The sequence below is a fragment of the Oryctolagus cuniculus genome, chromosome 6 (genome assembly GCF_051225735.1).
Source record: "Oryctolagus cuniculus isolate XC-2025 breed Fujian yellow rabbit chromosome 6, ASM5122573v1, whole genome shotgun sequence".
NCBI classification, from domain to species: domain Eukaryota; kingdom Metazoa; phylum Chordata; class Mammalia; order Lagomorpha; family Leporidae; genus Oryctolagus; species Oryctolagus cuniculus.
Genome location: NC_142872.1, coordinates 89,693,097 through 89,837,275, shown reverse-complemented (window position 1 = coordinate 89,837,275; position 144,179 = coordinate 89,693,097). Strand labels below are relative to the sequence as shown.

Sequence of the window (144,179 nt, the reverse complement as noted above, 5' to 3'; positions counted from 1 at the left end):
AAATTCAACATCACCAAAAATATTGAATCAAGTGTCTCTTCATGACCTAAATTTGAATGATCTCAGTGCTTTCTCCCTTTCCCCAAATTCCCCCTACTTTTGTCAACAGCAAAAGTGTTTTTAGACACTAAGAGCTCAGATGACCTAAAATGCAAATGTTTGGATGAGGTAATGGTTAACCAGTGAAATAAAAAATAGAACCAATCCATCAAGTGGAAGAGATTGCAGTGTAATCTTTCCTGTGTTGACTGAAAAGAAAGACTGAAAACAGAAAGACGGTACCTTATCTAGAGGCACAGAAAACATGAGTTTTAAAAGGAGGGAGCGGAAAAACCAGAAAGAGGCATTTCACAACATCACAACTCAGTGGTGCCACAGGAAGTGCATTAAAATCTGCAGTTAGGAGAATGGAGTTTTATCCTTACATGATTTACAAAGAGTTTTGTGGGGGTATTTTGTAGATGTTCTTGGGAGTTTTATGGTTTGCTTGCTTCTATTACTTTTAACATCACTGGCTTCCTATAAAGAAATTCATCCCCCAGGGGATTCTATCCCTGTAACTATATTGACTTAATTCTGAAGCACCAGTGCAATTAAAAGATGGTTCTAATTAATAGGCAATAGAATGGTTGTATGTAAAGGATTTAAGCAGTTTATGCTTGGTGCACTGAATGAATTCAAACAAAGTGACAAAAGGCATCCGAGCTCCATGAGAATTTATCAGCTGAGATGCATGGAATATCTTTCACACTGAGTAGTCACATTGCTCCCTACATTTGTGATTGGACTGAGAGAAAAAAAGGTTGGTGTATTTCTCTGATGTCAGTAAAATGGTTTCTCATTTCAGCTGAAAAGTGCCAACGATCAGAGCACAGGCAACTTCCCTTCTTTTAGAAATTCTATTTCTGATCTTCCTTCTAGAAACATGACAAAAACAGTCTTCAATTTTCTCTCTCTTTTCAAAAAGATTTATTTATTTATTTGAAAGGCAAAGGTGCAGCGGAGGGTAGGCAGAGAGAGAGAGAAGCCTTCCATCTCCTGGTTTACTCCCCAAATGGCTGCACTGGTCAGCGCTGAGCCAGGACAATGCCAGAAACCAGGAACCTCATCTAGTGGATACAGGGGCCCAAGCACTTAGGCCACCTTCCACTGATTTCCCAGATGCATTAGTAGGGAGCTGGTTCAGAAGCAGAGCAACTGGGACTGGAACTAGCACCCAAATGTGATGTCAGTGTTGTAGGTTGTGGCTTAACTTACCACCCCACAGGGCCAGTCCCTGTCTTCAAGTTTCTAGCACACAGATTGGTTGAGTGGATCCAATAGCCTGGGTTCCAATACTTACTCTGAGCATAAATGAATGGGAAACTCAGTTGCTCTGCCTCAGGTCCTCATACGTAAAATGGCATAATAACAACATCTTCATTCTGGGACTGTGAGAAAAACTGCATGAGTTAGTTCATGTAAATAACTTTGAATTCTGTCAGGCAGTATGATGAGCACTCAATGGACATTTTATTATGATTATTATCTTAGTCCATCACTATTATAAAGAAGCTGCATGCATTACCACATCCCATATTTTATAAGATGGTATTTTTCCCAGTGGATGGATTAATGTTTGGTAGGATGTGTAGACGAATGGGTTTTGAACTCGCAATTCCCAAATAAATGAAGTTCTATGATATAATTCTATACAAACCATGGCAACCCGTGTTCTCCTGTATTAATACCAATGAATTCCAAGCTGTTGAAAAAAATCTCACATCTACAGAAGCAAAAACATAGTAAATCTTTTAACTGTGTCATTATTCACTTTTTCAAAAACACTTTTAAGGTATAATTGACATACAAAAAGTTGTTCATAATTAATCTTTGCAATTTGATGAGCTTGGCAATATGTATACATTTGTGAGATCATCACCACAAATACACCATAAGCCTGCCCTTCACCTCTAAAAGTGTCCTTCCTCCACTTTAATTAGTATTTTATGATAAGAATACTAAATGTAAGATCTATTCTCATAGCAAAAGTTTCAATATGGAATACAGGGTTATTATTTATACTCACGGTACTAGTCAGTAGATTTTTTAGATGTATGCATTTGGTATAACTTATTTACTTTTAAAAATTACTAGCTTAACATTTTTACTCCTGTATGAAATCTGTGTATAAACCAGCAAACAAATAAAGGATATTATTTAGAAACTAAGCCATTTAATTGCTTGCCTATCCCAGGATACATTTATAGATAGTTTTTGGTCATTATATGAGTCTTAGTGTGAGAAGATATAACATAAGGCAGTAAAGATACACTGAGTCACTTTGCTCATTTGCTCCCTAGATTCTGAGCTCCCTTACTTGTTTGGAGAATCTTCACAGTATTTGGCCAATGAGACTTTCCTGGCCATACTCAAACCTGGAGTGGGAAGGGTTGAACAATTGCTCTGCAATGTTTAGGCTGTGGGATCTGTGACTCTGGGTGAGACCTCGGGTTCCAAGCTTTATAGTATAGAAAGTAAAGCTCTGGGATCCAGGGCCAAGTGGCATTGGTGTCTCCACATAGATTCAACATGTAATGTCGTTTTAGGCTTCATGCCTAACTACATGAATTGTGAACCTAGATCTCTGGCCCTAACAGAGCTATTCTGTAAGCTATTCGATAACCTTTTAATACATTTATTTTTTCCATGTATCAACCACACTGAGTTTCTATTACTTACAGCTGAGAAACTTGACTGATAGGATGACCAAATTGGATTTCTTTAGAACCAGACATTGCTTCTAGGTTGGAATAACAAAGTCCCCTTTCTTTTGATAATCCAATATGATCCTTAAAAATATTTTTCCTAGAGCAAATGTCCTCAGAGATTTCAGGATGAGGTAGCAGGTTAGGTTAGATTATATCCAAGATCCTTTCTTACTGTAAAATATTATGCCTGCTTTCCAAGGTTTAGGGTCAAAGCACTGTCTAACGTCTATTAGAAATTACATTTAATCATCAGTACCACTTTCTACTATAAAGGAGAAATAATTTTAACATATTAAAATATTATAATATATGACAGGTAAAATTTCTTATGCATTTACCGATTTTTCTTTGTTAATTTTTCAGTTATAGGTGGACAATATTGAACATCTGGGAGGAACTCAATCAATACTGCACTGAATTCAACTGAATTATGGCCACAGCACCATTCGTCCAAGGCCAGCTTTTCCAATTTCTCAGCTTATAACCCTCGCTGGTTCCCTGACTCTGTGTTCACCTTTATCCTGACCCCAAGTTCATTGATACTGCTTTAATCATTCACTCTTCCTTGTCTATCCTCTGCAGACAAGCTCATTTCAGCTTCATCCTGACCCTGAATCACCAGCTTTCTGTTGCAACTTTGTTTTCTTTCCCTTCAATCCATCCAGGATAATGACCCAGCAGTTTCCTGTGGCTGCACATGTACCTGTCTTGGGGTAGAAGCTCAGGAGATAGTTGTTAAATAAATTAGCAAGTTACTCACACATGATGATTGGGGGAAGAGTTCATTTCTTTGCTATTTATTATTTATTAATGAAATCATATTTTAAAATCTTCTTGGCAAGAAAAAAATTAGTAGATTAAAGAACTTTGAAACATCATTCACATTTATACTTATTTTGATACTGGATTAAAGAACATGCTTGGAAATCAAGCTTAAGCAACCAATTGTGATAAATATTTCATAAATGTTAAAATTATATCTCATTTAAGGCTGTTGCTCATAAACTCATCATATTACTAAAATTATTTGATAGAATAGTGGTAATTAGAATTACTATAAGTAAAGTCCATAAATAGATGTCACTTTCCATAATACAAAATAAATATAGGAAATTGTATACTTTATTTAATGAATCAGGACCACTTCGAACTCTTAAAGATTCAAACTGAGCAAGTGTGGGACTTTCCCCACTTGTGATATCAAAATCTCTCATTTAATACATTCCATGGAGACATTTGGGGGGAAAATGCTGCGCTCCTCACTACTGCCCAGTTGTTTGATAAGATACAAAGAGCTGGATTCATCAAAGCAATGGCAGCAGGTGGCCTTTCAAATTTTAGCCACTATAAAAGCATTTCTATTAATTCTTATCTTCCTTCAAATATTAATGAATAGTTCCAGTGATAATTAGCAATTTTGCCTAATTACAGAAAATTGGCACTTCACAAATAACAAACTCTGATATTATCCAGTATTGTGCCAGTTTTCCCATTAATTTGGAAATTCAGCAATTATCACCAGAACTGTGTAGGTTAAAGTGTGTCAGATTCTGGATAAACAACTTAAAATACCCAGTAATACAGGGTTCAATGTCAGGGAAAGTTCAATGTTGGCATTTGAAGAAAAAAATGTCAGTGACCAACCCTTGCTATTGCAGTATTGTGGAAAGGCTTTCTAAGTATGTTTTATTGCAGCCTAGCCCCTGTACATGACATTAGCTACAAAAGCTAGAAAATATGTTTCATTGTTGATTCAAAGAAAACAACAACACACATGTAAGTTCTCATGTTGGAAGTTTTAATTTTCCTCTAAAATCAAAAAAAAAAAAACTTAGGAAGGCAAAAAATCCTCCAGTATTTTTGTCAGGTGAGAAATAATGGGTGAATCTATGTACTTAAAGATTCCTGGCATCGGAATGTTTTTACTGAATGTAAAATCTACATATGAACTCTGTGTTCTAAGGTGCACCTTGATGTTAACTAAGGAGTTGGAGAAATGTATTACCTCTGTTTGATTTGGAATAGCTTGTTTAATGCTGACAAGGCCATAATTTATTCCAGACAATAGTAGAAACCTTAACATCAATTATTATTTTCCATCTTAACATATATGCCAGTATTACTTTCAGTCCAATGTCACTTAATTTTATTTGGGATGGATTCTCACAATTCCAACAATTGAAAGCAAATTTGCGACTATGCCTCTCAGCTTTTAGAAGTCTTCGCTGAACTCATCAGTTCCAAGACCAATATTCAGGCTTCATTTGCTTTCCCCCAAATAACCAGCATTCTGGGATGAATAAAAATCAGCCAACGAAATCAATCCACCAGAGGTCAAATCAACTGTACAGGTGTTTTCTTTTTTTTTTTTTAAGATTTGTTTTATTTATTTAAAAGACAGAGTAACAGAGAGAGGTAGAGAAAGAGAGAGGTCTTCCATCTGCTGGTTCACTTCCCAGTTGGCCACAAAGGCTGGAGCTATGCCGATCCGAAGCCAGGATACAGGAACTTCTGGGTCTCCCACACAGGTGCAGGGGCCCAAGGACTTGGGCCATCTTCTACTGCTTTCCTAGGCCATAGCAAAGAGCTGGATGGGAAGTGGAGCAGCCGGGTCTCGAACTGGTGCCCAGATGGGATGCTGGCACTGCAGGCCAAGGCTTTAACCTGCTGGGCCACAACACCGGCCCCTGGACAGGTATTTTCCTCATTAAATCGGTATGTGGTATAAGTGTCACCTTCACCTCAAGAGGAAAGATGATGTCAGGTAATAAGGGTTCTCAGTTTCCTACTACAAAGATAAAGAAAACTACAGTTTCTAATAATGTTGTTTAGAAATTAGTAACAGATAAAAAAAATCAAACTACAACTACATTGGAATATACCAGCTTGATTTCCCACCTTCGTGGAGGAAAGACAAGGGAAAAATATCCTTAAATTGCAATAAAAGATATTTATGTCACCCTGAAACAAGATCTTCCTTTTTTGGGGGAGGCTAGGACATAATGAAATGGATGAAGATGAAGATGAGGATGAGACTTTCAAAAATTTACTTTCTGTGATACTGGCTCCCATATGCCAGAATTTAAAGTTGAGGCAGACTTCTATATCTTTCTCCTTTGAAGAGTAGAAAATTACAAAGAACAGAAATGTTCTTCATTTTTTCCTGAGACCAGGTCCAATCCAGTGGCACTGATATCACTTAAACCATTCAAACATCTCTTTATGGCTCTCAATCCATCATCACAGAAGTATCTACGCCCATTCATTGAGACATTAGCTTAGACGGCCTCTTTTCTCTACGGAGACAGATCATGCCATGACTTAGAGAGTCTATCTGCTGAAGTCATATGGAATACATAAACTGTCACAGCTGCTCCACTTCCATTGCAGCTCCCTGCTATAAAGCCCTTGGGAAAACAATGGGAAGATGATTCAAGAATTTTGGACTCTGCCCATGGGAGACCCTGATGGAGTTTCAGATTCCTAGCTTCATCATGGTCCAGCCCTGGTCATAACAGCCACTGGGGGAGTGGACAAGCAGATGGAAGATCTCTGTCTCTATCTCTCCCACTCTTTCTGTCACTCTGCCTTTCAAATAACTAACATAAATCTCAACAAAAAAAATGTAAGTATATAAACAATTCCCCTTCCAATTGGGCAGTCCACATGTTTCCTCTATCTGAACCTATTAGAATTTATAGTTCCATTTCAAATCCACGTCTTTCATAATTTTCTTTTTCTTTTTTTTAAAGATTTAGTTATTTATTTGAAAGTCAGAGTTACACAGAGAGAGAGGAGAGGCAGAGAGAGAGAGAGAGAGGTCTTCCATCCAATGGTTCACTCCCCAGTTGGCCGCATCTGGTGCCGATCTGAAGCCAGGAGCTTCTTTCCAGTCTCCCACGTGGGTGCAGGAGCCCAAGGACCTGAGCCGTCTTCTACTACTTTCCCAGGCCATAGCAGAGAGTTGGATTGGAAGTAGAGCAGCTGGGGCTCGAACCAGTGCCCATATGGGATGCCGGCGTTTCAGGCCAGGGCGTTAACCCACTGTTCTGCAGCGCCGGCCCCCATAATTTTATTTTTGTAAAAACTCAAACAATAATTGCCTCTCCTCCCTGACAGTCCCATACCATATATATTGTACCATATATTTTAGTACATGAATTTAAATATGTCGCTAACCAATATCATCTTCTAGCTATTGTAGTACATGACACTCATGTCTGTACTAAAAATACAATGTCACTGAGAGCAAGACAAATCATGTTTCTTTTGTGTCACCCGAAGAGCTGATCAAGTACAGTCATCATCTCAGTACACACTGGGGATTAGTTCTAAGACACTCCTAAGATATCAAAATTCATGGGATATTCAAGTCCTTTATATACAAAGTTGTCATTTTTGCCTATAATCTACCATCCTCCCATGTACTTTAAATCATCTCCATTACTTATAGTATCTAATATAATAGAACTGCTAAGTAAATAAATATTATACTATATTGCTGGGAATAATAAAGAAAAGGTTGTGCATGTTCAGTATAGAAACAACGTTTTAGAAATATTTTTTATCTGTGCTTGATTGGATCCTTGGATGTGGAATCCATGCACAAGAAGGCCTGAATGTAGTTGGCAGAAAACACAAGGCGGCTCAGGGATTATATCAAAAATCATCTTTGATCTTATTATTACCTTTACCAGCTAGGTTATGTGGCACAAGTAATTAAATTTCATCTGTAAAAAAGGACATAATACTCTCTAACCTCATTGATTTCTTGATTAGGTTGAATTAAAAAAATCACTAGAAATTCCTGAGTTTAGTGTAGTAAATTATGGTATATAGTAGAAAACTATTTACATATATTTGAATAAAAAGTACTTGTAATCTTATCGGAAAATTGTTTTAGTTTTTGAAATAAAATATTATAACCTCTCTTTCATTTCATTTTAAAAAAAATAAGCACTTGACACTTGTTTTTCCCTATGAGCCACATTATTCTCCTATTCAAACTTTGCTTTTCCTTTTACCTAGGGTGTCTAATCACCCTAGTTTGTCTGGAGGACTGAAATATCTCAATATAATAACAAGCTTGGTGTATCTATACACAAAAAGTATATTTTTTTTTCTCAACAAGACCTGAAACAGTCAAAAATTGATTATTGTTGCTGACACTGTGGCTCACTAGGCTAATCCTCCGCCTTGCGACGCCGGCACACCGGGTTCTAGTCCCAGTCGGGGTGCCGGATTCTGTCCCGGTTGCCCCTCTTCCAGGCCAGCTCTCTGCTGTGGCCCGGGAGTGCAGTGGAGGATGGCCCAAGTGCTTGGGCCCTGCACCCCATGGGAGACCAAGAGAAGCACCTGGCTCCTGGCTTCAGATCAGCGCAGTGTGCCGGCCACAGCGCACCGGCCGCGGCGGCCATTGGAGGGTGAACCAACTGCAAAGGAAGACCTTTCTCTCTGTCTCTCTCTCTCGCTGTTCACTCTGCCTGTCAAAAAAAAAATTGATTATTGTTAATACTGTAAAGCAATAATTTAAAAAATCACAAATTATTATCTAACTAATCATATACTATCACCACAAATTTTAAATTCATAAATTTTAAAATATAAATTTGGAAACTTAAAAAACAAATACTATAATAATTCAGGGATTAAAGTAGAAGTGATTAAAATATAAATTTAACTATAATAATTAAATCTTACTTAAACATCATAACTAGAAGAAAAATTTGGTTATAAAAGAATCTACCAGAGTCTGGCATTGTGGCATAGTGAGTAAAGCCACCACTTGCAATGCTGGCATCTCCTATGAGCACCAGTTTGTGTCCCAGCTGCTCCACTCACTTCTGATCCAACTCCCTGCTAATGGCCTGGGAGAGCTGCAGAAGATGGCCCAAGTACTAGGTCCCCTGTACCCACTTAAGAGACCTGGAAGAAGCTCCTAGCTCCTGGCTTCAGGCTGGCCCAGCCATGGGCATTGCAGCTATTTGGGGGGTGAACCAGCAAATGGAAAATACCTCTCTCTTTCTCTCTCTCTCTCTCTCTCTCTCTCTCACCCCCTTCTCTCTGTATCTCTGTCTTTCAAATAAATAAATAAATCTTTTAAAAATATTCTGACATTAGAAAGGCAAAAAGGCTGAAAAGTGTTAAGATCCAATTTTATATTTTATCACAGATTTTTCTTTTTATTCTTTTTTTCTGATTTTTAATTGGCTTTTAACAGACTCAATATAGTTTGTAGATACAGTTCTAAGAATATAATGGTATTCTCTGTCTCCCTCCACTTCTCTAAGTTATAAGATGAAGTGAACCCAAATAAACTTAAAAGAAGGAAAATCAAATTAAGGGCATTAATCAGTGAATATAAAAATGCAATAAAAAGACTTGCCCCAAATGGTAGAGTTAGAAACATACCAGGGGATTCCAATTCAATCCCATCAAGGTGGCATGTACCAATGCCATCTCACTAGTCCCAGTGATCAATTTCTGTTCACAACTGATCATAATGATGGGACTAAGAGCCACAGGGAGCACATAAACATGTCTAGTACCTGCTAACACTAACCGATGGAATAAATAAAGGGGAGAGTGATCCAACATGGGAAGTGAGATACTCAGCAGACTCATAGAATGGCAGATGTCCTAAATAGCACTCTGGCCTCAGAATCAGCCCTAAAGGTATTCGGATCTGGCTGAAAAGCCCATGAGAGTATTTCAGGCATGGAAAGCCAAGACACTCTGGCAAAAGATCTCTGTGAGTGAGATCCCAGTGGAAAGAACGGGGCATCAAAGAAGGAGGTACCTTTCTCTGAAGGGAGGAGAGAACCTCCACTTTGACTATGACCTTGTCTAAACAAGATAAGAATCGGAGAACTCAGAGGGCTTCCTTAGCCTTGGAAACTCATGACTGGGGCATAGGGAGATTACTGATGCCATAGACAGGAGTGTCAATTGGTAAAGTCAACAACAGGAGTCACTGTGCACTTACTCCTCATGTAGGATCTCTGTCCTTAATGTGCTGTGCATTAAGATTTAATGCTATAACGAGTACTCACACAATATATTTCACTTTGTGTTTCTATGGGGGTACAAACGGTTGAAATCTTTACTTAATGCATACTAAACTGATCCTCTGTAAAAAAAAAAAAAAAAAAAGAAGAAGAAATTATCAACTCCCAACTTGACTCTCACTGGGATTAAACATGACAATAGGTCTGATCTGATTTCATCATCATTTAAAAAAAACCATCTATTATTTTTCACTTTATGTTTCTGTGTGGGAGCAAACTGTTGAAATCCTTACTTAATGTATACTAAGCTGATCTTCTGTATATTAAGATAATCGAAAATGAATCTTGATGTGAATGGAAGGGGAGAGGGAGTGGGAAAGGGGAGGGTTGTGGGTGGGAGGGATGGTATGGGGGGGAAGCCATTGTAATCCATAAATCGTACTTTGGAAATTTATATTCATTAAATAAAAGTTAAAAAAAAGAAAAAAAATACTAGTAAAATATAATAGTCCTTAGCTAGATTGTTTCAGGGGAAAAGAGAAAAAATAATAAACCAAGTTAAGATTAAAATGGTGCGTATAAGGCAGGAATTACAAAGATCATAATCTTTAAGTGAACATCTTTTTTTTTTCCTACTAGCAAATTTGAAACTTTCAATGAAGTGAACAAAGTCCTAGACATGTATAATGTTCAAAGGGTTTAGGAAAGATGAGAAAGCCTGATAGAACTTTGGAACAAGTTGAAATATATGCTTAAATCCTTCACATAGAAAAGGTATATGCCATTTTATCACTTTATTCTATCAGATTTTAAAGGTAGATATATTTTAAGTATTCTGCTTGTTATCCCAGAAAATTAAAAAAAAAAAAGAATGTGCTTGGAACCATTAATTAAGTTAGTATAACCTAAATATCTTTTTTTTAGGAAACACCTTTATTTATTTATTTATTTATTTATTATTTGACAGATAGAGTTAGACAGTGAGAGAAAGAGACAGAGACAGAGAGAAAGGTCTTCCTTCCGTTGGTTCAGCCCACAAATGACTGCCACGACCAGAGCTATGCCAATCCAAAGCCAGGAGCCAGGTGCTTCTGCCTGGTCTCTGATGCAGGTGCAGACGCCCAAGCACTTGGGCCATCCTCCATTGCCTTCCTGGGCTACAGCAGAGAGTTGGAATGGAAGAGGAGCAACCAGGACTATAACACGGTGCCCATATGGGATGCCAGTGCCACAGGCAGAGGATTAATCAAGTGAGCCATGGAGCCAGCCAGTATAACCTAAATATTAATATGAGAATTACAGTTTACCTACCAATCTCATTTATCATTAGGTAGCATCTATGAGATAAATCTTTCATAGTTGGAAATGATTAGACAGCATCATACTTAAAAATCAAGAAACTGGAATGGGTATTTGAGTCAGCAGTTGCATCATCACTCGGGATGCACATGTGACGTATTGGAGTGCCTGGTTCAAATCACAACTACTCCACTTCTGATCTACATTCCTGCTAAAGCACAACCTGGGAGGCAGCACGGAAGATTTCTAGTATTTGGATCCCTGCCTGCCACTCACATGGGTGATCTAGACAGATCTTCTCACTCCTGGATTTGGGCTGGCCCAGTTCTGGTTATTGAGAGTAACTGAGAAGTAGACCAGAGAATGGAAGAGCTCTCTCTATGTCTCTTTACCTTTCAATAAAATTAAAATTTTTAAAATCATGAAATAAATCATAGGCATCATATTTAAAAGTATGGGTCTAGCCAGCAATAAAACTAATAGCAGACATAGAGATAAGTCATTTGTGGTGAGTAGGAATGGAGTCAATGGATGGAACAAACTCTTCACAAGCATTTTTGAACAGCTTGACCTATAATAATAATTTGCCAAAAACAAATGAAGGAAGATATGTGCTTGGAAGTAAAGATACCAATGGGCATTTAATAGGTCTAAGAAGAGGAACTGGTCAAAGAGTGTCTGGAAGTTTAGGTCTTATTTTCTTCATCCATTATGTGCCTACCTGATTATCACCTTAACAATTGCTTGGTACAAGGCTGACCATGGGACCAGTGCCAGTATAATCATAACCATCATGTTGGTCACTATTGAGGTCTCTTATCTCTTTTTTGAAATACCTATTGCCTTTGTCCATTTTCTGTTGCAATACCAATACCTGACAGTGTAACTCATAAAGAAAAGAAGTTTGTTTTGGCTCATGGGTCTAGAGGCTGAGAAGTTCAAGAGGAGGGTGTTGGCATCTGCTTGGCTTCCGGTGAGGGCTTCTTGCTGCTTCTGTGCATAGTGGAAAGCAGGAAGGCAAGCAAACACAAAATCCAGGACAAGGGGTAGCCTAACTTTATAGTTGCCACTCTTGATCTAACTAATCCAGTCCCCCAAGAATAATCAAACACAGCCAAAAATGCACTACTATCTTCATGAAGACTCTGCTGACATGACCCAGACGCTTAGCAGGACCTATTTCCCACTACCATGACAAGGGTAATAAAATTTTTTGGTGAGTTTTGGAGGTGACAAATCATATTCAAATCATAGCAGCTATCAACTCTTTGCAATGAATTAAGCTGCCATCTTTCTTCATTTTAATTTTGTGCTTCTTGAATCATTATAAATAAATGGAAAAATTTCCCCCATTTACTTGTATAAATATACATGGCCCAATATATGTAAAGTACCTGCAAAGTGGTAGACTTCCAATAAATGGAAAATTTTATTCTGTCTTCTGTGCTGTGCTCCCCAACACACTCACTACCTCTCAGTGGGAGCTTTAAGGAGGGAGATATGGTCATACTGAATTTCGTTAACTAGAGTTCAGAGTTGCCTTTTCCTTAAAGCTGATATCCTTTCATCACTAGAGTTTATGACTGATATTTTCATTCCAGAATTTTCATTAATAAAGTCCATTTTTATTTATAGATCATTAATATATTATTATGTTGGAATTATTTTATTGTGTAAGATTCTAGAATGCACATGCACAAGTTTAGTGGATATCAAGACTGAAGAGCATTAAATAGTTAAAAGCTACCAAAGATCAAAGTCACCACCATCATGTTATGACAAGTATAGAACACAAGGTACAGGAATTTAAATACGTTGTTTGTTTTGTTGCTTTTATTGTATGCAAAAAATATACTTTTGGTGCTGGTGCTGTGGTGCAGTGGGTTAACACCCTGGCCTGAAATGCCAGTATCCCAAATGGGTGCCAGTTCGAGACCTGGCTACTCCACTTCCTATCTAGCTCTCTTCTATGGCCTGAGAAAGAAGTAGAAGATGGCCCAAGTCCTTGGGCCCATGCACCTGTGTGATAGACCTGGAGGAAGCTCCTGGCTCCTGGCTTTGGATCGCCGCAGCTCTGGACATTGCAGCCAACTAGGGAGTGAACCACTGGATGGAAGACCTCTCTCTCTCTGCCTCTTTTCTCTCTGTGCAACTCTGACTTTCAAATAAATAAATAAATCTTTAAAAAATATACTTTTGTGATTGTAACATTCATAAAAGACTATAGACAATTCCCTGCGACTTCAATTACCAAACTATTTTAGCCATTTGCTTAGCTATAGACAGCTTTTTCTTAGCTACCACAGCTAACATGTTTTCTTTCTTGCAGGGGATGAGATAGGTTCAAATTATCTCTGGGACAGAACCCCACAAATATTTCTTAACATCAAAGAGGTATCTTGCTTGTCCATTTGTTCTTGTGGTAGCAAAGTGTTCTTAATTTCCTTTAGTTTTCTTAAAACAAACAAACAAGCAAACAAAAATAACCAAGTAAAGGCTCAACCAAGGAAGAACAGAATTTTATGTTCAAATGTAATATTACAGTTCAAAATGAAATAAATTTTGGAGCCAATATCCTTTTGAGCTGAAGATCAAGAGTCATATTACTTTCTTGCTAACATTTTGCTATTTCTAGAAGGCTGGGTGGAATTTTAATTTGCTGTATTTTGTGACTGTGGTATTGAGTTTCAGAATTTTGTGTGTGAAGAAAGATTATGAAAACAATGTATGGAGACACTGAAAAAGTCCACCTGGGAAATTGTTTAGACCAGTGGTCAGAGAAGAGACTACACAATATCTTGAGTTCATTCCAAGCTGATGATTTAGCACGTGAAGATGTAAATACAAACCAATATGCTCTCTACTACTGAGTGGTTAGCTAAGAAGTGAACGAGACATTTGAAATCTTGACTGAATATTTCTCATTTCATCAGAATTTTTGGAATCGGGCAGATGTCAAAATAATCCCTTTGAATCACTTTTATTCTACTCCTTGATAAATGATGGATGAACATCTGCCTAAGAAATTATCTTAAAAGAAATTTGATGAATGATTTGATATCTTGATCATATCCTATCTCAGCCTTTGCAAATTTGGCAATAGATAATGAATTAGGGTCTTCACATAGTGTGAATTGAAAACAGTACTATCTTTCACAACCATCTAAAATCTCAGCCTTTGAAATATAGATGTTTAGACCAACTTTGTGAGAAAAAAATGAACTCAGTACCCACATTCTATGTCATTGTGCTATAGGGAAATAATAACAGAAATGAAGGCACACTCCCCAGAGGCATTAGCACTATACTTGGTTTCTGTTACTGTCATGTGTCATAATTTATCATGTGGGATAGCTCTGCTTACACAGAGTTATTTCAATAAAGTTGTTGAAATTCAGATTGTAAACCTCACTAGTCACTAACTTATGGAATTTTTATATTTATGTGTTCTTCCACAAAGGAGAATTATCTGTGGATGGAATCATTTATGCCGATTTGTGAAGTCCCAAATGAGTACTCTTGTGACAAAGCCTATTATGCTACCAATATAATTCCATGTCTTTGAGTCCTGAAAACTTTGCGTATTCAGAAGTTCCCTATTATGCTTGTGCCTGCAACATCTCAAGTCTGTGTTTCTAAAATTGCAGTAGAGGGGCCGGTGCTGTGGCATAGTGGGTAAAGCCATTGACTTCAGTGCCAGCATCCCATATGGATGCCAGTTTGCATCCCAGCTGCTCCACTTCCAGCCCAGCTCTCTGCTTTGCCCTGGGAAAGCAGTGGAGGATGGCTTGGGCCCCTGCACCTATGTGGGAGACTCAGAAGAAGTTCGTGGCTTTAGATCAGTGCAGCTCTAGCTATTGTGGCCATTTGGGGAGTGAACCAGCGTATGAAAGACCTTTATCTCTCTCTCTACCTCTGTCTCTCTCTCTTTTTCTCTCTGTCTCCATAACTCTGCCTTTCAAATAAGTAAATAAATATTTTTAAAAATAAAAATAAAATTACAGTAGATGTACCACCTGGTACATGCAGAACTGTGTCAGGGAATGAGAAACTATGTAATAAATATGACATCCCCTCCTGGAAAGTAAATTTTATTTGAAAATTCTGAGACAGGAAGTAAAGTGATTGAAATGATAATTTTAGCATGTTTTATATTTAAAGTACATAGTTTTATTGTGGAATAGAATGTTAAATGTGTTTGAATTGTTAGACTAAAACCAAACACTTCTAAGACTTTCAAGGATGCAGGGTTTGCATTAGTGGATTGATAAGAATATTGTAATTTTTTTTTCATTTCAAAGGGAAAATGTGTCCAATGTGGCTTAAGCACCAAAATAATAATTTTTTTTATTTTGCATAAATGGAAAGTTAATGGGTGGGTCTGGCCTTAGGTTAATACACAACTTATCTAAAGACTCAAAAGGAATCTCCTAGATGTTTTCTTCATCATGTCTTACAATCTTCTCTTCCCCACATTAACTTCTTTATTTAAACCAAAGATGGGTGTCAAAACTTCAGATTGATATCATCTCTGCTTCAAATCTCAGAGAAAAAAGCATCTTTTTTCCCCTAGAACTCCCAGAAGAAAAGATACCTTGAGCCTTACTGGCTCCCATTGTGTTATTGATCCAATTACTATGACCACTTAAAGAATGTTCCATTTGGCCAGCCTCACACCTACCCTGGAGGTTTAATAGAAGTCTATAAATTTGGAGTGGAAGAATCTTCTCCCACCTCCAGGTAAACTGTGGCGCATTTTCCAGAATAAAAGTGAATAGCAGCATGTGGCATACTTCACACACACACATTTTCTCATATACACAGTAGTTTACACACACAGAGATGTCCACCAGAGTACACTTAGCTCACCTCATACACATATATCCCTTCCTAGGCTTAGTTCCATCCGTCAGGAGTACATTGGTGGATAAATCTGAAAGTAACTATTTTAGTTTATCCACTACAACTTCCATAAATTCTAGGCAAGTCTAGCTGCCAATAGGGGAAAGTAGCAAGGCAAGAGGTCCCAGAGATGGGCATTGGTAACAGGCATAGCAGAGATTCTTCCTATGAATGTTCCTGATTTCATTTGGTGCCTGCCCCATCTAATGAGTTCATGATTGGAGGTGAATCTAGCCGACTTAGAATAGACGAAGCTGGAGAAACATTTGGAGGCTGAGAGGGTTTTTTGTTTGTTTGTTTGTTTGTTTTGCTTTTTCTTTAAACCATCTTCAAGGTTGGCCAAGACAGTTGCACACTGGATAATGAACCAGAAGAAATGACACTGCAGAGACCCATAAAATGCAGTATGATCAGTGCTGCACTCAGAAAGTATCTGATCCTCTGGGCAAACCACACGACTGGGAAATTCCTTGGTGATATGGTGAACTTTTTGTCTTTTAAAACTTCAACAGTAATGGATTTTGTTCTACATGCTACAGAACTGCACTACATTTTCCCATATTTCTTTTCCCTAAATAATGGAAATACTGCTTTGCCTCAAGAGAGTATATTGAGAATATATCTATGCAATTCACTTGCCAATCCCTATTTGTTACATATAGGTCAGACAGTGTATTTGCTAGTTGCCTTTCTGTAAATCCATTATCCTCTTCTGTAAGGAGAAAATCCAGATTATGTTTATGATGGCAATGTGCCCAGAAAACTAAACCCTCGATATTTCAAACTTGATCACAGATAAAGGTGGCTTTGGAACATAGTTTTGGCTAATGAGATGCAGCATTTATTTATTTAGTTCTAAAAGCAGAAACACAGATAGACAGAGGTATATAATCAGAGCTGGTGCTGTGGTTAAGCCACCATCTGCAATGCCGGCATCTCCTATAGGCAGTAGTTTGTGTCCTGGCAGCTCCACTTCTGATACAGCTCCTTGCTAATGTGCCTGGGAAAGCAGGGGAGGATGTACCAAGTGCTTGGGTCCCTGCACCACATGGGAGACCCAGATGAAGCTTCTGGCTTCTGGAGTCTGGCTTCAGCCTAGCCTAGTCCTGGCCTTTGAGGCTATCTGGGGAGTGAACTAGCAGGAAAAGATCTTTCTCTCTCCCTCTCTCGCTGTAACTCTCACTTTCAAATAATAAATAAATAAATCATCAAAAAGAGATGCTTGCCATGCCCCAAATGCCCACTACAACCAGGGCTGGGGCAGGCCGAAGCCAAGAGTCCACAACTCAATCTCAGTCCATTATGTGGGAGTAGGGACTCAAGTACTTGAGCTATCTCTGCTATCCCGCAGGGTGTTCAGGGAGATAGAATAGGGAGCTGAGCTCGGAGTCTTACCCAGGCTATCTGATATGGGATGTGGGAATCCTAGGCAACATCTGAACTACTGAACTATTGCTCCAAATGCCTTTCCGATCAAATGTATGTTTTAAAGAGTTACTTATTTAAAAGGCAGATTATACAGGCAGGGAGAAACAAAGGAAGAAATCTTCCATCCACAGGTTTACTCCTCAAATGATTGCAATGGCCGAGGCTGTGCCAGCACAAATCCAGGAGCCAGGAGTTCCATCCAGGTCTCTCATTTTGGTGCAAAGGTTCAAGCACTTGGGCCATCTTCTGCTGCTTTTCCTAGGCCATTAGCTGGGAGCAGGATTGGGAATGGAGCACCAGGACTTGAACCAGTACCCATACAGGATGCAGTGTCCCAGGAGGCAGCTTAACCCACTATGCCACAATGCTAGCCCCATTAAATATATTCTTTTTTAAAAAAATGATTTACTTATTTACTTGAAAGGCAGAGTCACAGAGAAGCAGAGGAAGAGAGAGAGAGAAGTCTTCCATCCGTTGGTTGACTCCCCAAATGTCAGCAACATTGGGAGCTGGACTGATCCTAATCCAGAAGCCAGGAGCTTCTTCTGGGTCTCCCAAGTGGGTGCAGGGGCCCAAGGACTTGGGCCATCTTCCACTGCTTTCCCAGGCCATAGCAGAGAGCTGGATCAGATGTAGAGCAGCCGGGACTTGAATGGATACCCATATGGGATGCCAGCACTGCAGGTGGCAGCTTTACCCACTACCCCACAGTGCCAGCCCCCAAATATACACTTAACTAATAAAGATCACTTTTCAGAATTCTGCAAAGACTAGGAATTATTCATAACCTTAACACAAAAGCAGTGCAAAATAATTAAATTCATTGGAAGTTCAATCTATAAAATTTTCTTCATGTTTTCAAGGGCATTTAACTATGGCATTTTGGACAAGTTTCTTAACCTTTCTAAATTTTACTATCTCTGGGAACCCAGGCACACAGTTGCTGGGAATCTAAGTTACTAAATTATGAAAAACAATATGGAAGTTCCTAAAGAAATTAAAAATGGAATTTCCAGGAGCAGGCATTTAGACTACTGGTTGACATCCATGTATCTAACATCGATTTGGTTCCCTATTCTGGTTCCTAACTCCAGCTTCTTGCTAACATAGACCCCGTGAAGCAGTGAAGAGGACCCAAGTAATTGGCTTCCTCTGATGCATGTGAAAGATCTGGATTGCATTTCTAGTTTCTGGCTCTGGCCGCAGCCCAGTCATGGTGCTGAGGGACATTTGCCAAGTGAACAGGCAGATTGGAGCTTTCTCTTTCTGCTTTTCAAATAAAAAATAGAAATAAACATATAAACATATGACCTATTGATCCTGAAATTAGGTTATACACCCAAAGGAAATGAAATCATGATTTCAAAGAGATGTCTGCATGCCCATGTTCATTGCAGCAATATTCATAATAACCATGATTTGACATCAATCTAAGTGTCCATTGACAGATGGATGGACAAAGAAAATATGATATGTATATATATATATATATTTATATACACACATCACACACACATACATACTGCAATGCTGTCAGCCAGAGGAAAGAAGGAAATCCTGTCATTTGTGACAACATGGATGAAACTGAAAGACATCATGCTAAGCAAAATAAGCCAGGCACAAAAAGCCAAGTACCACATGATCTCACTTCTACGTGGAATTTTAAAAAGTTGAACTCAGAGAAGCAGAGAGTAGAATGGTGGTTATTAGGCTGGAGTGGGAGTGATAGTAGTAAAAGGATACAGAATTTTAGCTATATACAAGGAATAAGTTCAAGAGAACTAATGTATCACATGGTGTTTCCAGTTGATCCAACTTTGAAAAAGCATTGCTTTAAAAAGTAGATTTTAAGTGTTCTCACCACAAAAAATAAATGTGTTCTCTAATACATATGTATTCATATCAATTTAGTTATTCCTTGAGGCAGGTATGTTTTAAATAGTATGTTGCACCTGTGATAAACAGATATATTTTATCAACTAAAACTAACATAATTTTTAAAAAATTACTTTATGTATTTCTATAATGAGATTATATTATATTATATTGAGATAACTTTGAATATTTCCTGGCAAAAGATAAACATGACAAAGTTTAATCCATTATTTTAAATTATTATTTAAATTATATAATCTTGACTGGGAAGGCACAAATATCAAAAAGGCAAAAAGTAAATTTCTAACAAGATTTATGAATGAAGAATTAACAGATACAGGCTAGTTTTGGCACTAGAAAGATTATATTTGGTTTCCTTTTCTTCATTTTCTACATTTTATCAAATAATAGATTTGTTATTTTGTAATGAAAACCACTTTTGACGTGAGTGTGAGCCTTCACTCTACACAGAATATTTGAATACTCATATACAAAGGTCCTGCAATTCAGTTTACCAATTACTTCCTGAAACTTTCATATATCTCATATTTTTTCAAGTATTATATTATAAGTGCTTCACACATATGAACTTATTTAAGTCACCAAAACTCCTGTGATATGGTAATATTAGATGTCTTTTTTAATAATTATGGATACGGTGGCACTTAAGTAAATAACTCAATTCAGTTATAACTTATGTACTCTTTCAACTGCTGAACTAAGTCAACCCTGTCACCCTCCTCTTGATCAAGACTCTGAGATTGCACATGCCCCTAACATACGGGGACTCACTAAGTAGTTGGTTTTCTTTAACAAATTGTTCACAAGAAATTGATCTGCTTATCTTCCCTGAAATAACTTTACAAGAAAAGTGTCTGTGGGTACCAGAACTGTGGCATAACAGGTTAAGCCACTGCCTGCAGTGCCGGTATCCCATATGGATACTGGTTCAAGTTCCAGATGCTCTACTTCCTATCCAGCTCCCTTAATGGCCTGGGAGAGCAGCAGAAGATAGCCCAAGAGTTTGGGCCCCTGCACCCATGTGGAAGGCACAGTTAAAGCTCCTGGTTCCTGGCTGCAGCTAGATGGAAGATCTCAGTCCTGCCTTCCCCCCAGCCATCACCGCCATGTAATTCTGCCTTTATTTATCTTTCTCTTTTTAAGATTTAGTTAAAAGGCAGAGTTGGTCTTCCATCTGCTGCTTCACTCCCCAAATGGCCTAAATGGTCAGAGTTGGGCCGATCCGAAGGTAGGAACCAGGAGCTTCTTCCAGGACTCCCACGTGGGTTCAAGGGCCCAAGGACTTGGGCCATCCTCTGCTGCTTTCCCAGGCACATTATCAGGGAGCTGGATTGGAAGTGTAGCAGTCCAGACTCAAACCCTCACACATGTGGGATGCCAGCCTTGCAGGCAGCAGCTTTACCCACTTTGCCACAGCACTGACCCCATAACTCTGCCTTAAAAAAAAAAGTGTGTTGTTTTTGATTCTGCAAACAAAAAGTAAAAATATGGACTTAATTGAGCTGCTACTGAGATCTTAGCAGCTCTTTTTTCTTCTTCTTATTGAGAGAGAGAGCAAACAGCAAGAGATCAAGAATTAGAGCGAGAGAGAGAACGAGAGGGAGCAAGTGAGTGAGCGAGAGAAAGAGAGATATAGCCAGGGAACTTCCATCCGCTGGTTCACACCCCAAATGCTCACAATGAATGGCTGGGGCTGGTCTTGCTAGAAAGTAGGAGGCAGGAATTTAATCCAGGTCTCCCACATGGGTGACAGGAACAAAATTACGTGAGCCATCACCTGCTGCCTCACAGGATCTGCATTGGTGAGTAGCTGGAGTCAAGAGCTGATGACTAGTATCAAACCAGACATTCAGACTTGGGCATTTTGGCCATTTGGCTAAAGGTTCTCTCCCTAACAGTACTTTTGTACCACCATCCATCAGCATCCTTCCACCTTCTTATCTGTCCTTATCTCAGTAATACCAATGACTTGCACCAGAAAAAACTACCTAAATTCCCCAAATGATTCCGTACTTGCCAAACTAACCTCCAAAGTGTCTACATGATATACAGAGGGGATTAAACAAAAAAAATCCATCCCATCAATAACTGATTTTCAATTAGGCAGAGTGAGTGGCAGCAGCTCATATAGCATACAATTCAAAGTTATTGAATCTCTCTCTCTCTCTCTTTCTGTGTGTGTGTGTGTGTCCCCTCTCACTCTTCTCTCCCCTCTCTCTCTTCTCCAGACCCTTTAACAGTGTTGCATATTTCGAAAACATGAGTTAGAATTTATCTTCCCTAAGCACTTAGCTGTGAACCTGCTAATTTTCTTTAACTCAGTTTTGGCTTGTTTATAGGTAAGTTGTAAATAATATGTCTATCTCAGAGAGACACTGAAAGAATTAAATAAATAGAATTGCTCGCATTACCAAATCCTACTATCTTCCCTGAGATGGTACCTGAAATTCCACACCTTGTGAATTTTTTGTATTCTCTGAAGTTGATTAACAAATATTCTAGCTACAGCTGTTAGAAGCACTTGGCCAGTAGCTAATTCAGAGTCCAATAGATGTTAAATAAAAGATTTACTGTTGGGGCATCTGAAAAGAGACAGGAGCCCCACCCAACTCTGAAAAAAAAAAAAAAAAGAAAGAAAGAAAAAAGAACTCTAACCGTCAGAAATTCTTGTCACTATCCCAGCTATCTACTTTCTCCTATTCAGTTAAAAGCATTTCATTTTCAACTTAGTTTATTGAATAGACATTGAGTATCACTTTTGTTTTTATCCATCACTTGTAGACTGAGAATGGTATTTCTTTCTCTTTTTTTTACCCCAAAATCTTTTTATTAAAGGTATACAAACTTCATGCATTTCATAAATACAAATTTAGGAACATAGGGAATGGTATTTCTAGTAATATATTTATTTTATTACATACCTATTTTTCTTATTCATGTATACAAATATTAGTTTAAAGATCTATATTAAATGTAGTTGAACTTTTAACTGTGATTTTAAAACTTTGGTTAGTTTTGGTTATAGTTCTTATAGCCTGACCTTATCCAAATCATTTTTGTTTCTTTAAAAAAAAAAGTATAGTGGTTTGAATCATGATGCTATATAAGAACGTTTGTTCACCTCTCCTTCCACACCACTTAACAAAATGATACATTTTTTTTATTTGACAGGTAGAGTTATAGACAGTGAGAGAGACAAATAGAAAGGTCTTCCTTCCGTTAGTTCACTCCCCAAATGGCCCCCACATCTGGCGCTATGCCAATCTGAAGCCAGGAGCCAGGTGCTTCTTCCTGATCTCCCATGAGTGTGCAGGAGCCCAAGCACTTGGGCCATCCTTCACTGCCCTCTTGGGCCACAGCAGAGAGCTGGACTGGAAGAGGAGCAACAGGGACTAGAACTGGCACCCATATGGGATGCTGGCGCCCCAGGCGGAGGATTAACCAAGTGAGGCATGGCGCCAGCCAAAATTATACTTTTTTTGACAGGCAGAGTTAGACAGTGAGAGAGAAAGAGACAGAGATAAAGGTCTTCCTTCCATTGGTTCACACCCCAAATGGCTGCCACGGCCGGGGCGCTGCAGCTGGCGCACTGGAAGAGGAGCAACAGGGACAGAATCCAGCACCCTGACTGGGACTAGAACCCGGGGTGCCAGCGCCGCAGGTGGAGGATTAGCCTAGTGAGCCGTGGCACTGGCCCCCAAAATGATACATTTTAAAGTAAAAAAATGTTACAATAAGGTAATAAAAAAGAGTACTTATGATGCCTATATGTATACAAACACACTTGGTAAACACACACATAGGCACACACTGATTTCAATGATTAGCTATTTGAAAAAAGGCACACTTAAATCATGGCTCTAAACATTTGAAAATGAAGATGCATTATATAAATAAAGAAAGCAAGTGTAACATTAGTGAATTTCATGGCTAAAATTCAGGGTGACAAGCATTAAATAGGACAAATCTGAATATTTCATATTGTCACAGGGTCTCCTTTATGATAAAGGCCTAACAGTTTTAAACCTTTATGGAAATCACAGAAGAGCTTTGACACATTGAAAAAACAAGTATCAAGAGAAAGAGAGAGAAATCTACAATCACAGTTAAAGATTTTATTATACCTCTTCAAAAATCAGTAAATCGAATAAGAATGAAAATAACTTGAGTTATATAATTGACAATGTGATCCATTTTGAAATAAAATAGTACAAGCATGTAATTATGTTGGTATTGTTAGAAATCAAGAATTTTAGTGAATGAAAGCAAAGTATAAAATAAAATTTTAAAAATCCTATATTAAGTTAGAATCAAAAATAGTACAATTTTCTTTCAGAAATATTTTTTCCTAGATCTTCCCACTGAAAAAACTTAAAAGCAATTGTAACTCAATAGCAAGGAGAACTTCTCTGTGAGGATGTGATAATGGATGGTTACATGTCCCATGTTTTTAATTTTGTGGGTCAATTGATAAAACATTGATAGTTTTAAGTCAGTTCTGTTATAAGTGTGTAAACCATGTAAATTGGCAACTGTTATAAATCAAGCCACTTTTTTTTTCTTACAAGAACTCAGCTTACCAGTAAACCACTGCTTCTGTATTAAAAGGAAATCTTGGGCAAGCATTTAACCTAGCAGTTAAGACACTGGTCAGAACACCCGCATCCTACATCCACTAGAATACCTGGGTTTGACTCTCAGGTCCTGATTCCAGCTTTCTGCTACTATAGAGCTGGGAGGCAGTAGGGGATAACTAGAATACCTGGGCTGCTGCCACCCACATAAGAGTCCTGGGTTGAGTTCCCATCTTCTGGCTTTAGCTCAGCTTGGCCCCAGCTGTTGTAAGCATTTGAGAAAAGGGGCAGTGATGAGAATTTTTTTCTCTCTCTTTCTCTCTCTCTATCTCTGTCTCTCTCTCTCTTTCTCCCCCACATTCTCCCCCATTCAAATAAATGAATATTTTTAATATAATTGTCAATGGAATTCCCTGCATAAAAAAATAATGTTTATCATCACAATAGGTGCTAGGAATATGATAAAACTTAATACTCAAGCTAAAGATATTTAGAAACAGCCTAAGTAAACATAAATTCAAGAAATGTTCTTAATCTTTTGAAAGATTTCTTTCAGTAACCATCAGAAAAAAACAAAATAAATGAGTCCCACTGAAAGTAGAAATAAAACAATGTGTATACTGATTGCCACTTCTTTAATAGTTATTTTAAGGTCTAGACCGTGAACTAGGAAAAGTAAAGAAGGGAAAGAGACAGAGCATTTATGATCTTTAGAAAATCTAGGAAAATTAACTAATAGCCCATCAACTGACAATGCTGGTAGCAAGTAACAGAGGCCAGCAAGGTTGCAAAAATACAATTGTAATAGATGTATTTCAGTGGGAGAATACAGTTGAAAAAGTTTCCACTTATAAGATTTCAAAATTGAAATATTTAAAATAAAGTTAATAACAATTATTTCTTCACCACAAACTCCAGCTCAAAACTGATTAAACTAAGAAGTAGACAGACAAGTCCGATTACAATTTTTTAATTTGGATGTTAAATAGAATTGCAGAAATATAAAAGTCACACTCCTCATTTTTTTCAAAAAATGTTATTTATTTTTAATTAATATGTGTGTGTAAAAAGTACAGCACACTAAAAATTGCATGGAAACCAGAATTTTAAATAACATCATTTGGGTGTAAAAAATTCTAAATCCATTCAGATTTTTCACAATTCCATGAAATTTTTGAAGTATCTTTGTATGTCATTTTATTTCTTTATTCATCTATTTTAAATACTTATTTATTTATTTGAAAGTCAGAATTACATAGAGAGAGAAGGAAAGCAGAGGGAAAGAGAGAAAGAGGTCTTCCATCCACTGGTTCACTCCCCAGTTGGCGACAACAGCCGGAGCTGCACCAATCCAAAGCCAGGAACCAGGAGCTTCCTCTGGGTCTTCCCACGCAGGTACAGGGACCCAAGGACTTGGGCCATCTTCTACTGGTTTCCTAGGCCATAGCAGAGAGCTAAATTGGAAGTGGAGCAGCCGGGACTCGAACTGACACCCATATGGGATGCTGGCACTGCAGTTGGCGCTTTACCTGTGCTGGACCCCTAGAAACAGATTTTAAACCACAGAATAAAATTCAATAAATTTAAGTGAATTAAAGTTATACAAATGATGTTCTGTTAACAGAATTAACCAATAAATAATACTAAAAAAAGAATTAAAAAAAGAATACTAAATCTGGAAGTTAACCTACTCCAAATAACCCATATATTACAGAAAAATCACAAGAGAAATTAGAAAATATTTTGAACTGGCTTAAAAGGAAAGCATCGCATTTTGAAACCTATTAGATGTAGTTAAATCTTGTATCAAATACATGACTTGAGTTTCCATCTTATGATACTAGAGAGGGTCCAGCACTGTAGCACAGAAGGTTAAGCTATTTCCTGAAGCTTTGGCATCCCATATGGCAGCTGGTTTGAGTCCCAGCCGCTCCACTTCCAATCCAGCTCCCTGTTAATGCACCTGGGAAAGCAGCAGAGGGTGGCCCAAGTGCTTGGGCGCCTGCACCCATTTGGGAGATCCAGAAGAAATTCCTGGCCTTAGCCTAGCCCAGCCTCAGCCAACCATTGTGGCTGAGTGGCATCTGAGTGAGTAAATGAGTGGATAGAAGATTTCTGTCAGGGCCTGTGCTGTGGTGTAGCCGGTAAAGCTGACACCTGCAGTGCCAACATCCCATATGGCGCTGGTTCAAGTCCCTGCTGCTCCACTTCTGATCCAGCAGTCTGCTATAGCTTGGGAAAGAAGTAGAAGATGGCCTAAGTCCTTGGGCCCCGAACCTACATGGAGACCCAGAAGAAGCTCCTGGCTCCTGGGTTAGGATCAGTGCAACTCCAACCATTGCGGCCTATTGAGGAGTGAACCAGCAGGTAGAAGACCTCTCTCTCTCTCTCTCTCTTTCTCTCTCTCTCTCTCTCTCTACCTCTCTCTTTACCTCTCCTCTCTCTGTGCAACTCTTTCAAATAAATAAATTCATCTTTAAAAAAAAAGATTTTTGTCTTTTCCTCTGTCTCTGTCACTCTGCCTTCCAAATAAATTTTAAAAAGAGAGAGAAAGTAGAAAAACAAGAGAAAATTGAAATAAAGTAACCAGAGTGAAAAAAATAATCAAGGCAAGAGCAGAAAGCCCTAAAATAGAAAATAAAATAAAATTGAGAAAAAATCAAAATCTGGTTCATAGAAATGATGAACAAAATTGATAAAAGTCTAGTGAAATTAATCAAGAAAAAAGAGAAAATCAGGAAGAGGAGGTATCACTGCAGTTCAGTGACTATATAGCACAGAAAATTTGGCTCCTTGAGTGAAATGGACAAAAGTTTCATAAGACACAAATTACAGAAGTTAATTTTAGAATAACAAATCATCTGAAAGGTTTTCTATGTTTTTAAAGGAAACTGAATTTGAAACTAAAATTCTTTCCACAGTAAAAACTCCATACACAAAAGACTTCACTACTGAAGTCTATCAAATAATTGAGGGAAAAATAATAACAATTCTACATTGATAAATCAAAGATATAAAAAAATGAAGAGACACAATCCGAACTTTTAGGAGGTTTACATTTCCTTAATACAGAAAACCGAACATAGAACTGAAGGAAGGGCCGGTGCCGCGGCTCAACAGGCTAATCCTCCGCCTTGCGGCGCCAGCACCCCGGGTTCTAGTCCCGGTCAGGGCGCCGGATTCTGTCCCGGTTGCCCCTCTTCCAGTCCAGCTCGCTGCTGTGGCCAGGGAGTGCAGTGGAGGATGGCCCAAGTGCTTGGGCCCTGCACCCCGTGGGAGACCAGGAGAAGTACCTGGCTCCTGCCATCGGATCAGCGCGGTGCACCGGCTGCAGCGTGCGGTCCGCAGCGGCCATTGGAGGGTGAACCAATGGCAAAAAGGAAGACCTTTCTCTCTGTCTCTCTCTCTCACTGTCCACTCTGCCTGTTCAAAAAAAAAAAAAAAAAAAAAAAAAAGAACTGAAGGAAGGAAAAAATGCTACAGGCACATGTCCTTACTACATGTATGCAAATATCTTTAATAAAAAAATTTTAAATTGCATCAAGCAATATAGATATGTTAGAGGTGAAATAGTATTATTTGTTGTAGTTTATCCAAGTAACAGAAAGTTAATTTACATCCCCAAATGGATCAGTGTAGTTCACTATATTATTATGTTAAAACAAAACAGACCAGCCTTTCTGCTCAGTAACATAAAAACATTTGCCAGAACTCAATAGACATTAACATTAAAAATTCTTGGCAAACCAAGATTAGATATTAATTTCTTCAAACTGACTAGAGACATTTATTGAAAACCTACCTCAAACAATAAATTTAATGGTGAAAAATTGAAGTCTTTCTCTGTGAGACTGAGATCAAAATAAGAAGGTTCACTCCCACTGCCTCTAACTGTAAACCAGTTTTAAATATTTTCTAATTTATTCAACGACTCCTCCGGTAACCATAAGACTGGAGTTGCTAGACAGGAAAATCAAGTTCAGTAAAAGGAAATGACATAAAGATGAGACAAAACACAAGGGTTTTTATTTGCATATGCCATAGGCATTTATATAGAAAAATCCTAGATCTACAGTAAAAAAGACAGTAAAATGAAGAAAGAGGTTTTTTTTTAAGATTTTATTTATTTATTTGAGAGGTAGAGTTACAGATAGTGAGAGGAAGAGACAGAGAAAGGTTTCCCTTCCGTTGATTGACTCCCCAGATGGCCGCAATGGCCACAATGGCCGGAGCTGCACCGATCCAAAGACAGGAGCCAGGAGCTTCTTCCTGGTCTCCCATGCGGGAGCAGGGGCCCAAGGAGTTGGGCCATCTTCTACTGCTTTTCCCAGGCCATAGAAAAGAGCTGGATTGGAAGAGAAGCAGCCAGGACTAGAACCGGCGCCCTTATGGGATGCTGGTGCCGCAGGCGGAGGATTAACCTACTGCGTTATGGCGCCAGCCCCGTAGAAAGAGTTTTGAAGGTAGATGGATAAAGGCCAGTATACAAAAATCGTTTTGATGGAAAAGCATCAGACAACTGGAACAAAAACTCCATGTATAATAATATTCAAGACCTGGGCTGGCATTGTGGCATAGCAAGTAAATCCACTACCTACAACACCAGCATCCTATATGAGTGCAGGTTTGAATCCTGGCTGCTCTGCTTCCAGTCCAGTTCCCTAATAATGGACCTGGAAAAGCAATGGAAGATAGCCCAAGTACTTGGGCTCCTTCACCCACCTGGAAGATCCAGAAGAAGTTTCTTGCTCCTGGCTTCCATCTGGCCCAGCCTTGGGTGTTGTAGTCATTTGGGAAGTGAACCAGCGGCTAGAAGATTGTGTGTGTGTGTGTGTGTGTGTGTGAGTGTCTTCCTCTTTCTGTATCTCTGCATTTCAAATAAATAAAATTAATTTTAAAAAATTCAAGAAATGCAATATTTAGGGAGAAAATAAAGGATATGCAAGAGTGACTTAAATTACAACACTTCATCAAGCAAATCATAGGCCTAAGTAAAGAAGTAGCATAACCATTGATTGCAAGACTCAATGTTGTCAATAATCCCCAAATTTATATCAAGATTCAGTGAAGCTTCATTCAAAATCCTGGAAAACGTTTAGAATGGAGATGGATAAAGTAACTAAAATTTATGGAATCACAAAGAAAGTAGAATACTGAAAAAGTGGTTTTTTGTTTTGTTTAGCTTTTTAAGATCTATTAGTTTGTGAAGCAGAGTTAGAGAGAGGGAGAGACAGAGAGGTAGATCTTTCATCTGCTGGTTCACTCCTCACAGCCACTTCTGGGCCTAGTTGAAGCCAGGACCTCTATCTTGCTCTCCCATATGGATGGCAAGAACCCAAGAACCTTGACCACTTTCCCTTTCCTTCTTCAGTACATTGGTAGGAAGGTAGGTCAGAAGCAGAGCATCAGATTGGAAGACCTCTCTCTCTCTCTCTACCTCTGACTCTCTGTAACTCTGCCTTTCAAATAAATATATAAATCTTTAAAAATTGTTATTTATTTATTTGAGTGGCAGAGTTTTCAGACAGAGAGAAAGAGAGGTCTTCTATCTACTGGTTCACTCCCTAAATGGCCACAATGGGCAGATCTGGGCCTAACTAAAACCAAGAGCCAGGAGCTTCTTTGGGGTCTCTCACATTGGTGTCAGGAGTCCTAGTACTTGGGCCATCTTCCACTTCTTTCCTAGGCCATTAGCAGGGAGCTGGATCAGAAGTGGAGCAGCTGGGTACTTGAACCAGTGCCCATATGGATGCCAGAAATGGAGGTGGTGGCTTTACCTGCTATACAACACTGGCCTTTCTTTTCTTTGTCTGTCTTTTCTTTCTTTCTTTCTTTCTTTCTTTCTTTCTTTCTTTCTTTCTTTCTTTCTTTCTTTCTTTCTTTCTTTCTTCCTTCCTTCCTTCCTTCCTTCCTTCCTTCCTTCCTTCCTTTTTTTAAGATATGGGAATGTGTCTATTTATGTAGTCATAATTAAGAAAGCCATGCGTAATTCAAATGACTTTTATAGCTAAATAAAACATATTTTTACTTAAGTCCCTTAAGTTAGGACCCTAAAATATAGAGCTAATGAAAACACTTGAAATAGTCAAGACCAAAAAGAACAACACAGAAAAATAAGACTAAATATAAAATACAGTCATGTGTGTCTTAATAACAGAGATATGTTCTGAGAAATGCATTATTAGGCAATTTTGCCATTATACAAACATCACAGAGATCATTTATACAAACTAACATGGCTATGACATCACTAAGCAATGTGTTCCTTTAGGACTACAATCCTGTATGTGGACATTTATTGAAAGATCATTTTTGGGGCCAGCGCTCTGGTGTAGTGGGTAAGGCTGCCTCCTGCAGTGCCGACATCCCATATGGGCACCAGTTCGAGACCCGGCTGCTCCACTTCCTATCCAGCTCTCTGCTATTGCCTGGGAAGGTAGTAGAGGAAGGCCCAGGTTCCTTGGGCCCTTGCACCCAAATGGGAGACTCAGAATAAGCTCCTGGCTCCTGACTCCAGCTGTTGCGGCCAATTGGGGAGTGAAACAGCAGATGGAAGACCTCTCTCTCTCTGCCTCTCCTCTCTCTAATTCTGACTTTCAAATAAGTAAATAATTTTTTTAAAAGAAAGATCATTTTGCAGTGCATGACTGTACACAAACATACGAATTTTCATGTAATCCATTTGTAGATAGTTTTGGGTCACAGTCTCACAGGAAAAGTGGTAAGAACATTGGAGAAGAAGGTTGAATAACAATTAATTTTTGAGTTCCAAAGCAAGCAACCATCTCTTTCACTGCTCTGATCTTCCCAGGCTCATCTTCCAAATCATTTTTGTGGTCTGTCTCTGAACAATCTCCCATGACTTCTGGAACCTTCTGAGGCAATGCTTCCAGAATCTACCAACTCCAGCCTGTAATTCAACACCACCATCCCTTTGCCTGAGCTGTCCCTGCTCTCAACAAAGCAATGCTTGATATTGTTTTTGCCTACCTACTCCACCCACATAGAAAGTAACACATGAATTTTTACTTTATACTCCATAATGAGTCCATTCTACTCATTCTATACAACTCAGTTCAAATTCCTAGAACATTAGAACAACCTTAAAGGGCAGGACAGGAAGAATGGGGTGTTGCTAACAAGTAGGAAGAACCCCCTCACCTGCTTGATTCATCCAGCTTCCTCAGAGAAGAATCCTAGGAAACATCAACATTCAACACATTGGAATTCTAGATACAGGTTAAGGTTAAAACAGATGTCAAATACAAGTGATAGAGAAAAATCCAGAGGAGGGGAGACATAATGATAGAGAAGGTAACAGATATTCATGTACCTCCTGGTACATTCTGATTCTGCACCTGAACTGTGTGCGAAATAAAATATTCCTAGAGGTGAAAATGTCAAAGCAGGGCCTCCGGGATGCCTTGATCCTTGACAGATGTTAATTCCAAGGCTTTGGGAGGAACTTCAGCTTCTGAGGATTCCTGGTCACCTGAGACCATTTGTTGGAAGGGAAGAGAGGGCTTTCCTATGCAACTGAGCTCCAAGAAGTAGACTACGTTCCAGAAGAAGAGTAGCTGGGACTAACTGCTTAGAATTGACACCAGTAAAGGTATAATATATGGGTTCCTTTTCATGCTGCTCCTGCCTATCAGGAGTTAGGATTTTGAGGCAAAATTCATATCCTATCTATAAATTAAGGTTAATTTTTCAGAAGTGTTGACTGCATTACCTCTCTTGAGTCTAACCCTGACTTTGGTGGGGACAGTGGGACACTTTTAATAGTCTCCACGCAAACTTTTGTCAGGAAAGATTGAATGGGGAGATTATCTCCATAACAAATAATGAAAATGCATGGCCTTAATCATTTCAAGGCTCTGGGGAAACAGAGTCACAAACTTACAGCTCATCAAATCCCTCCAAAATGACAGTAAATGTGGATATCACTAAGTTTATATTATAAGCAAAGTCACCTGGATACAAGACAGAATTTTAATTACTTGCCATTAATCTAATACCTCTGTCAACTCCCAGGCAAACTAGTTTCCAAAATTTATATCCTTTTCTGCATAATAATATGACACCTGGAGTTAGAATTCTCATAGATAGGTATAATGTCAATGAACTGACAATGTCTTCTACATTTTAAATGACAGTATCAGTAACTGATGTGTAACAAACACTAAATTGTTAATTGTTTCCTTTTTCTACTAGCATTTGTTCCCTATCATTTTGATCTTTCCTTTTTTTTTTTTTTTTTTTGACAGAGTTAGACAGTGTGTGAGAGAGAGAGACAGAGAGAAAGGTCTTCCGTTTCCGTTGGTTCACCCCCGAAATGGCTGCTACGGCTTGCGCGCTACAGCCGGCACACTGCGACGATCCGAAGCCAGGAGCCAGGTGCTTCCTCCTGGTCTCCCATGCGGGTGCAGGGCCCAAGTACTTGGGCCATCCTCCACTGCCCTCCCGGGCCACAGCAGAGAGCTGGACTTGGAAGAGGAGCAGCCGGTACAGAATCCAGCGCCCCAACTGGGACTAGATCCCAGGGTGCCAGCAATGCAGGCGGAGGATTAGCCTAGTGAGCCGTGGTGCCAGCCTTGATCGTTCCTTTTTGCACATTCTGCCCTAAAGGACATTAAACTCAAATTCAAATATGTGAATTAAGATCCTCCAACTTCCTGGACCCACTACAAATTAATGTCAAAAGAATTCATCATTGGTTCATTCGATAGTGACATCTCTTTTTTTTTATTTTTTATTTTTTTAATATTTATTTTTTAATATTTTATTTTTTTAATATTTATTTATTTATTTGAAAGGCAGAGTTACAGAGAGGCAGAGGCAAAGGCAGAGAGAGAGAGAGATAGAAAGAGAGAGAGAATCTCCCATTTGCTGGGTCACTCCTCAAATGGCTGCTGCAGCTAGAACTGGGCCGACCTAAAGCTAGGAGCCAGGAATCTCCTCCTGGCCTCCCTCATGGGTGCAGGGACCCAAGAACCTGGGCCATCTTCCTCTGCTTTCCCAGGTGCACCAACAGGGAGCTGGTTCAGAAGTGGAACAGCCAGGACTCACACCACTACTGAGATTACAGGTAGCGGATCCGCCCACTACGCCACAGCACAGGCCCTAGAGATGGTGACTTCTACATTTCCATTAACACTATGGATCTGGGAGATGTGGATCAGCTTCACTTACATTTTAATAGAAAAGGAGATGCTGAACACACATTTAATGGAAAGCAAAAGAATGTCTACCAGAGCATTTCTTTAATTACATGTACCAAACACCATAATGACATAGCATCTATCCATCCAGGAAATGTTCCTTTACTTGCTGTTTGAAAGCAATGATTTCCACAGTTGGCTTGTATACAATTATTCCTTCAGGGACTGAATGTCTACCTCAAGTAGCTCAAGGGCTCAGAAAATTCCCTGGTGTTACTATAAGGCAGACACAACACTTAGGATATTATAGAACTGCCTTTAGCATTCTGGTTGACAGATATTTCACAAGGTCGCAATATGGCACCAGGTACTAACAGATGCTAGGAAGACACAGAAGAACAAAATAGCAGAAAGTCTGTCTTCCAGGAGCTCAAGAGACAGACACCCAAGATTATGGGTTTAATATAATGTGAAATTGAGTAGTTTATAGAGAAGGGTCACTGGACCCAATCATCCTGAGAGTAAGAAGCTGGAGAGGTGACTGCTTGTTAGAAGTGATGTGTGGGGCTGGTGCTGTGGCACAGCAGGTTAATGCCCTTTAGTGCCTTTAGTGCTGGCATCCTATATGGGCACCGGTTTGAGACCCAGTTGATCCACATGCAATCCAGCTCTCTGTTATGGTCTGGGAAAGTAGTAGAGGATGGGCCAAGTCCTTGGGCCCCTGCACCCATGCGGGAGATCTGGAAAAAGATCCTGGCTCCTGGCTTTGGATCGGCACAGATCCAGCCGTTGAGGCCAACTGGGGAGTGAACCAGTGGATGCAAGATCCCTCTCTTTATCTCTCTCTCTGCCTCTCCTCTCGCTGTGTAATTCTGACTTTCAAATAAATAAATAAATCTTAAAAAAAAAGAAGTGATATGTGATGAGAGTCTTGGTGAGTTATACAGCCAAGCAAAAGAGTTTGGAGCAGAGTGCAGCATCTAAGGCAGGAGAGGCACTGATGGGTGCAAACAGTAGGGGACAAGGAGAGCTGGTACCAGGACAGGGAGAACCTTCCTAAAATAGCCTGAGGAAGATCTGAGAACACAACTATGTTGGGTAGGGAGCTGCTGAAATGTTTATTCAAAAGAATTTCATAGTCATAGTTGCCTTTGAAATCGATGACTCCACTAATCCATTTAAACAAATCTGTTGCCTAAAGAAGGAGGATATTTCAGTGTCTAAGCAAAGGATAATAAAGGTCCAAAATCAGAATAGAAGCTGTAGGTTTGGCAGACAGAGGCCTAGCTGAAAATATATTGGAAGCAAAACTGTGTTCCTGGCATGTTTATCATATATGCAGTAAGGAAAAGAATAAACCCCAAATTCATTATTTGAATGAATTACAATACCAACAAGCATGACAAGACCACAGCAAAATTCCCTCACCCATTAGCTGTCATAGAATGTCAATTGACCATACAGCATATTGATAAAGAACATAACTTTTGAGGTAAAGAGGCTGAATTCAAGTTCTACCTCCATTATGTGGAACTTGGGTTAACTTGAGAAAGTTCTTGAATCCAGTTTCCATATGAAACACAGAAGAAAATGGTAGTACTTATTTTGTAGGAGTCTATGAAAATTACCTAAGAAAATATTAAATATGATTATAATAGTCTCTGGGAAACAGTAATCAATAAACTATATATGTACATACACACATATCTTATATATAAAATGATAAATATGAGAAACACTCATGATGAGCAGATGAGTGGTACAAAACCCAAACTCCAGTGAATAGCAACACACATACAATGGAGAGGAAATAGAGTATGAGATAGACCCAGGAGAGGAGCTAAAAAGCTTGGTTTCAGGAAGTCTAAGAGAGATGTCTCAGGAGAGGGAGTGAGCAAACACCAGGTACAGTTGCAGATCAAACAAATATAGAAAAGAAAGGATTTTAAAGGTAACAAACAGACAGATATATTTAATCAGCACAATTCCTTATATGCTTCTTCATATGACGTATCACTTCATTTTGAAAGCAAGATTTGTTTTCAGTTTTATTTCACCAAACTAGGAAAAGGCATTAGAGCAAATGTGAATTGGGACAACTATTTTAACAATTTAGGATACATAAAATGCAACTAAACTGGATTCCTGCATAATTCCTCATGTCAAAACAAATCCCAGGTGTGTCAAAGATTGATATGTAAATATGAGATCAAAATATACAAAGTAGGTGCATGAAAATTTTGCAATCTAGGAGCAAAATAGTCCTTTAAACATGACAAAATATTCAGACACTATGAAGGAAATGATTTACGATTTCTCTATCAAAAATATTCCATAAAGAAGCAAAAGATACAAAATACTATGAGCCGAAAATAAATATATCATATGGTTTATTTGGGCAACCGTATGGCCAAGGTCTCTAAGATATGGAAAAATAAAAAAATATGGGGAGCCGGCACTGTGGCTCACTTGGTTAATCCTCCACCTGTGGCGCCAGCATCCCATATGGGCGGCGGGTGCTAGTCCCCATTGCTCTTCTTCCAGTCCAGCTCTCTGCTGTGGCCCAGGAAGGCAGAGAATGGCCCAAGTGCTTGGACCCCTGCACCCGCATGGGAGACCAGGAGGAAGCACATGGCTCCTGACTTCGGATCGGTGTAGCTCCGGCCATAGCGGCCATTTGGGGGGTGAACCAATGGAAGGAAGATGTTTCTCTCTGTCTCTCTCTCACACTGTCTATAACTCTGTCAAATAAATTTTTTAAAAAATGAAAAAATATGTTAAGTTCAACATCTCAATAGAAAGATGGAAAAAGATAAGAATTTTTTTATAGGTTGATTTATTTATTTGGAAGTTAGAGTTACACAGAGAGAGAAGGAGAGGCAGAGAGACAGAGAGGTCCTCCACCTGCTGGTTCACTCCCCAATTGGCTGCAACAGCTGGAACTGTGATGATTCAAAGGAAGGAGCTTCTTCTGGGTCTCCACATGGGTGCAGGAGCCTGAGGACTTGGGCCATCTTCTATTGCTTTCCCAAGCCACAGCAGAGAGTTGGATCGGAAGTGGAGCAACCCAGACTTGAACCGGCACCCATCTGGGATGCCAGCACTGCAGGTGGTGGCATTATGCACTATGCCACAGCACCGGCCCCAGAAATTTTTAAAAAGTGAATAATAAATCTTTGAAAATATTCTCAATTTAAATTAAATTCATGAAACAATTCTTCACCATCTACGTAGGCAAAGATTAACAAGGGATAAACATGTTCTAAAGTCAAGGCTATTAGGAAAAATAGCCACTAATATACACTAATATTAGGAATATAGATTATGAAAACATTTTGAAAGTGATTTACCAATAAATATTAAGTTTTACATATAAATTTCAGTCAATCCATCCCTTAAAATACCTGGTCAGTACTTCATAGAACTGTCAACACAATGTGAAACTGGATACATACTCAAAGAAACAAAGGAATTAAAATGACTAAATGCAATTTGATATTACGGATTTGATTCTGAAACAAAAGCAACAGAACATAATAGTGGAAAAAACCTATTGAAATCCGGTAATATTAAAAGTTAATATTAAAGGAAACCGGGTGAAAGATGAACTGTCTTTGCAAATTTCCTATAAATCTAAAATAGTCCCAAATTAAGTGTTTAAAAATCAATTTGCTAGTAATTCCAGTTCTGAGAAATGTATCTTATAGAAAATACTTCAACAAATATGAAATACTGTGTATAAAGATACACATTATACATTAATTGTAATGGAAAAACTTGTAGAAAAGGTTACATAATCGATGGAGCTGTAATTATAAAATGCGATGTCACACATTAGAAAGGATGTGTGCTTGACTTATAAATAGCAACAAATACGTTATGTAGAGTATAAGTTAAGAGAAAAAAGCAAACTGATACAATAGATAGATAGATGATAGACAACTTATTTTTGGCTAAAACAGATGTGTGCTGTGTGTTTATGTTTATGATATGCAGAAATAATCTGGAAATAATATATGTAATTGTTTTTTAATAGACCAGAAAATGGAGGACTTTTACTTTCTTAATTTTTCAATATCTACTGTTTGATTTTTTACAAATGAACATTAATGTATCTTTCATTCTAAAAAATTGTATTATAACAGAAAAAATAATGGATTATTGAAAATCAGAACATTTAGAAAGTCCCAGATTGACCACTGGCTAAATACATGACCTCGTGTATGTGGCTTAACTTATCTGGCTCCAGCTTTTCCCTTGATAACAAGAGAAAGTGTGATTTAATCACTTCTTAAGATATTTCTCCCGATCTAAAATTCTATTAGTACATAGGGTCTTGAAGATTAGATAATCAGATCTAACACCTGCAGAAATTTGGTCTTACAGTATCTTTGTTGGGGGTAATAAATATTATCTATTAGTTGATAAAAGATGGAAGTGTGGGTTCAAAATACAATATTTTTAACTCATTTACTCCAGGAAGTTTATGAATAGAATGTGAGATTCTTCTATTCAATTTATAATGAACACAGCAGATTTGCTGGAAATATATTATGTTATTTGGAAAATTCATCTTTTGGAAAATGGTTTTGACAAAATTACCATATATTATCAGCCTGAGAAACCACATACACTCTCAAGTGGTTAATGGACATTTCCAAAGCACCATGATTCCAACTTCCTTCAAATTCTTTTATGTACTTTAATGAGTTGCTACTAGTCAACCCTAGACATATTCATTACTAAGGAGAATTCAAATACATTCTTTCCATTCCTAACAATTATATATTTTTCTAAAATCTATTCAGTTATTGTAGGCTATGTAGGTTTATCAATTACCTCTCCAAGCTGTCCATTATCTATTTTGAGAGTATAATTTGTTTCCCGCATAGAATATGTGTTAACAGCATGATGCGTTTTACATTTGTAATTAATTTTGAAGTGACAAAGAAGGTAGGAAAAACTCTCCCATAAATAAAAGTAATGAATGCAAGTATTGAAACAAAAGGTCCTAGTAATTTCCAGCAACATAAAAAAGAGAAAAAAAAACTCAATCTGCTCTATCTTTTAAACTAAACATACCAAGCTATCTTTTGTTCCTTCTTCATGACACTGTGGAGATTCTGCAATTCTAAAACTAAAAGGAAGAATAAATGACAGGTAGGCACAGTACATTGAATCTGTAAATGAGAAATTATTTATTTCTCAATACAATTAGTAATGCCAGTTTAACTATACATGACTAATTGGCTAGTTCCGACAAAGTTTTAACAGAAAATCATTTTTGTAGTCATAAATTCCAACCCATGATGAAACTAAATATTTTGCTACTGATAGCACTTTTAAAATGATAGAGAGCTTGAAATTAAATTACACTAAATGCCTTTATATTTATTCGGCATTAAACCTTATTTTCCTTACTGTCATTCTGCCAGCGTGATATCATCGGAGTTGAAGTGGGATGCTAATACTATTTATATTACACTGCACTGTCCTCTAATTGACCTTGTTTGTGCAATGGAATGGCTGCTTTTCTCAAGCTGCCAGCCCTTTATTGCAGCATTTTGACCATGCACTAGTGGCTCTTTGTGCTGCTGCTGAGTTCAAGAATCAATACCGGATTCCCCACAGCCAATAAAGGCAGCTGACAGCATGAATTAACTGAGTGTGGCCAGTTGCATGGAGGGCCATTGTCTTTAAGGGAAATCTGGACGTGATTACCAGCCTCCATCTCTGAGTGAAGGTTTTAATGCAAAGTGCGAGGTTGCTGTAATTTAATTTTGGCCTGCTGCTCTGACACGCTCCCCTTTGCTATTACTTCATGGAATCCAAGCTATTAATGGCTGCAAACCAAAACACATATGGAGACAAAGGCAAATACTCACTATCCTACAATAGCAGTGGTTTCACCTGACTTGATCATTCTCTTCTGATAGTATTCTTGCAGCAGATCCAGTTTCTTGAAGCCAATCTTCTTGCCATGATAAAAAGTCAAGACAAAGCTACATATTTAATTTCTTTCTTTTGAGCTCTACATATAAATGAAGCTTTCATTTGTAGCAGGGTTGAAAAATCTACACAAAGAACTCATCACCTTTGATTAGATTTTCAAAATTATGGAAAAATGCATCTATATTTCCTTCTGTCCCACTCACTGCAAGATGATTTCTACTGCCTCTATTCCACTGAACATACCTCCCCCCTGAAACAAAATCCAATCTAGTCTTTTTAGTCCTTCTCAACAGAGGCTGGCACTAAACACTTTCTCCTCCTTAAGACATTCTCATCTGTTGGACTGTGGGTCTTTTGATCCCAAATCCACAGCGTTGCTTTTCTTCTCATTTTGTCCTATGCTCTCTTCTCACATTAATTCACCCTGTTCCATGTGAGACCTCACCATTTTCCATTACTGTAATTACTTCTAATTTTACATATTCACTCCCTTACCTCCAGCTCAGGCCTCTGAATAAGTTTGGTTGTCCCTCTGGCGCTTTAAACTCCATGTGTCTCAGATTGAATACCTCATCTCCAGTTGGGATTTCCGTTCAGTAAATGACCATCTGCCAAAACCACGGGTCTTCCCTTGAATCCTCTCTTTCCTTCACCATTCATATCCAATCAGTTAATAAGTCCTGCCAATTGACTCCTTAAGCTCTCAGTCTAGACATATATCCACCCCATCATATCTGTCGCCTCTACACAACTCTGCCACACTGTGTTCTCTTGCTTTCAAGGTCCTCCTAACCAGTCTCTTAATTTTGACCTTGGCCTTGCTTGCACCATTGAAAACTTCACCTTTCTTATCTTTCTATACATCAAATCTATTTGTTTGCCTTCTCTGCTTAAAGCATTTCAATGACTTCATATTATGACTTTACATCAGCTCCAGTTTCTAAGAGTGTTTTGTCTTTTGCTCTTCCCCAGTGGCATACATGCTGGTTCTACTGCCACTAAATGATTCAAACGCAAAGATCTGAACCACATCAGGGACTTAGTTTGTATCCAGAACAAAGGGAAGTACCTGTTAGACTCTTGACTGCAATCATGATGCTCCATGGTTGCCTTTAGTGCCTAAGCTTCCACAAGTATATTAGACAAAAGGAAAATCCGCAGAATAACAAAGTGGGATTTATATAAGCCTTTAAGAGGGGAAATGACATGTCATTTCTCCCTTTATCAGAAGACCTATATTTCTGAGAGAATTTTGGTATTGAAAACATCAGTTCTGTTTATAACAGGCAATGTTCTTGGTTGAAATTAATTCAAGCAGAGTTATTCAAGGGACAGTCTATTATACACAAACCATTTAACTTGAGCTTTAAAACGATTTCTCATGTCTGAGAATGATCGAGAAGATACCAGTTTGGTTCAACACTTTCCGTAAACTGGAACAAAACCTGTGGTTTCAAAGGCTCTTATTTTAAATGCAATATTTGTGAGACTTTTAAAGGCACAATGTCTGATCCAGTCCTACTACCAAGTTTTTTTGCTATCAATAATTGGGAAGGGATGGCACTTTAATTTATCTCAATTGTCAAAATGAACATCATGTCCTTAAAAATATGAACTAAAGCATATAATTCTCATATTTTCACTTCAAGAAAGGTTTAAATGAAAATTTTAATGCTGAAAATGCCTCAGTCATCTCATTTTCATCAAGATATGTAGATAAAAGCCAAAAATAGATGTGGGGGTGGGTATTGTGGCACAGTGGGTGAAGCCACTGCTTGGAACTTCTGCATTCCATATCAAAGAACCTGGTTTGAATCCCAGCCACTCCCATTCTGATCCAGTTTCCTGCTGTTCCATTCTGGGAGGCAGCAGGTCCCTGTCACTCACACTGGAGACCCAGATGGAGTTCTGGATTTTCGACTTCAGCTTGGCCCAGCTCCTGCTATTGCAGGAGAGTGAAAGATATGGAAGATTTCTCTCTCTCTCTCTCTCTCTCTCTCTCTCTCTCTCTCTCCTATCCCCCCTGCCTTTAAAGTAGATGGAAATAAGTAAATAAATATAAAAAAAGAAAAATAGGTGTATTTGACACTGAATCAGCATGTAATAGTCCTCCCCAGGGCTCTGAAGAAAAGATGTAGTTTTCCTACCTGTCTTCTCTAGCAGCTCTTTCCTCTTTCATAAGATCCACGCCCCGGCGAGAGAATCTTCAGGGGTTTATGGTTTGGCATCTTGACACTACATGAGTGGTCTCCTAAGAGTAGAAGAGACAGGTTACAGGGAAACATACAAAATTTCCCATCCTTTTCCCTATATCTCAAATTTGTCACATGGAAAAAGACAGTAAGGTCACCTCCATAGAATCTACGTTGCTATCCTTTGAAACACATGAGGAGACGTTGGGTAGGTGTGGGACTGCATTTTGTGAAGTGTAGAAGCCCTTGCTGTGCTGTTAGAGAAACAGGAAATACGGTCCAGGGAGAAATCAGTCAGGGCATGCTCAATGAGCCTCATCCCTAACCCACCCTCCCTATCTGTCAGGAACCTCATGCTATTGAAGCATGGCTATCAGTTACCCAATAGGAATATTAAGAAATGAGGGTGGAAAGAAGGAGAAATGGCTTGCCCCCTCTATCCTTCAAAAGGGACATTTGTGTGGTTAATTCAACACTTCAAACCAACTCAATAAACTCTTTAAGTACTTTTTAAAATTATTTATTTGAAAGAGAGAGAGAGACAGTCAGGAAGATCTCCCACCCTCTGGTTCACTCTCCAAATGCCTGCAATTCTCAGGGTGGGGCCAGGACAAAGCCAGGAGTCAGGAACAGCATCCTTGTTTCCCACATGGGTTGCAGGGGCCCGAGTGCTTGGTTCATCTTCTATTGCCTTCCATGTGCATTAGCAGGAACCTGGATCAAAGAATGGGATACCAGTGTCACAAGCTGGGCTTAACCTGCTGTACCACAATGCCACCCACCCCTGCACTAAGTATTTTTACTGCTGAATATAAATCTACCTACAATGATGTTTCTGAATAGCAAGATTATTTTTACCCTTTAATTAAATGCAACACTATCTATATAAGTTCTAGAAACCACAGATTTTTAATGACAATTGTGGTTGCCTTGCCTCCTGGCCTACCAGAAGAGTGACAGCAACCCATTTCTTGAAAACATGCAGGCCTAGAATGGACGGGGTTGAGGGGCTTTGTTGTAAAGGACATGCAGATTCGCTCATCAAAGTCCTTACCATGGACATACATATAAGAACTGCTATGCAAAAAAGACTGAAATCATATGCTCTTTTTCACTCTTTTCAATGATGTGCCAAAGTCACAATAATTTTTGGTGCATTCATTCTCCACCCTCATCTTCACCTCAAAGTTGTTCCCATTAATGAGCCAATTTGGCTGCTTTGCGTCTTTCAGTCCAAGCCTTTGAGTCAATCATCTGGCCAAAGCAAAAGGCCAGGGAGCCCTCTGGATGTTCCTGATGATATACGAGACGGCTACATGGCATCAGCTGGGAAAACCGCAGCCAACATTGGAATAATCAAAAGTGACCACACACAATAATAGCCTGTGTGACAGTGAAGAGAGGACACCAGGAAGCAGGTGGTCTATATGACAGAGGATCAATACTCCCATAGAGGGGATAAAATAGATTCCAAATGGAAAATAAACTCATGGAGAATACAAACAGGAAGACAAGAGAAGGGAAAAGAAAATAAGCCAAACCTGCAGGAAATAACACAACAAAGGGAATATGAGGATGTATGCAGGGCCCACAGCTGATGTACTGATGAAATCAGCCTGCAACAGAGTGTGGGATAAACAATCAAAACAAACTGCCTTGCATGGCAATGCAAGGGGACAAGGCAAGCATTCAGAAGCATGAGCTATCCATGTCAGTGAAGATCTTACACATTCTCACTGAACACGCTACCAAAAAAAAATCATCATGGTTAAGACGTCTTGACAGCCTCCAAAACTTGATTTTGTTTAGTGAGGCCTAGTCTGCAGAAAGAAAACAGGGACAACCTATATTTCATTTCTTTTGAAAATACATTTCAATGGAAAGAGAGATGGATAGAGGTAAACCTAATTTGCATTCTTTAGTTCAAAAGAAATGTTGCTTTGATGCCACTGTGTATGTTTGCAGCGTTTCCTTGCTCTCTTGGGAGCTACTGTGTATTAACATTCCATTCCTCTTTTTCATTATTTCTATCACATATATTAACACACACACACACAGACACACAGACACACACACAGGATTAGCAGATAAAGCCATAACAGAAGCTTTCAATATGAAAGCTGGTTCCAGAAATTCGATGCTAAACAAAAATAGAACTTAAATACTCTAGTAAATGTTAATAAAATTTCATTATATTAAAAAAAAGAAAACGCTAGAATTTCTGACTGTTCCTGCCACAGGTTCTATGTCACAGGTTCTATGAATCTCTGCTATCACAATATCCCGCAGGCCAGGGGAATATTTCAAATCTCGTAAACAGTGGAACATTGCATTATCGACAGCAATGTCCTGATTCTGCCCTTTATTTGTTATAACTCCAACTCCCAATATGTTGTTGCTCCTGCACCGGGGAGAGTAGGGCAGCTCCTTTCCCAAGGGTTTGCCGACACGTGGCTAGGATGTTACTTCAACCTCTGAAAGCCTTGGTGGAAATTAGAAGCATGGGGCTGTGATCTTCCTAAAGAAATAGCTTATAAACCTCTAGCTATTCCTGCAATGCAGCAGATGCCCTGGCTGCTGCCAAGCTCCAGCTCACTCTGCAAATTGCTGACACTAGGGCTGGGACTCTGCAAGAACCTGATGTAAGGCTTCCAGGGAGTGGTTGGAGCCAATCCAAAGGCCTCCTTGGGGTGCCCTTCAAGCCCTTGTCTTCATCCCTGCACCTCCACATTGCTCAAAATTCTCCTGCTCTCTGCATCTCTCTGCTCACTCTGCTTGGAATGAGAGCTCCATGAGGGCAAGGGTGTGTGTGTGTGTGTGTGTGTGTGTGTCACGGTGAGGACAGAGCTGGGTACACAGAACTGCACAGGTACTTGCTGGGTAAATAAATGGAATGTGTAATTGAAAAAGCCTATTAAGAGCTCAATCACTTCCTGAACCTGGTTGGTATCCCAATAGGAGCACGGATAATTGAGAAAAGTCACCTTCCCTTTTGCCTAGAAGGGAGGAAAAGCCAAGCATACCCATGTCCTCCCGATGCCAGGCTCCTTCTTTCCCTTCTGGTGAACCACTTGGAGCACTTAACCTTTGCTTCTCTTCACAGCTCTCAGAGCTATGCTGCCCTGTGCTGATCCCGGCTTCCTGGCCACAACTGCTTTCTTCTGAGGATGACTCAGGAGGTGCCATGCTGCTTACCAAGTCCACGGTGAGCTTTTTCCTCTTGACCGGGTCATTTTATTTTTTGCTGAGTAACGACGTTTATTGCAAAGCTAACCTCCATGCCTGAGACAAAATGCTCAGGAAGACTGTGAACCCCTCCTACAACTGCCTTCTTCCTGCTTCCTGACTCCCGGCTGAAAACTGACAGTGCTTGATTCATGGCTGTATCTCGTTCTAGTGAGTAGGGCTTTTACTACAGTCTGCCCATCTGCTGTGTTCCACGAAGAGCCCGCGTTTTGTCAAGGCTTTCCCTTAGGACGATCACAAATCGCTTTATGCACAATCATCTCTTCGTCCAGCCCCTTCACATGGGGAGTGAGGACTACAGGGGACCTTGGATAAAGAGGCCGTGATAACTCCAGCTAAGATGTGGCTGGTACATCGAGGGTTACTCGTCCCCCGGCAGAATGTGTCATATGTTCTTCTGTAAGCACAAATGACTGAATCCTTGAATTTATTCTTTATCTGAAAGATAGTTAAAATGAGTTGTCAAACACTTTCGTTCAGTACCATATTCAAGACTCCCTCTTTAAAATGCTCTCTGAGTAATTAGGACATTCTTAAATACGTACGAAAGTTATTTAATCTACTTACCATTGAATAATTTTCTTTTTTAAGATTTATTTATTTATTTAAACATCAGAGTTACACAGAGAGAGAAGGAGAGGTAGAGAGAGAGAGAGAGAGAGAGAGAGAGAAAGAGAGGTCTTCCATCTGCTGGTTCAGTCCCCAACTGGCCACAAAGGCCGGAGCTGCGCCAATCTGAAACCAGGAGCCTGGAGCTCCTTCCAAGTCTAACATGTGGGTTCAGGGGCCCAAGGACTTGGGCCATCTTTCACTGCTTTCCCAGGCCATAGCAGAAAATTAGATTGGAAGTGGAGCAGCCAGGACTCGAACCAGCACCCATATGGGATGCCGGCACTGCAGGCGGCGGCTTTACCCAGTACACCACAGCACTGGCTCCAACCATTGAACAATTTTCAAATCTAAATGTCAGAGTGAATCAAGGAAGATATTTGATATAGAAATACCTTCAATCATTAAGCAGTGCAGTTAATGTCCAGCACATTGAGATACATATTTCCTTAATCCATCAGGCCCCAGCATGATTCCTGAAACAAAATAATCAAGGAAAATTTTTGGAAAATGTCTGCTTACCTCTCATTGAATGGAGAACAGCAAACGACTTAGCAGGAACAAAGGACTTGTGAATGAACGTGTGGCTTTACAACAGTTATTCACAATCTGAAAACCAAAGGCGAGATATGTTTTTTAGAGATCTGGATGAGTTAACTGATGCTCTGAACGCAAGTTGCACAAAGACATTCGGGCACTGTGTCTAGCCACTTGGAGAGCCTTTGGGATTCTGTGAAATTCATTTTCCTTCACTTCTAAACCTCACTAGTTTTCCTCATCTAGACATCTTAAAAGGAAAAAAGAAGTAGATAAACAAAACTAAAAATTAATGAACAGGAAATGTCACAAATCATTTCCTAAATAGTAATGGTTATATAAAGCAGACCTTCACGTGGACTAATTTTCCTGTGTGAAAAACAAAAACGAACAGTTGAAGATGTTTTCACTTGAAAGTTACAAAACGATTTGTATTCTCAGAATTATCAAAATGATTTTGTGACCTCACAAGTATCCAACAATTCACAGGAAAAATCAGTACTAACCTATTGATAATGCTGAGGAAAGAACTTTTCTTAAAAATCATCAGTGTAGAGCCGGCGCCGTGGCTCAATAGGCTAATCCTCCACCTTGCGGCGCCGGCACACCGGGTTCTAGTCCCGGTCGGGGCGCCGGATTCTGTCCCGGTTGCCCCTCTTCCAGGCCAGCTCTCTGCTATGGCCAGGGAGTGCAGTGGAGGATGGCCCAGGTGCTTGGGCCCTGCACCCTATGGGAGACCAGGAAAAGCACCTGGATCCTGGCTCCTGCCATCGGATCAGCGTGGTGCGCCGGCTGCAGCGGCGGCCATTGGAGGGTGAACCAACGGCAAAGGAAGACCTTTCTCTCTCTGTCTCTCTCTCTCACTGTCCACTCTGCCTATCAAAAAAAAAAAAAAATTATCAGTGTAGGGGGCTGGCTCTCGGCGCAGCGCTTTAAAGCCCTGGTCTGTAGCACCGGCATCCCATATGGGCGCTGGTTCCTGTCCCGGTTGCTCCATTTTGATCCTGCTCTCTGCTGTGGTCTGGGGAAGCAGTAGAGGATGGCCCAAGTACTTGGGCCCCTGCACCTGCGTGGGAGACCGGAGGAGGCTCCTGGCTCCTGGCTCCCGGCTCTTGGCTTTGGATCAGCTCATCTCTTGCTGTTGCAGTCATCTGGGGGGTGAACCAGAGAATGGAAGACCTCTCTCTCTCTCTGGTTCTACCTCTCTCTGTAGCTCTGTCTTTCAAAAAATAAAATAAATCTTAAAAAAATCTGTAAGAGAAAAAGGAGACCAAAAGATCTGTAAATCTTAGAGTGAGAATTTTTCAAAAGATTTATTTATTTAAGCATTTTAAAAGGAGAGAGAAAGAGAGAGAGAGAGAAATCTTCTAGTCTACTGGTCCACTCCCCAAATAGCCACAGCAGCCTGGGCTGGGCTGGGCGAAAGCCAGGAGCTCCATCCTCGTCCATGTGGGTGGCAGAGTCACAGTGCCCAAGTCGGGCCATCTTCTCTGCGTTCCAAGCCTCATCAGCAGGGAGCTGGAGTGGAAGTGGAGCAGCGAGGACTGGAACTGATGCTCTGATATGGAGTGAGGGCATCACAGCTGCCATTTAACCACCACGGGACACAGTGCCAGCCCCCAGAGCAGGAGTTTAGAAATAATAATTTAGCAATGTTGCTCTCCAGAGTTTTGTCTTTGTAAGGATTCTCCTTCAGTGTTCATCTTTTGTAAGATATGAGAGAAATTTTCTGAAATAGAGCACCACATTTGACAGATGGCATTTGTTTGATTAATGTCTCTCTCAGGCAGAGACTTTGTGACCTCTGCAAGTCTTTGTCAAGTGTCATTTAGGCTTCTTTTAAATTTGGGTTAGGATCAAGGAGAAACTGATTCCATGGTAGTAATGAGTCTTTCTCATTTGCAGATAATTAATGCAAACTAGCTTTTTGTTTATGTGGGGTGCCATGATAAAAGAAGGGAAAAGGAACTGGGACAACTCCAAGAATTTGTTTTCTAAAACAGAGAGAGTAATTTGAAATAATTCCTTCATCACAAATTACCCGTGACCTATAAAACAGCTGTCACTCACTTATTTGACATTTATTTATTTCATCTGTTTACCATATTGTATTGAAGTATGTAATCCATATTAAACCAAATTAGATTGCCAGTCTAGAAGGTTGAGTTAATCATTTAAATTCCAACAAATGTTGTTTTCAAAATATAATATTTTAATAACTTAGTTTATATGGTTATATGAAGATGATAGTTACAATCTTTCCATTACCTTTTAAGAATGTGTTTACCTGCAAACAACAGCACATTCCAATACAAAATCTTGATAAAATAATTGTTGAGGTTTTTTTTTTCCTGAAAACAAAAACAAAAACAAGATGTTAAAAAACAGGCTATGTCTCGTGTGTATTCAACGGCTCTGTCATTTCTGTTCTCTGCCCATTCCCTTATAGTCACAAAATGGCTGCATAGTTCCATGTATTACATCAGCATCCAAATTGGGGAAAAGGGCAAAAAAAGCAGGAATCAGCCATGTTCCATTTTTTAACCAGAAAGGGAGAAGTTTTCTAGAAACAATCTTAGAAGACTTTTTAGATTGCACTGTGGAACTAAATTGTATGGCCACCCCATCAGTTGCACATACTGGAAAGCAAATGACTGCTGTAATCAGCTTCAATCAGTCGTGAACTGCATCAGATCCAGGGTGGCAAAGTACACTGTCATTCTAACAAATGTGGGGCTGTGTTAGAAGGAAAGAGGGATGGGGCTGGCATTGTGGCGTAGCAGGTTAAGCCACCACCTGCTGCACCAGCATCCTAAATGGGAAATATATCAAGGTCCGGCTGTTCCACTTTCAATCCAGCTCCTTGCTAATGTGTCTAGGAAAGCATGTGGGAGACATGGAACAAGCTCCTGGCTCCTGGGCTCAGCCTGGCCAATCCCCAGCTGTCACAGCCAATTGGGGAATGAACCAGCAGATGGAAGATCTTGCTCTCTCTGTTTTTCTCTCTGTGTGTGTGTGTGTGTGTGTGTGTGTCTATCTCTGCCTCTGCCTCTCTCTCTCTCTCTCTCTGTAATGCTACCTTTCAAATTGATTAATTAATTAATCTTACAAAAAAGGAAAATGGGAGAATGGATTTTAAGCACTCCAACACATTACCTGTCCTACATTCATAAGTATAAACAGTGGTTTTCTCACACATCGCCAACATTTGCAACCTAGTATAGGGGTCGTGGTCTTCAAACTCAAAGTACCTGTAAAGAGTGACAACAGGCAAGTGCCTTGCCCTGGAGTGGCATGTGAACATACTGCCTACTGACTGCCACAGCGTGTTTCACGTTTATCATCATCCCTGAAGCTTTACAACAGCAGAACCTAACAAAAGTGCAAAAGTGAGTGATTGTTTTTTAATTTTCCTGCTACCATTTGTAAACAGTTTCACCTGGCTCTCTCCATGTCTTCAGGCTCTACCTTCTTCATCTTGATCTGGAAGGCAACAAAGAGCAGATTGTCGTGTTTTCTCTGTAGTGCCCAGCACTTGAAAAATGCTTGCTATTTGACCTGCAGAACTTAATGGAAAGTTCACAGACACTGGCATAAGACAGGCCTGGGCGTAGCTCTGGGTTTCTTCTCTTTTGCTGCCTGATCCTTGGTAAGTCACTGACCCTTTTGCCACCTCGTTTTTCCTGTCTACATTAAGGTAGCAATTCTGAGGTCATGGATCAGCTTTGAGGATGGGTTGGGCTGGGGAGAAGAAGGTTCAGGATACATCCAGGTTGACCTTCTCCCTCTCCCTGAAAATGGAATCTATCATGTGGGCCATGTGACCAATGAGAAAAGACAGTCTTTTCAGGCCTTCAGTGTTGTTTTTCAATCTTGTGTTCAAGTGTACAGAGAGATCCCTTTATTGCCTGCATTATAAAATCTTCCATTTTACTGAGATGAAGAACTGATTGAATCAATTTCAAGTTTAAGTCCACTGGCTTAAAAAAGTAGAAAGCAGGGAGGGACCAGCCTTGTGGTGCTGCAGGCCAAGCCACTGCTTGCAATAGCAGCAACCATATCAGAGCATTGGTTCGAGTCCTGGCTGCTCGATTTCCCATCCAGCTCCCTGCTAATACACCTGGAAAGGCAGTGGGAAATGGCCCAAGTACAAGGAGCCCTGTCACCCATGTGGGAAACCCAGATAGAGTTCCAGGCTCCTGAACTCAGCCTGGCAGAGCCTGGGCAGTTGAGAGCATTTGTGGATGAACCAAAGGATGAAAAAGCTTTCCCTTTCTTTCTCCTTCTCTCTTGTTCTGCCTTTCTAATAAATCAATACTTTTGTCTGGGTAGGAAACAGCCTTGAGGATTCTTGGACCTTGGAGTTGCAGGCTTGTGAAAACAGGTAACTGAACTGCTGGGGACGAGAGTGAAGAACTGAGCTACGGTGAGGGAGACGGCAAGCAGGTTCCTAGTAGTGGGCGTCTTCAGGGTGGGCTTGAGATCTCGCTTTTGCAAAGTCATCCTCAGTCTCATCAAAGCAGATAACCTCGCCCTTCTCCCACCCCTTTCTTTGAGTTCACATCCAATTTAGCCAGTTTTTCAAATCATTTTATGTTGATTATCTGCTTCAACTTTAGGATATATTTTTTAATTTGAGAGGCAGAAAGAGAAAAATTGTTCCCATATCCTGGTTCACTCCCTAAATGCACACAATCGGCCCCAGTTGGGGCCAAAACCACAGGCAAGGAACTCAGTCCAGCTCTCCTACATCAGCAAGAGCCCAACCACATGAGCCATCACTGCTGTCTCTTGGAGTCTGCATCGGCAGAAAGCTGGAGCCAGGAGCCAAAGGCAGGTGTGGAATCAGGCCCTCTGGTGTGGGATGCAGGCATCCTAACCATATTCTGAACCACCAAGCCAAACCACTTGCCCCTACTTCTTCAACTTTAAAAATGCAGTTGTAATAACACCTTTTCCAGTGGAATTAAATGAGAAAGGAGATAATATATTGAAGGTGCCAGCACAGTACTTGATTCATTTTCATTCCTCTACTATATGTGAGTGTGTGTGTGAGTGTGTGTGTGCACGTGTGAGGGTGTGTGTGCATATGTGTGCATATGTGTGTGTGTGAGGGTGTGTGTGAATGTGTGTGTGCACGTGTGAGGGTGTGTGTGAGTGTGTGTGCATATGTGTGCGTGTGTGTGCGTGTGTGAGGGTGTGTGAATGTGTGTGTGTGCGTGTGTGTTTGCTGACTACTTACTCGCCAGAACTTTCCAGAGCAATTTTCATCATCTTTTGAACTGTGTTGGGGTTTCCATAAATTTCCTACTTTCTCCATTTTATTCATTATAGTCTTTGGAAATCTTCCTAAGGGATATAAGGTACCAACAGATGCTCTTCCTTCTCTGAATAAACATTTCCAAACCATCACATGCATTTTTTAGATCTTTTTGCATCAATCTGTAAAATTTTGTCTAGAGCAAAGACTGTCGAAGTTAAATCAAGAGGGAATAGACTTGATGTGACTTTAGTCTGGAAATAGCCCCTGAGAACAGCAAAAGGCACTTCTCTCCAGGAAAGTTTTGATGAAAAGACTTGTAAGGAAGAACTGATTCTCATACTAAAAAAACTAACATCCTGCACGCACCAGTAATTCCTTCCCAAACATTCATTTTATGATGGGTAGATGCAGCCTTAATGGGAAGTTAAAACTGTATTTGAAAGATTGTTTTTGAAAATTGGAGGCACATTAGGCATGAATCTCATTTATGCAGAACTAGAGAGAGGAGCTATGCTACTTACAAAGCATTAGAACAAAGTCCTTATCATAAATAAAATAAAAAGTCAGCCATGGTGTTTTATAGCCATATTGATTATGCTGATTGGGGTACCTTTTCTTTCCTGTCCCCCAAAATACTTAAGTAAGAAAGTTTTAATTGCTCTGTGCACGAATTAAGAGTTCTAGACAAAATGTTTTGAAGCAAATTATAAATGACTCAAGCCTATAAATAAAGTGAAAATATGCCAAAATAGCAATGATAGAGTGTACATACAAATGAGCATGTAGAGGGCTTCCCTGAAGAAGAAAAGAAAAAAACCTCCTTCCTTTCACCATTGCCATTTTTTATGCAGCAAGGGAAAGGCAGCGTTAGCAAACAAAAATTGCTTCTCACTTTGCCAACAAGATAAATAGAATGAAATTTCAATGAAAATGACTAGGAAATGCACATGATTGATGCTAAATTTGCAAAAATTCCAACGATATGGGTACAGTTTGTCACAAAAAATGATGTAGAAATCTTTTTGTTTTGTCAGAAAAATTATGCAAAGAAAAAATTGCCAATTTTCCTCCTTCAGCTCTAGTCCTTGCCTAGTCTAGAAGTCTAGAATCTGTTTGCCTTTTTGAAGAAAGAAGACAGGAATATTTTTTACTTTTAAATCTTTTATTCCACTAATCACTGAGAATATGTGGCAGACATGTTTCTGGGAAGCTTTCATGGCGATAATGGGCCTGCAGCTGTCTCTCCCAGCGTCGGAAATGGACCAAAGGAGGAGCCGGACATGAAAGTCCTTTGTGAACTTCAAAATGGCCCCCAAATGTTCATTATCCTTATTAGCTAACTGTTGAGTTAGATATATTCAAATGCTGTTTGTGGAGAAGAAAATGGATTGTAAGCTCTGAATCAAAGGGAAATTAGATATGCTCAGAAGTGGAGAGAAATGATCAGGAAAACAAATACGCTTTCACTGAGGTTATAGATCTAGTCTGTACTCAGTCCTTATCTGTTATAACAACAACAGCTAACGTTTCCTTCCACGGATATGAGGAGCACAGATTCTCAGCTGGCAGGCTTCTCCAAATGGCTAGTCCTGGAAATAGAGGACGCCATAGTAGGAGGTTTATAAACACAAACTCAGTGAATGAATGGATGTTCACAGGCTCAATCTTTATAAGTAAAATCTGGAGCTTGGAAGGATATTTGTTATATGTCAAGCACTGTTCTAATAATTTCACATAACTATATTACTGAAACTTGGTTTTGGGGCCAGTGTTATGCCATAGTGGGTAAAGCCACACCTGCAATACTGGCCCATATGGGTACCAGTTCAAGTCCTGGCTGCTCTACTTCCGATCCAGCTCTCTGCTATGGCCTGTTAAAGTAGTAGAAAATGGTGCAAGTCCTTGGGCCCCTGCACCCATGTGGGAGACCCGGAAGAAATTCCTGGATCCTGGTTTCAGATAAGCACAGTTCCGGCCATTGTGGCCATCTGGGAAGTGAAACAGCAGATGCAAGATCTCTCTCTCTCTCTCTCTCTTTCTCTCTTTCTCTGTGTGTGTGTGTGTGTGTTTCTCTCTCTCTCTCTGTCTCTCTTTCTCTCTCTCTCTCTCTCTCTCTGCCTCTCTGCAATTCTCTCTACCTTTCAAACAAATAAATAAATCTTAAAAAAAAAAAAAAAAGAAGCATGATTTCGGTCTCATAGGGTGAGCTTTATTAGTCCCACTGTAAGATTCAAGGAAAGAAAGCACACAGAAAGAAGTATTGTTACTTAACCTAAGAGGCTAGCTAAAACCCTCAGAGACCTTACTGGCAATGTGACTACAGTGCTACCTTTGCTATCTGAAGGTGCACAGTGGGAATATGGTACACACAAAACATTTTATTGCATCCAACTCAGCTTCACATAAGAGTCTTTTAAAAGGTTGCCAAAACAGAAATATGGAGCAAATGAGAATTGGAGGACTAGAAAATCTGATTTAAAAAAAATAAGATGGTAAATTCTGCTTGAGGGTTAGTTTTGCCAAAAGGGCTAAGAAGCCAAAGAGGAAAACAGCCCTGACGTGGAAGAGGTTTACGAGAAGAGAGTTCCATCATTTATAAAGCAGATGACATTGAGCTGGTCAGTGCCACTGATCCGAGACACACTCAGTTCCTTAAATGAACAAACCAAGTATAAGAGTGAAACAGATGCTTTGTGATTTGTTGTTATACAATGAAATCTAAATAGATGAAGTTAGAACAATGTCAACGTTAGAAAGTGACAGCATGTTTTAATTCTCTTATAGGACCTACTATGTGTATTTGAAAATCGAAATGTATCTGGTTTGGTAGGAAAGGGCATGTGATGCTCAATCTGTTTCATTTCCATGCCCTTCTAGAAGTCATCTATAGTCTTCCATTGGACCATAGTATCGCTTCCTTATTTCTTAAATGAAAACAGACTGCTCTGTAGCAAAAGTCATTGGAGATTCACTCCTTCATTCTGTTTCGTTACATCATCTTTTATTAAGAAACAGAGGATCATCACAGTAAAAGGAACTTCAAAAATGCATTTAATTCAACTGTGTGACTTTAAGCTCTATTTTTGTCTAAACTTGTTGGAATTGGTTAAGCTGCCAACTCCTTCAGTCTGCTGGACACTCATTGTTAACAATAACATGTACTGAGCAATGTTATCCACCAGACACAGCACTAAACTTCACTTGTACTATCTCCTTTAATCCATGCAATAATTTCTAGAAAATATGAGAAAATATGTCCTGACAGTTGTCATCTTACCCATAAGGATGCTATGGTGGGTAGTAGTTGAGGGATCACCCAAGGGCAAAGAAGTTCCAAGGAGCCAGACCAGGACTGGAACTCCAGAGCCTGTGAGGCTAACCTAGAGCCAGGTTCAACTATACCTTGTGCTACAATTATTTTAAAAATGTTGTTATTTGAAAATAATATTAAATCTACATGACAATTGGAATAATAGGAATACCCATATGCCCTTTATTGGAGTCAGCTATCACTCAAATTGTACTCAATTGCTTTGAATGTTGTTTTCTGTTTAGTTGAGACAGAGAGAAAACAAGTAGGTAAGTAAGTAGGTAGGCAGTAAACTGCTCCTTTTCTTTTCTTTTCTTTTCTTTTCTCTTTTCTTTTCTTTTCTTTTCTTTTTGACAGGCAGAGTGGTCAGTGAGAGAGAGAGACAGAGAGAAAGGTCTTCCTTTGCCCTTGGTTCACCCTCCAATGGCCGCAGCGGCCGGCACACCACACTGATCTGAAGCCAGGAGCCAGGTACTTCTCCTGATCTCCCATGGGGTGCAGGGCCCAAGCACTTGGGCCATCCTCCACTGCACTCCCTGGCCACAGCAGAGAGCTGGCCTGGAAGAGGGGCAACCGGGAGAGTATCCAGCGCCCCAACCAGGACTAGAACCCGGTGTGCCGGTGCCGCAAGGTGGAGGATTAGCCTAGTGAGCCCCGGCGCCGGCCATCAAACTGTTAATTTTCTAACTGTAGCATTCTCTCCATATTTATCAGTAGGCATTTGAGATCCTGCTGTAAGCTAGAACTTTCACTTTTTTACCCATGTACTTATTAATCTCTATTTTAGGGAAGATTCATGAATTCTTATGCTTATGTTTTCAGCAGTTTTTTTTTTTTTTATCCTATTGAACTGTTTTAGGCTCAACTTTGTCTCATAGATAACCAATGGGAGCCCCTTGGAACTGTGCTTGTTTTTATTTTTTTTCTATTTTTTAGCACTTTTTCAATTAACATGTCCCCAGCTCACCTTGTACCTATCCAGCCCCATCCCTGAAATCAGCCTTTTTTTCCAGGTTGTACTGTTTCCTTTTTATAAACAAGCAAACAAACAAACAAAAAACAGTACCAGAGACTGAGATCTAGTGCTGGTATTAAAGCTTTATTTTAAATATTTTGTTGCTCCTGAAACTTCATGAACTTGTTGGGAATCTCCCACTAATTGACCATGAACGCTTTTCCATGTCTGTGGAATTTCAGAGTGACTTTGCAGTAGCTAAAGGAGGGTAAGAGAAGGGGAAGTGTGCAGATGGCAAAGTGATAAAGAGATTTGTGAATCACATTCCTAAAATTTTCAAGTGGGAAATTCTCAACCCTGAACTTTAGGAGATTATTTTGTATAAGCCCCACACGAATTGCATTATGAAGAAATCCCATTCCATCTGCTTTTGTTCTATAATTTGGATGAGGCGTCTTCAAAAAATCCATGGAAAATGCATATTATGAGAAAACTATATGTGAATTACAAAATAGTTTTGCATCAAAATAAGCTTATATTTTAATTCTATTTTCCACAATCTTTTTATAGATTATTTCCTGGTGTTTTCTCAGTGGAAACTAATTCTATAATATCTTCTCTCAAAAAGGGCATTGTGATCAAATAAGTTTAAGGTCATGAAGCTAACCAAAACCCCTTACACAAATTCACAGCACACATCAGTGAGTGACAAAGGCACTGTGAAGTCCTGCACTGGAGAGACAATTGGTTGGCTTTAACCCCATATTCCTAGGCACACAACCTTCTCTGCTAACACCTGTTATCATACACAGCATTATCTTGGAATGCTAATTTGTGTGTTTGAAGGTGAACAGTTAGGTTGCCTTTAAGCTCACCCTCCTATGCCCTTTTCTCCTTCACAGCTCTCTGAGTGTCTATTATAGCTCTCAGTAAATTGCTTTATAACCAGTTATTTGCTTATCAAGCAGTTCTACTTGACAGGAAGTTCCTGAAAGACAGGAATTTGCTGTTCCCATTTCTACTACAGTACATAGTGTTTAGTAGGCATTCAAAACATGTCGCTAAAAAAATAGATTGCCTAGGAGATAACAAATTCTTTGGAGAATTCACCTGAAATGTAAATAATTAGACCTCTCCTGCCTTTGTCCTTATTAAATGAATTATCTTAAAATAATTCATCCTGGTACTATGGCATTTATTCTCTTTTATCCTTAAAGAATAGATGCCCAGATAGAAAAAAAAAGTAAAACATAAGCAATGAGTGTTGAGTGCTGTCTTTTAGAAGCATTGGAGCAATGAAGTGTAAGACATGAGTGTAGCCTCCACCTACACCTAACTCAAGGCTGCACTGAATCCAGCACGCATTACTATTTGTAATGCATATTTGCAGGTCCTAGCACACTCTTCCAGGTACTGAGGTGAATAAAAGACAGGACCTCTCATGGTGCTAATATTCTAGTGGATGAAGACAAATGAAAAAGAAGTGAGCAAATGAAGAACAGGGAAAAAAAATCCTAAGCAGCCATTGTGGCCATTTGGAGAGTGAACCAGCAAATGAAAGATTCTCTCTCCCTCTCTGTCTTTCTGTCTCTGTCTCTCTCTCTCCTCTCACTTCTCTCTCTGTATTTCTGCCTTTCAAATAAATAAATAAATCTTTTAAAAAAAAGATACAAAATTTCATTTAAAAAAAAGCAGGAGTGGTCAACAGATAAGAAGGTCTTGAGCCAGGAAGCAGCTTGGAGGGCTGAGCACTGCAGTGAACGGGTGACAACAAAGCACAGGCGTCCTATGACACTCAATTGATGCTGCAAGAGACTATTCTTAGCAGCCTCTTGTGAGGAAGGCGTGGGCTGAGGGAACACATGATAAAGAAAGGTCTGAGAGCTGTGAATGGCCAAAAATAAAGGAGGCACGATTTAGAGGTAAGTGATTAATGATTGTGTACAGAAAGTGGGTGAGAGACGTGTTGGGCAAGAGGCACTGCTGCCTTCGCTGCTTATGCCTCAACATCTCTTGCTCTTCTCCTTCTGCTTCTCGCCTTGTTCCTTTGTGTTCTGCTAGGAATATCTCTCTAGGCATGTTGATGTCCTTCAGTCCAGCCACGGATCGCATCTCACGGTCTTTCTGCTTTCTCTTCATCCTTCTCCTCGGCTTATGTTTTGTGTGGGTTGCGGCTTCCCCTTAGCTTGCCTTTCCCGTTTATGCTAATTTATTTGACAAACATTCACCAAATCACTCACACATCAGGCACTCTTAGTACCTGAAGATGCTAAAATGAATGAGCTTTAGTGTTCACTGCCCTCAAGGAACTTGTGGGCTTCTCCGGGTCAGGAAGAAATGGTTTCCAATGCAATGGCAGCTTTATAGAGGCTGCCAGAGAGGGCCCTTCACTCCCATGCCGCTTCCTCTGTCTGCCTGAAGACATTGGAACACAGCAAGATGCGTCCTGATACGTCTGCTTTTAGCTCTCTGTTCTGAAATCTTCTTCACAGGCTGCCTTAACATGAAGCTCCCCGAATCACTGCTCTTGTAAAACTTAGCCAAAGAAGGGCTCCAAAAATCAAAACTGATTGCAGAACAGGATCCTTAATAAAATCCTGAACAAAAAAGGGACATCAGTGAAAAAAAACTGTTGAAAATCAAGGAGTTCAGTAGATTGCTAATGGAAATGAACCAACATCTAGTTCCTAGTCTTGAGTATTGCCCTGTGGTTATGTAAGATGCTAACACCAGGCAAAGCAAATGAAAGGTAGGCAAGTACTCTCTGTAAAATTTTTTTCAATTTTTCTGCTAGTGTAAAATTCATTATATATTATTTAATATGGGATTTTTTAAAAGATGTATTTTGTTTATTTTAAAGGCAGAGTGAGAGAAAGAAGCAGAGAAAGAGATCTTCCATCCACTGATTTGCTACCTGAAAGGATGCAACCCATGTGGGAGAACTGGATGGAGTCCCAGCCTCCTGTCTTTGACCATGCCAGCCCCATCTTTTGCAGCCATCTGGGGAGTGAACCAGCAGATGGAAGATCTCTATCTCCCCTCTCTATCACTGTGCCTTTCCAAGAAAGAGAAAGAAAGAAAGAAAGAAAGAAAGAAAGAAAGAAAGAAAGAAAGAAAGAAAGAAAGAAAGAAAAGGATGGAAGGAAGGAAGGAAGGAAGGAAGGAAGGAAGGAAGGAAGGAAGGAAGGAAGGGAGGGAGGGAGGGAAGGAGGAAGGAAGGGAGGGAAAGAAAGAGAGATAAAGAAAAAGGAGGAAGGAAGGAAGGGCGGGAGAGAAAAAGTCTCTGTTTTAAAAGAAAAGCTGTGGCTATTACAGCTACATACAGTTATAATTTTAAGTCTCCTAGAAGCCATCCTTTTAAAAAATAAAAACAAAAAATTATGGGAAAATACTTAATGATGCTTGGCCCATACTAAACAATAAAAAATACTAATAATATTATCATTTCAAAATTCTATTAATATAAAAATTGTTAATAAAATATTTTCTGTTTTTAAAAATATTTTAACACTATATCTTTGAAATGGATTGTATACAAAGGACTTAAAAAATTCATGCAGGGACCAGTGTTGTGGCATAGTGGGTAATATAGCCACCTTTGATGGTGGCATCCCAAATGAACACCAGTTTGTGTCTCAGTTGCTCCACTTCTGATCCAGCTCCCTGCTAATGGCCCGGGAAAGCAACAGAAGATGGCCCAAGTGCGTGGGCCCCTGCACCCACATGGGAGACCCTGATTAAGTTCCTTCCTCCTTCCTTCAGCTGGTCTCAGTTCTGGCAATTGCAGCCATCTGGGGAGTAAACCAGCAGATGGATATCTCTGGCTCTCACTCTCACTCTGCAATACTGACTTTCAAATAAATAAATCAATCTTTAAAAACTATTCTTAAGAAGTGGAATTTAAAGAAGCTTATTTTGGTAAACAGCAATTGAAATCCAGGCATAAAAAGGTGATTCACAAAGTTTATGGGAAATGTGTATTATGAGAAAAACTAGGCCTGGTGTGTGCTGGTGGCTGAATCGCTGGACAGTGTTGAACAAGAGAGCCGCAGAGAAATTCCGTGGGTTGAAGGTAACTTAAGAGAAATCTCTGAGCATCTGTTTGGTGGTAGCAGCCATGTGGCTGTCCCTAAAGTAATCTCTGTCGTTTTACCCTGACTCTGCCCCTGGCTCTAGTCTTTTTTTCTAACCCACTCATGTGCCCCTCCCCTCATTAATATGTTCCCATCATTGCTGCCTCCTCCTCCTTCCCCATTTCTCCCTGTTAGTTGTCTCTCCTGGACCAGACAAAGGAAAGATACTCCTTTTGTTTTTTTCTAGTTATTGTCATAAAATCACTGTCCCTAGGGAAGGGGCTGCAAAGTGACTTTGATAAAGAGGGACCCTGGAGTTGAAATTTCCTGGATGCCAAAAATAAAAATTAGAAATCATCAGAATCCCTTGTATGAGTTTTATAAAACAAACACGAGCAATACCTACCCAACAATAAAGCTTCGTGGCAATTTGGATATAGAGAAGGAAAATGATTTTTTCTTGTTGCATCAGTTAAAATTCACAATATCAATTTGCATTGCATTTAAAAGTAAAACAAAAAAGTACCCCACTAGCATGAACAAAGAATGACTTCAAATCATGAAACCATGCCTGCTCTTTGTTTGCATGTGGTGCTTTTACCTCTGATCCCTTGCAAGTTTTACCAGCTTTCTTGGTGAGATTTAATATGACTCAAGCAGTTTTAATGCTGGAATCAACAAAGCCCAAGGCAGACACCACATGACTAGCTAAGTTTCCCATATAGTGTTCCCTTGGTTCCAAGCTTACTCGTCCTTGATCTCTATTTTAAGGTGTAAGTTTGGCACACAGAACAGTGAGAACTATGTAGCTTTGTCCAGAGCCAGGAGGTCTGTGAAATATCTCCCAGATCAGAGAATCCACAGAGCACTCAGCCTAGGCTCTGTGGCCTAGGGATGCTCCTGTCTTCACTCTGATTCCTATAAATAGTGGCTGACTAATGAATTTCACAGAAAATGTCAGTGACAGCAATATTTTCCAGGACTAGGAATTTAGGTCTGCCTTAGCATCTTCTTAAAGTTTTATAAAAGGCGAATGAATATATGGTGATGTCTGATAATCGGCACTATAACTTGGGTTGTCTGCTGAAAAAAATTCCTGTTCACATTGTTGTTTTCATTCAAGTTACTCTTCATGAACACCTCTTATAAATGATCCTGGACTGAAAATGAACTTGAATTTTAAGTGATCCTGAAAACTATGAATTATTTTTCTTATAAAGCATTACTTGAAACACATTGGTTATATTAAAAAGGAAGCAAGAAGATGGCTGAGGTCTTATTCTCAATTATGCAAGTGATAGAGAGAAATAGAATGCTTCAAAAGATTTATTGGAAGTGCTCTGTGTCCATGATTTCAAGTGAAATCACTAGCTTGTCTTCAAAACACCAGTTTGCACTAGCAGCATATCTGTCTGATAAAAGGCCACAACCCAGTACAAGGTAATCATTAGGGAGACATTATTATTATTTTGCTAATTAGTCAAAAATCATTGGATTTCCCGTGGCTTCTTCCTGCTGAGCAATCATTTGATCTTGCTTATGTTGACAAACATGCACGTCACCAATTCTGCCTCATTTATCATTTGACAGGGACAGTGTTTGCTTCTTCATGTGTGAAGAAAGGAAAATTTAGGGTAAGCAAACAGGCAACAGGAATCAAGAATAACTCAAACTCATTTTCTTGCTTAAAAATAAATAAATAAACAAACAAATAAATAAATAAATGAAACAGTGCAATGCCTTGTTTTCTGACAAACTGGCTCTGTGTGCTATGGTGAGTACTAACATAGATTTCATATCCCTTAAAAACAGACTAAATCAGAAAGTGGGAAAATGTTAAGTGGCCTTCATATTGAGAGACAGCATTTGATAGCCTAACAAAAAAATTGGAAAATCTTATTAAATATCTAAAGATTTTTCTGTTGAATCAATCACATGAAATGTGCATTTAGGTAGAAAGATTTTCAAAGGACATTTTTCTTGCCTCTACACTTGGTTAAAATATAAGAAAAATGTTAGATTCTGTCTAAAACAGACTTTCAGATTTAGCGTGACGATCATCTGAAATTCCAATCAGACTGCTTAGATTCTGTTGGTTAAAAAAAAATCAGTAACTAAAATAAGGTGTCTAATAACTACTTTGCAAAGATATATTTGCTTCTATGGAAGAACACATCAGATAGAATTCAGCAAAATGTAGTGATTTGGGCAGCCCTGGGCAGTTAATAGGCTGTAATGCTTGGTTGACTGATTATGTAGAAATCATCCTTTTGATAAGAAAAAAGAAGCCGATTGAAGGGTTTCAAGTAAGAGGGCATCTATATGTGGACAAGAGAGTAGATCTAGACAGGAGTAGGGAGAGCAGGAGCAACGTCTGTTCCAGGTTAAAACAGACCAGGGAGATTAGCTGAATATTTAAACCGAAGAGCTAGATTGGAAATCCAATGTTCCCCCAAAGTATCTTGTTTCTACATTCTCTATAATTTTAGGTAGATTAAAACTTTACCTTCTTCTGTAAAATAAAATAACATTGTTACTTGGCCCAAAGACTGAGATGTAGCTTTAGAAATATCCAAAATTCTTAAAAAAAAAAAAAATATGAAGTCAGGGCCGGCGCCATGGCTCACTTGGTTAATCCTCCGCCTGCGGAGCCAGCATCACATATGGGCTCCAGGTTCTAGTCCCGGTTGCTCCTCTTCCTGTCCAGGTCTTTGCTGTGGCCTGGGAGGGCAGTGGAGGATGGCCCAGGTGCTTGGGCCTCTGCACCTGCATGGGAGACCAGGGGGAAGAAGCACCTGGTTCCTGGCTTCAGACTGGCGTAGCTTCGGCCGTCACGGCCATTTAGGGGGTGAACCAACGGAAGGAAGACCTTTCTCTCTGTCTCTCTCTCTCACTAACTCTGCCTGTCTAATAAAAAAAAAAAAAAATGAGGACATGAAGACAGTGGTTCCTGCATGAACAATGAAAACAATCTTAGATAAAAGATTAAGTAGCTGCCGAGGTGAGACAAACACAAACACAGGAAAATCTCCTGTGTGTTGTTTGCTATTAAAGTATATGTTCAATGATAGGGATGTAATAAATGTATTGTAGTGTCAGGTGTTTTAACTAGCCTTTAAAAACTCCATGTATGTAAAGTCCTTTTAATTTTACTACAGTTTGTTCATGAATTTTAACTGTGAATTAAGGAAACAGGACCAAATTTCCATTTAAAACACCTTTCCTTCTGGTCTAAAATTCACATTTTATAGCTTATCATACATACTTGTTTAGTATGAGGCACTCAGAATTCAGTAACTGAAACTTTCTTGAATGGTATCCCAGCAACTAATAGATTTTTCATCAAATAAGAAAAATGTAATAGTCCATAGATAAAACATGCTTGGCAGTTTTCAAAAAGTTGAATATACTACTATGTTTTTATATAGGAATTTTAAAAAGTGAGATTTTTTTCTAGTTTATATGATATGTCAATCTGTAGGATTGAGTTTGCCTGGATGTCACGTTTTTAAGTTAAAAATTAGGCATTAGCTAAAAAGAAAAATAATCAAATGATAGTGCAATAGAAACTTTAAAAGTGCTTTTCTAAGCCATTTTAATAAATAAAAGCAAATTTACCATAGTGAAGGATTAAGCAAAAACAAAAATCCTTCATTTTATCCACACAATTACTCTTCAGAAGACACTAAGTATAGGTTGCTTAGGTACCATTTAAGGACCTTTGCAAATGCATTCAGTTTTTGTTAAATGATGGAGATCAGCTTCCCACACTATTTGTGTATGTCTTTATTTCTACCCAAAAAGTTTTGCAAGAGAAACAAAGTGCCAGGCCATTATCTCCTGAGGTGCCTCTCTGGGATACATTTTTAACCCCTGTTTTTAGAGATAAGATTAACTGCTTAGGAATAATATTCTTTCTTCAAAATATTTGACAACTTTACAATGAGAAAAATCAGTATTTTATTCATTATCTGCAAAAGAAAGATAAAATATGTGTTCTCATTTTAAACGGATGCACGATATTAGCAAACAGAATATTCAAGGCTTAACTCAAATGATTAAAAACTGTAGCTGTCTCATTAATATAGGATTTTAAGGTAATGGCACAACGGCTCATTGGTTCTTTGTGTGAATAATGTGATCAAACGATGGGGGGAGGGGCAGGAGGCTAAAAGACTATAGAATCATAAGCACTTATTTCCATTGCCCAAGAGGAAAATATATAGAATAGATTCCCTCCTCCTTTTTTCTTTATAACCGTATGGCAATGATCTTAAAATGCTAAAATAGCCCTTTCTTAGCAAGTGTTTGTCAACACCGATGGCTAAACTGTACAGGAAAGAAAAAGCAAATAAACAATGTGCTTGTTAACTTGGATTATTAACAATAGGCTGCCTAAATTTCTTTTGCACTTATATCATAAGGCATATATTTTGATTTTGTTTATAATTGCTGTATGAATTTTTAGGTATGATGAGAAAATTGTTACACACACACATACACACACACACCTCTGACCGCCTGTCTTAGTTTGTTTTCTATCATCAGCACATAATTTCATGTTTCCCCATTTAAACTATCTTTGTTCCAAACCTATGAAATTATTTCACAAACTATACCAATTAAGTTCCATTGAAGTCATATTCCTATTTGGAAATATCTTATTTTTCCAGAGCAGAGTGAAATGACAGGGGAAAAATTAACTTTCCAAACAAAAACTAAAAGTGATTTTAAAAATGTTACTCCCTATTTTTTTTTTCTCAACTTCTTAGGCCACTTATCTCTCAAGAGTGCTGCAATCTACACCCACGCAATAGAGACATTAAACCATGTTACAGGAACATTGAATTTGTTATATTAAACAAAGAAAAAACATCATATCACAGTCATTTAAAGTAATAATTTCATGCATTGTCAGCATGTCATGTATTATCAAAATTGTGGACACTATCTAGACGAATTGGTCCAATAGGGTTACCACTGCATTATAATACAAGGTTTGGGTTTTTTTCCCTTTGTGTGTATTTTAAATCCTATAAAATACAGTGAAAATAAACAAAGGAAATGCACAGGGTATATACGTACAGTGTGCAGTCTATGTATTTAATGAGACGGAGTCTGTCACATAAAGGTAACAAGTGTTTTTTTCCAGAAATGTGTACTCAAAGAAACCTAAACCCTTTTTCAGTAGACAAAAGAACAATTAAAATGAGTCCCCACTGAATCTGTTTCTCACACTGCAGCTCAGGCTGTATTTTTAGGGTTAAGTGGGCAGTCGTGCGCCTTGTCATCTCGACATTCTGGAAGGCAGTGTGCTCCAGGACTTCCGTCCTCCCCTGTGCTCCGTCTCTGCCACTGCTTTGCCCTGCCTCCCTGTGTCCAACGTCAAAATCACATGCAGGCGACAGGAAGAAAGCCCTCTGCTTCAGCAGTCATTCTGAGTGATGGCAACACACCAGGACGATGGCAAAAGTGCCCGAGCAAGGGTGCTCCCTCCAGTGACTGGCAATTACTGAACGGTGCCCCCGGATTCCACTCTCAGTCCCTGGGCCTGGGAGGGAGCTGCCTAGGGGAACATGGAGGCTTTCTCAGGAAATCATTTTATCTTGGAATGTCTATACCATGCATTTTTAGCCTCTTTTTCATGAGGACTAGAAAAATGCCATCTCCCATTTATTCCCAGGGAATGTCACAAACGTGTTCTCAACCCAAAACTATTTTTTTCTAGAGAGGATGTTAAAATCCAAAAGCTGACAGTTAGTATTTTTTTCCACTTTAATTAAAAGCCTAAGACCCTAAAGGCATCCACAATATTTATTCTAAGAGTTATTTATCTGGATAAACTATATATTACTGTAGGTGAGAGATTATCATTTTATCACATTTTATAAATCACACATGGCTACATGCCTGCATATCAGAATCTCTGATTCCAGCAGATAACTGTAGTTGTTAAAAGAACAAAAGGCATTTTATTTTTTATACAATAGTTTGGGGAAATATGTACTATCGTATTTTTATTTACAATACAGGTTGTGTACATAATTTTGCTACACAGAAGTACAGCTGGGCAACAATACAATACGAACACAGCTAGAGCAGCACAAAATTGCAAAAAGATGGGCTTGCTTGCACTTAAATTTCTTGATAAGAAACTAAATATATTTTCACAACCTGCACACATTCCTAAAGGCAGACAGTGCTGTAAGCTCCCCATAAGCAATGCAGCAGGTGTTTGCATATCTGCATGAGATGCTGCAGAGTGGTGAAGTGCTGGAGTCATTTCCAGAATGAGGGAGCCTTCATGATTGGTCCAATTGATCACTGCAGTCACTTGATATTACATAAAAGGTTGGTGTTGAAGCATATGGATTGGATAATAATCAGAGTCATTCTGACATGATCTATTTAATAATTCAAAAAGGAAAATTTGAAAATGATTCTGCACAAAGCTGCAGCACCCAGTTGACACTTTATTTATATCAATGTTCTTTGTGTAGTTTGTGAGCTGTGCAGATTGCCTGTTCGATGTTGCTATTTCCCTAAAGCATCAATATCCCAAATCACCATCAGCAAACAATCAGACTCGTCACCTGTCACTATGGAAGGGTTGAAATGTTTTGCTTCCCTATATGCTGATGCAGCAGAAACCCACTCATAGGATAATCAGCACTTCTGAAAGGATCCAAAACACAAGAGATGGAGGAAAAGACCCTAAGGACTTGGTTAGTCAACATGGAAAACATTCTCACAAGCAAAACTCAGATATGGTCAGAGTGTTACTATTTAAGAAATCCTTTACACTGATTCACTGGGAAACTGACAGGGGGAAATAGAACCGTGCATCTGGAGCAATAATACCATCCTGCTCTCAGGTGAGCAAGGGAATAAGAGCTGGATGTCCATGGTCCTGTAGACTAGGCCCAAATGCCTAACAAGCTGTCAAGCTACAGACGTCCAATTCCACTGGCGAGCTGTCCTCAGTGTTCTTCACACCCTGCATTCCCGACCAGTGTCCTCAGTGTTCACTTCTTGTCCCCTACTCTCCATCAGAGAGCCTCATTCCTCCCACCTGCGAAATGGAAATGGCACAGCAGTACAGCATGTGTTTTCTGTCTGACTCTTGTTGCCAAGGAGATTATTTAGATTCCCTTGTGGAATTGCTTAAATATACTTTGTAGAAACTAAATAGTATCAATAACTTAAGCTATCAAAAAGAAGGCCAATCATTACTGAAGGGCAGAAAATACATTCTTGTCTTAATTATACTTGTGTGCTTACATTTTTAGTCCTTAAAGAAAATTATAATTTTTAGCACCTTTACATACATAGAAGTTTACAATACACAAGAAATACTCTTTACAGTAGGGTTCCGATGCTGCAAACAAGTGCAGATCATATGCTATAATAATGGCATGCCATTTTAATTGCTATTTGCTTCCTAAATTTATTCATTAATAAAATAACGGAAAGATTTTGATCTTGGGGAAAGCGGCAATCTTTTTCTATGTCTCCTGAAGTTCTGTATTTCACTTGGCAAGAATTGATGCATGAAATTCTGACATTGTCCCAGCCTCAGAATGAACTAATTTCAACAGACATGGCCCTTACCTCTTAGCAGAAACATCAAAATGTACTCATCAGGAACCTGTAGTCAAAGGCAATGTTTTTCAAAATACAAAATAATTTTAAGACCACTGTCTATTTTCCATAAATGAATCTGAGCCAGGCTAATGACAATCAATGAGTGAGGAACTTCTAAATGGAAGATTAAAAAAAGTGGCTCACACAACCAGTATGAGCTGAAAAGATTCCATATCTCCTAATTAAAAGTTCTTGATTCTAACAGCCAACTAGTAATAATCCACACTTATTGCTACCTGCCACCATCAAGATGTATTTGAAATGAGGCAGTATGAAATGGGATGCCAATATAACATCTCTCTCAAATTACCTCATTGGAAATACTGGATGCAAATATCTAATTTACATGTGCCATGAGTAAATTCAAAGCATACTACAGAGCTCTCAGGTAGAACAGTAAATTTGTGCTTTTCAATAAAAAACATTGGCTTTTTCTTGCAAGTGCTTCCTACTATGATGAAGCAATTACATTAGGCTCCATCGTCTCAGTGCAAAGTTGGACTTTGATTCTTCTGAAGAACACTCTGAGTGGATTTCACAAATGAAAAAGATTGTGGACACATAGCGTTAAAATAAATTAACAGAGGCCTGGGACTCAAAACTGGGAGTTCTATCTATTATTTCTGGTTGAAACTTTTAATTCCTGAAACAGAGTACATAATCAGGTTACAGAGCAGGGAAAGACCACAATATCCAAGTGCAGGTGGCCTTCATCTCAGGACCTGGATTCAAATATCCAGATGCTAATAGGAATAGCTGACACATTCGTTCTTGGTCTACCCTAGTTTCATGCTGTTCCCTGGCCACTCAGAAAAGATATGTTCATTTCTAAATTGTGCTCATTTCTAAAATGAATAAAAACAAAGAGGCAAGAAAGACTTCCACTGACTTTATATATGCAACCTAATTTCATCTCCAAAAATACTTTGCATACTAAATATTATGAACCTCATTTTACTGATAATGAATGTGAAGCCTAGAAATGCTAAATGACTTACCCAGGGTCAGATCCCAGACAAAAGGGCAAAGTGGGATTTTAAATCTTGAGTTTTAGAATCTTGATTCAGAGACATGTCTTCTAACTAAAACTATAGAAAATAAATGACAATAAGTGATAAACAAGCAATGTTGGGAAACTTGCCTAACCTTCACCTTCTACTTATATAAAGGATAGTCTACTTCATTATCTGTTATCTAATCATTGATTTTAATAATGATTAATAAGTATAATTGTATTGTGGATTGTGATTCATAGAACTGAACCCTTGCATAAAATATTAATCACAGGAATTTGATGGCAGAGATAGGAGATTTGTCAAAAGCTCTCTGAACCATGCTCCCTTAAGACAAAGACAACACATGGAGATTATTTAACTACACCCTGGTACTTCCCTGTAGGACTTAATGTCAGCAGTAGGGCTGTGTCTACTTTTCCCCAGAATACTGCTGCTATTTTTAGCCTGATCTCCAAAAGTAGGAACTTAGACATTCCCTTTTTTTCCTTCACACATATCCATCCTGTCTCTTGCTGCTTCCAGTCCAGTGAGAGGCAGAAAAGGCCCACTGAATCCCTGTCAGTCCTCTAGCAGCCCCAGTGTGAAGAATGTGTAGGCATGAACTGCCATGTATTCAACAAATGCGTTCATGGAAATTTTAGTAAAATATGATTTTTAAATGAATATTTTTCATGTTTATCAGAATATGTGACTAAAGAAACACCACTGGTGAATGTTTTCACAACTCCAAACACTGTGTAACAGAGTTAGTGGAAAGGGCTCAGAGAATACAGTGAGAAGACCTGCATTCAAGTTCTGCCTTAACCACTCACTACCCGTCAGCCTTTAGCAAGTCATTGCCTGAACGTCTATCCTTACTGGGGAAATGACAGGACCTTTCTCACAAGTTTGCTTTGTGGATTTATTAATGAAATTCATGTGAAAATGCATCTATGGGGCGGGCGCTGTAGCATATCGGGTAAAGCTGCTGCCTGCAGTGCTGGCATCAAAATGGGTACCGGTTCAAGTCCCGGCTGCTCCACTTCCAATCCAGCTCTCTATTATGGCCTGAGAAAGCAGTAGAAGATGGCCCAAGCGCTTGAGCCCCTGCACCCACATGGGAAACCTGGAAGAGGTTCCCTACTTCTGGCTCTGGATCAGCACCAGCTCCAGCCATTGCGGTCAATTGGATAGTGAACCAGTGGATGGCAGACTGTCTCACTCTGCCTCTCCTTCTCTTTCTGTGTAACTCTGACTTTCAAATAAACAAATAAATTTTTAAAAAATTTAAAAAAAAGAAAATGCATCTAAATTATTATTGGTATTTTCTACCCAACATTTCTGTAGTTGCAGACTTTTTCACAATTGTTTCTTCATGAAATAATCCAGTTCTCCTTTTGGCTGAAAAACTGAAGTTTTTTCTCTTACCACTTCCCATCCCAATCTTAACTAGAGCCCTATTATATTTTTTATAGTCAGTATAATTTTTCTTCACAATATTTATTGAAGACTGGAAAAAAAGAGATTTTTGGACAATTGACTTGAGACACCTAATCCTTAGGCTGTGAGGATCCAGAGTATTCCCCAGACTTTCTTCTAATCCCAGAGCATTTAATGAGCACTGCAGGCCTGCTGTTCCCCTGCTCAGTCTCTCACAGATATGGGCACAAAGGGCAGCCCTGATGTGGTTTCTCCATGGAAAATCCACTACACCAACCTTTTAAAGAGTTTGGAGAACCATACATCTGGTTCAGTATCCATGAAATCCTTACTCCCAGCACCCATATAGTGAGGCCAACTGGTAAACCCTTCCCTCTGTTTCCAGTGAACAGCCTCACCTGTAGTCAACTCCTTCCGTTTGAGGGAATTTGAAAAGAACATGTAAAATCCATTATGAAAAAAGCTATGCCTGGATTTTCAAAACATTTTTAATTAAAATAAAGCTATCTTTTAATTTCATTTTCTATTAATTTCTAATACTCTCCTATCTCCATTCCCATCCCTAACTTTCGCAAGTATTTCTCCAAATAATTATGAACCCATCCATAGCGTAACTTCTGTTGTCAGTAATTAAACGTTTTTGCTTCATTTTATACTCGTTTTTTGACTGCCTCTTCAATTAGAATACCAGTTCCATGTGGGACCATATCTGCATTTCACATCAGTAAAGTCCAAGCACCTATCCCTAAGTGCTCAGTAGATATGTGTTGACTGAAATTAAAAAAGAGAGTGAATGACATCTAAAGGATACTGCAATACAGATAATTGTAGACTTACATTGGTTTTCGCAAAGTTCTCTTTAGGTGTCTAGCCTTTAAAAATTGGCTCCTCTCCTTTTCTTTCATACTTGGAGAAAATTGAGGAGGAAGAGAAGGATGAAGAAGAGGGTAGAAGAAACAAAATAATTTAATGGTCTGTATTTATACTGCATTGGATCTGCTAATGACATATTTTCTTCAGAGAACTATTATATAGTGTCCCCATTTAGTACATTTAGGTAGACAGTCAGTAAACAGGCTTCATAATTGGCAAATATTAGTGAACAAATGCTGAAAACACCAAAATAATAAAATCATTTTAAAATGTGCTAGAATTTCTGAAAATATATTCAGATACTTTCATCTTTGTGTGTTAAGCTTTAACAAACAGGAATGCTATTTATTGAACTGAATGTGGAAATCAATAAAATCCCTTTTGATCCCTGTTATGTTTTAAAGAACTTCTCAATTCCTGGTTGGAATTAAATCAAAATCCAGAGCGGGTGGTGTATGCCCTTTTTCTATATACAATAAAGACACCCACCAAATGGCACAATAGACTTTAATATTATGGGGAAACGCATCTGCCATTTGGTCTACTTTCATTCTGATGAAATGGTTTGGGGTCAGCGCACAGTTGCAGCTCCTAAATGCAAATCACGGCATGATCCCAGCACATGGAATTACATCAGCGCTTTTGATGAGAGAACAGAATCAATACAGAGGTCAAAAGTGCACAATTGGGAGGAGAGCCGCAATCAGGCACAGGGATTCCCCAAGATTACAATTCCCCTGACGAGAAGGCACAGTTGCAAGGGCTTTCTTAATGTGGAGGGGCTACCTACCGACCACGCAAAGGACTTGCTGGCGGAGGGTTTATCTCTACCCACACTCATCTCTGCACAGACTTGATTGGATTATGTTGCGAAGTTTGCCAACAAAATGCTGACATGTAAGACAAAACTTTCAGAAAAATCAATACCAAATAATTGCCCAGCCTATGCTGGAAGATAAACTTATCCTGCACATTATGCATGTCCAGTTCTAGAGTGGTAAGCCACAGAGGCAAGGGAACTAAGCTGTTCTTATTGTGCATAATATACCTTTATAGAGCAGCAGGCAATACAAATCATTTCCTTCCCTGCTGCTCAATATCCAGTGATTTCATCTCTTCTATATTCATTTTTTATACCAGACTGATGCCCTTAAATGCTATGCTGCTGTCAGTTCTTGGATATCCTTTACCTGGCAGCCAAAGGGAGTGCTTATGAGTGAATCTCTTGTCCCCACTGTAAATGTCTCCTGGTGGTGGTATAGTTGATGAGTTTAAGAAATAGACCACAATATTGGCTATACTGAATTTTCCATAAAACGCTGTTCTGCAGAATGTACTTCTCTATTTTTATACTGAATGGGTCAGTGATGAAGTGAAACAGGTGCAAGAAGACCTTTCTTATTGCAATATTCCCATAAAAAGATTTTTGTCTCAAACAATATTAAAAGGCAAGGCATCAAACCAATTATAAATATAACATATATATTTTCTTATACTTCAGTGGTCAGAGCTGTTCTGTTCTACAAATTAGAGCAAAAACTATATAATACCTCATATTCCAAAACTTATTTTCTCTCTCCATTAAGAGAAAACAAAAGATTTATCATTTGGGTCATAGCTGTGTGTCTTCTATATTATTGGTTCCAGAAAGTGATTCCAAGCTTAGACAACAAGCCAATGACCTAGGAAAAAGCAGTTCAGTTGCCAAATGCAAGAACTCATAATTCCTACTTCATTCATTATATTTTTTTATTATTGTGTTAAGAAAAATTGATGATTGAAAATATTTTGGTAAAAATAGCAGACATTCCCCTTCAAAACCCTTTGGATGGTAAATTCCCACCAATTATATTCATCTCAAAGACATATTATTCTCACATGTAGAAAAATTTACCCTATAACATGATTTGAAGATGCAGTCATCATGGGGAGGGTCAGGAATAAAAAGGAAATGTATCAAGGTATTTTAGCATGGAATTGACTTAAAAATTAAAGAGGGAGGTATAACAACTGATGCTGAAATGCACATTCAGCTCCACAGGAATATATTAATTTTAGATGATTATTCCTCTGCATTTTATGATGAAAACAAAGGCCCTGTGAACATTAAGTCCAACTTCATTTTTAATCACATTAATTCAGTAACATGTTGTAATTGGAAGATGAAAGACTACTGCTCTATTTACATAAATATAAGCAATAAATGAGCAATTCCTGAATTGAACCAAATCAATACACACCGCATTATCATGTTGACCTCACTAGCATTGAGGTCAATAAATGTGCGAATCCTCAGAATAATATCCCATCAAAACTAGAGTCAGATCTCCAAGTCTCCAGGGATGTTTCCTCCACTCCTTTATCAACTTGTCTGAGGCTGGCTGATTAATAAGTGACCATGGTAGATAGATGGAATGCAATATTTGGAATGGAGAAAGACACACTAGGCTTGGTGATCCTTTTGACTGATATCTAGTATACACTGTTGGATGCAGATGCAGTTTGTGAGGATTATTTAGCTTGCTCTCACCAAACAAGCCCATATGGGAGCACTCAGATTGACTTTCCAGCTCAGCGTACTGACATGAAGACCAACAATGTAATTAATTTATTAACAACTACAAACTCAGCACTCCTAAAGGTGTTGTATCTTCTGTAACTCACTTGAATTTTCTGTGTTGCCACCAAATTGAGCCTTTCTGCCAGGATATTGCAAACTTGTGAAGAATACTTGTGTTTCTTGTCTTTATTAATAACTCACAATGCAAGCAATTACTTGACATTATTTCAAACTATCTTAAGAAATTGGACAAGCCTAAGGTTATAAAGAGAAAAAAAAACTACAATTCTAACAGCTTATTGAAAAAGAAAGAGGCAAGATTCCTTTCTGTAACTAAATCAAGAGTACCTTTATACAGCAACTCATAAATGACCATCAAAACTATGGTATCCCCAATCCCAAGCAGAATAAAATCAACAAATATTTATTGACTATCTACAAATTCTGACTATTCATTAGAAAAGACTGGGGATATCATTTGTTCTTTGAAAGTAATTTGTCATCCCATGGCACATTAACAAAACAAGAGAACTGAGAGTGATAAAAGGATTCATGGAAAAGCACTTTCCTCAAAAAATGCATAAGAAAAGATTGTTTGATGATCTTATCCTTGAGGCAACCTGAAAAAGAGTGCGCCTTTAAAAACTAAAAAAATTATCCAAGTAAAGAAAAAGAAACGGCTTCCCTTTTTAACGATACGGAACCTAAGAATTACAGGTGATTTCAAAACAACATGGGACATGGAAGAGTATTCAAATATTTTACATGAAGAAAAAAATCAAATATACATTTTTTAGAAATTTTTTATTTATTTATTTGACAGGCAGAGTTAGACAGTGAGAGACAGAGAGAGAGACAGAGAGAAAGGCCTTCCTTTTATGTTGGTCCACCCCCCAAATGGCTGCTAAGGCCGGCGCGCTGTGCAGGTCCGAGGCCAGGAGCCAGGTGCTTCCTCCTGGTCTCCCATGCGGGTGCAGGGCCCAAGCACTTGGGCCATCCTCCACTCCATCCTCCAGTCCAGCAGAGAGCAGGACTAGAAGAGGGGCAACCAGGACAGAATCCGGAACCCCAACTGGGACTAGAACCCAGGGTGCCAGAACCGCAGGTGGAGGATTAGCCAAGTGAGCTGCAGTGCCGGCTGCTCCTATTTTTTAATTCCATTTTCATGAACTTTTTAAGTACCCTCATATATACACATATATGTTGTAAATGTGCATAAATTATAATCACATGTATATAAATATTTAAGCTTGTATGTATGTATGCATGTATTTTTGAAATGTATGTGACACATATTCACTTTGGTAAATCGTAAAGTAAGTTTCTCTGTACACAATATTGGTTCTCTGACTTAAGATTTATTTTATTTATTTGAAAGGCAGAGTGACACCAGACAGAAAGAGAAAAAGATCCGTTTGCTAGTTCACTGCTCAAATGTGCACAATGGCCAAGGCTGGGCTAAGCCAAACCTGAGAGCCTGGAACTCCATCTGGGTTTCCCTTGTGGCAGGGACACAGGGCACTTGGGCCACCTTCTATTGCTTTCCCAGGCACATTAGCAGGGAACTGGGTGAGAAGTGGAGCAGCTGGGACTCAAAATTGTACTCCAATATAGACTGCTAGGATTGCAAGCAGTGGCTTAATCTGCAGTGCCACAGTGCCAGCTGCAGAGATCTCCCAGCTGCTGGTTTATTCTCCCTTTGGGTTACAACAGCCAGAGTTGGGTCAAGGCTGAAGTACAACTAGGTTAGTCAGAATTATTTTATACTTACAAGGTCAAATGGTTTACAGCAAATGACATTTGAGGGAATGCTTTTCTGGATTTCAAAAGAAATTGTTATAGAAATTAAGCAATGCTGAACATGTTAATTTTCTATAACAATGATTCTGATTTATTCACTTTAATTTGAAGTTTTTTAAATAAATTAGGTAAAAAGAATTTTCTACTATTATTTTTCCCCAAAACTTCAGGTCACACTTACAATTGGAATGAAAGTGAATAACCCAGTTTACTTCTAGAATTATTTGTATGCACTTTCAAGAACTTTCTTAATAATTCCATCATTTCTTAAGCAAAATTTTGTTTTCTTCAAAAGGACCCTCTGCACTTCAGAATTGCTTTATCCTGTTTTGCTTTAGTAGGTCCTTCTGCTCTCTCTCTGATTTTTCTTCCACATGTAGGAAGTTGATATTAAAAGTTTATAGGGGCCGGCGCCATGGCTCACTTGGTTAATCCTCCGCCTGTGGCACCAGCATCCCGTATGGGTGCTGGGTTCTAGTCCCAGTTGCTCCATTTCCAGTCCAGCTCCCTACTGTGGCCTAGGAAGGCAGTGGAGGATGGCCCAAGTGCTTGGGCCCCTGTACCCACATAGGAGACCAGGAGGAAGCACCTGGCTCCTGGCTTCGGATCGGCATAGCTCCGGCCATAGCAGTCATTTGGGGGTGAACTAACAGAAAGCAGACGTTTCTTTCTGTCTCTCTCACTGTCTAACTCTATCTGCCAAATAATAATAATAAATAAATAAGTTTATATCAGTCTACTAATCTCCATTCCCCACACGCTCAGTTTATGAAAAGTGCCCCCGAATACATCTTTGCTTAAAGGGGGACTATGAGAGCACTTCTCTCAGGGATCTTTGTTCTCAGAATTCTATCCCCAATTGTGAAAATTCCTCATCTACTATTTCATCAGTGCATTCTCTGTCTGCACCCCTTTAAAAATTTTGAGTGCCCTCTAGTTTGTAACTCAAGTTTCCAAAGTTTCTCAGCTCAAGATGAAGAATGCAAAGGCTCACACAGTATCATTCTCTGTAGTGGAAAATCAACTCCATGATTATATTTATAAATATGCATAAAATTTAAAACTTGGCCTTCTTTTTCCATATTCAGTCCAACATGAAAGATGTACAGTTCAGTCTCACCACTCTCATCAAGAACATTCACAATCCTAAATACTATTGTATGGCCTTTGTGAAACCTATTTAACCACCCCTGTCCAGCTCAACATGAAGCCTTCTCTGATTTCTGAAGGAAAATGTCAGGCACAGGTTTTCTGTGCCACTGGGTGAACATTTATCAGGTGTGTCAACAAGATAGCACTACTTTTTACAAGACTTCCTCCTTTGGGTAGGTATCCCTCTCCCCCTGCCTCCTGTCCATGTGGTTCTGCTGGAACTTAAACCATCTCGGCGGCAGCTTATGACAGAAGCCTGAGTAACCATCATATTCCATTCCCATGGCCTTGGAAACTGGTTCAGCAAGGGGCACAAGACCTAAATGAGAGCAACATGCATTATTTAAGGAACTTCCATTTGGAATGGTGAATAAGATGTGATTTTTTCCACTGAGGTTGCTAAATTCAGGACGACAGCATGTTGGAATGTGGGAAGATATGAAGAGTGTTATCTGGTTAAAGAAGCTGAGACAGAATAAACACAAACCAATGGAAAGGAATAGAGACACAACAGAGGCCAAAAGTCAATTTGCCTCACTACCCTCATACTGTTACTTCTGCTCTTATTGCTAGTGCTGTCTGGGATAGATACTTGGGATCACCTTGGGATTTTCACTCATGCAGATCAGGGTTTTGAATTTGGTTCTATCACAAACTCTTCAGTAAGGATTCCTGAAGGAACCACAAAACCACACACACACACAGTCACTTTATCACAGTCTTAGTCCATTTTCTATTATTAATAGCATAATATCACAGATGGGTTCAGTTATAAAGGAAGGAAGTATATTTCAGCTCATGGTTCTTGAGGTTCAGGGTCAAGGGGCTTCAGCTGGTGATGACATTCACGCTGGCAGTCCTAAGGGGATACGGAACATCACATTGTGAGAGATAAGGAGGGCAGGTACATATATCCTGGTCTCTCTCCCTCTGATAAAATCACCAACATTCAATGATGAGGATCTATGCTAATGTCCTTATCTAATCCTAATTGCCTTCCAGAGCTACTTCTGACCAGCACAGTTGAATTGTTTATCCTTTTAAACCTCACAATGGAGTTTAAATTGCAATCTGTATAAATTGCACAATAGTCAAACCATGTAGCATGTGTGTGTATGCATATAAGCACATAAAAACACACAATGAATTGACAACTGTTTTTATAATTTGCCCAAAGATGTATAAACCTAATGTCATTTTAGACCCAGAGAAATTAAATTAATTCATTACACACAATGGCTATCTGAGTCCATTTAGGTTTAATTTGCTCACAGAACTCACACACACACACCCCCGAAGAGGCCATAATTCTTTGCTTTGGTTTTTAATGACCTCTATATTTTCATACAGAAACATCTTTTTTTTTCTACATTACCCAAATTTCATTTCTATACTGTAGAGCTCAGTAGACATTTCTAATTAATCTATCACATCTTATGCAAGAGTAGCTTAAAAAGTTTTAGGGTAAATGGAATTAAAGAGAATGCATATTTTTATTAACTTATTGAAGTTCCCACACATGTTCAAAATCATGGTTTTCCTCAGGAGTGCTCCCTTTTGGATTTCCCAGCTCTGATCAGTGTAACCAGAAAATGGACAGTCACTGTAGCCTCTTCTTGTACTTTAACTGGAATTATTCTTGTAGAATTTCATTTCCTTAATATTTCTCAAATCTGTGTTCCCTATTCAGTCTCTATTGCTTTTGCTTGAATTGGGCTTATTATTTCATATCTAAACAATTTTTTAAAATCTCCTACATGTATTCTTGCTTCCAGTCTCTTTTCCTCCACAGCTATTCTTCATAGCTCCACCAAGACCCATCTTTCTAAACAACATCTAACAAGAATATCTATAGTGAATTGGTGCTCTTATCTCCCCAAATTCTGGTAGTCAGAGTTAGTACTGAAACCAAGTTTGCTTGTTCCAAAGCCCACCTTCATCTAAATGCCATACTACATCTCCTGAGTAAATCTACAAAGGTTTTCAAACATTTTTAAGCTGTGGAAGTATAGGTTGAAAAAATCATGAGCAAGAAAATATGTAAAATACAAATTAGAGTAATTCTGTTTAAATCAGGGGACAACAAAATATAGGACCCATAACCATCTATCAGCCCTCTCATTGCATTCCTCCCCTGGGTATTGTTTGCAATTATCATCCATTTTACAGATGAGAAAAGTGAGGCCAATCAAGATATAGTGCACCACCCTGTCACCACTTTGTTGTCTTGTGATTCTCCATCAGTCTGCCTCCTTAAAAGATCATATATAAATTTTTATCAAATGTTCAAAGCAACTAATTTCTTAAAATTGAAGCTGCTGACAATCTTTTGATAAGCAGATAATTATTTATAACATTAAGTAGTCACATTATTGATTCATATGTTTTGGATGTTTGCTAGCACTCACCCAACTTCTCTGTGGCCCAGAGTTTGTTATCACTTAATCTACCTACAACTTGTGGCTATATTATTCCCCTCTACCACAGCTACCCATTTGACATGAACTTATTTGGCCTCTGTCTGTATTATTTATTATGGATAAGTATCCCTGGTGACCTTTACCATTATTTCTACTTTGAGTAGCTGTGTCCAAACTCAACTACTTCAACTAAACAAGTTGCATTCCATTGCATAAATCTTTAAAAAGAGCAAAATTTTGAATCAACTGTAGTTGATTATAAGACTTTAAATGGATTATGTGTGTATAAAGGGATAGACTTATTTCCCAGTATGTGCATAACTGTTCTGTGTTTAAATGAGTATGGTGGCTCAAGAGATACAGGAGTATAACGTGAGTGAGTGGATAGCCTTAGCTGAAGGAGATGTGAGTGGAGGAGAACCCACCAGGAGCACAGGACCTGGAACAAGAAAAAGAAGGAGGAAAAATGATCTTGAAATTTTAAAATGGATTGCCAAGGAGAGAGAGACAATGTTAGAAATCTCGGACCCATGATGACAGCATGAGTAAGGAAGAAGTTTAGGGTTAATGATATGAGAGAAACAGCTTAGCAAGGAGGAGGAGAAGGAGACCTATCTTAGATGTGCAGCACAACACTGATCACCAGCATAGGTTTGTCTTATGGATAAGTAGGCTTATCTTCCTGAAATTGCCACTTGGATCAGAGGACCATTCACTCGTATGTGGCTACAGTCACAATATCACAACATTCTTAAGTGGAATCACACTTCTTGATGTGGCTCTAAATCAACCTTTAATTGAAGTAATTTTTCATTCAAATCTTGTGTTCTGAAGAAATTGTGTATAGTTCTTTTCTGTCCCACAAAAACAACAATTTGGCAAATATTTTTCTGCTCTCACCTAAATATGTTACATGTTACAGCATTTTTCTTTCCAAAATCATTAATTGTGAAAAAGTTAACCATCTTCTTTATTCTTTATTCTACTGCTTGCTAAGAGGCCATTGTAACACGTTTTCCCCTGCTACCAACACGAACCATAATATCCCTGGAATTAAACACATAGGAGGTGTTGCAATAAACAATTCAAACACTTTCTCCAGTTCTGTGTCTTTGGTGTCAGTAACTACCAAGCAGGAAGCTGTCACTGGAGAATCTGATTTTGTGGCAATTTTTTCACAACCACTGAGTAATGCCCTGGGACTAAATCTGTTCAAAAATCAGGAGGATGTAGGAGGGTTGATGTAAGTCTGGTATTCATGACATCGCAGGACAGTATGAGGGCATTTCAGAAAGTTAGTGTGAAAATGAAGTGAAAAGATTAATTTTGTGCAAAACATTTTAAATTCTATGTATAGTTTTCTTATAATACACATTTTCTAGGAACTTTCTGAAGACTCCTCAACACCATCCCATATTTCCTATACAAAGCTCTCATAGCAAGAATTAAAATAAAAACCCACTGAAGGAAAGAAAATCATTTACAGCCTTTGCATACCATAGGAAATCAATACTTACTCCTTGAATCAATATTTAAATTAATCCATCTATTTTCTAAGACCTACCAAAATCAAATGAGAAACCCAAGCTATAATTTACTCCAAGAGGAAATCTTCAACTTTTTTTAAACCAACAAAAAGAGCATTTCAGAAACAGGCTTGTTACTAATTATATTTTGCTGACATATGCCAATTATATTCAGCAATATTGTTCTCCCAGCCTGTTGGGTCACGTAGCAGCCTGAGAGAACAATGATGCTGGATTAACAATTGCAGTGAAAGCTTTCAAGAAGCTCTTACTCAATTAGATACTGACAAATTTACCTGCAAGTCAGAAAAAGTTTATAAAATTTAAATAGTTTCCTAAAGTGCATGTACTTCACACAGTTAACACAAGCCTGAGAAATGAAATTCTGGTTTTTTTTTACATTCATAATGCCTCTTTCTTATATTTAAGTAACTTAGTATTTGTGTGTTTTTTATTCATTTCATCACATAATGTACAAATTCAGTCATCTCTACAAGCCATTTTAACCCATGTAGAAAATGTAATTCCACAATGCAATGGTTGTCCAGTGGTGTCCAGCTGCTTTACAGTTATGGATACATCATTTAGCCGTCAGCACTCTCCTTGTGAGAGATTCTGAAGCAAAATCAACCAAAACTAAGTAAATTAAGCAGAAAGATAAATGTTTTTAAGCATTCATGACAAAAATAGAGACTATTTCCATAGCCATTTCAGGAAAGTAGAGTGACAGAGCTAGGACTGTGTGAATAAAAATATCACATGGAAAGTCTCATCCACACTGAAATGGGCTCCAAGAGTTGCTCAGGACTCCGTGGTGCTTTATTCCCTTCGGAGAGGAGTTAAGAGATCATTCAGGCCTTGAAAATACACAGTGAGATGAAAATCTTGATAAAATATCAGGATCTTATATTTCTATAAAATACTCCTTTGATTGATATCTGTCGTATATTATATGTACACACTTCTGTGAATATATTAATGGTAAACATTTTGAAAAAAGAACTGGATTTTGCTGGCTAACATTATAAGCAGTAAAATATGTCATTTCTAATTAAGCAACTTTTAGTAATTCCATATGAAAAAAAAGATTTTGATGGATTTCTGGTACTTAACCTATAGTTTGATTTTAGTTAGCATTAAAACCACATTTAAGCAAGCCAGAGTCTGATCTCACTTAACATTTTATCTTTTTAAATATTTCTTTTTTAATATTACCAAAATTAGCCACCTTGCAAATAAGTTTTGCCTATTACAAGATACTGATGTTTCAAAGACAAATTACTGGAGTAATATTATATATAAAGTCTTCAGAATAATGTGGGATTCCTTTCCAAAGCTCTCTTGGGTGGCATCAGGAGAAACTGAGTAATTTAATAGAAAGTTTGGGGAAATCTAAGGTAGTTATATTATTTCCCATTAAAATAAGCATTTACACATATCCCCAGTTTTATAAGTCCTTGTAAGTTTTCTCGATTTTTTTTATTTTAAAATATATGTCGACAATCAAGATCTCAATTGAGATTTACTTTCCATAACCATTTCCTCAAATTCAGCTTCTGGCTACTGGTTCAGAAGTCAATTAGGACATTTGTGTGGGTTGTGGGTACCCTGCCCTCGGTCTCATTTACATGACCTCCCTGGGCACTCTGGTTTATAGGAGTAGCTTGTGGAGCCTTGTTTTGATTTTGCATTGTGACCTTAACTTCTAAGGTTTTAGAAAACCGTTTCTTGATTGTGCAAGGCAGCCATTGTTCCAGCAGCTCTTTCTTTTCACTGAAGATGACTTCAGGTCATGAAATATGGCCACTTCCCAGACCCAATATCATTACCTTTTTATCCTAAATTGCCTTGTGCATGACTGTCCATGTCATTATCTTGTGCAGTATCATTCATTCTTTTTTGCACTTCCCTCTCTCATTCCCTCCCTCTTCCTCTTACATGCACATATACACACTCACGCGCACATGCACACAGAGGAAAATCTATATGTGTCAGACATTCAGCAAGGGAAAGACAAAGGCACTGAGTTAATTACCCATCATTTACTGCTGCTGAGAAGAGCAGATGGCAGCAGACGATATGTAAATGGCAAGGGGCAGTGAATTATTCGATTTTTTTAGATTAATCGTCGATGACAAAGGAAGTGATTACAGGCTGTGACATTTATACAAATGTATAAAGTACATCACACTAAAAAATAGAGCTTAATATTATTATGAGGATGTCAGGCATATGAACACTATTGTCACAATACAAAGCAACAAATTTTACAATAACCCAAGAATGTGCTCTTCCTTTACCTTAAAAGTTATGGAGCATCAGACTTTAAAAAACATGAACCCAAAGTCTGAATATCATCCCCTCACACCCAACTGTATTAAATAAGGTATAAAATATAGGGGACACAACACATAGTACAATAGTTTTTATTGGAACATGAAACAAAACCATATTGTTTGCTCACAACAGATCTGCTACCCTATCAGTGAGTAGACTGTAAAACAGAAGAGGTGCTAATAAAATACAGGTCAGAAATAGAAATTAAAAGTAAATATGATGTTCAGTTACGAGGCCCAGTTAAGTGGTATGGAGGAAGAACAAGTTAAAAGGGGGAAAAATGGGGTGGGGGGTCGGTTGTGTTTCTATTGCATTGGAATATTGTTCTACTAGATACACGCAGAGAAAATCTTCCCAGTAATTTTCAAGGTCAAAAAGAAATTCCTGGCCAAGCTTCCCTTCTAAGTAATATACACCCATGCATAAATATGAGCCCAACAGCAAAGATACATGTGACACACACATGCACATGCTCACACACCCCAAACTGCCACCCCTCTGCAAGAAAGAAGCACAGTAGCCTGTATTTTAAATTGCTTCAGTAATTAATTGGTACACGAGCAAATCAGATGTTTTCCTTGGCAGATCAGAGAAACTGTCCGATCATCAAAATGTTTTCAATCACCCCGTTATTAAATCTATATGGTGCTTATATTATAAAAAAAGAGAGGGAGCCATGGGGCCACAAGTGTATTCCCTGACAGCATTCCAGCCACTGCAGTGCTGAGGCTGCCCCTTTGGATGAGAGCTTAGCTTCAAATATCAACATAGAGAAAGAGGAGAGTCTAGAGCACATTTATTTATACTCTCCACAAATACTTTCAAAACATGCAAGGAAAAACATCACCGAAATTACTGCTGAGTACTTCACCATTATGCATTCTTTGTTGATAATAGAACCAACGGTGTGTGCGTGCGTGTCTGTGTGTGTGTGTGTGTGTAAAAGAGAGAGAGAGAGAGATCGCCTGAGTGTGATGGGATACAGGAGCTGGGGTGGGGGAGGGGCATTATTAGTCAGCAGCAGCCACAGCAACACTAGATAGAGCGTTTAAGTCTGGCAATCCATTCTGAATGAACGTGGGTTCAGGAATAAAGTGCAGGCAGAACCAATCTGCCCTGGAGAAAAGAAAAGCATAAAATATTGCACAAAGAAAGGAGAATTTCCAGAGTGGCTTTAATAGCAACCCAAACTGGCAGGTGCACGAAGTAAACCATTAGCTTCTGTGCTGCCTTTAGAAAATATTGTGGTTTCTTTTTTGATTTTTCTATTTTCTTCATTTAACCATAAAAGCATTACTCATAGATGCAAATAATGATGATCTATGCTTTGTAATAAACAAGATAGGGTATACCATTTAGGATTTCTTTTGTAAATTTTACCTATGGATACATGTTGCTGATACAAAAGTAGTCAGATAGAGGTTATTGTTACTTTTCATCAAGACTGAGCCCTGTATGTTGTCACACTATTCTTACTCAGCATTTCTTACTGTTTTCGCTGCAATCACCTCTTACATTAAAAAAGATTAAAATATTGACGAAAGTTAATCACTACTCGGATAGTTATGTAAATATCTGGACCCCTAGACCAAAAAAAAAAAAAAAAAAAGATGAACAATTATTTCAGCAAAAGGAACTGGCTAGGTGCACTCCATGTGCATGCATACTGTTGTGCACTTGTGCACTTTCAGTTCTTGGCCAGAAGGCACTGTGTCATGTCCATAAGCTCACTGTTGATAAGTAAAATAAAACAAATGCATTAGTTCTCTGTTCCTGTAGTTCACATGTAAGGACACTGGAAATAAATGGACAGTTTTACAATATGAAAATTGTAGCTCCATAAAACCAAGGTGGCTTCCTACTACTTAATCTTTGTTAGAAAATCCATTGCAAGACATAACCCATGTTTGTTATTGAAAATAAAACAAATATTAGAAAATATGCTTTCCTCTAGAAAAATTTTACTGAAAACCCTTGTTATTTATTTTCAAAATATATCTAAAGACTGTAAATATTTTTGTTTGAATCTTCTTTTGATTTTCTTGGAAGTCTCTTCCTCGAATCATAGAAAAAGAAAACAAAAGACAATGGAAATATATATTTGGTAACCAAAGTCCATATTAATACCGAAACTACTCTTATATTTAAAATAGTCTGTCCTTGTCAAGTGTTTTGTAAATTAAAAAAAATCAAAAAATATTTTATAGACAACCAAATTAAATGTTTTCTGCTTATTAACCGATTACACTAGAGATATATGTTTTAAATATGACACTCAAAATAAACTAGGATTTTCTTTATTAATATTATCAGATCAAAGCATAATATATATAGGAAAATATTAACAGGTAAAAGATGGCTATATAAAATTAGTTATATGCATTTTATAAAAATATGAATTATAAGTACAGAATATATTATTATAGTCTTAAATTTAAAATATATATTTATAATGTGTTTGTTATACATGATTCAGGTAGTAATGGCTCATCCAGAAGATTAAATTATAATCTGCATTTATATTCAGGATCAAAAAGGAAACATTTCAGTTGTAAATATAAGCATTTATTAAGATGCCAGTATTTCTAATTAACATTTAGAGATTATTTTAAAAGATTAATTTTACAATTTTGAGCAAATATATTTTAGAAAGCACATTCAAACCTCAAAAATATTTATGTAAGTAGAAAATTAGTTATGTCATTAAGGCACCTCTAAATCAAATGAAATAAATATTTTCAACCAGACATAATAAGATGGGTGAAAATTTGAGAAAGCTGTCTGCTCATGGAATACAATGAATCCATGCATTTCAAAGAGCATTGAAAGAAATCAGATAAAATAAAGCATTCCCTAAAATCACAAGACAAAGATCTAGAGTCCAAAAGTAATTTATTGCTTCAGTTTATTCTTGGCCTCAGTTTAATGTACATATTATAAGCCTCTTTGATCTGAAAACAGAATTTAAATCTAGACCTAACACGAAATAAGTAAGCTGTGTGGTATGCTTAAGCAAAGAAATGCATTTTAGCTTATTCTTAAGCTTTTGTACTTCACCTTTTTAAACAGTATCATTTGTTATTGTATAATATTATAGTAACATTTTGCATTGTGCATGCACACAAATGTATATTTTGTGCATTAAATATTTACTATGCATTTTATGTACATAATACATCTGCTTATACCAACACTAAATTATTTGCCAACAGCAAAGATAAAATGTCTCTAAAAAGAGAACGGATGCAGTAGCTACTTTTTTCTTTTAAAATGTAACTGACTGAGGTAATATTACTGGTGCTTTAAAGCATGGGTTATCTCTAATTTGTCTGCTTCCTTATTTATAGATGGTAAAATATATTTTGTCTTTTGAAAAGAATATCAATTCAAAGAATTATGAAATTCTGTCTTGTAAGAGTCGATCTTGCACTTCATCTTGGGTTGATTCTTCCAGTTCAACTCAACTGACTCCATTTTTATCGATTCTATTTTTAAGTATAATATAGAATTTACTATAGCAACCTAAACCCAAGTAGTTTCCTCTTTCTTGATCTAAATCAAACCCATAGGGCCCTCTGTTGGAAGGATTTCAGATTACATGGTGTGGCCTTTATTTGGAGCATAGAAAATGTTTGGAATGCTGACTTTTTTTTTTTTTTCTGCTAACAATTATTATTGTAGAAGATACAAGACGCCAGGTTATATGTAGCTCCCCAACACAGCGAAAAAACATTTTGTGCCAAAACAATACACTACAGAAGCACATGATACCTTTGTTCCAGAAACAGTAAACTGCATTAGCTGAAGGAATGATGTTAAACTGGCAAATTCCATTGCACTACATCCTTCAGTCAGTAAAACACTTGGATGCTGTTTTCACAGAAGGGAATTAATGCAGGCATCCTTTCATTTAGCTTGTAAGAGTGATCCACAGATGAGAAATATACTCATTTGACAAGTAATCATTTAAATGGGTTCTAGGAGCTTTTAAAGTGTTAAAATATTTATATATTCATTTGCAACAACAATATTTTCCTATATTTAAAAGAAAGAGTAATCCAAAGAGAAGATTTCTAAGCTTTTAAGGGTTATTTTTAAAAATATGAAGCCCTTGCTAGCACACTTTTAATACTGAATCAAGGAGGAAGACTGTTGGCATAGCAGGGTGCCACCTTTCTTGGACAGCTCTGTCTTTCCATATGCTGCAAATGTCCCTCTGGGTCTCTGGCAAGTTTCCTCAGCATGTCTAGATTCCTATTGGGTTTCAACAGTAGCAGGTTTCTGATCACTTCCCACCTTCTTTATGACTGCCATGCTAAGCCTCAGCCTATCCCCTCAGAGAACTAACTCCACTGACCCAACACAGCACTGCTCCACAAACATGAGCAGCACACACATAACTTTGTCTTTGATAAAAAGCATTGCTGTTCTCCATGCTAATGGAAACTACTTTTATAGATCATGTAGCTGACTTCATGGCCATTTCAAAAAGCATCTTAGTTCACACTCATTAGTTTTTAAATGCATTTTCTTCATGAAAGTTGCCCCCAGGAACATGTAGCAGACTGCCAGAGTCAGAAAATCCTAAAAGGCTATCAACAATTTATAGAATCATTGGTCATTTGAAAATACATATTTCAATCAAAGTTCTGGCAAATTTTGATGGGCCATCAACCTCAAAAAAAGTTTATATGTCAGCTTGTCTTCTCCCAAGGATACTTAGGTTATATGATACAGACTTTCTAAAAAAGTCAAACTAATTCACCTCCCCCCAAATAAAAGGATTTTTTTCTAGCCCCAGGCAAAGGGCATTAGGTCTATTTTTAAAAAGACTCAATTATCCCACATTATGTAAGATATCAGAAAGTAAGCCTTAGAAGACTTCTCTGCATGAAAGGAAATGCTTATCTCCTTATCCCTAAGCCAAACCAGAGCTTTTCTCTAGTCCTCATCCCAGTATAGCTAGTCCCTAGTAACTCAGCTGAAAGTTTATATCTCACTGTAAATTTTTGAGGAAGAAGAAACACAAGTCAGGGGAGCAAAACTTGTGTCATCACGAATCTAAGCAACAGCCTATAAGTCCAAATGAGAAGGGAATTTAGAAATAAATACAAACAACAACAAAGACACTTCACACCTCCCTCTGCTTCTGTTTTGGCTATTTTGCTTTAGCTTTCATGGGAATCCATACTGAAGCAACTTTTGTGTTTATTTGCAATGGGCATTTATGTGTACCTATTCTCTGATTCTGAAATGAGCAGGAGAAAAAACAATGGAGATGAATTTTGAAGGAGGACTTGAAATGGAAATACAAAGTTGATCCAAAGCGTTTGAAGTCATGAAATGGGATGGAGGCCAAAAAAGTGCAAGTTATTTTAAAAATAATTCCAAAATGAATTCATAGAATTTGGCATAGGATTTGGAAGAAAGGCCGGTTTTCCTACACACATTTATTTGCATAATCCTCAAGAATTTTCTTAGTAGTTACAAGGCAAAGGTTCTGGCTAATCAAAGAATGGCACTAACAATTCCAACCAAGCAGCAAAAGCTTCAACCAAAACCAAACTCAAGTGGTTATTACATATCTATCCCCTGATTCTGGATGCTTTGCTTCAAATTCCTGAGTTCAGAACACAAAATTTGGGAATAGCACATTACCCAGAGAGGTAGATTCAGCTGTTTTATTCCCTGGTGATGAGAGTAGCAGGTTCCTGGCCAGAGTTCAACAGAGGCTAGTCAACTAAAGCCATTACCCTTGCATCATATTCGTGCCACATTGAATGCCATTGGTGATCCAGATCTTGTTATCTGAACTGGTAGTCTTCTGGTTCAGTCCTCTAGAATCAATCTCTGAATTCTCTACCTTGGATGTTTTACTGATTATATTTCCTCAATTGACTCTTAGTCTAAGAACCAAATGAAGATGCCTTTCTGTGACATGCAATTTTGCAATTGAAAGTCTTCATTTCATGAAATAATATCACATTTGAAAGATAAAGGAAGTGGTAAGAGTGTCACTTTTTGGCTACACATTAAGTATTTATATATAAGAAGGCATCACATGCTAAAAATAATTCAGATCCTGCCACTTAAACGCCTGGTTCTAGAGGACAAATATTGCTTGCTCATCAACAATTAAAAGGATTCACCTGTGCTCCTGAAGAAGTTAGCTGCTAGGTTTGTGCACCAAGTGCCCTCACCAAGATATCTGAAAATAAGATAGGTGACCCTACCATCAGAGCATCTGATATTAATGTCCACTGTCCTCGCACCAGGTGACAAAGATGAGCACTTGGATTGGCTATGTTAATAATAGGATTCAGCAAATACTCATTTTAACCTCCTATTTCATTAATGAAAACCAAAAATAATTCTTTCATGCACCCTATCATTGTCTAAAATCAATTTCATAATTGGAAGAGTTGCTTTGGTCTCATTATCTTCAGTAAAAGTATTTAACAAAATTGCTTGAGGAAATAATCAAAACCATCAACAAGAGTATAGTGCCATTAGTTTTCAATAAGCTGAATTTCAACAAATTAGATAAAATCAGGCAAAAGGAAAGAAAAAAATCAGTTTTGAAAATTCTTCTAAAATCATAATCTTAGAAATTTCTTTATCTATTAAAAAAGATATTTTCCTCTATTGAGAGAGTCAAAAGATATTCAGTGTGGAAACATGATTTTATTTGGCAACATGATACATTTTTAAATATGAATAAGAAGCCTTTCCTAGTGTTTTCTGTTTGTCTACAAACATCCAAGGAGAATATTACTATTTAATTGTCTTCATTATCTTTGTGAGCTCTAAATCAAAGCAAAATAATGGTGTTTCAGGAAGCAAACCCATCTCTAAGATTCACAGAAGAATTCTAGGAAGAGCTGTGGGTGTTCCCATTCCACTGATAATATATGACAGGTTCCTGATGCCAGGAGTCTAGATTAATGTTCATTGGAAATACCATCACATTAGGTCTAACCTGTCATCCAGCATCCTTATATTCCATAAGTCTCCAAATTGCATAAAGGACAAACATATCTTTGCCTAGTAAGCTATAAGGAGAATTCTCTCTCTACATATATGAGACCAAGAGTTTAAAGTAGGAGAGAATACACCACAGCCAAGTTTCCTGCCTCTAAGCCCTCTCTCTCTCTCCAAGCCATTCTGGCATTTTATCAAGTTGGTCTCTATAAAGTGCTTGATTCATCAGTTCACTCCTCATTTTAAAACCCTCAGTAAGGCAAAGCCAAGGGCAGAAACCTTGGCATGGTGTTTAAGTTAAGACAAAATGCCAGACAAAAGACAGGATGCTCAAAAAATTTGAATTTCAAATAAACCACTAATAATTAAATAAATATGATCCATGAAGATTAGGGATACATTTAGGCCCAAAGATTATTTGTTATTTATCTGAAACTCACATTTGACTGAACACCTTAACTTTTATTTGCTGAGACTGTCAAAGACTCCCATCCCAACATCTCTTGTAAGCTCCCTCTCCTACCACTGCAGAGGAATCCTCAGCTTCAGTCAAAACTGAGGCCCCCTCCTCTTGCCGCTCCTGCACTGCCCTCATTCCATGGCTTTGCTCAGTGTTCCTCTAGGAGGCTCTAGGAGGCCCTCTGTTCTTTCTCCTTTCTATTAGAATTAGAATCCTCTTGAAGATCGAGTTAAAATTGCATTATTTCCACAATTTTCTTTCTTGATTATTCCACAGTCAATTCTTATAACACATTGTCTTCCACATTAATACATAAATCATCCCCTGCCTTGTGATTTATCTCCCATAGTTAGTCTTAAAATTTTCATTTAAAAGCAAATTTTCATTTAACTTTTCTCACACTTAGGTCTTACATCCTAAAGCAGTCTATAAGCCCCATGAGGTGGAGTGGCTGTTTGTCTTGTACATTTGCATACTGACCACAGAAAGCTGAGTATACAATCAGAAAGGGAAGCAGAGGTGAAAACTAATGGTAGGAACGACCTGCAATATGCTGGAAGCTTTCCATGATTTTTTTTTAATCCTTACAGCAGATTGCATCTTCTTTCTGGCTGAATAAACCAAAGCTCAGAAGGGTTACACAACTTGCCTAATATATTAGTAACAGAAGCAAGATTTGAACCCAGGTCTGACTCCTGAGTCAACCCCATCCTGCAGTCTCCACTAATGCTCTCGTCAGGTGCTGTCACTGCAGCTGCTATCACTATGCTTTTAATGTTGATTTGGAAGGCTCAGGAAATGAAAAATCTAGGCAGGGCAGCTGAGGTCAAGTAGACAACTAAGGAACTTTGCAGGAAGCACAGATTGCAGCTGGGGCAGACTCTGCCGCCCTGGGAAAAGCATGAACAGCTGGGGCAGCAGAAGAGAAAAACCCACTGCATGGGGTGAAGAAAATTAAGTGGAGCAGGAGCAGAGCTGACTCCACATTTCCTGGTAACTAAATGTTTGCAAGCAAACAGCAGTGCAGAGCCAGCCCAGGCAGAGAGGCGAGTCCCACACTTTCCCTGCGGGCTAAAGCTGTTTTGGTCTTGCTGCAGAATATGGTTGTTTGCAGAAAAGTGGAAGAGAGAGAAGCCTGTGGCAAAACCCCAGTGTTGAATTCCCAGCAGAAGCTAAGCATTTGTGTGTAGTAATTGCCTGTAGGTCAGTAGATTCTTAAAGAGCATGAAGGATCCCAAAGGTCAGTGAACATTTTAAAGAATTTCAGTGCACATTTGTGCACCACTGCATGTATTACTGTTTATCAGCTCCACGCTCAGCAAGGGAGAAATGTGGTGATTCTAGGCTCTGGGAGCCTCACCCCATCCTTTGGAAAATATCATCTACTAGAAAAAGACACTTTCTTTTACCTTCTTAGTCTTTTGGAAGGCTTATCTGGTGATAAATTTCATTTATGCCTCCCTGCTGTTTGGAGACCTCTATAGTCAGCAGGGGTGAGATAAGAATAGAGGAGTTGGATCTTCTCCCTCTTGCTTCTGTGGGTTGATGGCATGAAGGCCTATCATTTTAACATATTTTGTGTAGTTAAGTGTGAAATACTTGGAAGAGAGAACATTCCAGAGAACATTCCACCTGACTTTAAAAGCCTCAGTAGCTAAGACTAAATGCAAACTGTGGCTGTCAGGAAAAGCAATGATCCCCTACAATGCCAAAGACGTTATTATAAACTCAAGATCAATAGACATTACAAAGAAGTGTTGCTTTTATTTTCAGCTTTAACCTTTGAGAAAATCAAGGCTTCAGAACATTGAATCAGATCAGCTCATCAGTGATTGCCGACACAGACACAATTAAGGAATCTGGACGCAGCCAAACAATTCTAAATTCTCTTTGTAAGGTGCCTTAGTTTGCTATTTTGTGTGGAAATACACACAAATAAGGCACTCCATTGTAAAGACTTTCATTTGTCTTCATATATATCAAAGTGTATTTCAAGTTCACAATCATGAGATATTCACTTTAGGAATAGGAAAATTAAAGGCAAATAATTTACAAGCCCTCAATGTTGATTAACCAATGAGTTGTTTCACCAAAGTGGCCAAAACTGAATAAAATACATGAGGTATTGTTAAAATCTAAAGATATAAAATCTAAGACAGATAAAGAAGAAAGAAAACCCATCTGCAACTAGCAAAAGCTGGTGCATTAGAGACTTTGTTCATCCATAAAGGTACAATATCCCTACTAAGGAGCATCTGGTTGCTGAAGCATCAGTCATCTGTAAACTGTACTCTGGAATTTTTCCATCTGAGGTTTCTTTTCTGCTCTTCTCATGGCCCAAATGCTCAGACTTCAAGGATAGATGTGAAATGTTTCAGAAATAGGGCAAAAGTAATTAGCAAGGATAGGAAACCACATTTCTTAAAGACCCAGGTTCCTTTTTTTTCATCTGTTTTAGAAGCAAAACACATTCTTCAGAGATTTCAAGGGCATGCAGGTATGCTGAAATATAGAAACTTGCTAATAAATGAGAGCAGCTGAATGACCATTCTGTCTGGCAAGTAGCCACCAGAGGTGAAATGTTTCTCTTTGAGCTAGCCTGTGAATCTGATCAAGTGTTCTTGCTCTGCCATCATACACACAGATACACACACATGCATATACACATATACATAGAGGCAGACATGCAAAGAGACACAATGGACACACAGAAATGCATGTTCGTGCACACACAGACATACATACCTACACTCTTGGGGTGGGCATGACGCTAAAATCAGATCAATCACAGACTCTAAGGTCAGAAGAAATTCATTCATGTGCCTCTTGAAAGTAAAGATTTGCTTTCAGGTTATTAATATAAAAAATGTCTGTGAGACATAGGGGTAAGAAGGCCTAGAGGAGACTGTACTTACTTAATATGCTACCTATCTACACATGAAGATGGTAAAAGTGGGGCCTTTAAGTGAAGATGAAAGGCAGCAGTATTGTTTATCCTACAGAAGAGCAGGTTAAGAGGTGATCTGATTACTAGTTTCAAGAACACAAAGGGCATTTTTATGAAGGCGATGGTGATTGATTGCTCTCCATCTTGCCAGAGGACCTGACAGGAAGAAATGGGCCTAAAGATAGAGTTCAGTTAAACACAAAGAAAAATGTATTCAACTATACAGGTTGAGGAAACACGGAGATGGCTGGCAGAGTGTGCAGAAAGTTCATTCATGTATCTCTTTGAAAGAAAATAGGTACTTGTCTTCTTGGGGTTTAGAATGATACCTGCTGGAAAGAATATACACAATGACCACTTATTATTTCTTCTAAGTTAATAGTAAGGAAATGAGAATGGACTATGGAAATGAAATGCTGTGGAAATCATAATCACTGCAATATTACTCACATTAATGTAGTTGGTCCTCCTTTAGCAGCACTAAAACAATTCCTGGGAGTGTGACCAGTGAGCTCTGTGTTGTTACTCGCTATATTAGCCACACTTGGCACAGTATGTCTCTCCCTTCTTCTTCTTGAAATCCATTCTTCATTGGGTTGCCAAGATTCTACTTCTTTGGTTTTGCTCCTACGATGCAAGTACACCTTTTCAAAAAGTGTATCTTGGGGCCAACGCTGTGCTGCAATGGATTAAGCTGCAGTCTGCTGTGCCAGCACCTCATATGGCCACCAGTTCAAATCATGGATGCTGCACTTCTGATCTACCTCCCTGCTAATGTGCCTGAGAAAGCAGTGGAAGATGGCCCAAGTCCTTGGGTCCCTGCACCCACTTAGAAGAACCAAATGAAGCTCCTGGTTTCAGCCCTAGCCATTACAACCATCTGGGGAGTGAAACACTGGATAGATGATATATATCTCTGTGTGTGTGTAATTCTGACTTTAAAATAACTAAATCTTTAAAAAAAGAAAAGGAAAGGGCATATCAGTCTTCCTCTTTATCGCACCAGCCTATAAATGTTGACGTATTTGCGCTCAGTCCTTAGACTTCTTTTCTTCTTTGGTTTTACTCACAGGATAGATGATCACCTCCATTTGTGGTTTAAATAACACCTGTATTTTGAAGACTCCCAAATTGGTACCTTCAGCATGGACTTCTCCCTTGAACATCCAGCTCCTATTCTGTACCTCCCTTTGGATCTCTAACATAAAGAGATAAAATATAATAAAGTCCCCAGTTTCCCACCTCTATCACCATCAAATTTGCCCCTCCTATCATCTTCACCATTTGTCTAAATGGCAATTCCATTCTCTTGGTTGCTCAGGCCCCAAATTTTAGAGTCATTCTTAGGACTTCTTTCTCTCCCCTTCCTCACAGCCAATATATTGCAAATTCTGTCAGTTTTAATCTCAAATTATGTGCATAATTTAACCCTATACACTGCTACCACCCTGATTCAAGTCACATCATCTCTCCTTTTGATTGTTACAATGAACTAACTCATCTCTCTGCTTCTACCTTTGCCATTCCGTATAGTGCAAGGTTATTCTTTAAAGATACAGTTCAGGAGTAACATTAAAAAGATAGGCAGAATAGGATTTCTCTGCCATCATCTCCCCACAGTGCATTAGTATGGACAAGCAGTAATCCTGTGAAGTGTCAACACATTATTGGGGAAAAAATCCAATAAAAATGAACTGAAGAGTGTAAGATGCCCTTTATACGCTTTACCAAGTCTTCTGCCAAGATGATTCATCTCAGTGCCAACAGGGATTCCTTTTGCCTACAATTCTTTCTATGGGGGAAAGCAAGAGAGTAGCAAGAACCTGTTTCGCCAGCTACATGGGGCCCAAGAAGCCCACCTCTTCCCATTTCCTGAAAATACTGAGCACAGTTTAATGGCTGGAATGGGCTGGGAGCAGGGAAGACAGGCAAGGACATAGAACAATCAGGACTCAAAACTCCAGAGAGGGAGAATGTATCCTACTAACTTTTTCAGACTCCAGAAGGAGGTCTGCCTTTGGGTTATTTGGGATGCCTCATATTCAGATATATATCAACTGTTGCAAGCAATCCTCAATGCTCTGTGATCTCATCATCTCCCTCCCATAGCCAGTTCCCTATATGTGCCCACAAATTGTAAATGTGAGCCTTTGTAGATACCTTTTAAGCATGTGCAATCACCAGATCAACTCCAAAGAAGTAGCAGAATGCACATAAACTTTCAGGCCACTAGCCTAGGGAAAACAAATAGGAGACTGGGAACACAGCCCAAACTTGTGGAATTGAGAGAAAGCATACAACCTTAAGAAATTCCCTCCAGGGGCCAGTGCTGTGGCACAGCAGGTTAGATCCCTGGCCTGAAGCACCGGTATCCCATGTGGATGCCGGTTCTAGTCCCGACTGCTCCACTTCCAATCCAGCTCTCTGCTGTGGCCTGGGAAAGCAGTAGAAGATGACCCAACTCCTTGGGCCCCTTGCAACTGTGTGGGAGACCCAAAAGAAGCTCCTGGCTCCTGGTTTTGGATTGGCACAGCTCTAGCCTTTGCAGTCTCCTAGGGAGGGAACCAGCAGATGGAAGACCTCTCTCTCTGTCTCTACCTCTCTCCGTAACTCTGTCTTTCAAACAAATAAAATAAATCTAAAAAAAAGAATTTTGTTCCAAAAAGGAATAAGATGTGTGAAGCAGATAAATGCATTGAAAGATCTAAAGGAGCCTTAGAATCCCTAGTCTAGAAGACTGGTAAATCATTTGTTTCCCAAAGACAGTCAATAAAACCTAGAAAAAAAGTGACTGTATCTTCCAGTGAGAAGATGGCAACATAAGACTTCAAATAATAACAGAAACAAACAAGCAAAAATGAAAACACAAAAGCAAAACAATAATTTCCCCCAAAGAAATGAGGGACAGTTTTCCAAATCCACAAATTGCCTAACAAAGAATTCCAAATAATTGTTTTAAGAAAGTTCAGAGGCCTATAAGAAAATAAGAACAGACAACTAAACACAATTATGAGAGCAATACAAGAACAAAATGGGAAATTCAACAAATAAAGAAATAGTTGAAGAAAACACAAATTCTGGAGCTGAAAAGTACAATGAAGTGAAAAAATGCAATTGAGAGCTTCATTGACTGACTTCCCCAAGTAGAAGAAATAATATTTAAATGTGAAGATAGGTCACTTGAAATTATTTACTCAGGAAAGAAAATATGTAAAAAGTATGCGGAAAATTTATGTAACATATGGGACACCATGAAGAGAAATAATATATAGATTGCAAAGGTCACAGAAGGAGAATACTTACAGAAATGGACAGAAGGCTCAATGAAAGAAATGACTTAAAACATTTCAAATCTTGGGAGAGATAGGAACATCAAGGTTTATGAGGCTCAAAAGTTCTTAAACAGATTCAACCCAAAGAAGACTCTACAAAGATATTTATAATCAAATTGTCAAAAATCAAAAACAGGGGAAATTTTGAAAACACATGAGAAGTACTCATAACACATAAAGGAAGATACATTTGATGATCAGCAACTTTGTCAAAAGAAACCTTGCTGACAGATGAGATGAATGAAATGATATATTCTTGTCATTTATCCACTATTAATATTTGCTGAGACTGTTCAGTGTTACTGTTACAAGGATGGAAGATCTGCCTTTCACTCTCAGATAAAGGACATGAACAAACAGAAGCAACTTCAGTGTGGCAACAATGACAGTTCAGGACCCCACATGATAGGGATGGGCATTTGGTCCCCACTGTAGGCTATTGGCCATCTGTAAAAAACTAATCTTTGGTGTCCTGTCCCTTCAGAGAATAAAAATTATTTGAAGGGAAAAAAAAAGAAATAATATATTCAACATATTGGAAGAAAAAAATCTGTAAATCTGTCAAACAAGAATACTTTAGCTAATGAACTCATATTTCAGAAATAAAGGAGTAATTCTAACGGAGTTCTTCAAGATAAAAAAAAGGATGCTGACTACTAACATAAGCATGAAAACTTATGAAAGTATAAGGGTCACTACTAGAGGGTGTATAAAGTCAAATTCAGAATATCTAGTATAGGCATGGTAGTGTATGAATCATGTGTAATGCTACCAAAGAGGTTATTTGTTGAAAATAAGAGTTACAATAAATACATAATATAAAATCTGAATTGTGATGTTAAAAATTATAAATGTGGGAGGAAAGGCAGTAAAATGCAGTTTTGTATGTGATAAAATTACCTGGCCTTCAACTTAGACTATTCTAACTATGAAATGTTGTATGTATGCCCCACACTAACCAGAAAGCAATACCCTATAGTAGATACAAAAAAAAAGATAAAGGAATAAGAAAATCATCAAATCACAAAGGAAAAGAGAGAGAAAGAGGGGATTAAGAAATTACAAAACTGAAAACAATTGGTTAAATGGCAACGTTGATGAACTAAATCATTACTGTGTAGTAAGTAATGAACTAAATTCTCCAATCAAAAGACGTAAAGTAGCTGGATGCAACAAGTCTACACTTCATATGGAATGACTAAAATGCCCAAATAGCTAAAGTGATATCTAGAACTAAATTAAAGGCATCACACCAATTTCAAATCATATTATAAAACTAGTAATTAAAAGAGTATAGTACTGGAATCAAACCAGATATAAAGACTGATAGAAGGCCGGTGCTGAAGCTCAATAGGCTAATCCTCCGCCTGCAGTGCCAGCACCCTGGGTTCTACTCCCAGTTGGGGTGCCAGATTTTGTCCCAGTTGCTCCTCTTCCAGTCCAGCTCTCTTCTGTGGCCCGGGAGTGCAGTGGAGGATGGCCCAAGTCCTTGGGCCCTGCACCAGCATGAGAGACCAGGAGAAGCACCTGGCTCCTGGTTTCGGATCAGAGCAGTGCACGGGCCGCAGGGCGCTGGCCGCAGCAACCATTGAGGGGTGAACCAATGGAAAAGGAAGACCTTTCTCTCTGTCTCTCTCTCTCTCACTTTCCATTCTGCCTGTCAAAAAATAAATAAATAAACAAAATAAAAAAGATTAAAAAAAAAGACTGATAGAAAAGAATGGAAAACTCAAAAATAAGCCCATACATATAAAATGAACTACTCTGTGACAAAGACAGTAGGAATGTACAATGTACAATGTACAATGAGAAAGGACATTCTCTTCAACTAATGGTGTTCAAAAACCTTGTGTCCACTTGCAGAGGAGTGAAATTTGATCTTTATCCAATATCATATATGAAAATCAATGCAAAGTGCATTAAAAAATGTAAACATAAGATCTGAAACCATTTATTCCTGGAAGAAAACACAGAGAAAAAGCTCCTTAACATTTGGTTGGGCAATGATTTTATGGATATGACACCAAAACTATAGGTAGCAGAAACAAAAATAAACAAGTGTCTCCAGCTCATAACAAACTTCTGTCACCTAAGGGCATCTGCATTTGCTTGGAAATTTCTTCTTTCAGATGTGTAAATCCTTCCATTCCTCCCTTCATATCCCTGTTCATAGGACACTTAACAGTGAGCCCTTTCCTAACTAAACATTATGAAATGATAATCTCCACCCTGGGCCAGAATCTTCTCTCCTTCTAATCTTGTTCAGTTATTCTCTGTGTCGTGGATAACTATAACTTACCAAAGACATATTTGTGCAAGTGAAAAGAAGCACTAGTAATAATGACGACAGGTGACATACAAACTGGGACTTTCCTAGGCAAACCAGGATGCCGGTCCACAGAATCTACCAATAGTACTTGTCACAATACAACAAACTATTGACTTCCGCATTTGCCTGTGTGTAGCTTATCTCTCTCCAGTGTTACACAGTCCCTAAGAAGTAAGAAAAATTTTTGTTCACAACTTCATTCCAATGCTTCAAATGTCACCAGCACAGTAAGTGCTGAATAATTAATTAAATGAATACATGGCTGGATGAATAACTATTTCCTGTACTGAAATGAATCTATCAAAGCTGTAGTTATAACAACAATAATAAAAAACATATTAGTTAAAATGTTAGAAGGCTTACTAAGTATGTGCCAGGCACTGTGATCATTGCTTTATATACATTCTCATGTAAGACCTACAAACACCCTCTTAGCTCCACATCACAGATCAAAAGGGTAAACACTGAGAGGTTAGTGATCTATTCATGCTCCTACAGCTAGAATGTGCTAGAGCTGAAGTCCAATCTCAAGAATCTGGGACTCTAACATGTTTTCTAAGGTCACATCCAAGACTTATTGACCAGTCTGTCTGCCTTCTATCTGTCTCAGATGCAAATTTCCCTTTGCCTCCTATTACAGAAATCTTCCTATCACACAGATGCCAATTTCTCCTTCCACACTTTCTGATTATATTCCAGCTCACACTGGTTTTCAAAGGCTGTTATGATGGAGTCAAGATGACCTGCCTTACACAACTCACTTGCTGCTACTCTAACTTCATCCTCTCACTCTGTCAAGTTTCCTTGCCCCTCCCAAATCTCCCCAGCTGCTACAGTTGTTGTCCCACTGTTGCTGGAACAGGGCTGGTTTTGCAGCTTATATATTCCTATGTGAAAGCTCCTCTTCATGCCAGTTCTTCCACTGCTCTCCTGCATGGGTCAAAGTCTGACCCTGCGCCATCCTACCTATCCCATAATATTTCCCAAATTCCCCTTGTGAAAAACAAGTTCTTTCTCGTGTACCTTTGCATACTTAGTTTTACTCAATAGTTTTTTACTGCAATATGCCTCATTAAAGCTATTAATATGTGATTATTAGAGATTCATTGAAGATAGGAGTCATGCCTAATTCCTCATTATATTCTCACAGTGCCTCTCAGAGTGCTTGGCCCATAGGAAGAGCTAAAATGGTATTGATTTTGTTGGATGTGTTGTGCGTGGATTGTTTAAGAAGCAGTTGGAGATGTGGAGCCTGGCTCAAGATAGAAACCATGAAACATTCACGGTAAATGAAAAATACATGTATAAGTGTAATGGAGAATTTTAAGAAAACAAGTGAGAAAGCCTTAACAAATGCCACATTTAGAGGTTAGAGGATAAGAAGTGCAATTTTGCAGAATGATTTGGTATTCATAATGCCATATAATATGTAAATATATACAAGATTACATAGAACTGAATGAATAAATTGCATAACGATGGCAATCCCTTCCCTTTTCTTGGCATACCTAGGATAGTTTCTGGCCTTGATCATTTGGTGTCCCCATGGAGTCAGATTTCAGAGCAGACCACGTGTGACATCTGAATTCATATATAACATATATGTGTGCTATTAGATGTCTTTAAATCTGTAACTTAAGGGGAAAGTTATGTGCTTGCTAAATGAAATCATTCCTTTAAGCTACTTACACAGATTAACTTGGCCCCTAGAGCTGTTTTCTTTAGTGGGGTGGATCTAAAAAATTAAATATGAGAATTCAAATAAAATTTTTAAAATGCAGCACCCATACACAATAAATCTAAATACTAATTATAAATATTACAAACCTGTAAATAAAATGACTGTGGTCATTGACATAACACGTAGCACAATATATAGGTTTGGGATAAGTTATAAAAATCCTGCAAGTGAATAAGTGAATAGATTTTATTTGCAAATTATCTGCAGATAAAACATGACTACAATTTCTGAATTTTTCAAACAGATCCCACAAATCTCCATTATGCCAGCTCTCTAGGCAAAGTTTCCAAAGACAATAAACCACTTTCAGCCTGACTTACACCAGTACCTGAGCTATAAATTACTGCACAGGCTATTATATCTCTGAGTTAGTCTGTCCTCCTGCAAGGTTACTGTTAAAGTATTGTTCCACCAATCAAGCCAAGGTTTAACGTGGGAATCGTATGTGTTAGAGCAGGTGGTTAAAAGGTATGTTCAGGTATCAGCAGCCTGCTCGGCACTATCATCACAAGCACAGCCGGAGCTTTTCTGGTGTCCGGGAAGACCTCATTGCCTGCCTTTTGTTCTGTGTATCGCTTTCATTAGGGAGCCTACAGCCATATTTCCCAGGTGTGTTGCCTGTACAGAGGGCATTCATTCTACCAGCGCCCAGGCGTTAAAGATAAAAGACCTAAATTATAGTCAGACCTGTGTTCGTGGATAAATGAGGCAAAGAGGAGATGATTCTACTGTGCTTTCTGGGTAATCCTACAATTAATTCCTGAGATGCTCATATAGAAGTTTTAGCCAAGAGAGAAATAGATCATTACGTTTCTTTGCCTTGAGAGACAATGAGCAGCCCTGCGAATGTGCCGCATCTTTTTGTATACAGGAAAGTCCTTTAAAATGCTGATTTCCCGAGACAATATAACAGTGATGCTATTTAGAAATAAATCACTGTGGTGGACATTATGAGACAGAATGATCTACTCATTCCTCCACACAGAAACATTCACAATGGTATGCCACTAGAATCTTGACACTGAGCAAGAAAAGTAAATAAATAATAGAAAAGAGCCTCTTTAGCATCACTAAAGCTGATGCTCTGCTCTGATCATTTTGTATTTATTAACTCATTTAACCCTCGTTCAACCACTATCAGCTCCCATTTTACAGAAGAGGACACAGAGACTTAGCATAATAAGATTATGTAAATAAGCCACTATAACATAGTGAATGGCAGAGCTGTGATTCAAAATTCAGGTAATCTAACTCTACAACCTGCATCCTTAGCTATTATTCTGTCAGGATAATAGGTCTCCCTACTTAATAAAGTTAAAAGTCTATATCTAATCTATAAAGATATTGACTATACTCTTTAATAAAGCATTCGCTGTCCCCATCCCTCATTAATAGGTTATTAGAATTTGTACCAGAATTTGTAGTGTGATAGTCTGATGTCAGGGATGTTTACTATTTTAAAATTTTTATTTTTATTTATTCAAAAGGCAGAGAAGAAGAAGAGAGATCTGCCATCCACTGGTTTGTTCCTCAAATGCCCGTGCAGGAATGGCAGGATCAGGCTAAAGCCAGGAGGCAGGAACTCAACCTGTTCTCCTTATGGGTGGCATGGACACAACACCTGAGCCATCAATTGTGCTTCCCATGGTATGCATTAGAAGGAAGATAGAATCAGGAACAGAACCAGGACCACAACACAGCCTTCCGATATAGTTTGCATAGGTCCCATATGGCATTCAACCACCATGCCAAATGCCTCTGCGCAGCCTGATATTTTGAAAAGCTATTTAACTTGTGCAAAGGGCTAAAGGACACCAATTCATCAGTGTTCTTACAGATTTTCAGGACAATGCATAAAAGAGATGGAGGAAACATACTTAAAAGTGATAATGTCTACTGAGTAACTACAAATTTGGGTAAAGATGTTCAAATCGATTTGTTTCCTATAACTACCATAGCAAATGAGAACAGAAAACAGTCAACTGAGGTTTTTTTTGTTTTGTTTTGTTTTGTTTTTAAGATTTATTTATTTACTTGAGAGGAAGGGTTACAGAGAGAACGAGAGACAGAGAGAAAGGTCTTCCATCTGCTGGTTCACTCCCCAGATGGCCACAGTGGCCAGAGCTGAACTGATCCAAAGTCAGGAGCCTGGAGCTTCTTCCAGGTCTCCCACATGACTTGGGCTATCTTCTACTGCTTTCCCAGGCCATAGCAGAGAGCTGGATCGGAAGTGGAGCAGCCAGGACTTGAATAGGCACCCATATGGGATGCAAGCACTGCAGGCAGGGGCCTTACCTGCTACACCATAGCACTGACCCCAGAAAATCTCTTTCTTCGTCTGTATTGCCCTCTTCTCTCTGTTGCCTACTTCTCAAATAAATACATATTTTAAAGATATAAAAATATAAATGTAAAATTAACTCAGGATGGATCAAAAATGTAAGTTTAAGATCTCAAACTATTTTTAGATGAACATTACCTTGATTTGATCAGTATGCATTGTATACATGTACTGAAATGTCACACAGCGGCCTATAAATATGTAAAAATACTGTAAATGCAAAAAAAATCCTTTTCAAAAAAAAATGGTAAGTAACAAAAATGTTTATAAATGACCACAGACTGAGCAACTTATATAACAGACATGCATTGGGCTGAAATCTGGAGGTCAGAAGTGCAAAATCAACATGCGGGCAGGGTTGGCTCCTTCCAAGAGCTATGAGGGGAGACTGTGTTCTGGGCCTCTCTGCTTGGCTCACAGAGGGCCCATCTTCTCGTTGTGTCTTTTCCCACCATCTTCCCTCAGTGCATACCTCTGTTTCCTGAAGGGGAACCTTTGTATAAAGACACCAGTCATACTGCGTTAGAACCCACTGTAATGACTTCCTTTTTATTTTATTACCTCTATAAAAACCCTGCCTCCAAATAAAGTTACATTATTAGATTCTGGAGGTCATATGACAAGATATGAATTTGACAGGGGTGCAGCTCAACCCATTACAAGGGTCACTACTAAGAAGCAAACTGGGATTCTAATTTAGATTTATCTGATGCCTGGAGATGTCCTGTTCATTATTGTGTTGCACATAGAGATTCATAAAAATCCCAACACCTATTTCTGAGCCCCTCGATAATCGACATTAAGATACAAACTGGTAAAGATGTCCAGAAAATTTTATTTCAGCCCTCACAGCACCAGCTTTTCTCCAACTGGAAACAGCATATATTGCTTCCTTTGGGGAACTGACCTCCATCAATGCATTTTAGTGTGCTGCAAATCTCATCACCTGCCCTCATATTCAGATATTTTAACAAGTACCTCTTTCCTTTGGGTCTGAGGGTTGTAAAAATGTGACTGCAGATTCACTAAACTATGTCCCTCCCACATGGAGAACCTTGAAGCCTGAATCCAGGAGTACCACACTTAACAGCCAAGTAGTTGCAACTGAGATGAATAGAGAAGCTCAGAGGATCTGCTTTAATCTCCCTGATGCTGTGTTACAACATCTGCCTTGTCAAGCACTAATTCCATGAGTCTGTAAATGATCTCTTGCTTTTTTTCTCAAACTACTTTGAGAAATGTTTTATCCACTTGCTATTAATATTGGTTGGAAGTGAATAAATCCTGTACCTTATTTTTATATATGTAATTGCATCACCGAATTTACAGTGTACAAGGTATCATCATATGAAAAAAAGCGTCAAAAGTAGAAATCATAGCGTCCTATTTCAGAAACTAGTTTAAGTGTTTGGAAAGGTCATAAACTCCATGTTTTCTATTTGCACCATAATCGTTTTGACTCATAATTTCACACAGTAACCCCTAGAGCAAACTATCAAGATGGTTAATTCATTTTAAGATGAAATAGTGAAAATTAATAAAAGTAAATATGTGGCCTACCATAAAACTGTTGTTACTAATGGAGACTTTTTTCCATCTCATCATTACAAATCATTTTTTAGACAGGAGACTCAAATAATTCTATGTAACACTTTAAATAAAACTATATTGCTTTCTCTTGGATAAAAAATTCAGAACATGTTGCCAAATACAATAAAACAACTGTTCATTACATAAGCATTTTTATTACCCAGACATATCTTTATATTAATTTTGAGCTTATTTACCAGACTCATGCTTTTAAAATTAGTCTTATAATCAGTATCTTAGCAAATAAAAACAACAATATTTTCTAGAGGAATAGCATCTTTTGCAATAAAGTAAAGAAAGCCAACGTCTATAAAAACACACTTTGAAGTTAAGCTTGCTGGTGGGAAAATGTCTATCTCAAACATAAGAACACTTTAAATTATATAACATGTCACATATCTTCTGCCAAGATTATTCCTCTTGCCAATGTCATATAAAGATAATAGTATTACCTGAAAACTATGTGCAAAATGTTGCAAGAATATTCACCTACTTTGAACTTGCATATGTCATTTTCTTTGTAAGTGATGCATAAAAATTGTACGTATTTATGGGGTATCCTATGTTGTTTCAATGCATGAACACTTGTGTAAAGTCCATATCAGGGCGAACGTATCTTTTCTAACAATTATCATTTCTTTATGGTAAAAAGACATTCAAAATGCATTTTTTAAAATTTTTAGAAAAATATATCATACATTATCACTATTGATATTCACCCTACTGAACAATACAATATCAGAACTTTTCATTCGTACCGAACTATAACTTAGAACCTATTAATTAAATTTTCCTCTTTTCTCCCTCCCCTCTCTTTTTGCCAGGCCCTGATAACTTACATGAAGTCAGTGTTATTAGACTTCATGCATGAGTGAGATCTTGCAATACTTGTCTTTCTAATGCCTGACTTATTTCACATAATGACTTCCAATTCCTTTCAATTGGTCATCAGTGACAGAATTTCATTCTTTTTTGAGGTTGGATTTATTCCGTTGTGGATATGTACTACTTTTTTATCCATTCACTGAGTATGGACACATAGGTTGCTTCTTTTTCTTGGCTATTATGAAGAGTGCTGCAGTAAACATGGCATGCAGATATCTCTTTGACAGACATTTATTTTCTCTTGGGTTTATATAAAATGGTATTCATGCATCATGTTTTCTTCTATTTTTGTTTTTTTTTTCTATTTTTACTTATATTTTTGTTCTATTTTTATTTTATTATTTTTAGTTCTATTTTAGTTTTTTGAGAATCCTTCACATTTTCCCACAATTAGCATATTAATTTACATTCCCACCAATCTGGTGCAAACTTACCCTTTTCTCCACATCATCATCAATATTTGCTATCTTTTGTATTTTTGATAATAGCCAGTCTAACTTAAGTGTGGTGGTATCTCACTATGAGCATTTTCGCATGTACTGTTGATGTGAGTACTTTTGCATGTACCTGTTGGCCATTTCTATGTCTTCTTTTGCAAAATGTCTGCTTAGATCTACAGTCTGTTTTTAATTGAATTATTACTTTGATGTTTTTGAGTTATTTGGGTTTCTTATATATTCTGGACATTAAAGCTTTATATTCTGGATTTAACCTCTTGTCAGACACGTAGCTTGCACATACTTTCTCCCATTCTGAATATTTTCTCTGCCGTCTATTTATTTCTTTGATGTGAAAAAAATTCTTAGTTTCATGAAATCCTGTTTGTTTTTGCTTTTATTTACTGTGCTTTGGGTATCCAGCCCAAAAATATTTTGCCCTTTCCCATGTCCCAAAATGTATTCCCTATATTTCCTTCTGTTAGTTTCAGTTTGAGGTCTTTAATACTTTTTGAGTTTATTTTTTGTACAGAGGCAGCATATATAGCAATGATTGAACATTAGAATATATGGATTATACAGAATATACAGAACACAGGACAAGTAGAATTTGCACTTATTTTTTTTTGTAGTCTTAGAATCATATATAAAGTCAGTGTTTATTTAATGGCTACATTCAAATTATGGATCATCTTGAAGAGAAACATATATCAAAGTGCTATAGAATAAATAATCCTCATATGCTATATGTGGGGGAGTTTCAAAATGTTCATGGAAAATGGAATTAAAAATAAATGTGCATTTTCCATGGACTTATGGAAGACGCTGGGTGGGTGGGTGTGGGGGGGCTACAGACTAAAACTGAAGCTATTGAAGATATATGCATAGAAACATCATGTAGACATGTAGATGCCCATGTAGTTGTAGACATAGGACTATGAATATACACAAATAATGTACTAGGTATTTCTAGTTTTCTACCTGGAGTAAACATTTGTTATTTATGTCTTTCTAGAATTCCTTTCCTCCCACTGTAATATTAGCACCTCATTACCTTCCAATGAGGAGCTGTTATTCCCTTGTTATGTATTCTGGTGGGCTGCAAATTAAAGCAGGTCCCCCCACACTTGGAAACAGTGTAGACTCAACCAGCACAGCTCTCCTTGTTCTAAGGATTGTGAAGCTGTGACTCAGATGTCCCAAATGCAATTTCCTCACCAGAAGGAGAAGTCTGAAGCTTCAGAGTTTGAGTACCTTAAACAAAAACCAAATAGAAAGACCTGGGCTTGGACAGACAGACAGGAGAATGGTAGTGACTCTTCTTTCCTCTGTGCCATTCATCTGTTACACCTATTATTTTTAGCAAAAGATAGGAAGGATGAGGTAGAGGTAATGTTTGCAATTGCTCAAAAGCACTTTGAGTCATATAATTTAAAAGAAGTTTTTTTCCCAAAATCTAGATTCAAGTGGCTGCTGTGTAGCATCAAACACATTAAACATTGAAGTGGAAGACCATGGACTTTTTTCCAGAAATATATAGAAATAAATATATTTTCTGCTGTTCAAGTGATTTATTGCTCTCTCTCTTTTTTTTTTTTTTTACAATTTTCCTTTCTCAATTTTATTGTAGATAAAATAGGGAATGAGGTATGAAAACAGAACTGAAAACTTAAGAATGGGATGCCTGGGGGCCAGCGCCATGGCTCACTTGGTTAATCCCACACCTGCGGCGCTGGCAGCCCATATGGGCGCCGGGTTCTAGTCCCAGTTGCTCCTCTTCCAGTCCAGTTCTCTGCTATGGCCCAGGAAGGCAGTGGAGGATGGCCCAAGTGCTTGAACCCCTACACCCACATGGGAGACCAGGAAGAAGCACCTGGCTCCTGGCTTCAGATCGGCGTAGCTCCGGGCGTAGTGGTCATTTGGGGGGGGTGAGCCAATGGAAGGAAGACCTTTCTCTCTGTCTCTCTCTTTCACTGTCTAACTCTTTTATCTGTCAAATAAAAAATAAATAAATAAATAAATAAATAAATAAATAAAATAGAATGGGATACCTGGACAAGTCTGGATATGTAGTCATCCTACCCACCTTTTATCCTTCAGTATATTCTCTATAAAATACCTACACATATCCATTCCTATCGCACATTCATACTTTTCCTTCTAATGGAGATTAAGATTCTTATATATAGGAACATGATTATATTCATAAATACTAGGTATTTATACTTTTCTATTAATTTAAAGATAAGATGAAAGATCATTTGAATATTTCCTTTCCACAAACACAGGAACCAAAATCATTTTTTTAAAACAAAGCATCCTTCTTTCATATCACATAATTATTTTGAAATCCATCCATATTTGTATACATATCAACATTACTTTCCTTTATTTGCTCAGAAATATTCCATTGTATGTAATATGTTTTGTGTATCCATTCACCTGATATATTTTGTGTCTAACTTTCAACTGTCATAAATAAAGCTGCTATGAAAGTTTGTGAGAAAAAAGAAAAGCATCCTTAGCATTTGATATTGACTACATGTAAATAAAGAGATTATTCACATAGAATTCATGGAAAACTCAAATACTTAATTTATTAAGAACCTCTATCTTGGGGAAACACCCAGGTATTTTCTAAAAATAACATGCTCACTGAAATTGTGTGGTTGCATTTTGCGATTTCAACAGAATTCAGTAATATATGGGTTCATGTGTCTTTTCTATTAAATTGGAGCAAAGTAGAAAAATAATCATTCATAGCTCAATTATTTTATGCAAACTCCTGCTCAGCCCCAACTCTCTAATGCTAAGTAAATTGTACAAGTGAACAACCAGAATATAACTTAATTTTACCAATAATTGGCATAGTTTACTATAACCTTAAAGAGTTAGGACATGTTAAAAGAAACAAGATATATGTTTAATTATAACATGAGCTATACTCATCAGTGCTTCATGATTAGTCCTTTCAAGAGTATCATCTCTGAGAGTTGCATGATGTCTCTCTTCTATCACATCTATTTATCCCTGATGCACTGGATCTTTAAACCAAGTCACATAATTTCAAAAGCAATAACCTCTAAACCAACTACCAACACTTCTTCCAAACACAAAAATTACCAGCAACAGTAGATTTGCTTTGAGGGAGATACAAAAAGTATTAGCTTGTATAAATTATTCATTTATATGAAGAACCAATAACATGGTTTTCATATGAGAGAGAGCTGCATGATCCAAAATAGAGAGACTGTTGGTAGCCAGGAGTGTTATTTAGAACAGCACTTTAAGAACCTCTTCTGTTTATCAGAATCAAGCTCAAGAAAATTCCATTCAGACTATAGAGACTATGCAAATATCACCTTTTAATTTCACCATTTATTCAATAGACTGCTGGAAAGACGATAGTCATCTTATTATTGTTCAGATAATTATCTGGAATATTTCAGGTGAGTGGTCCCAGCATGCTACAATTTTTCAGATAAATATTTTTGGCTTATTTTTTATCTCCCTAAAATTTTAAGAAAATATATAGAAATGGAAAATAAAAAAAAAAACTTTATCCATTTTAGTATTTTTTTGTTCTAATTCCATTGGTTGAACTCTGTAGTTAACACACAATTATTCTTAGGTGTTTAAATTTTAACTGAAAAGTGATCCCTATTAGGAATTTGGAAAACATTATGCTGAGTGAAACAAGCCAGTCCCAAAGGGACAAATAAGACATGTTCTCCCTGATAGGTGACAACTAACTGAGCACCAAAAAGGAAACCTGTTAAAGTGAAATGAACACTATGAGAAACGGTGACTTGATCAGCCCTCACCCTGACTGTTGATGAACAGCTTAATATGTTATCCCTCTTGGTATTTTTTGTTTGTTTGTTCTACTTAATACTTTTGGTTGAATACTGTAATCAATACACAATTCTTCTTAAGTGCTGAAACTTAACTGAAAAGTGATCACTATTAAATATAAGAGTGGGAATAAGAGAGGGAAGAGATGTGCAATTCGGGACATGCTCAAGCTGACTTACCTCAAACGGTAGAGTTAGAAACATACCAGGGGATTCCAATTCAATCCCATCAAGGTGGCATGTATCAATGCCAACTCACTAGTCCCAGTGATCAATTTCTGTTCACAATTGATCATAATGATAGGACTAAGAACTAAAGGGATCACATAAACAAGACTAGTGTCTGCAAATACTAGCTGATAGAATCAAGGGAGAGAACGATCCAACATGGGAAGTGAGATACACAGCAGACCCATAGAATGGCAGATGTCCTAAACAGCACTCTGGCCTCAGAATCAGCCCTTAAGGCATGCGGATCTGGCTGAAAAGCCCATGAGAGTATTTCAGGCATAGAAAGCCAAGACACTCTGGCAAAACAAACAAACAAAAAAAACAAAAACAAACCAAAAAAAAACACCTAAATGAAAGATCTCCGTGAGTGAGATCCCAGTGGAAAGAATGGGTCATCAAAGAAGGAGGTACCTTTCTCTGAAGGGAGGAGAGAACTTCCACTTTGACCATGGCCTTGTCTAAATATGATCAGAGTCGGTGAACTCAGGGGGCTTCCATAGCCTTGGCAGTTCATGACAAGAGCCTAGGGTGATTACTGAGGCCATAAACAAGAGTGTCAATTTGTTAAGTCAACAACAGGAGTCACTGTGCATTTACTCCTCATGTAGGATCTTTGTCCTTAGTGTGCTGTACATTGAGATTGAATGCTATAACTAGTACTCAAACAGTATTTTTCACTTTATGTTTCTGTGTGGGAGCAAACTGTTGAAATCTTGACTTAATGTATGCTAAACTGATCTTCTGTATATGAAGAGAATCGAAAATGAATCTTGATGTGGATGGAAGGGGAGAGGGAGTGGGAGAGGTGAGGGTTGCGGGTGGGAGGGAAATTATGGGGGGGGGAAGCCATTGTAATCCATAAGCTGTACTTTGGAAATTCATATTCATTAAATAAAAGTTAAAAAAAATAAAATAAAACAAATTCATTAGACTTAAATAGTATTAAATATTACCAAAAATAATCCAAGGCAGAGCAAAATTCCATGAAGAAACTGTCACAAATTATTCCATCATGTGATTAACTTTCTTCTGAAACAATTTTTAAACTCTCTTCCAGAAAAGTCATGAGAATCACTAAATTATAATCACTCAGGTGTTTTTAGGTAATTATTTATATTTGAAGGAAAGTTGATCTCTGCTTTTAGATCCAATGGACATATTTAAGCTCAAAATGTGTATCACTTCTTGACCTTTTGGCTAAGATCAAGTGTAAGCTCAAAATGTGAATATCAAATACTGATAGCTAGGAATGCACAGGTGACTTCTTTTTGAAATACTTTACTATCTCTGCCACAGACATTAGAAGTGATTGTATCATTCACATTTGGCAGCTGAACAACTAAGTCTACTTGTATACATCTTCTAAGAGAGCAATTGACAATACCTACCACTTCTAAAACCACAATACTGGAACCTGATACTACGTGGAAGTTCCAAGGTGGGAGTCCCAATGATTCCATGAATCCATCTCCAAAATTTTGACAAGGACATATCATTTTTTTTATTTAACAAGTTGAGTTATACACAGTGAGAGAGAGAGAGACTGAGAGAAAGGTCTTCCTTCCGTTGGTTCACTCCCCAAATGGCCAGCGCGCTGCAACCAGCACACCACGCTGATCCGAAGCCAGGAGTCAGGTGCCTCTACCTGGTCTCCCATGCGGGTGCAGGTGCCCAAGCACTTGGGCCATCCTCCATTGCCCTCCCGGGCCACAGCAGAGAGCTGGACTGGAAGAGGAGCAACCGGGACTAGAACTTGGCGCCCATATGGGATGCCAGCGCCGCAGGCGGAGGATTAACCAAGTGAGCCATGGCACCGGCCCAAGGACATATCATTTGACAACACGACTATGAACATTCACCAATGAAAACTTCACGAAATTTAATGTATCTCTTTATATTGTTTAAGATTAGGCTTTAATCATGGCAGAAACTATAGCATAACAGGACTTAAACAACAAAAAATCTATTACCTAAAGCAAAGTCTAGTAATGGTGGGCAGTTCAAGTTCTATCATATTGATCTATTCATGACTTAACCTTACATTCAGAAAGAGTTGATCAACATCCAGCCCTCCTGTCACAATTCCAACTAAGAAAAAGAGTTTCAGAAAGTTTTGACCTTTAACCAACAAAGACATTGTGTATAAGACATATATTTATTTGCTAAAACTTAGTCATTTGGCACATCTATCAAAGATCCTTGGACATATCACCTTTATCGAAGGTAGACTGAAAAAAATTGATTGTATTGATAAATAAGAAGAAATTAATATTAGGTGCCAATTGGCAGTCTTTGTCCAATTCCTCTATTGAAGCCTTTTATAATCTGAAAAATTAAATGGAAATATACAATTATAAAAGAAAAATTTGCATTTCCCTGATTGCTAGTATATTTAGCATTTTTTTGCATCTTTGTTAGCCATTTGTATTTCTTCTTTTGAGAAGTGTCTATTGAGTTTCTTTGCCTGTTTGTCAACTGGATTGGGTTTTGTTATTGCTGCTGTTGTTGTTGTTGAGGTCTTGAGTTGAGGATATTCTCCTGATGCTAATCCTTTGTCAGAAGTAAGAGTCCCTGCTGGCGTCTCTGGCTCCTGGAATTTGCCAGGTCCAGCTTTGTGTGTTTTAGGTATTTAGGCAATGACACTATCTGTGTCACTCTGCCTTTCAAATAAATAATAAATAAATCTTTGAAAAAAACACATCATACTTTCCTCTACAGAAATCATTGTGTGTATGCATGGAATATTTTTAAACTGGCATGAGTATGACAAATAATTTATACAGGGAAAATGCAGGAACTTTAGACACCCTTAAAGAGGCACCTACTCCAGACTTCGTGGTGGTGGAGTTGGATATGTGAACAGGAAAGAATTATCCAAGCAAGTGCCCTCTATGTTGAAACCAGACAGGCAAATAGAAAAGCTGGAGAAAAAGAGAAGAAAAAAATGGTTCCACTTGGGTTCAGGAATGGAATAATGGAATGTAAAATAAAGTATAGTATGGGCTCCATGTGGTCTGTAGGGGATTTTCTCCAGGTAGTGATAGCTGAACATTGGGGGAATTATTTCCAGGAATTTTACAGGTATTTTCCTAAACATTATGTTTGTGTTACTTGCCATCTGGATGGTAGGTAAGCAAAGGAGGGATAGGAGGTGACGAGATCCTAGAGGTGGGAAAGACAAGTCACACCTGGGAGCAAGGTAAGCACTTGAAGCCACTAAAAATAGTCTGTCTTTAAAATGGCATGAACGAAAGTTTTGTGAAATCAATCATTAGAATTATTACCTCATAGAATTGGTACCACATCTCCCAAGAGGCATTCTACTACAGCAGTTTTACAGATTGACTTTGGAGCAAGATTGTCTTGATCCAAGCAGTCACTCTGCCATTCATCAGTTATACTACCAAGAGTAAGGTCTCTAACCTCTTTGGAATTCAGTTTCCCATCGGTAGTAATAATTCTCTGCCTCATGCAGTGGTTTTGGGTATTAAGTGAGTTAATACGTGAAAAGCACTCAGAACAGTGCCTGCTACATTGTCAGCAGTCAGTAATGGTTGCATATTATTAAAGTGAAAATTCCAGTATAATCATATGGGAGTTCAATTTGCTCTACGTTACTCTAAATAAATAACATTCTGTCAGTCTTGGTGCTTTTATATAACCTTAGACAAGTCACTTAAACATCATTAGCCCAAGTTTTCTCCTCTGCTGAGTGGGGGCAATAATACCGGCTTCCTAAGATTGTCTTGAGGGTTAAATGAAATAGCAGATTGAAGGGCTTGTAGCCTGCAAATTGCTGTGCAATTGTTGCTTGTTGTTATTATCTTGCTCTTTTTAACCCTCATACCCAAATTGGTAAGTGCCTCTTTCCTTAAGAGAAAGACAAAAATGAACACACACATGAGTTTGACATAATGTTTCCTGCTCTCCAGATAGTATATAATGGATAAAAACGAATGCCTCCAAATCGAGACTGGAAACTTACTTGACATCAATTTATAAATTCAAAAGCTGATGGCGCTTCAATGAAGAAGAGTATCTGAAGCAGTAACCTTTCAGCTTCTGCACTTGGCAAACACTGCGTTCTGTCTTATATGTATGCCTTCTACAGGTTTCTTTCTTCAAGCAGTGTTTAAGTAACGGAGAAATTAATGCTCCAGCAGCCCTTCATCTTTGGGCTGCGTGTGAGTCCTTCTGTTGCTTCATCAGGTATCTGCTGGATATTGCTGTCTGCACAGTTTATTCATAATGTGCGTTTTCCATGAAATTTTAGAAGATCCCTAAGATGTCTAAATTTCAAAAATTATTTGTACTAAAATAAATTTATCTTTTAGTTCCACTTTCTACAAACTCTTTGAAATTCTCACCTATATTCCTTGAACCACAACTGGCTGGCATCATCTTGGTCTCTGTGGGGTTTGCAAAAATGAAACAAGTAGGACATCAACTCCGAAGGGACTAAGACTCCAGTGGGAGAGACCGATAAAAACAAAAGTTCCATGAGCCAGGATGTAGAATCTGTGCTAAAAATAAAAACATAAATGAGGAAGTATGGAGACTCAGAGACAGCAGTGATCTAATCTGACCCCATCAGTGAGGAGGGGACATTACAGTGTGTTTCGACTTCACAGAGGAGATGGCATCTCAGCAGACTTGAAGAATGAATAGATTTCTCAAATAAGGAAGGAAACAAGGGAGAATGCCAGGTGGAGGAACAAGTAGCTCAGAAACAGGAAAGCAGAAAAAGGAAACTGTAATATGGGATCTGTGTGGCGTACATGAAGGAAGACAAAAATTAAGGCTAAAAAGTAAGTCACGTCCAGCATTCGAGAGCTATACAGAAAGTCATAATAAAAAGTTGGGACATTATTTTGGGGAAAGTTTTGGAGCAGCTGAGTGGCTAACACACTGTTATGTATTTTAAAATCTGAATCCCTCTACTGTGGACAAGAAAAAACCAGGAATCATTCTCTTCTAAAGAAGTCATCAACAGCAAGCTAGATAGTGTGAGCTTCCCAGCTTACCTGACACCTGCAGGCAAGTGTGCCCAAATGCTGCAGAACAGACCCTGCAAGACTCCAGAGCTGGTGCAAATACAAAAAATCATACTACTTGTTCACAAGGGACAATGCTGCTGTCTAACAGACACTTGATCATTTGATTACACACTAATATTGTTTGGTCTCTCTACTATGTTGTGTATTCATATTCATATTTATAAAGGAGGCCAATGATTTCATTAGAGGATTTTATTCCTTTCATTTTGGATGAAATATTTGTATAAAATGGAAACAATTAATTTCAAATACCTTAGTCCCCAAGGAGGAAAGCCAGTTTATTTCTGGGCCACAAGGGAGTAGCTGGCTCTGCTAAACTATGTTTATAGTTCATATTGCGCTTTCCCTGCTGAAACCCACCAGCAGGAAGCTCTAGAATTTGTCTCTGATTTCCTGCTCTTGATTCCCCTAGTTCCTTTCCCAGAGGAACACAGAGATGGTAGGCAGGATGGTAGGCAAGAAACAGATTGCTAAACTGGCTTCTTCCACAGCTGTCCTTATTTTTTTTAAGCAGTTCAGACAAGGGGGGAATGCAGCTACAAACTAAACCATCACATAGCTTTTCATAATCCTCTGTCTCACTCTCTTCAAAAACAGGCAAAAATTAAGGTTCCAGTGATTTCAGTTGAGCCCCAGTTAGATTGGCAGATGTTGCATGATCAATGGTGTTTTGAGGATTCTGCTTTGATTGAGAGCCTCAGAATGAGGGCTGCCTCTCCTATTAACTGATGTACTTTTCAAGTTTATCTTATTCATTTTTGAAATCTGGACAGTCAGAATTAGTTCAGCGTCTGTTTTATAGGCTAGGAAACCCTGGTCATAGAGAATGGATTGGTTAGTGGAAGAATGATGATTGATTGTTGCTACTCCTTACTATTTCTTTCTATTGTCTAAGAAATTTTCACAGATCCACGGATGGTCTTAATTCTCTCCTAAATCAACATGTATTCATTAAGCAGCTACTATTAAGAATTTAGGAAGACAGAGACCAAGATTTTTTGAAGCCAATGTATTTCAGGAACTCTTATTCTAAATTGAGAAATAAAATAAAAACCTATCAAAATGCTGTGACAAATGGTGTATGGTGATGAAAATGCTCATAAGGTCTTCCTTTAGCATTCCCTGATCACTCGCATGTTTTACTTTAGAAGTCTCTATGGTCCCTCTAATATCAATGTGCCTCCCGCACCACATGTTTCCCCCAACATGGATTCGCAGATATCTCCCCACATAACAGGCTGACCAAGCTGCTTCTGAGTTTTGAAACACTGACTGTCTCCCTGTGTCCTGGAACACAAAGATCAGGCCACTAAGCGCTGCTAGAGGGCTTGCTGCAGTCTGACTACAGAGAACACCTATAACTTCATTTCTATGTGAGTCTCCTGTTGCTGCAGTACCAGAGAAAAATTTAGTGACTTGAAACAATACAGATTTATGATCTTACCATTTATTCTGGAGATCAGGAATCTGACATGGGTTTCACTGCGATACAACCTATGTATCAGCATGACTGTATTCCCTTCCATACACTCTACAGAGAATCTGTTTCTTTTCCTTTTCCACCTCCTAGAAGCTGTCCCTCTCAGCATGTGGTCCCCTTCTCCATCTCCAAAATCAGCAACTACACTTGAATCTTTCTCACATTTTTGATGCTGACTCCTCTACCTCCCTTTACCACATCCAAGGCCCCTACAAAGAGATTGGACTCATTTGAAAAATCTAGGATACTCCGTGCAACTTAAGATATGCTGATATGCAACGTTACATCCCTCTCTGTCATCCTCCTTTGTCTGACCATAACACTCAAATAGTTGTGGGGAGTATAATGCAGACATCTCTGGGGGCCACTATGCTGCCTGACACTGCTTGCAACCCTTTCCCCTGGGGTGTTCCCATAAGTAGTCCTTTCCAGGGACACATTACTTATTCATAACTCAATGATTTTCCAGGGTATCCCCTTTATTCAAAATCTCATGTACTTCTTTCTTTGACAATCAGTCTCATAGCTCCTCTCTAACTGGTCAATCTCCTGTGAAAACTTTCCCTCCATTTTCCCTGTTAATGCCCTCTTTGAATAGCAATTCATTCACAACCCTTTCCATTCACTCAGCAAATATTCATTAAACTCCTGCTATGTGGCAAGAACTTGCTCTGTGTTGAATAGACAGTGATGACCCAAATGCACAAAACTTCCTCTCTCATGGAGCTCAGTAAAAGATAAGGGAATCAAACAAGCAATCATTTGGGTAAGATGTAAATTATAAATTGAGACAATGTCATGAAGTACAAGAAAACTATCATGCCAGAAGAGAAGCTGAGAAAGGGACAGTTTGTAACGGAGAGTTCAGGGCATGCCAGTCTAGGATGTGGTGTTTAACAGGAGACCAAAAGAGAGTTACCCAGGACAAGGGAAAGAAGTAAGTGTGGCAGTCCAAAGGGACTCATATGACTGAGGACCCAAAAGGAGGCTGAGAGAACAGAAGTCCTGACCAGAGAGTAGCTGAGAGATAAGAAACAGGTAAGCATATATGCTGGGGCCAGGCCACTTCAAGAAATTCGCAATTAGTCTCAGTATGAGGAGTGTCATGTTAGTAGTTTCAGAGGGGGAAAACCAATTTTACATTTAAAAAAATCACTATGCGGCCGGCGCCGCGGCTCACTAGGCTAAGCCTCCGCCTAGCGGCGCCGGCACACGGGGTTCTAGTCCCGGTTGGGGCGCCGGATTCTGTCCCGGTTGCCCCTCTTCCAGGCCAGCTCTCTGCTGTGGCCAGGGAGTGCAGTGGAGGATGGCCCAGGTGCTTGGGCCCTGCACCCCATGGGAGACCAGGAAAAGCACCTGGCTCCTGGCTCCTGCCATCGGATCAGCCGCGGCGGCCATTGGAGGGTGAACCAACGGCAAAGGAAGACCTTTCTCTCTGTCTCTCTCTCTCACTGTCCACTCTGCCTGTCAAAAAATTAAATAAATAAATAAATAAATAAAATAATAAAAAAAATCACTATGGATACTGTGGGGACAATCAATTAACAGTGTCCAACTGGAGCAAGGATGCTGGGCGAGAATTGCTTAGAGGAAGGAGATGGCGACACAATTGAGAGAAGAAGAGACACAAGGGCCGACTTAAAAGAGAAAGCTAGCAAGATGTCTGGACCATGTTAACTACCCATCTGAAATGTTATTGATACAATCAAAGGAAACCCTGTCTGCCTAGTTTTATAATTTTCACCAGTGACAATCAACTGCTCAGATGTAGCCACAGGGGAGACAGATGGTTGAATTTATCCCAGTTTGGAGTTTTGCCAAGAAATATTGTGGAATGGAAGATATGGTGGGTGAAAACAGGAGCTGAGCAATGAAAGGCTTTTGCAAGGAAGTGATTATGATGATTTACTACTGAATCCTCACTGGAAAAGAGGGGTGTGGAGCCAGGAGAACGCCAGAAAGAAAATAGATGGTGGAAATCTATGGGTTGATGCTGCCAGGGTATATCCCAACAAGTGAAAAAGAGGAGGGAGGTAGATTTGGTTATTTTAAATGCAGTGTGGTTTGTGATTATGTCAACTTCTAGAATGTGACTGGGGCAGGAGGGAGATGTCTGAATGTTAGAGAAGAGTTACCAAGGATTAGCAGTCAAGCACTTCAGAGGTTTGCATACAGGAGAGGTCATCACTGTGGCCCACATGATCCAGAACTTGAAATAAATGAGGAATTTGTTACCAAGAGAATTGCAGACCACACGATGAGTAGACAGGTGGTTTTACCAGATGGTACAAGTTAAAAGGAGTAGAGTGGAGTCAGAATTTTTTCTATAAAGTGAAGCAGAAGTAATGACCTGAATTCGATGACGAGTATCAAGGAGAATGCTGACTCCAGACCCTGACCCAGAGATACCATGTTGTGATAGAATAAACAATGAACCCCCAGTGAAAAAGCAATGTACTTAGGCCATGGCCGAGTGCCAAATAAGGCTTCAAGAGGAGGGGCAGCAGTCAGAGAAGAGTTTAGGAATAGAGGGAAGGTCACAGAGTGTACAGCAACAGTTCCTAAAGGCACATGGTAAGATTTGGAGATAAGAAAAGAGAGGATTGGCTCATATCAGAATGATGAAGTAGGAAGAGGTTAAGTTTGAATGAAAAGATTTATCTATTCATGTAACTATCTTTACTTTTAGATAGTGTCTGTACACTAGAATGGTGCTCCATTTCTTTCTGTATTTCAGCATAATATTTGATATATTTAGCGTTCCATGAACATTGAGAGACAAAACTCTGATTGCCAAATAGCAATAACAGAGCATAACTTCCAAGATATTCAGAGGAAAGCATCCTTGTGACTAAGACAGTCTATGGGAAGTGGTGCAAATGTGCTGTGTGAATTTGGAGTAAGAATGAAACTATATGAGAAAAAGTTTTCTGGGAAAAGTATCTGGAATCAAAGAGAAAGCAGAAGCATTCTTCTGTCATTTTGGTCTGATTTAGGAAGCAAAATTATTCACCATGTTAACTGAAATTTCCACATATTTGATGAAGGAAGAGAAACTTTCATCAAACGCCAAATCTGAAGTCATCTGAAACGCTATCTTCCTCCTGGGAGACTGGGTTAGAGAAGCCTGAAATTCTATTTCCTCTGCTCCCCACGCCCCAACTGAATGCAGTTGCTTGGTTTATTTCATCCTCACTCCCACCATCACTGGTGGGTTTGTGTGGCAGGTGGTGTCTCCACCACCAGTGGAGCCCAGGAAAACCAGTGCCTCCTGGAAAGGCTGAAGGTCCCTCAGCCCCCTGGGTACCTAACATGACATTTCACTCATGAAAACTGTTTCACAATGACTCACCAGTCTCAGGAGTGGGTCACATAAAAGATCAAAAAACAAAATGTCACTTGTTAGGTTAGTACCAAGAAATGAGTGCCAACAGATAATTTAGCAAAGTGTCAAATGCCAGGGAGATTACAAACAGAGGTGGCATCAATCCTGCAACTTACAGCCACCTGTACTCTGACATGACCATTCCCCGTGTCCCCAGAATGTGTGGGTCTGTCAGAGCCCACAAAGGAAGACATCACTGTGTCTGAGCTCAAGAAGTTTTGTGAATGTGACATGGACACAAATAATACAGACAAGTTCTTAAGTGGTGAAAAACAGGGAGTGGAAGGTTTACTGTAGTGGGAAAAGGATGCTAAACTCAGAGGCAAAAGATCTGGATCCTGGTCTTGCCACCATATGTACTCTTTGAACTTGTTCTTAGCCAAGGTATCCTTTACTGTTTCATCTTCAAAAAGTGCTTGCATATGATTCCTGTTTCCAAGTTCTACAATTTTGAATGTAAATTAATCAGGAAAGTGATTCCTTGAAGATTAAGAATATTCAGAGATGCACAAGTTACCAGAGCTATGTCAGAAAGGACCTTAGAGGTATTTTTGAGGTGAAGGGGCTGAATGGAAGGACATTAGAGTCACCTATTAGAGATTAGGCACAAGCAAAGATTTGAAGCCAAGAAGACGTGTGCATAGAGAAAAAAGTTGTGACGGAAGACCTGTGTGCAGCCTGAACAATTGTGAGAACACATTACCAAGGGAAATAGAAAGGCTTACCTTGTAACTGATTTTGCAGATGCTTAGTGTTCAAGTTGATTTCAGAAGCGACTGGGAGCCACTATTCATTTTTAAGAAATTATATAAAGAAAAAAAAAAAAAACAAGATGAGAAAAGCTAGGATCTGTCAAAGGAGCCCTGAGGCAGGACAGAGAGTCCTTTATGTGGCCTTGAGTGTCTCTCTCACCTCCTGCAGCCAGGTGACCTTCCCAGGCAAGGGGGTGTGTAAGCCGAAGCGAGAGGCAGTGACTTTGAGCAAGGTCACAGGCTAGGATCCCAGTTTCCTGTACCCAGACTGTAGCTTTTTTCCAGAGAAGCCCTGCCCCCTGCTCCATTCCTCTCTGAGGCTTTTTCCCCTTTGTTTCCACATCTCCAAAAATAGAATGTGTCTAAATTTCATGGGTGCTGCATCCTAAGTGATCCAAATAAAGGGTTTGGAAACGGGTGAGTATCACAGCTGAGAAGTGTTGTGTTTCGCTGGAAATAATAGAAGGAGAGAGGCAAGAAAGGTCCTATCGGCTCTCTTTCCCCCTGGAGCCTCACAGAAAACTAACAGGGACTTAAGGGAGGAGGGGGCGAGGGCTGCAGTTGTCTTGCTGTGCTCGATTAGTATTCCAGCCACACACTGTCCCATCAGGGGAAAGTGCTTCCCGCACACACGTGTTCAGGATATCAGTGTGATGGATCTGAGCGAGGGCCTCTCCAAACACAGTGACCATCTGCTAGGCAAAACATAGGGGTCTGACAAGCAGAAGCCATTCAGACCCGTTGTTGGGCCACATTATTACATATTTGACAAGGGTAATGAGGGGCTGTCATTAACCTTACATGACAGTTGCTACAATGACACACTAAAGCAAGGACAAAGAGCTGAACTCAGTAAAAAGGCACCTACTTCTCATTTAACCCTGGAATTATGTGACGCCATTATTCCTGATGGAGGCTGGCAGGCCTGGGGTTAATTTCCATTTCTGTGTCTGCTTGTTCTCTTTTTAGAATGTACCCCCTCGCACGGTAAAGGAAACTGTTGGGAAGGCACTGCATTATTTATCACAACACACTGCGATAAATGTAAGAGCAGGAAGGGTCTCCTGGAGAAATGAACAAACAGCAGATTTCACGAGCCCTGGCGAGGGCCTGCAATGAGGCATATGAACCCTGTCCATGATATTTAAGGTAACCACTACCAATGTACAACATTTCTGGAATTTTCTGTTGAATTTCTACCAGATTTCAAGGAATAAGGTGCCTTTGAAATGTGAATGTATAGTTAGTATGCCTAATTCAGGCCATGGGTCAATGTAAAGGGAAAAATGTTAAGATGATAATTATGACAATTAAACACTTAGTTTCAGAATCTAATTTCATTGCTCTTATTTTGGGGAAAATCCTAAGCATATCCTACACTTTATTTTTCAGAAAGGGCAACCAATGACATGAGATGATCATATGTATCCCTTCAACTCACCAATCTCCAGAGCTAACAAGGTGTGTTCACATAGACCCCTGCAGCTTTCCGTCTGTGCAAAGCTCTACTCTCTCCCAGATTCCTCTTTGATCATGCAACTTTTCTAATCAAAAGAAAAATATTTATCAAATTAATTGTTTAAGTCTTGTGCTTCTCTGATCAGCATGCCTGAACATAGTTTGCAATGCCACCATGCATGATGGTGCTGTTGGTTTTGCATAATCTGGGCACCAAATTTTTTCTGCTTGGTGCATTCTCTCTACTTGATATCATGGAGCTGCCAATGTGATGACAGTCAATTGGGATGTTTTGTTTCAAGGTAAGAAATTATAATTAACCATGCTGGTGTCTTGCAGTGTGCTGTCTCTATCAGGAGTGAGCGAGTTCCTCTAAGAATGGGTTGTTAGGGGCTGGTGCTGTGGCATATTAGGTTAAGCTTCCACCTGAGGTGCAAGCATCACATGTGGGTGCTGGTTCTTATCCCAGCTGCTCCTTTTCTGATCCAGCTCTCTTCTTATGGCCTGGAAAAGCAGTGGAAGATGGCTCAAGTGATTGGGCCCCTGCCCCGAAGTGGGAGACCCAAAAAAAGCTCCTGATTTCAGATCAGATCAGCTCCAGCCATTTCAGCCATTTGGGGAGTGAACCAATGGATGGAAGACCTCTCTCTGTCCCTCCCTCTCTCTGCATGAAACTCTTCCCTTCAAATAAATTAATGAAATCTCAAAAAAAATGGGTTGTTATAAAAAAGAGCAAGCTTTCCCCCACCCATATCTCTTACTTCCTCTCTTGCCATGTGAATTTTTTTTCAGTAGCCTCTACCACCGTGATGCCATCCACCATGAGGCCCTCACCAGAGCTTACTTAGCAGAGGCAGGTGCCATGGTCTTAAGCCTCTGGAACTGTGAGCCAAATAAAATTCTTTTCAATATAAAGGGAAAAAAAAAGAAAAGAAAAAAGAAAACTCATCAAGATGAGCAAATCCATTAACAAGGAAACAGTAGAAAACAGAAGGAATCATTTGGGGAAAAAGTCTTATAGCCCAGATGCACTCGGATGTACCCAGATGTACTTGGGTACCGTCTGTCAGAATACCACCATCCTATAACAATATCACAGTCTCAGGAATTGTCATTATCAAGACAGGCAAGACAGCCCAGATATCTAGCCTTTTAAGTTTAAAAGCAATGTCAACCTTCTATTTCATGCGCAAAGTATAAAGATGGATGATTTCATGTTTATGCCAGGTGCCTGGCGTTTTTCTAGCCTAAACCTGAGGCAGCACAACTAGATACATTTGTGGTTGTGGCCTGGAGTTTAGCACGTTGCTCTGTCACTCAAATGACATGAACGAATACTAAATTTCTCTTGTCCCCTCTCAACTGGTGATAGATGGGATTTGATCTGATGTAACCAGTGGTCACTAGTTTATTTTGGTCAATGACATCCAAGTCTACAGTAAAAAAATAATTTTAGCTGATTTTCCAGAAAGGTCCATCAGTTCTGTCTCCATATAATCAGTTCAACACATGAATGAGTTTAGATGTTCTGGGACCAAGGACCAACACATAATTGGGAAGGAGGGAGGAAGGATGCCTATCACCCCCGAAATTCATGCACATCTCACCTAAGAGTATGAAAAAGTGTCAAGAAAAAACAAAGTCAGTCAAACACATGGATAGTGGTGGGAGTGGATGACTGTGGAATTGAAACAATCTGGTTGATTCAGGACTAGTTTGGAGACAATATGAAATAACTGTGTAAGCATTCCTTTCTTTTTAAAAATGTATTATTGTACTTTCACCTTTTCTCTCCTTTTTAAAAATGGTTTATTTATTTATTTGAAAGTCAAGGATACAGAGAGAGATAGAGAGTGAAAGAGAGAGACAGAGAGGGAGAGAGAGAATCTTTGATTCACTAGTTCACTCCCCAAATGTCCAGGCCAAAGCCAGGAGACAAGAGTTTCTTCCAGGTCTATCATGTGAGTATCAAGGAATCGAGCCATCTTCTACTGCTTCCCCAGGCTTATTAGCAGGGAGCTGGATAGGAAGTGGAGCAGCCAGGACTCAATGGGTGTTCATATAGGATGTCCATGCTACAAACAGCCGTTTAACCTTCCATATCACAGCACCAGCCCCATAAGTATTTCTATATAGGACCATCTAACAATCCTGCCACCCAGGGCTCAATAAATGAGTGACTGAGTGGCTGGAAATTTTAATCAAAAATTAAAACGACTTAAGAAACACAGACCCTCTGTTTTTCTAGATACCAAATCTAATGAAAGGAGAGGACCGTATCTTCCTCAGTAAAAAGCTAGCAGTTAAAAGAAAGGTGTATTAATAAGAGAGGGAGGAGATATACAATTTGGGAAATGCTCAATCAGATTTGCCCCAAATGGTAGAGTTAGAAACGTGCCAGTGGATTCCAATACAATCCCATCAAGGTTGCATGTACCAAAGCCATCTCACTAGTCCAAGTGATCAATTTCTGTTCACAATTGATCATATTGATAGGAATAAGAGTCAAAGGGATCACATAAACAAGACTAGTGTCTGCTAATACTAACTGATAGAATAAAAAAGGGAGAGAACAATCCACCATGGGAAGCAGGATACACAGCAGACTCATAGAATGACAGATTTCCTAAACAGCAATCTGGCCTCAGAATCAGCCCTTAAGGCATGTGGATCTGGCTGAAAAGCCCATGAGAGTATTTCAGGCATGGAAAGCCAAGACACTGTGGCCAAAAAAAAAAAAAATGACCTAAATGAAAGATCTCCGTGAGTGAGATCCCAGTGGAAAGAACAGGTCATCAAAGAAGGAGGTACCTTTCTCTGAAGGGAGGAGAGAACTTCCACTCTGACTACAACCTTGTCTATATAATATTGGAGTTAGCGAACTGAAAAGGCCTCCTAGCCTTGGCAACTCATGACAAGAGCCTAGGGTGATTACTGATGCTATAAACAAGAGTGTCAATTTGTTAAGTCAACAACAGGAATCACTGTGTACTTACTCCTCATGTAGGATCTCTGTCCTTAATGTGCTGTACATTGTGATTTAATGCTAAAATTAGTACTCAAACAGTATTTTACACTTTGTGTTTCTGTGTGGGTGCAAATTGTTGAAACCTTTACTTAATATATGCTAAATTGATCTTCTGTATATAAAGAGAATCAAAAATGAATCTTGATATGAATGGAAGGGGAGAGGGTGCGGGAGAGGGGAAAGTTGCGGGTGGGAGGGAAGTTATGGGGGGAAAGCCATTGTAATCCATAAGCTGTACTTTGGAAATTTATATTCATTAAATAAAGGTTAAAAAATAAAAAAAGAAAGAAAGGTGTATTGAAAGGATGACAGAAAGGAAAAATCCACAATGGGTCTCTCTTTACACCAAGTAAGGAAAACATTCAGATTTCATTTGAAAGTCCTAAGCTACATCAATGGCTATGTTTGGTAAGAACTTTGGTTCAATTAAATTTTGTGATTATTGTTTTATCAAAATTTCCCCATGTGGAATTCTGGCAGAAGACCTGCATACAATTGCAGCTTAAAAACCAATTAGAAGGCCTTTTTAGTGAGATAATAGAGGAAAACTTCCCAGGTTTGGAGAAGGACAGAGACATCCAAGTACAGGGAGCTCATAGAATCCCCAATATACATGACCAAAAGAGATCCTCACCACTACACGTTGTAATTAAACTCACCACAGTAAAACATAAAGAAAAGATTCTAAAATGTGCAAGAGAGAAACGTCAGATTATTCTCAGAGGATCTCCAATCAGACTCACAGCAGACTTCTCATCAGAAACCCCACAGGTTAGGAGGGAATGGCGAGATATAGCCCAGGTACTAACAGCGAAAAACTAACAGCCCAGAATATTATATCCTGCAAAGCTCTCATTTGTGAATGAAGGTGAAATAAAGACTTTTCATAGCAAGCAAAAATTGAAAGAATTTGTCGCCACTCATCCAGTCCTGCAAAAGATGCTAAAGATGTGTTACACACAGAAACGCAGAAACATGGACATCAATATGAAAGAAGGTAAGGGAAGGAAACCTCCCAGTAAAAGATCACATGAAGTTCAAAGCATATATTAGAAATATCTTAGGAAAAATGGCAGGGCAAAGTCACTACTTATCAATAGTCACATTGAATGTTAATGGCCTCAACTCACCAGTTAAAAGAAACAGACTGGCTGAATGGATTAAGGAACAAAACCCAACTATTTGCTGCTTGCAAGAAACACATATTTCTAACAAAGATGCGTGCAGACTGAAAGTGAAAGGCTGGAAAAAGATATACCATGCCAAAAGAAACCAAAAAAAAAAAAAAAAAGCTGGCGTAGCCATATTAATATCAGACAAAATAAACTAACACAAAAAATGCTAAGAGAGACAAAGAGGGGCACTATACAATGATTAAGGGATCAATTCAACAGGAAGATGTGACTATTATAAATGTATATGCACCTAATTACAGGGCACCGGTTTATTTAAAGGTATGTTAAGGGACTTAAAGGGAGATGTAGACTCCAATAAAATAGTATTGGAGGACTTCAATACTCCACTCTCAGAAATAGACAGATCAACTGGACAGAAAATCAACAAGGTAACAGCAGATTTAATTGACACTATAGCCCAAATGGATCTAACAGATATCCTCAGAACTTTCAATCCTACATTTAAAGAATTTACATTCTTCTCAGCAGTGCATGGAACCTACCCTAGGATTGACCACATCCTAGGCCATAAAGCAAGTCTCAGCAAAATCAAAAGAATTAGATACATACCATGCAGCTTCTCAGACCACAGTGGAAGGAAGCTACAAATTAGCAACTCAGGAATCCCTAGAGCATATGCAAACACATGGAGATTGAACAACATGCTCCTGAATAAAAACTAGGTCACAAAAGAAATCAAAAGAGAAATCAAAACCTTTCTGGAAGTAAATGAGGATAACAACACAACATATCTAAAATTATGGCATACAGCAAAAGCAGTGTTAAGAGGAAAGTTTATAGCAGTATGTGCCCACATCAAGAAATTGGAAAGGCACCACATAAATGAGCTTTCAATGCATCTCAAGGATCTAGAAAAACTGCAGCAAACCAGACCCAAATCTAGTAGGAGAAGAGAAATAATTAAAACCAGAGAAGAAATCAACAGGATTGAATCAAGAAAAACATTACAAAAACTCAGCCAAACGAGGAGCTGGTTTTTTGAAAAAATAAACAAAATTGACACCCCATTGGCCCAACTAACTAAAAAAAGAAGAGAAAATACCCTAATCAATTTAATCAGAGATGAAAAAGGAAATGTAACAACAGACGCCACAGAAATAAAAAAATCATCAGAAATTACTACAAGGAGTTCTATGCCAGCAAACAAGGAAATCTAACAGCAATGGATAGATTCCTGGACACAGGCAACCTACCTAAATTGAACCACGCAGATATAGAAAACCTTAACAGACTCATAACTGAGACAGAATTGAAACAGTAATAAAGGCCCTCCCAACAAAGAAAGCCCCGGACCAGATGGATTCACTGCTGAATTCTACCAGACATTTAAAGAAGAACTAACTCCAATTCTTCTCAAACTATTCAGAATAATCAAGAGAGGGAATCCTCCCAAATTCTTTCTATGAAGCCAGCATCACCTTAATCCCTAAGCCTGAAAAAGATGGAGCATTGAAAGAGAATTACAGACCAATATCCCTGATGAACATAGATGCAAAAATCCTCAATAAAATTCTGGCGAAAAGAATGCAACAACACATCAGAAAGATCATCTACCCAGATCAAGTGGGATTTATCCCTGGTATGCAGGGATGGTTCAATGTGCGCAAAACAATCAATGTGATACACCACATTAACAACCTGCAGAAGAAAAGCCGTATGATTATCTCAATAGACGCAGAGAAAGCATTTGATAAAATGCAACACCCGTTCATGATGAAAACTCTAAGCAAATTGGATATAGAAGGAATATTCCTCAATACAATCAAAGCAGTTTATGAAAAATCATGGCCAGTATCCTATTGAATGGGGAAAAGTTGGAAGCATTTCCCCTGAGATCTAGTACCAGGCAGGGATGCCCACTCTCATCACTGCTGTTCAATATAGTTCTGGAAGTTTTAGCCAGAGATATTGGGCAAGAAAAAGAAATTAAAGGGATACAAATTGGGAAGGAAGAACTCAAACTATCCCTCTTTGCAGATGACATGATTCTTTATTTAGGGGATCCAAAGAACTCTACTAAGAGACTATTGGAACTCATAGAAGAGTTTGGCAAAGTAGCAGGATATAAAATCAATGCACAAAAATCAACAGCCTTTGTATACACAGGCCATGCCATGGCTGAGGAAGAACTTCTAAGATCAATCCCATTCACAATAGCCACAAAAACAATCAAATACCTTGGAATAAACTTAACGAAGGACGTTAAAGATCTCTACGATGAGAATTACAAAATCTTAAAGAAAGAAATAGAAGAGGATACCAAAAAATGGAAAAATCTTCCATGCTCATGGATTGGAAGAATCAACATCATCAAAATGTCCATTCTCCCAAAAGCAATTTATAGATTCAACGTGATACCAATAAAAAAAAAAAGAAAGACATTCTTTTCGGATCTGGAAAAAATGATGCTGAAATTCATTTGGAGACACAGGCGACCTCGAATAGCTAAAGCAATTTTGTACAACAAAAAAAGCCAGAGGCATCATAATACCAGATTTTAGGAAATACTACAGGGCATTTGAAATCAATACAACCCAGCCATCCCACTCCTTGGAATTTACCCAAAGGATATAAAATTGGCAAACAAAAAGCGGTCTGCACCTTAATGCTTATTGCAGCTCAATTCACAAGAGCTAAGACCTGGAATCAATCTAAATGCCTTTCAACAGTAAACCAGATGAAGAAATTATGGGATATGTACTCCTTAGAATACTATACAGTAGTAAAATAAAAAAAAAACAATGAAATCCGGTCATTTGCAACAAAATGTAGGAATCTGGAAAACATCATGCTGAGTGAAATAAGCCAGTCCCAAAGTGAGAAATATCATATGTTCCCCCTGATTGGTGACAACTAACTGAGCACCAAAAAGGAAACCTGTTGAAGTGAAATGGACACTATGGGAAATAGTGACTTGATCAGCCCTTGTCCTGACTGTTGATGAACAACTTAATACTTTATCCCTTTTAGTGTTTTCTTTTTGTTCTACTTAATACTATTGGTTGAACTCTGTAATTAACACAAAATTATTCTTAGGTGTTTAAATTTAACTGGAAAGTGATCCCTGTTAAATCTAAGAGTGGGAATAAGAGAGGGAGGAGAGGTACAATTTGGGACATGCTCAATAGGACTTGCCCCAAATGGTAGAGTTAGAAACGTGCCATGGGATTCCAATTCAATCCCATCAAGGTGGCATGTCTCACTAGTCCAAGTGATCAATTTCTGTTCACAATTGATCATAAAGATGGGATTAAGAGTCAAAGAGATCACATAAACAAAACTAGTGTCTGCTAATACTAACTGATAGAATTATTAAAGTGAGAACGATCCAACATGGGGAGTGGGATACACAGCTGACTCATAGAATGGCAGATGTCCTAAACAGCAGAAATGCCTCAGAATTAGCCCTTACGGTATTTGGATCTGGCTGAAGAGCCCATGAGAGTATTTCAGGCATGGAAAGCCAAGACACTCTGGAAAAAAAAAAAAAGACCTAAATGAAAGATCTCTGCGAGTGAGATCCCAGTGGAAAGAACGGGGCATCAAAGAAGGAGGTACCTTTCTTTGAAGGGAGGAGAGAACTTTCACTTTGACTATGACCTTTTCTAAATAAGATCAGAGTTGGCGAGCTCAAAAGGCCTCCATAGCCTTGGCAACTCATGACAAGAGCCTAGGATGATTACTGACGCCATAAACAAGAGTGTCAATTTGTTAAGTTAACAACAGGAGTCACTGTGCACTTATTCCTCATGTAGGGTCTCTGTCCTTAATGTGTTGTCCAATGTGATTTAATGCTATAACTAGTACTCAAACAGTATTTTACACTTTGTGTTTTGGTGTGGGTGCAAACTTGAAATCTTTACTTAATATATATTAAATTGATCTTCTGTATATAAAGAGAATTGAAAATGAATCTTGATGTGAATGGAATGGGAAAGTGAACAGGAGATGGGATGGTTGCAGGTGGGAGGAAAAATATGGGGGTAAAGAATCCATTGTAATCCATAAACTGTACTTTGTGAATTTATATTCATTAAATAAAAGTAAAAAAAAAAGGAGGATCTGATGTTTAGTGCAGCAGTTAAGATACTGCTTGTAGCACCACATCCCATATCAGCACCTGGGTTTGAACACCTTCTCTGTTCCCAATTCCACTTTCCAGGTCTGTTCCCCATGAAAGGACCAGTAATGCCTCAAGTAGTTAGGTCCCTACCACCTCTGTGGGAGACTCCTTTTGAGTTAAGGGCTTGAGCTTCAAGCTGGCCCTTGGGTATTGAAGCAGTAAATGGAAGATATCTGTTCTCTCTATCTTTTTTGCCTCCCAGTTTCACTCTATGTGTGTCTCCCTGCCTTTCAAAGAAAGAAAATAATTAATAAATATATAATTTTCAAAAATTACAAAAAATAATCATTTAAAATACTGTAAATTTTAAAAGCATTCTTCTAACAGGCACTGCTTACAGTTATTAAGTGTTGACTTTTTTAAAAAAAGATTTGTTATTTTATTTGAAAGGCAGTTACAGAGACATTGGCAGAGAGAGAGAATGAGAGAGAGAGAGAGAGAGAGAGGTCTTCTATCCATTGGTTCACTCCCCTAATGGTCACAATGGCTGCAGTTGCACTGATCCAAAGCCAGAAGCCTGGAACTTCTTCTGGGTCTCCCATGCAGGTGCAGCGACCCAGATTTGGACCATCTTCTACTGCTTTTCCAGGGCCATAGCAGAGAGCTGCATCAGAAGTGGAGCAGCTGGGACTCGAACTGGTGCCCTTGTGGGATGCCCTCTCCCACTCAGCCTCTTGCGGCACCATCTTAAGACTCCATCCATCCAGAGTCCTGTGAAGCAGCCCTTCTCCCAGTCATCCACAGACTCAGTGGTGCAAACCCATGCAGGGGTCCCTTGCCCACTCTGCCATGGCACAAGGAAACACCTAGGGTGTCCACTATGACCACCTCAGCCTGCACAGTCCTCGAGAAAGGGGTCAGGTGTCCCTACAGCTCATTTGAAAGCAGAGCACACTGACTCTATTCACCTTCCTGTTTCCCCAGAAACACCCCTATGGGTCCAGCAATCAACCCTTGGCACCAGAACATAGCTCAGGCAGTCTATCAGGAGAGGCTTAGTACACAGAGGCCCAAGGAAGAAAACATCTTACCCTACCCAGTCATCACAATTCCCATGAAACAGATGAGCAGGCTTTTCTGAGTGGCTTACCCCAATTTGCTCCCCATAAAGCAACCAGAAGTTGCAGCACAGTGAGGTAAGCCTACACTTGGCACCCACACACAGTATCAGAGTGCCTGGGATCCAGTGTTGCCTCCACGTTCATTCCAGCTTCCTGCTACTATGTACCCTGGGAGGACGCAGATGACGGCTCAAGTACTTCATCCACTGCCACTTTGCGGGAGACCCAGATAGAGTTCCAGATTCCTGGCTTCAACCCAGCCCAGACCTGACTGTTGTGGGCGTTTGAGGAGTGAATCAGTAGATGGAAGATCTCTTTCTCTCTCTCTCTCCATTCCTTTCAAATATTTAAAAATAAATACATTGTTAAAAAAAATCTGAGTTTGATCACATGAGATTCTATTAAAACACACACACACACACACACACACACACACACCTCAAACCAAATGAATCTCACAGACAAATACAGAATATTTCATCCAACACTATAGAATACACACTGTTTTTTTAATCAGCACGTGGAATGTTCTCCAGGATAGACCAGATGTTAGGCCATAAAAAAAGTCCCAATAAATTCAGAAAACTTAAAAACATAGCATATATTTTTCTGACCTCAATGAGAGAAATTTTAGAAATTGTACAAATATATGGAAATTAAATAACATTTTCTTATATGACCAATAGAACAATGAATGAATCTAAAGGGAAGCTGGAAATTTCTTGAAACAAATAAAAATGTAAACACAGCATAAGGTATACCTTGAAGTCAGTACTTATGACAATAGATGCCTGCATTTCAAAAATCAGAAAATTTTTTAAAACCAAAAATGTTTCAAATAAAAAGTTAAAATGCAACTCATTGAATTGGAAAGCCAGAACAAACTAAATCCAAAATTTTATTTTATTTTATTTTTAAAGATTTACTTATTTAGGGGCCGGTGCTGTGGCGTAGCAGGTTAACGCCCTGGCCTGAAGCACTGGCATCCCATATGGGTGCCAGTTCGAGACCCAGCTGCTCCACTTCCCATCCAGCTCTCTGCTATGGCCTGGGAAAGCAGTAGAAGATGACCCAAGTCCATGGGGCCCTGCATCCGCATGGGAGACCTGGAAGAAGCTCCTGGCTCCTGGCTCCTGGCTTCGGATTGGCACAGCTCCAGCCTTGTGATCATCTGGGAAGTGAACCAGCAGATGGAAGATCTCTCTCTCTCTGTCTCACTGTCTCTCTCTGTCTCTCCCTCTCTCTGTAATTCTGACTTTAAAATAAATAAGTAAATCTTTTTTTAAAGATTTATTTATTAATTTGAAAGTCAGAGTTACACAGAGAGAGGAGAGGTGCAGAGAGAGAGAGAGAGAGAGAGAGAGAGAGAGAAAGGTCTTCCATCTGCTGGTTCACTCCCCAAATGGCTGCAAAAGCTTAGCCCCTGGAGCCAGGAACCTCATCCTGGTCTCCCACATGTGTGCAGGGACCCAGAGACTAGGGCCATCCTCTGCTGCTTTCCCAGGCACATTAGCAGAAAGGTGCATTGGAAGTGGAGCAGCCAGGGCTTCAATAGGTGCCCAAATGGTATGCTGGTACTGCAGATGGCAGCTTAACCCCCTGCACCACAGCACTGGCCCCCAAACCCAAAATTAGTAGAAGCAAAGTAATAGCAAAGATTTGGAGCTAATATTGTGGTACAGTGGGTTAAGCTACTGCTTAACTCTGGGGGTAGTGTTGTGGTGAAATGGGCAAAGCTGTTGCCTGCTACTCCAGCATCCAATATTGGAATGATGGTTGCAGTCCTAGCTGCTCCGTATCTGATCCAACTACCTGGTGATGCATGTGGGAAGGTAGAATGATGACCTAGGGCTGAGGCTCCTGCCACCTTTGTGGGAGACTTGGATGGAGTTTTAGGCTCCAAGCTTCAGCCTGCCCCAGCCATGGGTGTTGAGGCCATTTGTGAAGTAAAGCAGTGGATGGAAAAATCACTTTCTTGGGTCCAGTGTTGTGACCTAGTGTGTTAAGCTGCCCCCTGCGATACCAACATCTTATATTAGTACAGGTTCAAATCTTAGCCACTCCCTGGCTGTTGTGGCCATTTGGGTAGTGAGCCTGCAGATGGAAGACCTCTCTCTCTCTCTTTCTCTCTCTCTCTTTCTCTCTATTTCTCTCCCTATCTCTCTCCCTCCCTCCCTCCTACTCTCTGCCCTTCAAATATATAAAATAGATCTTTTTTAAAAAAATAACAAAGATCAGAGTAGACATAAATGAGATACAGACTAAAAGAAAATACAAACTATCAGTGAAACAAAGAGAGTTTTTTTTTTAAAAAAGATCTTATTTATTTATTTGAGAGGTACAGTTACAGAGGGAGAGAAAGAGAGAGAGAGAGAGAGAGAGAGAGAGAGAGAGAGAGAGAGAGAAAGGTCTTCTATCCACTGATTCACTTCCCACATGGCTGCAATGGCTGGAGCTGAACTGATCCAAATCCAGGAGCCAGGAGCTTCTTCCTGGTCTCCTATGTGGGTGCAGGGGCCCAAGCAGTGGGCCGTCTTCTACTGATTTCCTCAGCCATAAGCAGAGAACTGGATCAAAAGAGGAGCAGCCAGGACATGAACCACAGTCCATATGGGATGCTGGCACTGTAGGCAGAGGCCCTAAAGAGTTTTTTTTTTAATTTACTTATTTATATGAAAGTTGGAGTTATAGAGGGAGGAGGGATTCAAGATACTTTAACAAATGAAAATCATTGAAAATAAAATGTATTAAAAAGAATGAAGGACAAGAAAGTTATGACCACCTCAATAGATGCAGGTAAAGAATTCAATAAAATTCAGTATCTCTACTTGATTTAAAAATAAAAACTCAAAAGATGAGATATAGAAGGAATATATGTATACACCATAAGGCCTGTATATATAACAAAACTCTAACCTACAACAAAATCATTTTCTATAACATAAGGGTGAAGATAAGGATGTCCACTTTCACCACCATATTCCATATGTGTTAAAAGTCACAACCAAAGCAGTAGGACAAGAGAAAGAAATAGCAGCCATCCAAATAGGAAAGAAAAAGAACAAATTATCCCTGTTTGCAGACAAAAAAATTTTTCAGCTATCCCACTACTGATTACATACACAGAGGAACTAAAATGAATTATTTGGAAAAGATGACTGAATTCCCACAGTTGTTGCAACACTTGTAGTAGTAGTCAAAATATGGAGTCAATTTAGATTTCTACCAACACATGACTGAATAAAGAAAATGTGGTATATATGAAGTATTATCCATCCATAAAAATAATGAAATTTTGTCATTTGCAGCAACATGGATGGAACTAAATGCCAATATGTTAAGTGAAATAGGACAGAAACATAAATACTACATGTTCTCACTTCTACCTGGAAGCCAAAATGTTGACCTCCAAGAAGTAAAGAATAGAGCAGCAGTTGCCAGATCCTGGGAAGAGTGTGGAGGAGAGAAGGATGGATAGAGGATGCTTGCAGGGTACAGGGATGCAGCTGAATCGAAGTAACTTCTATTCTATTGTTCTATATAGCACAATAGGATAGCTATGATTAGTAACAATTAACTGAATACTTCAAAATAACTAGTAAGAGGATATTGAAATTTCTGTTTACTTTTTAAGAGACAGAGAGAGAGAAAGAGACAGCTTCTACCCGTGGATTACTCTGCAAATGACTGCAGCATCCAGAACTTGGCTGGGTCAAAGCTAAGAACTGGGAGCCCAGTCTGGCTCTCCCACATGGGTGGCTTCCACTTAAGCCATCACTATTCTCTCCAAATGGAAGCATTAGTATAAAGTTAGGAGGCAGAGCTGGGACTTGAACACAGGTACTCCAATGCAGGATGTGAGCATCTCAACTGACATCTTAATCATGAAACTAAATGCCCACCATGAGAGCAGTTTAAATTTTTCCAATGCAAAAAAAGATACATCTCTAAAATAACACAGTAGGTATGTTAGTTACTATGCTCTAATTCTGACATGAATTGAAGTAGCACACTATACTCCATAAATATGTACAAGTACTATATATCAAATTTAAATGAAAATATACTCTAGGACAATATTATAATGATAGCTAGAATACTTATATTTATATATATATTATACTATACAACTAGATGTGTATATTCCAATTATAAGTGCTACCTACTATATATAAACAATTCATGCATAAAGTAACTTTTCACTATATTCTATATGATCGATGGGGCAAACATTATTGCTATAATGTCAGTGTCAAAAACAAACGTACTTAAGTAAGGAGAGACTTTGCTCAAAATTCTATTGTAATATGGAGACCATTTCAATAGCAGTATCTACAAGTTTCTTAAAAGTCAAGTAGAAAAGGCTTTTCTTTTACAGAGATAAACAAACAAAATTAGCAATAACTAGCAATGGAAAAAACTAAACAGGTAGCATGACTGAAAGTTGGTCAGGAATTGCATTTCTCTGTGGTCAGTCAATTTTCAGGAAGGTTTGTTGAGGAGCAGCTGTTTCGTGTTCCAATACTTGCTTGAAACACAAAGACAGGTCAAGTTCCAGGTTCTGTAGGAAGGAAGAAGCCTGTACAAAGTTGATTCAAGTAAAGAAGGTGTTATCTTGTGCAAGTTGATCGCTGGAGAGAAACACTGCAGCTGATCATTTCTGAAGCAAAGAATGGGAATTGGGAGTATCTGTGTCTGCCTTGTCCTAAGTAAACAGGAGATCTTTCCTTTTTTTTCAGTCAAGTCATATGGAGATAGCAATAAGCCTAGGAACACTAATTGGGCAATTTCATTCATTTTTCCTTTTTTGTTTCTAACTTTAATCCTGGTAATCTATACAAAAAATTGACCATCTGACCATGTTTACCTGTATGATCATTAGTGTTAAGTGTACTCACACTGCTGTGTCCTCAATCTCCAGCTCCTTTCATCTTGCAAAACTGTAGTACTTTACCACAGTTATTCTCCCAATCCTTCTCTCCCCTAGACCCTGTCAATCACTGTTCTACTTTCTCTCTGTGTGACTACTCTAGGTACCTCATGTATGTGGAAACATACAGTATTGGTTAGTTTGTCATTGGCCTAATTTAGCCTAATTAACATGATAACCTGAAGGTTCATATAGGTGGTAGCATTGCCAGAGTTTCATTTATTTTTAAGACTGTCTAGGCCGGCGCCGCGGCTCACTTGGCTAATCCTCCACCTGCAGTGCTGGCACCTCAGGTTCTAGTCCCGATTGGGGCACCAGATTCTGTCCCGTTTGCTCCTCTTCCAGTCCAGCTCTCTGCTGTGGCCTTGGAGTGCAGTGGAGGATGGACCAGGTCCTTGGGGCCTGCACCTGCATGGGAGACCAGGAGGAAGCATCTGGCTCCTGGCTTCAGATCGGCACAGTGCGCCGGCCGTAGTGGCCATTTGGGGGGTGAGCCAACAGAAAGGAAGACCTTTCTCTCTGTTTCTCTCTCTCTCACTGTCTAACTCTGCCTGTAAAAAAAAAAAAAAAGATTGTCTAATGTCCCATTATATATTACCGCATTTTCATTTCTCCTTTCACTCATTGATGTGCACTTAGGTAGCTTCCACCTTTTGACTATTGTAAATAATGCTGCTATGAACAAGGAGCACAGATGCCTCTTTGAAAGTGCTTTTAATTATTATGGGCATATATCCAGAAGCAGAATCAGTGAATTATGGGGTAATTCTGTTTAACTTTGAGAGGAATCCCCATACTATTCACAGAGACTGCACCATTTTGCATTCCCACCAATAGTTCAGAAGAGTTCTGTTAAAGAACTGAGGCTCACAATAAAATGGTAGAAATAGATTTTCTTCGGGAATTGTCAGAATAGAGGAAAAGAGGTCTCAGTTTGGAAACGGGCTTAACTCCAAATACAAAATGGGGCCAGCATTGTGGCATAGCTGATAAAGCTTCCACCTGCAACATTGGCATCCCATATAGGCATTTTTTTAAGTCTCAGCTGCTCCAGTTCCTTCCCAGCACCCTGTTAATGCATCTGGGAAAGCAGCAGATGACAGACAGAGTGCCTGGGCCCTGCCACCTATGTGGGAAATCTGGGAGAAGTTCCTGGTTCCTGGCTTTAGCCTGGCCCACCTCTAGCCATTGCAGCCATTTAGGGAGTGAGCCAGTGGACGGAAGATTCTCTGTGTGTGTGTGTGTGTGTGTGTGTGTGTGTGTGTGTGTAAATTCTGCCTTTCAAATAAAGAGATCTCAAAAAAGTATTTTTTGGACAGGCAGAGTTAGACCATGAGAGAGAGAAAGGTCTTCCTTTCTGTTGGTTCACCCCCCCCAAATGGCCGCTACTGGAAGAGGAGCAACCAGGACAGAATCTGGCACCCCAACCAGGACTAGAACCCGGGGTTCCAGCTCCACAGGTGGAGGATTAGCCAAGTGAGCTGTGGCACTGGCTCAAAAAAGTATTTTTAAAAAGTGTTTTAAAAAACAAACAAAAAAGCAAATACAGAATGAGCAAGTTGGGATTAATAACCAAGGAGCACAATGAGAGGTCAAAGGATAAAAAATTACTAAGAGAAAACATCAGGGTTAAAGGTGGAATTCTGGCAAAACCAACTTGACAGCATTCTTACTGAAGGCAGACCAGGGGGATACTGGAGAATGAGAAATTTCATCAGTTGTTAATAATGATCAGATATTGAGCAGAGGATTCCTGCTCAAACTGGGCAGAGTCAAATGAACATTGGTGCCCAAAAGTTGAATTTTGGTTGAGAAGAAGACTCAGGAACCAGACAAACTTGGTCAAGGAGTGAGTCTTTGTCAGTTCCAGTCTCTACACCCTAATTCACACATACTATTTTCTATTCTTTTATAGTAGCCATCCTAATGGATGTAACCCTTCATGATTTTTGATGGGTATCTCCCTAATTTTTAGTGATGCTGAATACCTATTCACCTGTTTTTTGTCCAACTGCATATCTTCTTTGGAGAAATGTGTACTCAAGTCCTTTATTGATATTTAAATTCACATATTTGTTTATTTTAAAGGAAAATTCTCAGTATCTATTCTCTCACAGACTTCATATAGATGTATTTTGCCTTCTTACCTCCAATTTTTTTATTTATTTCTTGAGGGGCAACGATACAGAGAAACAAACAGAGGTAGCTCCCCTCTGGTGGGTTTACTCCCCAAATGCCTGCAACAACTGGGGCTAGGCCAGGTTGAAGCCAGAAAATAGCAACTCAGTGCAGGTCCTGCACATGGGTGGCAGGAACACAATCATTGAGCCATCCCTGTTCCCTGCCAGGATCTGCATGAGCCAGAAGCTGGAATCATGAATCATAGATGGGCACTGAACCCAGGTACTTCCATGCGGGATGCCAAGATCTCATCTGACACCTTAACCATTAGGACAAATGTCCACTTATTTGTCTTGTTGCTGAGTTACAGAAGTTATTTATTTATGATGCATAGATGCTTTAAATTTTGATGTAGCCCAATTTATCTATTTTTACTTCTGTTATCTATGTTTTTGGTGTTCAAAAAGGTTATTCAATATTAATTTTCAAAAACAGCCTTGTGGCACAATCCACTTCTGTGCAGCATGAAGAACTCGGGAGAGCAATAGCAGGAAGGTTCTCCTGTTATCTGGGACAAGCTCCTGAAGTTATTCTGGCAGAAAATGACATCCATTTATATGAGGAGGACTAGCTGCACATACATACAACTAGGACTGGGTCTTCTCTCTGCTGGCTCCTCCTGCAGAAAGCAGTTTCTTCCTCAATTCTATAAGATCCATAGGACGATCTTTGCTAATCTTGTGTCGTGAAGCCTCTCTTCTCCAAGCATTCATTGTCCTACCCATTGCCAATCTCACACTTCCATACCTTACTTCTCTTCTCTTCTTATTCCAAGGCATTCAATCACCCCTTCTACTTGCCCCTGTCCTACTCACACACATAAAGATCTAGTGAGCCCTGAATCTTTTCAGCCCCAACCAAGGGCCATGGGTCCAGGAAGATAATCAAACTTTTACAATCTGAACAGTTACTCTCTCCTCCTCCATTTTAACAAATCCTTTCTCTTAAACGTTTCAAAGAAAAAGTCTCATTTTCCCCCTGCTTTGGCTTTCTTTACATGTAGTTTCTCTTTACCAGTCAAGTTCAATCTGTGTTCAACCTTAAGCAAAGGAATATTTGTCCTAAGAAGAAGATGATGAAGGACTTGTGAGAATAAGAGAACAAGGCAAGCACTAGCAAATTTTCCACTACAAATCAGCAGAGGAGAAAGGAAACATGGGGCAAGTAACTGAGCAAGTAGTCTGGAGTCTAGAAAAGCAAGTGATTTGTCTGACTTAGCAAAAAATTAGGAAACAACCAGACAGGCAAGGAAGGAAAAGTGCAGCTGAAAAGAGGAGGGCCTAGAGAGACAAGGTCTACCAGAAAGCCAGAAGTCACAACAATTGGAGCACACAGGAATGTAGGTGTTGTGGGATGCTGTCCTACAGTTGGAAACAAGATGAATCAACCCAACGACAGATTCCCAAATCAAGGCCAGTTTATATTTGAAGCAGAAACTCAGAGAAATTCAAGAAAGTAGATCTGGGGCTGGCGCTGTGGCATAGCAGGTAAAGCCGCCGCCTACAGTGCCGGCATCCCATATGGGTGCGGGTTTGAGTCCCGGCTGCTCCACTTCCCATCCAGCTCTCTGCTACGGCCTAGGAAAACAGAAGATGGCCCAAGTCCGTGGGCCCCTGCACCCTCATGGGAGACCTGGAAGAAGCTCCTGGCTCCTGGTTCCATTTAGGCCAATAGGGGAGTGAGCCAACAGATGGAAGACCTCTCTCTCTTTCTCTTTCTCTCTCTCTCTATTCTTCTCTCTCTATCTGCCTCTCTAACTCTGGCATTCAAATAAATAAATAAATCTTTAAAAAAAAAAAAAAGAAAGTAGATCAGCTCTCAAGTACCAATCAGAAATATACACAAATCTCATCTCTTTTTACTTTCACATAATATCTTTAAAGATATTTAATTTTTCACTAAAGAATTTTAATAATACATAGGTGACATTGTAAAAAACTTAAGAACTACTGGATATACTACTTGAAGTCAATAATTTCCCTATTCTCCAACCCATTTTCTACTTCTGCAGATCCAATCACTGAACCTAGGTTCTTGTAAATCATTTCAGAAAAACTTGAATGTATTTATGTAAGGGATATATTTTAGGTATTACTTTGCATGTTAGTGTCCTCATTCATTAATATTTCTTGGAGTTATTTTCTCAAAAGCTAATTTGTCTCTGCCTCACTCTTTTGACTACTTCAGGGTATTCTCTCTATCATATTTGCTTAATCAATCACCTACTGGTCAGCATTTACATAGTATCGATTCTTTTCTTATTTTGAAGCTACCACTAATGTAAGACATACATTCAAAGGAACATATAAAATTGTATAAATTCTTGGAAACAGCTGTCTCTTTGTAAAATAAACACATAAAGAATTTGAAGAGTATCAAACTGTGCTCAAAGACAACTTCCTGTCCGGGGCCATGGCTCACTTGGTTAATCCTCTACTGCAGCGACGGCATCCCATATGGGCTCTGGTTCTAGTCCCGGTTGCTCCTCTTCCAGTCCATCTCTCTGTTGTGGCCCAGGAGGGCAGTGGAGGATGGTCCAAGTGCTTGGGCCCTGCACCCCATGGGAGACCAGGAGAAGCACCTGGCTCCTGGCTTCGGATCTGCGCAGTACCAGCCGTAGCAGCCATTTGTGGAGTAAACCAACGGAGGAAGACTTTTTTCTCTGTATCTCACTGTCTATAATTCTACCTGTCAAATAAATTAAAAAAAAAAAAAAGACAACTTCCTATCAATTTGCGTTTCCACTGAGAGTAATTACTGCCCACCCATTGTCATCACAGTATACACAATTTTTGATTTTCACAAACCTGATGAAAAACGTATTCCTTAAATTAATTTTTATTAAAGTGAGACAGAGTCAATGTTTTTATAAACTACCCATTCTGCTCTCTATACACATTTTCTGGTAATTTAAAATTAAGTTCTTCATTACTGATTTCAGGAAAGTTTACATTTTAAGGAAATTAGACTTAAAAGTACTATGTCAACGGCAAAGGAAGATCTTTCTCTCTGTCTCTCTCTCTCACTGTCCACTCTGACTGTCAAAAAAAAAAAAAAGTACTGTGTCTAAGTACCACAAATATGTTTTCAGTTCTGATTGCATTTTCTGTATTAGTTCAACAAATCTATTTTTATCTTTCTCGTTGTTATTTTATGTTCTAAACTAATGGGTTTCAAGGTTTTTATCTTATCTAGAAAGATGAATTATTCCTATTCCATTATTAAAACAAATACATTCTTCTGTTTTCTTCTAGTACTTTTATAGAACTGTATTAGACATTACAGGATGGACAATGGGTTTAATTTTAACATTTAAATTATTGACAAATTTGAAATTCATTTTGTGAGGAAGAGTGAAATAAAAAGCTAGTATTTCCCATTCAATGGCAACTGATTGCATCAGATTCTAAATTATCCTGTGCATTTATTTGCATTTTTTGCATGGTTCGTTGGGTCTATTTTGCAGTCCAATCCAAAATGATCATATCAATGCAATCTTAATATTTGACAGATTTAGTATACCCCATAACTTTTTATCTTTCTATTTTAAAATACTTTTTTTCTGAGGATATGGGGTATAAATAGGCAGAGAACAGCAGATTTTTAGGGCAGTAAAACTACACTGCATGGTACTATAATGGATAAACACCATTATGCATTTTTCAAAATCCATAGAATGTTCAACACCCAGAGTGAGCCCTCATCCAAACTGTAGACTTTGGTTTATGTAACATGTCAATGTAAGGTCTTCAGTTACAACAAATGCACCACTGTGGTGTGGGATGTTAAAAATGGGAGAGTCTGTGCACCTATGGGAGCATGGCCTACAGGGGAAATCACTATACTTTCCTCTCAGCTTTGCTGTGAGCCTGAAACAGTTTTACAATATAAAGTCTATTATCTAAAAGTAAACATACACAAAGTAATAAAGTGAGCATTTAGGGGCCTGCACTGTGGTACAGAGAGTTAAAGCCCTGGCCTGAAGCGCCAGCATCCAATATGGGCACAGGTTTTACTCCTGGCTGCTCCTGTTCTGATCTAGCTGTCTGCTATGGCTTGGGTCAGCAGTAGAGAATAGCCCAAATCCTTGGGCCCCTGCACGAGGGAGATCCAGAAAAAGCTCCTGACTCTTGACTTTGGATAAGCTCAGCTCCAGCCATTGGGGCCATCTGTGGAGTGAACCATCAGATGGAAGACCTCTCTCTCTCTCTCTCTCTACCTCTCTCTGTAACTCTTTCAAATAAATAAAATAAATATTTAAAAAGAATAAAGTGATCTTCATAAACAAGACCAGTGTCTGAAAATACTAACCGATAGAATAAAAAAGGGAGAGAGGGAAGAGGGATACACAGCAGACTCATAGACTGGCAGATGTCCTAAACAGCACTCTGGCCTCAGAATCAGCCCTTAAAGCATTCAGATCTGGCTGAAAAGCCCATGAGAGCATTTCAGGAATGGAAAGCCAAGACACTGTGGAAAAAAAAATGACCTAAATGAAAGATTTCCATGAGCGAGATCCCAGTGGAAAGAACAGGTCATCAAAGAAGGAGGTACCTTTCTCTGAAGGGAGGAGAGAACTTCCACTCTGACTACAACCTTGTCTAAATATGATCAGAGTTGGTGAACTCAAAAGGCTTCCATAGCCTTGGCAACTCATGACAAGAGCCTAGGGTGATTACTGATGCCATAAACAAGAGTGTCAACTTGTTAAGTCAACAACAGGAGTCACTGTGCACTTACTCCTCATGTAGGATCTCTGTCCTTAGTGTGCTGTACATTGTGATTTAATGCTATAACTAGTACTCAAACAGTATGTTTCACTTTGTGTTTCTATGTGGGTGCAAACTGTTGAAATCTTTACTTAATATATACTAAACTGATCTTCTGTATATAAAGAGAATTGAAAATGAATCTTGATGTGAATGGAAGGGGAGAGGGAGAGGGAAAGGGGAGGTTTGCAGGTAGGAGGGAAGTTATGGGAGGGGAAGCCATTGTAATCCATAAGCTGTACTTTGGAAATTTATATTTATTAAATAAATGTTAAAAAAAGAATAAAGTGATCTTTTAAAAATCCCATTTTTTATTATTCTTTAATGGATTTTAGACCTAACTTTACCAGTTCCAAAAATAATCCAAAGTTAATAGGTTTTATTTTTATGATTCAGTTAATTTCTTAAATTAATTTAGAAAAAATATACATCATTACTATATTGAGTCTTCTTATTTAACATCAAGATACAGATTTTCATTTATTCAAATTTGGTTTGTGTGCTTAAATACATTATTTTAGAAATCATGCACGTACTTCAGAAAGTTCATGGAAAATGAAATTAATGGAATTTCTAATCCATCTAAAGTGTTGGATAACTAATTATCTCATGCTTTTAGTTAAATGGCTCATCCTTTCTTCCCACTTATGCCTCTATCACATGTCCAGGACCCATGTTTATAGCAACAGCAAATCAATTCTTCCAATGCAATGTTCCATGGAATTGGTGATAGCAGGCAATCTTGACTTGCTCCTGATTTTAAATAAGGGAATGTTTTTACTATTGTAAATGATGTTAATTAATAGAAATATTGTCAGAATATCTGAATAAATATTGCACCAAATAAAGATATGTCAATAGAAATTAAGCACATGAAAAGATGCTCAATATCACAAATTAACAAAAAATGTTATGCTATGATGTACTCAATAGAAGGGCAAACAATGATGTTGAATGAAATCATCAGGCCAATGCTGTGGTGTAGGAGGAAAAGCCACTGCCTGCAGTGCCAGCATCCTTTATGGGTGCTGGTTCGAGTCCCAGCTGCTCCATTATGATTCAGCTATCTGATACAGTCTGGGAAAATAGTAGAAGGTCCTGGGGCCCCTGCACCCACTTGAGAGACCCAAAAGGAGCTCCCGTATCCCGGCTTAGGATCAGCTGAACTCTGGTCATTGTGGCAATTTGGGGAGTGAACCAGTGGATGGAAGACCTCTCTCTCTTTCTCTCTTTCTCTCTCTCTTTCTCTCTGCCTCTGCCTCTCTGTAACTCTGCCTTTCAAATAAATAAATAAATAGTCTTAAAAACTAATAAAAAGAAGTCATAAAGGACACTAAAAAAATGGAAGGTTATTCCTTGATTATAGATTAGAAGAGTCAATATCATCAAAATGTCTATACTACCTAAAACAATTATAGATTGAATGTCATTCCCATCAAAATACTAATGGCACTCTTTACAGAGAAAATAATAAAATTCATATGGAAACACAAAAGATCCAAAATAGCCAAAGTGATCTCGTGCAAGTAAAACCAAGCTGAAGCCATCATAATACCTGATTTCAAAGCATACTACAAAGCTATAGTAATTAATACAGCTTGGTACTAGCATAGAAATGGATACATAGATCAATAGAACAGAATAGAGGGCCCAGAAATTAATCAATTTATACACAGGCAACTAATTTTTGACAAAAGTGCTCAGACCATACAATGGAGTAAAGATAATCT

At 38.8% G+C, this 144,179-nt stretch overlaps 1 long non-coding RNA gene across 1 annotated transcript; it reads left to right on the top strand.

The window, feature by feature from the left end:
- Positions 1–56,851: 56,851 nt before the first annotated feature.
- LOC149126226 (uncharacterized) lies at positions 56,852–121,457 on the top strand. Its single transcript, XR_016234933.1, has 3 exons — positions 56,852–57,003; positions 120,673–120,852; positions 121,096–121,457. It is a non-coding gene; the product is annotated as an uncharacterized LOC149126226 (long non-coding RNA).
- Positions 121,458–144,179: the final 22,722 nt, after the last annotated feature.